Source organism: Liolophura sinensis, chromosome 7, assembly GCF_032854445.1.
Source record: "Liolophura sinensis isolate JHLJ2023 chromosome 7, CUHK_Ljap_v2, whole genome shotgun sequence".
Lineage (NCBI taxonomy): Eukaryota > Metazoa > Mollusca > Polyplacophora > Chitonida > Chitonidae > Liolophura > Liolophura sinensis.
This window is the reverse complement of record NC_088301.1, coordinates 8,243,795-8,387,973: the sequence shown is the minus strand read 5'-3', so window position 1 is coordinate 8,387,973 and position 144,179 is coordinate 8,243,795. Positions and strand designations below refer to the sequence as shown.

Here is a 144,179-nt window from a genome sequence, read left to right as displayed (position 1 = left end):
AATCCACATGATACCGATACCTTTCATGGTTATGAACAAAATTAACGTTCTTTGTAAAGTACAGATACAGGTGTGTCGCGAATCAATCCACTAAATGGTTCAGGATTTACTACACACAGAAAAAGCGAAAAGGTCATGAAGTTTATTTTTTGATGATTTTGGACTTAAAAGATGTGATGGTAATGTGACAAAACCAAATACCTATTGTGAAGTCAGATAAGAGTTGGAAAATCTATGCTTTGACAGGCGTAATGTAACACAGAGAAACGGACACATGATCTGCATGATTAACAACATGTTAATCTAGGTGTCAAAACAGACATTCATCCACCAGCCGTGAACAAAAAATGGACGTTCCAGGTCAAAAATCGCGCAAGCCCACTTACCAATGCAACGTTCAACACAACAAAGCACAAAAACAAGGCAGATTATTTAAATTGTGTGTATGGAAATATACGGAATAATAGCTTCCTTATACATTAGGCTTTCTCAAAATGAATCATGTAGAACTATCCCCTCCTTACTCGTAACATCTCGCGTATATTAAAATAATATGATGTTGGACACATCGCATCTTCACTGTTTGTAATAAATCGCCCAGTGTGAGGAGATTTGATTATACGTGTAGCTTTATAGATGAAAGGATCCAACATTTATGGAAACAACTACACCGAAATTGGGATATACTTATAACGCTATGGCAATCGACTACAGTATTTTTGGAAAATGTGGGTGAATTCATAAAAATGCTCTTACCTTGTACATTACACGGGTCCATCGGTACATATAGACATTGTTGTACAACCTCCTGTCAGATACGAAAGAGTATCAGGTAGAGCAGCCAGTGATACCTTGAGGTTAACGCCGGGAAACGACCAGAAAGCTCCAATTCGTGGAGGACTATAAAGGATTTCCAGCCAGGACCAACGCGGACAAATTATGCGGTACAGGAACCGTCGAGCTGTGCGTATACAGCCTCAATACGTAGCTTTTCCTCTGTGTAGCTGACCAAAGTGCTGGCTAATGCTCAAACCACAAATTCCGCTTGACCATGCCTACGGCAAAAGCTAATCATGTGTCCAGCCTTCAATTTACCGTTCCGTCTTCCGATGCTGATTTTAAGCGACTGGGTAACGTCCAGCGAGCCTCCAACACCGCCAAAGCTTCTATCTGGCCTGTCAGGTACAGTCAGTGCGAGTCATTTACAGCGCGGTCAGCCACTGAGTAGCGATTAACTGCCTTTCGCCGATCATATATATCGGGTGACTCTGGTTCTATATGTGTACACTTTTTACATAAATCCATTTAAAGCTGTACAATTCACGACTGGATTCATGCCGCCGCCTGTACACACTGTATTCCTGATTTCCCTTGATGGTGGTTTGTATTGCAGTGTTTCAACAAGAGCGTTTTATACCATCAATCAGTCAAACGGTTTACAAACCAGGCGTCTGATTTCGTATGCATGACCTGTATTATGTTGTTGAAACTGTTACGGAGTTTACCCGTGAGATTTGCCATGAGTTCCATCATTTATATTAAGTGAAGCTGTCCACATTGGTTTTCAGACTAAGAGACGTTTACATGATGCAGACGCCTCTAGAGATAATTTTCATTGGTGGCTATTCCACATACTACACCTATACTCCATTAGTATAGCTACATCAGCATGGACAAACGATAAGTAACTAGGCCATATCAAATATTTACAACATGTCCGCCAATTCTAGTACGTGTAAATGGTAAAACATGAAATATGGGCAACACATCAGTTTCGCTAAATTAATACGGACAATCAGTAGAAACAGTGCATAGACAAGGGAAATAGAAAAATCCCTAGCATGCCTAAGTGCTTCAGCGAAAATCCACTTAAACTTTAAGATCAAACACAGGTCGGGTCATACCACAAACTTTAAAATATATTTCACTTATACGCTGGCGGTCAGCATTATTGTTGGGGATACCCGCAGCTATCCGCAGGTCCTTGGCAGACATGCCTACACACGACCGGAGAGGGGCCAGCAAGAGCTGGAGTTGAACTCACAGCGATCACATCGATTTGGTTTCTGGGCTATTATGCCGTGTTTGCACGTTAAAAGTCATCGCCATTCATCATTTTTTGGCATTTAGGTATACATTGGATACATTGGTTAAGTAATGAGAAGATGCATTGCAAAGTGCGCTGAGTAAGCGCAAAACTCACCCAACGACTACACAAAATAATGTCAATATATCTGAATGACGACTCCACAAAATGATTTACAATACATCTCAATAAGGACTGCACAAAGTAATGTCAATATATCTGCATGACAACTACACAAAATAATCTCAATATATCCGCACGACGACTACACAAAATAATTTCAAATTATCTAAACAACTACTACACAAAATAATGTCAATATATCTTCATGACGACCACACAGAATAATGTCAATATATCTTCATGACGACCACACAGAATAATGTCAATATATCTTCATGACGACCACACAAAATAATGTCAATATATCTTCATGACGACCACACAGAATAATGTCAATATATCTTCATGACGACCACACAAAATAATGTCAATATATCTTCATGACGACCACACAAAATAATGTCAATATATCTTCATGACGACCACACAGAATAATGTCAATAAACAGCTAAAAATATCTGGCTTTATTGTACTTGTTTAAGGTCTAAAAGGAAAAACCCCTAAGGGTTAAACTATGCTTGCGCTAAGTCTATAGGGGAAGGGGCTACTTTACACTTATGGGTACATGTGTCTTCTAGGAAATCGGTAAAATGAACCAATGGGAGGTTTCTAGGAAGACTATGATGTGCATAATTTAAATACTCGGTAACTACCTGGCTAATGGTAGCTTCAAGCGGTGTTCAGCGGTGGTTGCTCATAAACCTCTAAACACAGCAGGCTTTCCTACATACCAGGAACCTAGATGACTGATCCCCGTTATAGCAATGGTTTAAAAAGACTCAGTATGGTTGTTAACGACAAGGTAACTACTTGGTTACAAGGGGCGTGGCAGTCTAAAATTGAACAGCCTTACAGCTATATCCGTCCACAAAAATAGCGCTTGGATAAAATTCTAGTCTTCAATGCTATCTATCTACTTACTTATTTGCCCGAGGTTTAGACGCCTCCTTCGTGGAACATTATGTCGGTCATTTCAGGACGGTGTCTTCTTGTTAGCAAGTCTTTCCCATTGTTAACATATTTACAAGTATAAATATACATAGTCTCGCTGGGAACGCATAGGTTGTATATCAATAAATACTGTATGTACCTACATAGACCTGATGAATAAAATATAATTTTGAAACTAAGACTAAAAGGAGGCCTGATTATGAGACTGATAGTCTTCTTTACGACAAGTTAAATTTCTATTTTTCCATATACAGATTGACACCAAACAAATGTAACGTGTGGTTCCGTGTGTAGTACGATTTTTACATAAATCCATTCAGTGCTGTTTAATTCACGACTGGATTCATGCCGCCGTCTATACTCACGCTATTTTTGATTTCCCTTGATGGAGGCGCCTACTGCATTGTTTCAACCAGAACGTTGTATATCATCAGTCAAACGGTTTACAAACGGTTTCCAGCGTCGGATTTCGTATGCATGACCTGTATTATTTTGTTGTGACGTGTTCATACTGTTACGGCATTTACCCGTGAGATTTGCCATGAGTTCCATTACTTATATTAAATGAAACTGTCCAGACGGCTTCCAGGCTGAGAGAAGTTTTACTTATGTCTCTGCCACTATCTGCTTAACGATAAACGTTTGACGGTTCAAGCGTGTCCAGAGATAAGCTTCAGCGGTGATGAATCGACATAGGCCTCATGGCATAGCTAAATCAGAAGGTCAAACAATAAGCAAATGGGCTACATTAAATATTTACCACCAGCCTGTAATGTAACTAGAGTAAATACATGGTAAGCCTACAATATGAAAGATTGATCAACTCTCTATGTTTTCGTTAAACAATGAGTAAACGGTGAGACATATGAATTAGACACTAAGAGAACGATTTTTATGACTGATAGAGTGACATTAAGATACAGAATTCCCAGTTTCCCTTCCTTATTAGGATTCTCGTCTCTTTCGAAAATGTTGGGACCAAAATATACTTTGTCCCCAGTTTCTTTCTGTCGAACAAATGAGGCTCTTCCGTATTCACTATTCTTATTTCTTGGAGCTCAAAAATGGTTGAGAACTCAGTATGGCAATCCAGAGTTGAGGAGCGTCCAGGTCTTATAAGAGGCCCATGGATCGTCGCTTAACGGGCTTCCCTCTCGTACCCCTATACCATGTCTTTTCTTTTAAACGGCACTAATAAGTATCATTGTACAAAAGCTATTTTTTACTTAACCATGTATAGATAGTATATCAAAAATTCGTGTACACCAAATTACCGCATGGATAAAATAGAGTGTTCAAAATGATAACTCGATTGGTACTACATACATGAATTATGTATATGCTGACAGTGTTCTTCATCGCTGGCTTCGATTGATTTCAAAGCCAGTTTCAGATAACGATATTTCCATGAAGTCACAATTCATTAATTTTTCTACATTCTCTCATGCGAATGTCGCTCTTTCCCAATAGCCAGTTAAAAAATTAACGGGGTTGATGTAGACGTTCATATATGAATATCCAGGAAACTGTTCGTGAGAATTTGGTTTAACATTTATCACCAATGTTTTTAGCATACGATACTCTAACATACAGACATTGCATGCTGAATTCTGGAAAATCAGGAATTGTACAGTTAAGTCGAGAGAAATGGTACTCAACGATTGGAAGCGAGTGCGAGCTGACAATGCCTGATATCTCATCTCCAGCATGTACTTTATGTTTTATGTTATGTGAACGACTGCCGTCAGCTTCTAAATTTAGCTTGCTACTGTTTACATATGCTGAGTTCAGGGCCCGCTGTCTGCCTCTGCCTTAGAATGTTCCAGAATACGCTCAGTTCGGGGCCTGTTTGTTTACAACAAGTGTTCAGGAGTTTTCTTATTCTATTCTTATTTTCTTATTTCCACCAGTCTGTATAAGACCTATGAAAGCAGGTCAAAGGAGGAGAAAGGACAATTATTGAGAGATTTGGATGCTTTCGCTGTGTGTTACTTTAGTAGGCCTTTTGAGCTGAACTTTTGGTGTCTTTATGGCTTCTGGCTTTGTTATATCCTATCTCCACCGAGCACTTGTTCAATCTGAACTTGTACATTTAATTTGTGCTCTTGTGTACACGGTGCTTATTAGTACACGGACCCTGTCTGTGGAATTTTGTGTATATTTCGTCATACACTCAGTTATACTGTGGATTTTCCCTCTTATTTGTGCATTTATGCCTGTATGGTTTTCAGCATTGTGGAATACATGCGTCCGCTTGGACTTGACACCGTTGTACACGTAAGTACTTTAGTATTTGCATAGATACTGCTATCCTTTCTTGTTAAACTTAAGTACTTTAGTATTTGTAAAAGCCTTGCTATCTGTTCTTGTTAAACCTAATAAATTGTTGTAAAATAAAAATCTGCTGGTTTTGGTTACTTTTTTGCGGCTAAACTGTCGTGTATTTCGAACTAGCCATCTTTTTATAATACGGACAGTTTGGGTCGTAACATTTATTATACCACCACCCAACCACCCACCCACCCCCGCCTCCACCCCCACCACCCCCAAAAAAGACAAAAAAAGAAAAAACAGTATACTTGATCTGTTGGTATTTTAAACTGCTGAAGTTGTACATAGATAGTGGAGCTAGCCACTGCCCGGTTGTCTGCAGTTAACTGCAGTAGGACAAACGCACGTGATTGCTGATGTTAGCACGAGATCGTTGGCTATTAATGTCTCATGAACCTAGGATATTACCTTGTGAGCGTCACGTTTCTTTTCTTGAGCGTGAGAGTGTTGAATATTATGTGACCGTGTACTGACCAATGGAAATCAAGAATCAATCTGTTAGGCTTAACTTGACCTTGGCCGACAACATGGCCAAAATATGTCACAGTGGCACTACAAAATTCACTTAGATACAAGATTGACTGTATATTTAGAGACTAAGTCTCTCAAACAACTGGCGTATTCTGGAAATGTGCTGTTCCCATGTGTCGGTGAAGATAATGACGTTGTCTATGTAGACACGACACTCGTCCAAACCGGAAGTGACATCATTCATCAGGCGTTGATACTTAGCTGGGCTATTCCTCATTCCAAATGGCATTACCTTGTATTGAAAGAGTCCATCGGGCGTAGCAAAGGCTGAAACTTCACGAGCCCTAGAAGTAAGAGGAACCTGCCAAAACCCCTTTAACGGATCGAACTTTGATACATGTTTCGCCTGATCAACAGCGTCAATACAGTCATCAATGCGAGGTATTGGATAACTGTCTGATATCTACGTTTCATATTCTTCTGAGTACATTCAAGACTGGCTTTAGCCAATTCACATGCTCTGACAAACTTAGCACGAAAATCAGATACATAATCCAAAAGATTTACATTACTTGTGTCATCATCGAGAAACTGTTTCTTGTAAATTAACAATGGTCCTCTAACAGTACGTCCAAATACTAAATCAAATGGACTGAAACCCAATGATTCTTGTACTGACTCTCGAACAGCAAACATAAGAAATGGAATACCTTCATCCCAGTCTTTCTCTGTATCATAACAATAAGTCTTAATTATGTTCCTTTAATGTTTGGTGAAATCTTTCAATTGCACCTTGACTTTCTGGGTGGTAGGCAGAAGACTTGTATTGTTTAATGCCTAACTGGTACATAACTTGCTGAAAAATACCAGACATAAAAGTTTGAACCTTGATCAGACTGTATGGATTTGGGTAAACCAAACAGAGTAAAGCACTTTATTAAAGCTTTGACAACAGACTTGGTGTTTATATTCCTTAAAGGAACAGCCTAACGAAATCTGGCTGCTGTACACATAATAGTTAACACATACTGATTCCCAGACCTCGTCTTAGGTAGAGCCTACACAATCAATTAGTATTCTGCTGAATGGCTCTTGAAAAACTGGTACAGGCTCTAATGGTGCCTTGGGAAGGTCTGATTAGGCTTACCCACTACCTGGCATGTATGACATGATTTACAAAACTGGGTTACATCTCCCTTTAATCCTGGCCAAAAAGAAGTGGTTCAGTATCCTGTAGTAGGTCATGTTAACACCCAAGTGACCAGCTAATGGCATTTCATGTGCCATACGTAAAATTTCAGTTCGATATGCCTTAGGTACAACAATCTGATGTTTAACAGCCCAGTCATCATCAACAGATACATCAGGTGGTCTCCATTTTCGCATAAGTATATCAGACTTGACATAATAACACACAGGTTCAGATGAAATAACACAATCATCGAGAGCTCTGTCAAACAAACATGATTTTTCCGGGTCTTTATGCTGTTCAGTTACAAGCTGATGTTTAGAAACATTTGATATGTCACTAGGTGTACAATGGTCTGATTCATCATTATCAATACAATCGCCTTGAGTAAACATTTGTGTAAGAAATGTATCTTGTAAGTCCGTTACTGTGTTTTTGCCTTTATCAGAAAGTTTGCTTGACATAGACCTCGTTACAGCACAAGAGGGATACAAATCTGGAATTTCTTTCTCAACAGGATCAACAGTTTGATTTAAACAAGGTTTATCAGTTACAATAGGATTAACCATTACTTTGTCACCAGCAAAATCATTACCACGTAGTAGATGAATTCCTTTAAAAGGCAAAGTAGGCCTCATGCCGACAGTAACAGGATCTGATGACAAGTAAGCTTTGTGAAGAGGCACAGATTCAAATTCAGCAGAGCTTACACCTCTAATTAATACATTTGATCCAGAATATGACTCATCAAATAAGAGGGAAAATCCACAGTATAAACTGAGTGTATGACGAAATATACACAAAATTCCACAGACAGGGGTCCGTGTACTAATAAGCACCGTGTACACAAGAGCACAAATTAAATATACGAGTTCAGACTGAACAGGTGCTCGGTGGAGATAGGATATAACAAAAGCCAGAGGCCATAAAGACACCAAAGGTTCAGGCTCAAAAGGCCTACTGAAGTAACACACAGCGAAAGCATCCAAAACTCTCAATAATTCTCCTTTCTCCTCCTTGACCTGCTTTCATAGGTTTTATATAGACTGGTGGAAATTTTTAGAATAAGAAAACTCCTGAACACTTGTTGTAAACAAACAGGCCCCCGAGCTGAGCGTATTCTGGAACATTCTAAGGCAGAGGCAGACAGCGGGCCCTGAACTCAGCATATGTAAACAGTAGCAAGCTAAATTTAGAAGCGGACGGCAGTCGTTCACATAACACACCCACCCTTCAAGAAAAAAAGTTTTCCTAACTTTTTTTTCTACTTACAATATATGTTAAACAATATATGTTAAACAATAATATATACAAAATTGTAAAACCACATGCAATTAAACATTTTATACACAACTAATACACGAGACAAGCAATCTGCAATAACATTATCTTTTCCCTTAACATGTTTGATTTCAAGATTGTATTCTTGCAACGATAAACTCCACCGTAACAATCTCTGATTCTTTCCCTTAACTTTCTGTAGAAACACAAGTGGATTGTGATCAGTATTTACAATCACAGGTTGTCTCGAAGCTGTTACATAAACTTGAAAATGTTGCAGAGCTAAAATAACAGATAAACATTCTTTTTCAACAGTTGAATAACTTCTCTGAAACTTGTTAAGTTTACGGGAAAAGAAACAAACTGGATGATCAACACCAAGATTGTCTTCCTGAAGCAAAACAGCACCTACAGCAACATCACTTGCATCAACTGCTAACTTTTCAACTGCTAAGTTTTCTCAAAATTAGGTGCTGACAACACTGGGGAACTTTTAAGTATGGCTTTTATCTGATCAAAAGCAGTCTGGCACTCATCTGACCAAATAAACTTACTGGACTTTTTCAACAGATGAGTCATTGGCTCACTAAAAGTGGAAAAGTTTGGACAGAATTTCCTGTAATATTCAGCCATACCCAAAAAGCGCTTAAGCTGCCTCTTGTTATAAAATAGCGTGGAAATAGCACTGACTTTAGAGTCAATATATATGATAATCATCGTTAGACCATACTAGCTTAACAATAAGTCATTTCCATCGTTGCTTCAAAGAACAACCCGCATAAAAGACCTATACCTCGGGCACGGTAAGCTACACCACTCGCTGTGATGAGATTTCGGGATTGGTGTTTTGAAGTATGTTGTGTTGTGTAGACAAACAGTGAAACGCAATTCAAGGAAGAAAACAGAGAACAAAAACTTCCGAGGGGATTTTATTCGGGTACACCTGATATATCTGGTGAGACAGATACCCGGATTCTGTGGTATATCTCATGTTTACACATTGCTTTCCTTTGTTAGGATTCACAAAGATTTACTAAATTATCTGAGCTTGAAGAGGTGAGCGGAGTGGTACAAACCGTAGAACAGGATACAACTATCATGATCATTGTTTACTGTAGCGGGCTGGTATGTGTCAACTATGTGGTTAAGCATCCAGCACGTGCGTAAAAGGATTGGTGGCTTTATACGTATGAATGGTGACCTATTTACACATTTTCAAGATTAGCAAATAACCAGTAGGCTTCTAAGATCCGGTCATATGTAGTGTCGTCTATATCTCACTTTTGACAAGGTGCTTATAACTAAGGTTTATTAAAGTTCAAACAGCACCCCTCCAAACAGCACTCCTCCAAACAGCACCCCTCCAAGTTATCACCAGGGAATCAAAAACACCAGACATTGATGTTTCGCATAACATAATTATGCGATAATTCTGCCTATTCCAACCTGATTAGTCATTTAATGCTCAGTCAACTCCATGCAGTAGAAGCTCTTTGGTCGGGGGCCCCCGAGCAACCTGTACCTACCTAAAGTATAAACGACCTGTTTCGGGTGATTTGATATGCGCAATGCGATTTTAGTTCCATAGCTATGGGCAAAACGAATCAGAACAAACTGTATATATGAATATAATACATGAATTTATAAGGATAACGTATATAATACAAGAGTGCCTACAAGAGATTCAACCAACAACATGCAAATTTTCAGGACAGGCTGAGGACAATGTTGTGGAGTTTGTGTACAACTAATTGCACATGAATATGCTTGTTGAATTCAAGGGACGTAACTCATGTAGGCCTGCGTGAATATTCAGTTTCAGATATAGTTGGTACATTTATACTTGTGAAAGACACAATAAGATACCTCACGGAAACGTTGATCTCGCCTCAGGCGATCGTCAAGATTTGTCAAGCGAACTTTAACGGTTTTCTTTCTTATCACATTTGGAAATATTCAGATATGATCTTTTGTAAGGACCTTTCAATATACCGTTTAGATTAGATGTCAACTACCGACGTTGGGATCTGTTTTCCAAGAAAGGGGCCGGCCCCGATAGCACAGTTGGTGGAGCGCCCACTTCGGGAGCGGTAGATCCAGGGTCAATCCTGGGCCCAATCACACCTAAAACTTTAAAAGGGGAAGTTGTAACTTCCTCGCTTGGCGTTCAGGGGGATAGTACGACTGGATGACCCGTATCGGTATAATGCCTTGGGCGGGGAGTCTTACTTGCCTTCGGTAAGAAGCAGCAGTAGATAAGAGAGCGGTGGAAATCCGTCGTGCAACATGGAGGCACAATACATGCACTCTAAAGATTCTTTCGTCGTTATACAACTGAAAAATTGTTAAGTACGACGTTAATCCCCAAGCACTCACTCACTCACTCCATGAAGGGTAGCCTAGATGACTTAGTTCATGCAGAAATGGCACGCACTGTCGCATCCATTCAACGTCTCCTTCCGGGGCTACATCCTATGACATGTGCTTTAACATGTGTAAGTCTGACCCCTGCTATATTATTTTAACACGGTTATTTTACTGATCACAACTGAAACTACGGTATCTCACCAGCTTCTTTTCATATTTCCTCCTTATCCCATCAATGATCACAAGGCCCATTATTATAGTGGTTGATAGAAAAAGTATAGTATTATACAATTATTGCATGTTTCAGAGTCGAACATCGTGATTTATCGGCTTGAGACAGGAGGCATTATACCGGATAACCCATCACTCCAGACTTTATTTACGTTTCCATACGTGAATGGGTCGGGGTAGGGAAGTAGGGACTGTCAACACAGCGACTCTCAAAATAGACGGCCGATGTGACGTAATACAACACAAAGGGAAGATTACCTAAGACGCGACCAAAAATAAATGTGATGTTTAACGTTTAGCGCGCTACATTGCATTTGTTTCCTTAATGACGTCACAGTGCGCAACATCATGAGATGCTGATCCCCACATGACATTACATTATCCTATGGGGGAACGTTATAATCATCATTACCATCAACGTCATCAATAGCATACTTGTCACCATTGTCATCTTAGCATCTTTGTCATCATTAGCTTCATCATACGACACGAAACAGCCCGAGACTGCCTTACTTAGCCTTGGCGGATAAGAATCCATCCATTTACACTGCGGCATAACGGAGTTGGAGGATGTTGGAGCTATACTGCTTAGGGATCTTCTATCAGTCATGCCGACTTCAGGATCAGTCAGGCCGACTTCAGGATCAGTCGGGCCGACATCAGGATCAGTCGGGCCGACATCAGGATCATTCATGCCGACTTCAGGATGAGTCGGGCCGACATCAGGATCAGTCATGCCGACTTCAGGAACAGTCGGACTGACATCAGGATCAGTCGGGTCGACATAAGGATCATTCATGCCGACTTCAGGATCAGTCAGGCCGACATAATGATCAGTCGGGCCGACATCAGGATCAGTCATGCCGACTTCAGGAACAGTCGGACTGACATCAGGATCAGTCGGGTCGACATAAGGATCAGTCGGATTGACATCAAGATCAGTCATGCCGACTTCAGGATCAGTCATTCCGACTTCAGGATCAGGCCGATACCTATAGCTGCCCAGGTTTATCCCAGGCTAATACTATGTATTTTTTAGATTTATTTTTTATTTGATTGGTGTGTTGCGTCGTACTGAAGAATGTGTTATTATACGCCAGCATTAGGAAGAGAGAGAACCGGTAAGTTTCGGAAGGAAACTCAAGTGTCATTATTTGTAGCATTTTAAATATATAGTTTGCTAAAACAGGTTAACCAGGAAAACCTGAACGTGACTTGCTAAATTTTCTTTTGAAATGACAACAAAGCTTAAAAAAGCTCTCATGCTCTACCCTACCGTCTCATTTACCCGTCCTTGACCTCTCTAGCTCTTCTCAGACTTCTGATTTCGGTAATCTGAAGGCCTGATCTTATCTGAGAGACTAATCGGCCTTCTGGTCACAGTACAGGGCCAAAAGCAGGCAGCGCTGCACACAAAAGCATATACTGCCAGAACACTAATTACAGCTATATCAAGTAAGCGACCAACACTTTGTAAAAGGTAAACAGATCAGGTAAATTGTATGTGGTTTTACTGTACCGGTAATTCCTTTTTCCAATCGCGAACAAACAAAAGCTGTTTTACGCTTCACAACTCCATCCCTCCCCACCTCCCATCCCAACTACTTCCCCTATCTCACTGGACTAACATTTAGAACTATGTACTTGGCGTGTGGTTAAATTGAATTTTTTTACATTATTGCTATAGTATTGCTTTCAGCAGTAATTACGTATTGGCACTACAGACGTAATGTAGATAGGAAACATGTCAAGCAGAAAAATGAATCTTTTGTCATTCAACACCAATTTATGGTCCATTCCTTTGGTGTCTAAACCCATCTTGAATGATTATATTGGGAGAATAATTTTTCAAGACACTGCTGCTACAAGAATCTATCTCAGTTAAAAATACTCATAATATAAAGGGAATAATTGGGGAGTCCCCTTCAAAATCTGACTTGGTTCCACTAGCTAAGCCATCACGCATGTGAAATCTAACCCTGGTTAAAGGAAGTAGGTTACCTTTCACGATCGAGTTCAACAAGTTCATTAGCGGTGTTTTGTCGTATGTCAAGTCTTTTGTATGGTGTGCTAACAGAGATTCTTACAACTATACTTCCCCTTCTCACGCAGCCTTCCTCTCCGGCCGTACGTGGGAAGGCCTGCAAGCAGCATGCTGATGGTCGTGCGTTTACACCAGGCTCTGCAAGGTTTCCTCTCACCACAATGCTGGCCGCCGTTGTATTGTCGTTTTTTTGAAAGAAATTTTTTTTTCTTAACCCCCAATTTTTGAAGTCAAAAGACTTTAATAGTGGTCCCCGACATAATTCGTAGTTATGCGCTTTATGGGTGAAGAAAAACCGGAAGACACGGAGAATAATCTTCTGACTTAAAGCCGCAGACTAGTTAGTGCGATCTGATTTCTAGTCTATGGCCTCATTCATCTGCGTTGTTCATGAATGCCTCAATATCAACCTGTTATAGGCCTACTGGACAAAATGCCTGACTGTGAGGAACTAGCAACAAGGGAATGACATGGTCAGTAATGAACAGATCCATCCGTTGTTGTATGACATGTTGTCATTCTTAATAAGTGCTAATGTGTCAAAGAGAAAGATGTCACGACCAGGACATTCAAGATGGTCGAAAAACTGGATCACGTAGTTGACTTAAATTAATCGTGAGTGCCTTGTCGCTGACCTGTGTAAATATGAACCTTATTGGTAACTGAATGGTGGTATGGGTATTTCTTTTATTTATTTGACTGATGTTTTAGGCCGTACTCATGAATATTTCATTTATACGACGGCGGCCAGTATTATAGTAGGAGGAAACCCACTAACATCCGTAGGTTGCTGCCAAATCTTCCTACGTACATGTGACGGATAAGGTGCTTATAAGATCACATGGACAGACATGGACATTTGAAAGGCATTTCCAAGTCTCTTTATCACTTTCGTGGCGGGGGACATAAAGAGAATGTCGTGAGCATATACAAATGGTATGAATGATACTATGGATTAACGCTATATAAGTCGGTAATATTTCAGCGATATCGTGTGTGGCCACATGCACAAATGAAGCAGAAACGACAGCAACAATAGTATGTAGAGTACACGTATATAAAACCCCCAGGACCAAAGAAATACAAAAGCATTCAACACCACAGTACTGTTTACAGTTGCTTAAGGATGATAAACATATCTGTGTAGTGTCAACACTCCGACATGGTTCATTAAACACGGTGTAATTGTAGTATTCTCTTTTGTGTTTCATTGCTATGTGAACAATGCGTACAGGTCGGACAAAAATGTATATAAACATATTTTGTCTTTGACAAAATGTAAAATGATACACTTTTATTTGTTTCAGGCAACATGGCGTTTCCTTAATAAGAAAGTGGTGTATAGAATCTATCAGAAACCTGTTCGAATCAATGGACAATTTACAGCTCACGTGTCAGACCTAAAACAAATCATGCGACGAAAATTTAGCAAGATTAGTGTACTGTCCGTTTGTGACTTAATCTTTGCCTAATTTGCATCCGTAATTGTTTCGTACTCGACACTACATTTCCTTTGGTTCTTGGCAGTGTACCCGGTCAGTATTTAGTCGATCAAATCACCGGCTGTGGAGGAAATGAAGGGCCTTTGAGCAATGGTGCGTGCATATTACAACGTCTGGAAAGTTCGACAATAAGGTCAGTGGTTTAGCTCGTACTCCCCTGTTCCCTTCTCCAGTAATACTGACTACCACCATATTTAAGAGAAACACCTTTGGATGTGACGTCACACAACAGATCAATCAGTCAATATGTACGTGTTGCTATAGATTTACTCGTTAAAGTTGACATATATCATAAAATTCAAAATAAATTTGTATGAAATGATTTCAGTCATTGGATAAAAAATTCGCTCTACCCTACCTACATTCATTGCAACTCGGAACTAGACTGCGGTCACTGATTTCCGAGGGTGTACGAGGGACGTCAGCATGTACTCCTGACTCATTTTTATGAGGCTTGCCATATGTCATTGAAAAATCTTCCTTTTCAACTAAATAACAAATCAGCAGATTTTAGATAATTAGAGAACAATTATAAAGTCTATGTTCCTAATCCTTAACTCTCAAATACATGTATTGGTTTTGTTATTGCATTTTTTTTCTTTAATATTCTTTTTTATTATTTTAAGCTGTACTCAATAATGTTTTGACAGCTGCGATCAGGTTAAACAGTGGCCTTCATACTTATAGCTCTCATCTTATACCCTTGCGCATGCACATGGACATACAGGCCGAAAAAACGACATTCGTATACTAGGTCTAAAACACACACACACACACACACACACACACACACACACACACACACACACACACAAAACCAATTAATTTCTGCAATTCAATAACCGCAGTCTACATCGCCAATATCTTTTCCTTTATATTTATAGACATCACACTCGGTTTAAACATCCCCCAACCCATCTGATTACGTGACCTGCAAAACTTTCCAGTCATGCAGGATGCAGGATATTTACCCTTTGGAGAAGCTGAACACAGGTTTCACACTATTCTACAGTCAGTTAGACTAGTTACAGTCAACAGGGTACAACGGGTACATATACACGGTGGCTATACGCCTTATTTACCTGGCCCAGATTTCTCTAGGTCCTGTATTATACTAAGCCTTTAGGCTGTCACACAACAGGGAAAGATTTATAACGGTAAGGTAAGTCGAACTTGATTAATGCATTATATTAAATGGTGCCGTTTAAATTTTATCATTAAGCAGTACATCAGTTTAATGAATTTTAGAAGACACTCGAAGGGAGAGTTCGGTCCCTTTCTTGACCACAGATTTAAAATTACTCAAATCACGCATTAATCACTGATTGTGTAGACGTAATTAATATTCAACGCAGTTTCTTGTTGTTTGATTGATACTGACTTAGATCGTTAGTTGTCAAAGTCACTGCACTCAGAAAAAAGCTGAATTTCAATACCCCTTACAAACCATAGTCAGATATCAGCAGTAGAAACTAACATTATAGTTTCCCAAGTATATATTTATACATGTATGTAAAGACCCCCTTCTCGAAGTTTCTATGTCTCCTTACTGCTTTTGAGCTACCTGTGTTTGTTCTCAAAGCAAGAGCTAAACACATCTGTCCGTAAATGTCAAAGGGAACTCGCCGAGTTCAACACATATATATATAAACACGTCAGTATCTGACTGCGGAACATTTTCACGTCTGTCCTAATTTTAAGGCGAAACAAATGTACACTGAATAAAACAATTACGCTGAGACACGATTTCATACTGCGCAGAGATCGGATCGTTGTGTAAAGCTATGTATATAAGCCAGGTGGGGTTCTGAGGTCGGATAAAACACCTGTTCAACAAACCACTCAAACACAAGAGGACACAAAGACTCCACACACCGAATAACTCCTCGTCCTCTTATGACTGTTAAGTACGACGTAAAACCCGAAGCTAACAAACACGTACACTCGTACACACATGCATACACGCACACATACATGCATACACGCACACATACATGCATATACGTACAACCATACTCATTGGACTATTAAGACGGCCAAGATGGGAGACAGAGTAAAAGATCTCTCTTGCCGATTCTTCATACAGGGACTGAAATATGTAGGTTTCTAGCCCGACAAATTTGTGCAGTTATTTTAGACGGCATCTACATAAAGTTGAGAGTTCCAGATGTCTACTGACACGTCTCTGATTTTGAGTGAACAATCGAATGTTCAGTTTTATCCGGGGATTCCGGTGTTTAGAAAGCCTGAGTTCTTTTTAGTCAGTTACCTCTCCGCGAACTTGAAATGTCAGACACGATACATTATATATTGTGTTGTAATTGTATGGTCTACCATGTAACTACAGTTCTGCAGTAGAGATCGTTAGGAATTACGAATACTTTATAAAACACTATCGATAGAAAGAAAGACCGTATTTGATTTACTACACTTATATAATTCTCTTTCAGTCTATTGTATTGAGGTGTTGTATGACCCACTTCTGGCAGCCATATCGGTGTACTGCGACTATACCAGCCCATGTTAAAAGGACTCCAATACGGTTGAATGGTTACTGTTCTACCTGAGTGATGATGTCGCATGCAACCCCTCCATTGTTTACATGTGCAATCCACGAGCGAACGTTGCATTGTGGGAATCTTAGCGCTGTCTCACTTGCATGTTTTGTCGTCGAGCAGACACTTTATACGAGTCTCTAAACTTATGAGAACAGAGGCTTCGTTCGCCGGCCTGAACTTTCATACTTACTCACTTGACTTGCGCAATGCATATTAATTTGTGGCAGGGTTTGACAAAATTAGTTCTGAACGGGAATAACCTCGATTTAGCAAACACGGCTTACGTGGTTTGTTCCGCCTTGTGCTATGCCCGCAGTTTGTTTCCACATAACTGATGAATGACTTATAGGCCAACGGACTTAAGTATGATTCATTGCAGTTATGTCCAAAACAAAAGAAAATAATGATGAGTGAAGTAGTCCCACTAATATGTTGTACATTCCTGTGGCCGTTTACAAATTTGAAACGTAGCTTAAAACCGTTTAATTTATTATAATTGACTGACATTTGAGGACGTATACTCAAAAGTTTTTCATTTAACGATAACGGTAGGGGTCCGAGTGATAGGTCTTTGTGAGTGGGTTTTCTACAATGATTGAGCTCTCTAATGCTCCAAGAAAATTATTTTGGCCCATCCGAAATACACAACTTGAGCTTTGTTTGGAAATTGTGGCAACAGGGTTGTTAAAGAAAAGAACTACAACACAAACATTGTCCCCTAAATTCTGTTCTTATGGTCAAGAGATACCTTTTTTAAAATTTGGCTTCGTGCTTAGTTATATATGAAGGTCCCGTTTTCGGTGCTAAGACAGCGTGTACTGCATACACGCGAAATATTTTTGTTCCCTTTTATTTTAACGATAAATATTTTAAATGAAAGTATTTATTTATTTTTTCACTGGTAACAATGACTCCATTATTACCGGGTACGTTTCCAAGCATGGACGAACAGACAAAGCATCAAATTAATAATTACCGCGCATATTGTTGACTTTCACGACACAGTTGATATGCATGCAGGCGCCAGAATATAGACCAACTAGGTCTAGTATGTAGCGGCTTATTAAGTGTATACGTGGCATAAAAAACTTCACGCTCAGAGGAGAATTCTTATATACCGCACTCCGTCTCGACACATGGCTAATAATACGTTCTGGTCTCCAAGTAAAGTATGTGTTGTTTTATGTTACAGTGGTTTTTTTGTGTGTAAAAAAAATTTGAATGTGACCTTAAGTAAATGATTCTTTTCTCGCGAGGTATAAGAACGTTTTGATCTAAACATCACCTGAATATGGAGATGCCCGGGCATCGCTTCAGTCTATACAGTCTATAATAATATTTTCCTACATTTTTTTTCTACAATTAAGAAACATATGATATATGAATGTATAAGTGTTATTAACAAGTTGGGTATTGTTATAGATTATACACCCAACTGAAAATGCTCTAGTGTTCATATGGGTTTGATGCAGTTTTGGATCATTTCTATCCTTTTTAGGCATGAAGGAAGTTGTGCTCCAGAACACAGTTTGCACAAAATTTCTAACCATGTAGAAAAGATCTGTACGACTTTCTTCATAGTTTAAACCATAAGTTTGTCTTCTGTTTTACGAAAACTGTTGCAGTCATATGGTTTTGACTGTAAGGTCACGGGTTCGAGCCCGGGTGACTTCGATGTTCTGCTTTATTTAAAATGGATAGTTATTTATTTATTAATTTGATTAGTATTTTACACCCTATTCAAGACTATTTCTCTTATACGACAGCGACCAGCATTATGGTGGAAGGAAACCGGGCACAGCCAGTGGGAAACCCACGACAGTCCGCAGGTTAAATGGATAGTTAAGAATAATCAAGATAAATTGGTTTAAGTTTTTATATATTACAAAAATACATATATTTACAATGCATACACATAAGCACCCGCTTGTCAATTAGTGGTCAGCGAATAACTAACAGCGAAGGTAGACATGTCGTTCGCGTTCAGTCTGACCCACTCTGGCTGTGAGTCATGAATGGCGCACGAGAAAAAGCAGCTTTCCAGCGACACATCAAGTTCACGTTAGATCTAATCTTCGTCTTCAATCCAATTTCACATTTCGAAATATGATTCTTTCTATGATCGGCTATTGAGAATATTTATAGCTTAGCTTGTGTCGGTAGAATGACATCATTACCTCTTTCCCTATGTCAGTATTAAACCCTGAAGAATCATTCATTTGATTTGATTTGATTTGATTTATTCACCAGAAAGAAAGTAGAAAAGGAAGAACATCTCAATACCTCTCTGTACCTAAACCTCTTGTATCCGCATGGTTATATATAAATATATATACACACACATACACACATACATATACATACATATACATACACACCCGCAATTCATTCCTATGTCAGTGAGAAGAAAAGCACAAAATGACACTGACAGAGCTATTGCTATTGAAAACGCCATTAGCGCGAAATAGTTTTTACACCTGTATGACCTTGTCTCACAGCGCAATCACATCGGCTTATCTTATACAAAAAGCACTTCTGTTACAAGTACGTGTGAGAAATGCTCTCGACTTTATCGGTGAAAAGGAAATTGAATTTTTATATGAAAGAAAGATATTGAGGCTACATTAGTTCGTAATGTAGACCGTGTCATGCTGGTAGTTCGTAATGTAGACCGTGTCATGCTGGTAGTTCGTAATGTAGACCGTGTCATGCTGGTAGCTCGTAATGTAGACCGTGACATGCTTTATATTTACGCTGTGTCCCATGATGTGTAAAGCTAAACATAACTTTCTTGGTGTAACGACTGGGGCTGTTAGACAGCGTTTAAGGCTGAAACGTTAAGCTTTTATTTGTATATCAAGATTTGTACATGATGGACACGCTTCGCAGCACAATAACCCCCAATACAAACAGCCAGGTCCACTGTACTGCGACCAGGGGGTTGGGGGTGAGAAGAGACAACGCGTCCTAGATTGATGATGAGATCCCCAATATAGTGTTTGGTATTTCCAATTTGCCACAAAAACACCTTTTCTTGCATACTTTTACAGATCAAAACCAATGAACTTTAAGAAAATAATTTTAAAAAAGGTGATTTAATTTCAACTGTAGCCTCCCTTTTTTAGAAATGCTCAGTGGTATAACCCAAAGTCTAAATTTATAATAGTTTGAAGACATCGGGAGACAAACAGCTGAATAACAGTGACGCACAATCGTCTCAGGTTTGTTGCTTTTCTCTTTACTGTTCTATTCTTTTCATTAACATTGGAGAGTATCGAATTCATTTCGCTTTTCTGAAGTTTTATGTGTTCCTGATTTACCTGGCTGTAAAAGATTTTGTGCATATTTCCGTCATCACGGTGAACTGTTAACTACTTTTCTTCAAATGATTCTGTCCTAATTTCTTATCTTATATGGTGTTGTGTTCATCACAAATTATAAGTATTGTAATGAAATGTGCAGTAGCTAAATAAGATGCAATTAATGTTCTGTAGACTGTACACTTCGCCCTGGTCTGCGCTGGCATAGCACGGGGTCAGCGAACGGTTAGGCTGCGCTGGTGGCATGGGATGAATGTTAAGTAGATCACTGCCATTTTGATTAGTCAGAAAGCTGCTATTTTCCATTGATGCTTTCTTGGAAACCACAGTGTTAATGGGCCTGGGACGTCATTCAGCATCTTTGACGTTGTGAATTTCCACCTCCGCCCCTTGCGTGCCACTGCTTTACTGAGGTGTCTCTAACGGTCAATTTTTTCTAAACATAACCTCCTGGAGGTTTGTTTGCCTCTCACCTTATATTTATATTATCACGGTCCAACTCAAGATCTACTTTCATTTCAAGCACCATTGCTATTTCAAATAAAATGTTATTCTAATGAATAACTATTTCAGTCAAACTTGACAAGCTGTGTTTTTGATTGAACCTAATCATTTCCCTGTCTGAAATACTGACGCGTGTAGCTTAAACAAGGAAATAATGTTTTGTTATGAAAACTTTTAAGTTCAGTGTAAAACGAGTATAGCTCTAGACAGTACAGGAAATTATGCTTAACCATGAGGGTTCCTACCGGCAGTTATTGGGTTTCATCGTAGTTACTACTCTCCTAGAACAGATGATCTTGTCTTGCAGGCGTGCGTTAGCCGAGACTTCTATATTGTCAAAAGAAGACAGACACACACGTAAAGATAATATCATAGTTCCTGTCTGTCAGATTGAGCAACTTTAACTGTTTTTTCTTCAGGTTCCCGCAAATTCAGTCTTTCTTCAGCCACTGTGGAGATCAGGTCACCGCCAAGATGGGAGGTTGTAGCAAACGTGCGGTTGCCAAAGGTGTGAAGAGCAATCTGTTGCTAATCCTTATGATCATCGCTATGGCCGTCGGAATCGGCATGGGCTGGGGACTGCGATTCGTCGAGCCAAAACTGACCAAGCGGGACATATTCTACTTGCGCTTTCCAGGTGATATTTTGCTGCAGATGTTAAAGATGCTGATCTTACCCTTGATCGTGTCCAGTTTAGTGTCAGCCATGGCTTCGCTGGACCTTCAGGAATCTGGAAGGATCGGGCTAAGAGCTATCGTTTACTACATCACCACTACGCTGTTCGCAGTCATTATGGGTATTATTCTGGTCCTTTCCATAAAGCCTGGTGACCATGGAGACAAAGACAGTATCACACGAAGTGGCAAATCCAAGGTTGTCAACACGGCCGACGCTTTACTCGACTTGATCAGGTCAGTTTGACTTTTGCGTCAAGGTCATGTATATAAGATTTTTAAGATAAAAGGCTGCCTCCAAATTAACAGAGCGTCCGTGAAAATACCACTGAAAAGTATATCCAAAACTACTTTTGTTCATGTGTAGATTATTTAAAGTTTAATTCTAAGGCAGGCTTTTGGGCAGAGTTAGATGTCAATAACGTAACTCTTTTTTTTTCTTAAATATCCTACTTGATTCCTCAGAAGTAGCATGTAAAAGCACAAGAACAGTTTCGCAACCTCTGACATCCAACATTATCAATATGTTTCACAAAGCCCATGACACAATTCACAGGCTTAATAGAATTTTATTCAAAAACACAATAGTGTTAATTTTGGATATAACTTCCAATATTATTTCCACTGAATCTAACTTATTTCGGGTGGTCTTTCACTGGGAAATTTCGAGGATAACATTGCAGAGCTGCTATTAGTATTAGTATTTGAAAAAACGGGTTCATGAATGGTGTCTTGGTTATGGTGTTCCAGTTAGGCATCATCATATACTTATATCAGTATATATAAGCAGCAATTATATGTCCTTGAGCAGCTTTGTGGCTGCCATATTTAAAATAGAATCGCTTGGCCGAAATTATCATTTATAAAAGCGACAAAAAAAACCCATGCAGAGAAACCAGCAAACTGATTGTTGGAGTTCTTTCGTTCAGGAAAATTTCACTTAGATTCAGCATCGAATTGTGGTGGTTTTTTGAATGGTGGAAATTTAAGACCTAATTCGTTGTGGCATGTCTACAGGATCGAACGGCTAAATGAAAAAAGGATAATTTTGTTCTAGCAAATCACTAGGCACTTGACTAGTTGAGTAACCGATCGGATCTAAACAATTAAGCCCGGCTCTACGACACTAATGTTTTTCAAGTGTGTGAGAATGTGTAACCTTGGGACTAAAACCAACAAAGTAATTCTTCAGTGACTTCAAGCGTAAAACATAAAAACGAATAAATATATAATAAAGACAGGAATAAGCACTGTAAACCCACATGTGAAGAATACTGTAATAACGGAAACTTTGTATCCCACATAAGATACTGACAACTAAAAATAATACCATAACGGATGGGTTCTACACGTAAATAATGTCCCCACGTGGTATACTTCTGACGGTACATTAGACATACTAGGCCATGTATTGTTCCACGGCCGTTTCAGTGATCGCAGGTAGGTTAGATGTTCAAGGTAAAATTGACCTGTTTAGACTTTGGATATATCAAGAGGTTGGCGGTAAGCTAAAGAGTTGTGTGTTGAGTATTCACGTGCAAACATTGCCGTGGCATAATCGCCGTGGATGCTGGACAGCTAAGATATCTACAGCCGGATCCAGAAGCTGACGTAACTATACGCAGTTGTTATGCAGGATGATATGGAGCATGATTCATGTCATACAGTGTGCACCACTCACCGGCTGGCACAAAGCAGACACCTAACAGGCAATGCACTTTCTTTTGTCACGCATGAGAAAAGGAAAAAACTTCGATGTGAGTTTTTCTGCAGCCCAATCTATAAATCTTAACGCCATGCTGTCCTATCGCTCTCTATTTGAGCGTGTAAATAAAAAGTTGATTTTTAACAGTGCAAATATTGCCGAATGACGTAGACAAATTTATATCAATCTGTCGACCGTCTTGGTTACAAAAAAAATATATAAAAATTTGCAAAATAACTGATTAAAAGAAAATTATAAATATTTAAACAAAAGATAAACAAATCAGCAATAGTGAATTTTTATTGTTACAATATCAAAAAGCTGTGCATTTGTAGAGGTGTATATTGCAAACATGTCTTTCATCCATAATAATTCATCATTTTGCGAAGAAAAGTAATTAACATGCACGTCAAACACAAAAAGAAGATATATCTCAGGCTTGTTAGGATCAGACCAAACTATGGTTCCAAGGGCTCCTGAATGTCAGAGGATTGTACCGAGTGTAACATGTGAGATACATGTACTCCTAGGGTTCCTGAATGTCAGGGGGTTGTACTGAGTGTAAGATGTAAGATACATGTACTCCTAGGGTTCCTGAATGTCAGGGGGTTGTACTGAGTGTAAGATGTAAGATACATGTTCGTGAATGTCAGGGGGTTGTACTGAGTGTAAGATGTAAGATACATGTACTCCTAGGGTTCCTGAATGTCAGGGGGTTGTACTGAGTGTAAGATGTAAGATACATGTACTCCTAGGGTTCCTGAATGTCAGGGGGTTGTACTGAGTGTAAGATGTAAGATACATGTTCGTGAATGTCAGGGGGTTGTACTGAGTGTAAGATGTAAGATACATGTACTCCTAGGGTTCCTGAATGTCAGGGGGTTGTACTGAGTGTAAGATGTAAGATACATGTACTCCTAGGGTTCCTGAATGCCAGGGGGTTGTACTGAGTGTAAGATGTAAGATACATGTACTCCTAGGGTTCCTGAATGCCAGCGGGTTGTACTGAGTGTAAGATGTAAGATACATGTTCGTGAATGTCAGGAGGTTGTACTGAGTGTAAGATGTAAGATACATGTTCGTGAATGTCAGGAGGTTGTACTGAGTGTAAGATGTAAGATACATGTACTCCTAGGGTTCCTGAATGTCAGGGGGTTGTACTGAGTGTAAGATGTAAGATACATGTACTCCTAGGGTTCCTGAATGTCAGGGGGTTGTACTGAGTGTAAGATGTAAGATACATGTACTCCTAGGGTTCCTGAATGTCAGGGGGTTGTACTGAGTGTAAGATGTAAGATACATGTACTCCTAGGGTTCCTGAATGCCAGCGGGTTGTACTGAGTGTAAGATGTAAGATACATGTTCGTGAATGTCAGGAGGTTGTACTGAGTGTAAGATGTAAGATACATGTACTCCTAGGGTTCCTGAATGTCAGGGGGTTGTACTGAGTGTAAGATGTAAGATACATGTACTCCTAGGGTTCCTGAATGTCAGGGGGTTGTACTGAGTGTAAGATGTAAGATACATGTACTCCTAGGGTTCCTGAATGTCAGGGGGTTGTACTGAGTGTAAGATGTAAGATACATGTACTCCTAGGGTTCCTGAATGCCAGGGGGTTGTACTGAGTGTAAGATGTAAGATACATGTTCGTGAATGTCAGGAGGTTGTACTGAGTGTAAGATGTAAGATACATGTACTCCTAGGGTTCCTGAATGTCAGGGGGTTGTACTGAGTGTAAGATGTAAGATACATGTACTCCTAGGGTTCCTGAATGTCAGGGGGTTGTACTGAGTGTAAGATGTAAGATACATGTACTCCTAGGGTTCCTGAATGTCAGGGGGTTGTACTGAGTGTAAGATGTAAGATACATGTACTCAGCCCTACCTGAAGAGTATCTTTCAAAATCTTATATGAAGGCACAAATGCAGTATGTATTAACACTGTTAGCAGATCTGTGGGAAGTACCTGCTGACCAGATCTCTGTCACCTTGAAACATTACCTTGTATGAACTGTTTTCACCTCCATGAAGCGCAAGAAGTGTCTGTAGCTACAAATTAAACTTCAAATGTCTGGTTGTCCGCGGTCTCTAATTTTAGGTGATGTGCTGCAGTCATTGAAAATATAAATTTGAGGCCCATTTTTGATGTTTTGTCACACATCATAATTACAAATCGTCCAAGGTTACTTCCTCTCTTACAGTTAAACTTGACCAGTGTGACACACTTTGTGATCTGTAGCGCTAACAGCAATTGAGTCATGTATCTAACAGAAAAGCATTATGCACCAGAAACACCACCTGTCGCAGGAGAAGGGTGTACGAAGCGAAGGAGCAATACCATGAAATTATAAAACGATGGAACGAGGCCATGCCACGATACTCGCATTATGTTGTCTCCGCTTCGTTTCCACGTTCTATGGCTTCACGCTATCGTGAAATGACTTCGTTCTATCGTCGGGCGATGATAGTGCGATGACAAATATGATGGCCTTAACCGGCTTCCATAGTATTCCTTTACTCAACAATCAAATGAATGAAACTACACGTACAACGCTCCTCACTGAAACCCGCACTCAATGTCTTTCGTGAGACAAAACTGACCCAGCAGAACCTGTATTCAAACTCACGATCCCTATCCGTAAGGGGGCTATGGTATGAAGAAAAAGACTTACAGTGAGAGGTGGCATTGAGCCATTTACTGTCTGTCAAAATGAAATCAAAATCCTACATATTATGTATAATATATTCACCAGGCTTTATTTAGCTCCGCTGAAGGATTTGGCGTCGTTTTACATTTAATGTAACTTTCATAGAACGTGAATAAGGGGCGATTCAGTGTAATACAAATATGCATATTTTTGTTATTTAATACGTACTATACGAACTATAAGTATAGTTCAGGTAAACCGTAAAATGTGCTTCTCAAGGCTGCAGACCCATACATAGTCCACCAACAGAAAAACATGCTCCGAATAAGGGGGCGACAAATCTTAATATTTTTTCATTGAGTGGTGGTACATGTATAACTTGTTTTTCACCACAGACTGGCGTGAAAAGGGAGATAATTTAAACACCCTATATACGTACCACTTACATGTTTATTTCCGGTTTCTATTCAGGATACGGATATTTAAAAAGCCAGTCTACAGAATGGAGGAGAGCTATTTACAGTCAAGTTTTGATCTCATCATTTAAAACTGTGCACCGTCACACCAAAATACAATGTACATTAAACGTTGCTTGCGTATATCCATGCCAATTTCCAGTTAACTTTTTGTTTTGAGAGATAGCTTTCATCCTTAATTTTTGGACATATTACGTTGACGTCTCCATGTATGGTCGGCCGATTAAAAGGCAACCGGACTCATATTAAAAATGCAAAAACATTGAAGTTTTTCTGTTCTTACCGACACCAGTAGATCAGTACTTGATCTGTATCTTAAACAATCGTGTTACACGATTAGGTATCAATTTTCAGGACTTTCAAATGGAGGCCTCATATCACAAAATGTACAAATTCTGAAATGCCCAAATAACAAAGGTATAGTCTATAAAACAATATATGCAGCGTTTCTTGTTGTTCACGTTGTTGTCTCCACGTGTGATAAGCTTTAAAGTGGCGTAAAGAAATCGCATCAAGCCAGAATGCAGAGAAAGCCAAAATCGTCCATCAGTATTGATCACATGATGCACCACACGATAATGCCGAGTCTGAGAAAGAAAAACTTATGCTTGTTAGACCGCTCTCAATTTCCAGTCCTGGGTCAGGGATTTCTTTTGGAGTTGTCTGTCTTTTTGGAAGAGAAACTCTACCCAATGACAGTGTTGAGGATGTTGTCATTTTGTTCATGTTAATCCTGATGATGCTCATCTTGTCCGAGATTAAGGCCTGCAGTTTTTGAATGCGCATGTGTCCCAGTGTGTGACCGTACATCGGCTATTTTTTCTTGTTCCAGAAGTTTCAGGCCTCTAATTTTCCTCACTGAGCTGTCAGCCTAATGGATTAACACATTGGGTGTGTTTGTATATGTAATTTTCCTTACCTGCTGAGTGATCTTAGACATTATTTTTACCTGGATTGTTTTCACTACAGCAAAGCCTTTTGAACAAGAGGAGCACTTTCTTTTAGTTAAATAAACAAAATGGCTCCTTTTCTTTTTCTTTACAGAGTTAGTTTTCCAGACAACTTAATCGAAGCATGTTTCCAAAAGGTGAGTGGCATCTTTTATTGGAAGTGTTCTTTATGGCCAAAACAATAGGTACAACTTCTTAATAACTTGCTGAACGCAGATCGGAGCATTTTCATAATTCAAAGAAATTGCTTTTGCTTTCCAGTACAGATTCAGATGATTGATATGGATACTTCCAAATGGTACAAGAAACACTAAATGAGACCCTCAGGAAATCCTGTTGTATAAATATAACACTGCACACAACAAAAACAGGGTCCACTGCAAGCCACCACCACTTCCTCGCCACCCCCCACATATGCACCCCCCCACCCCCCCCGCCCAACTTCCCTCCAAATTCATATTCACATTTTTTAGTTTTCTATGCTAAAAGAAATGTTAGAATTTCTGCTAACAATTTTGATGTTTATTCCATTTTAGAAAATCACGGATCAAATTCCGATAGAGAAGCCAGAGCCGACGACTATGGACCCCGAAAACCTCACAGCCATCACCATGTACACTTACAATATTACGAATGAGACAGAAGAAGGTTAGCCTTTATATTTTATTCAGTTGCCTTCTATTTTGATAGTTACCCCGGACAGGCTTTTGGATGAATAGTAAGGAAAGTTTCCACATCGCCGTCAAACTGTACAGCCAGAGGTTATATATATATATATATATATATATATATATTATATATATATATATATATATATATACACACACAACACATTATATATATATATATATGTGTATATATGTCTATCGACTATATTGATGGTTATTGTAACAGACTGGATACAGTCAACAAATGTAGTATATCGTACGCCAGAATCAATAAAATGGACCATAGGTTATTTTTATTTTTCATCAGGATATTTCACTTATTAAAAGGCGTTTACTATTATGAGGCGTGGTCGCACAGCACAATTTCCTAGGGTTCTCTCACCAATGCGATCTGTGAGTTCAAGTCAAGTTCTCCCCGGTCGAGCTTGGGTTTCTCGCGATCTTTTCCCGTTTTTCTTCCACCGTAATGCTGGCTGTTGTGGAATAAGTGAATACCCTTGAGTACAGCACTAAACAGCAATCAAATAAATAAAGAAAGAAATAAACATGTTGGAGGAAACCGCTGCGCATGGAGTGCATAACGGCAAGTTACTGACGAACTTTATCTGTATGTGATGTGCAGATGGGCCCAGGTTATGTTGATGATTATCAGCGAACTGCATGTAAGACCAAGTAAACGCAGCATTGGCACTAAGGCCACTAAAACTATGGAGGTGGGGAGATCTCGAGGATTCCATGTCTGGAGCTGGATTTGAACCAACACCTCGTGTCTCTTAGTGATTAAAAAACAGGCATCTTTTTCTATTAACCACATCGGTACGCTGTCGGTCAGCTTTATGAGTGGACGTGGTAAACCACCGTTTTATGGCATGTAACTGACGAACTTTCGCGCGTGTCACGCACATATATATACGCCTTTGATGAAAGGCACTTCAGCATGGGCAAACGGCCACGAAGCTGTCACAGTTACTTTCTTGTCTTCATGCCAGTCCCCACGAACATAAAAAATAACGGGGGAATACAAATACCTTGTCCATTCCGGAAGAAAACAGAAACCTGTGTACCAAGCTGTTCCATACCCTGCGCTTTGTGGAAAATGCAATTCACTCGGCATGTGGGCCTATAAAAATTTTGATGCAATATCACCTTAGCATCTGCATTAAGAAAACTATTCATGACGATGCACCTAAATGTCATCTCAGTTTCAGAGGAGCCACAACAATATGAACCAAAAGTTGTCACGAAACCTGGAATGAACGTCTTGGGTTTGGTTGTCTTCTCCTTATTTTTTGGCTGTATCATTTCACGTATGAAGGAGAAAGGCCGAATTCTTGCTGAGTTCTTCGAAGCCCTGAATGACGCCACAATGCAACTTATCACCCTTGTCATCTGGTACGTGTTTGCCTCAGATACCGCTGTATAACAAGTTTAAAAATGCAGTAAAAAAACGGTGTGGAGACAGCGATGTGAACAGATTGTTAGTTTACTTCTTTTAGAAGCAACGTTACCCCCTAGGGGTAAGCATTTACACTATCTTTGAAACCTTCATATCTCATATGTATGGTATCTATGTTGAAATGTTTAAATAAATCCTTATGTATTAGATGATATACACACGCAGATAAATTTGCCTAAAGTTAAAGACATAGCCGCTGTTTCCCCTCAGTAAATCTTTGGGTAAGGAATGACGGGAGGGTAAATGGCTTCATCAGCTTAAGAGTTGTACTCCACACAGCCTATTCCACCTCTGGCTGAATCGAATATGAATTTAGATAAACATGTCCATCAGGTCTCTCCATGTAGCACTGCTTTCCTCCAATCATAACCGTGTGCGTTCTAGCGTTGTCTTTTAATTGTTTCTCATTTATTCTTCTCAGGTATTCTCCGATAGGAGTTCTGTTTCTGATAGCAGCCAAGATGGTGGAGATGGATGACCCGGAAGTGGTTTTCACGCAGCTTGGCTTGTACTGCGTGACCGTAATCGTGGGTTTGATAATCCATGGATACATCGTTCTTCCAATTATTTACTTCATCGCCACAAGGAAGAACCCTTACCGGTTTATATACGGCATGGTGCAGGCGATCGTCACAGCACTCGCTACAGCTTCCAGGTAAACTAAACAAGCAATTTTATGCTCTTAGCAATTAGAGGATGCTATACACATTGAATGAATGATTGTGACTTAACGCCAAATTCGCAATATTTTAGCCATGTCGTGGCGAGTTAAACACATCGAAGTTTGAATACCACCAATATTGTTCTCGTGGGACACTACTTGGCATGGAATGGTTTATGTCTTGGAATTTACCAAAGAAAAACCATATTCTGTATTCATCTAATTTGAATTAGCGCCAATAATGCGGTCCCTCTGGGCTTATATTCCAGCGTAAACCCACCGGGTAAAAACCAATCTAATAAATTTCCGGTGATATAAATTGTTAAGAAAATCAAGCTATATAGACTTTTAGATCATCACAAACATATACACGGTTTTTTTTTTCGCCTACTGCTAAAAGAAAAGAAAGATTTGTTGGCTCTCTATCTTGACTCACTTAAGCGCTGTATAAGTATCTTTAAATACAGTGCGTTTATTTACACCTGGCTGGGGCCAGATATAAACCTAGAGCTTGCCAGTGTGGAGATATAAAATCTTATTTCCCGCATTTGTTTGCAGTTCGGCGACTCTGCCCGTCACCATGAATTGTTTGGAACACAACAACAACGTCGACCTTCGAGTGGCCAAGTTCATCGCACCCATCGGAGCCACCATAAACATGGACGGCACGGCTCTGTACGAGGCTGTCGCTTCTATCTTCATCGCCCAGATTAACGGTATTGCGTTGTCTATTGGACAAGTCATTACTGTCAGGTTAGTATCGGCTCATGGCCCCTAGAGTCAACTCAGGTGTCACAAACAACCATTTTTCTGATTATGTCATGTGAAAAAATTTGTATTCGGGCCAGGGCAAGAAAGCTCAGATTCCCGGGCGCTTTTCTTACTCCTTACAGTGCATGTGCCACTCTCTATGCTTGCTTTACATCACTGGTGTCAATATACCCCGTTCACACGGTTTAAATCGAAGCCAGTTGTAAAAATGCGTGTGTTCACACGACCATATGGGCAAGCTGGTTTTGACCGTTCAGGGATTTGCCCGTTCACACGTTTGGTAATTACGACGTCACTCTGACTTCCACGTACCAGGAGCACTTAATCCAGGTACCGTTCACAGATAAACCGGCTCAAGACCTGAAACTGACTTAAAGCCACGTCGCTAGCTAGGGCAAATAAACCGGATTAAATGACCCCACTTTGCTTTCACACGCGCGACGTCAAACTGGTTCAAATACACTTTCGTAAGTTAAACCAGTTTAACTTTGCTCGTGTGAACGGGCTAGACAAACTTGACCTTCGGAATCGGTTAGATGCTCATACATATAATCTTGTTTTGGCTTATCCTCACCACTTGTGCCGTCGCACAGAAGTATTTAATCAGCATTCATCAGTAAACTTATTTTTGGTTTTGGTTAGAATCTTGTTGTACATACTCTAGATAAAGAGAATGTTTGTGCATGAAGTGTTATTAGAAACAAAGATTGAGACAGATTGTTTGTGTTTTTGACTCCATTGCCTACCTCATCACCGTGACCGCAGTAGTTTCCACACTAAAGAAGTAATGACCTTGACCATCACGGGTGACATCTTCAAATGCTCCTGGTGTACAGTTTCACGAGACCTGAGCTCATACCCTCTGACAAAGAATACGTGTTTCATGTGTCAAATGAGGCTGTGGTCCAGTAACGCCGTCATCCTGACACCGTCTGACCTGGTTTGCCATCGATACTGACACTAAAGCGAATGTCAGTGGACCGAAACGCTACTCTTATTTCTTAAGAGCAGAATAAAATGTACATACTATTTGAAAAAGTAGAAGGTATTCCAGTTCCCGTTGATGCTTCTCGAAATACGATTTTACAAGCGTTTACAGGCTGTTTACGATGTTGTCATGATAACCAGCGAGACACACCAATATCGTCCAGGTGTTTTATATTCCTAGCACTTGAATCTTGTTGAGGTCATCCCGAAATTTGCATTCAACCTTGTCCGACATTTGAATGAATAATTCAGAACTAAAATTCATAGGTATACCGTTTCCCTCACCCGATGATGACAAACTCCACTGATGATGTTCTTAAAGATATTAAATAGGAATATCTCTGGTTTATTTCTATTGGCCCCCGGGCTCTTGAGTACGGCGTAAAACACCAATCATATAAATAAATAGATATAGCCATAAGATATTCACTGAGGTGTACTGGTGCCTACTATATTAGTGTACATTGATATCGCTGAGCGCCGTGATTCACGGCAAATGGCACTTAAGTCTTAGGACAAAAACTTAATTTCAGGCTTTTGTTTTCATACCGTACATTTCTCAACCACCACTTTCATACCAAAAAAAATCTCATACCAAAACATTTATATGGAAAAAAACTTAGCTTTATGCCTTGAGCATGACATAGGGGCCTGCATGCATTTTACATAATGTAATTTTCTTGCAGTTTCCCCGGAGATGTTCAACAAATCGGAAATAAGGGTCATGCGACTTTAAGCACCTATGAAATGCACGTTCCTGTTTATTTACGGGAAGCGGGAAATATTTCGTTATTCAGAACTGACAACGCTACTCACATGCTTCTTCTCTCGTTCTGATGAGGCTTTAAATCAGATGGTTTGTCATGTACTTTTAGCGAAGGGCGGTTGTTTTCTTCACGTTGGGCCGACTTCTTATACTCCTACATGCACAGCCGCTATCATGAAAAGTGAAATGGGCAGCGTAAGCCAACGATTAACTAAGCAAGTAGATATACACACCTATATAGGTACGACATTAAATACCCTTTTCTCACACTATAATGCTGGCCGCCGTCGTATAAGTGAAATATTCTTGAGTTCGGCGTAAAACACAAATCAAATAAACAAATAAATCACATTCTCAATCCAATTCCCAACCTCTTTGCCGTCGTAAAACGCCTACATCCATGCAGTGTTACCAGTGCAAATAAAAATGACTGAACTACGACATAAACTAGCTCCATGCCCTCTGGCTGCCCCTACGTTGAGTGGGTTGCTCCGGTATACGGAGATCCACCGATTATTGGTGGAATAGCTTGCACTAACTTTTTTCTTTTTATCCGGACAGTGTAACTGCTACAGCCGCAGCCATTGGAGCCGCCGGTGTACCTCAGGCCGGCCTTGTTACCATGGTGATCGTTTTAACAGCAGTTGGCCTGCCAACGGAAGACGTGACAGTTATTCTGGCAGTTGATTGGTTCTTGTAAGTGTATTAATTCGGGCCATTTTTCGCCTGAAGGCGGTTTCGCCCGAAATTTTGAACTAACTATTGGATCTATGCATTTAAAAATTTGTTCCGAATTCCCCTGATCGCATGTCGATCCGTCATATCCGCTACTCGTAACGAATTAATCCATTCACTCAAAAAATTAATCTGTTAAGTTTAACCGATATTCGGTTAACTCAGTGATGCTAGAATGTATTCTGTTATTATAACATCACATTCAACACAATATCCCATTAGTCTAATAGAATCTTTGTGTGAAATTAATAAAATATGAGCGTTAACATAACAAACTGCTGCAATAACAGAATACATTCCAGCTTCATTCAGACAACAAACTTTATGTTAAAATTAACAGATTAATTTTTTTGAGTGTTGGTTATAACGAATTAATCTGTTGTCAGGAATGAATTTATTGCGCTAGATGTATCCTTTATTTAGGATTTAACATCAGAATTGTTTTAGTGTGGAATGACACCAGCCTGAATTTCGGATTTATTTTAGAGTCATTTTACCGTATAATAAGCACAATGCTGTAATGGTATAAACGGCATTCCTTGTACACAAATTGCCTAAAAACTGCTAAATTTTTAAAATTACATGACAGTGAGCTGCAGTGATATACACGCTGAGGCGTAAGGCCCAAAAACAAAGCGAAGTAACAGTTATCAAAAATACTTAGGTGTGCCCTACATCCACTCCTGTGGAAAATCGGAGTAAATCACTTTATTCCTAAAACATCTCCTCTTGAACAGTTCTAAGGTGTATCGCTCAAAAATAATAAAATCAATGTATTAACCCTACATTACGTGCGATTAATATCCAGTGGGAACACATTATTTTCAGGGATCGGTGCCGTACCAGCGTTAACGTTCTTGGAGACGCCCTTGGGGCGGGGATTGTCTACGGGCTATCCAGGAAGGAACTTGCCAAGATGGATGCAAATAAAACCAAAGAAAACGGTCACACAGAGAAGAAACATGCTATTACAAGTGTAAACATCGCAAACGGTGACGTCACCGTGAATGGAATACATAATGCCTCATACCTTGGAGACGAAAGCACAAATCTTTGAGTTACTGGTTAAACTCTGGCAGAATATTATGTTTTCTGGCATAACAGGCCATGTAAGTGCTGCAGACCATTTTGTTTTATGTGAGCAACTTCGTCTGTTATTCAAACAAATGTATTTTTTGTAATGGTTAATTGTGTTATTCAAAAAAGTAATTCAAAGCAGTACCATAGCACAAATTTGTTCTAGAATCTATTTCACTAGAAAGCATAATATTCTGTTGAATTTAACAGATTAATCTTCAGATATGATCCACTATGGCAAAGTAGCACAGGAATGTCACTAAGGGGATAATATCCGACATGTACATGAAGAGCTAATGTAGAAATTAAGAATATCATAAAGAGTTTTGCTATTTTACTTAGTAAGTGTGGTGAAAAATGAAAAACATATGTCTTCAATTTGGCAATAAATGGTGCTTATTCCCTGCATTATACTTTAAAGAAATATATGACAATTTTCTAACGTTTATTTTCACATCAACCTTCTAACAGGGCCAATATTGTTTCAATGGAATAAATGCACGAATGTATAAAAAGCAAGTGATATACTACGACAATTATAATAATAAGGTATTATAAACCGATACGTCCACGACGTATCGGTTTAATGTGTAGCGTAAAAGGAACATACAAAAAATATTGTAACCATACCCAAAAACGTCTCTTTAACAGCTCCAGAGTTAATTCGCGGTAGTTTTTGTTTATGTTTTGGTGGGAAAGGGGGCGGGCGGGTTTTATAGATTAGATATGCATATGCTGTATACATTTTTGTCTTTCTCATTAAAATATCTATTTTTGATATAAATATGCAGAATGATTTTTTCTATTGAGTAATAAAAATATATAAATATATGTCAGTTATTAGTATTGCGTGCTCCTAATGGTTCCAATTCCAGAGATAAGCTTCACAAACAAAGTACTGTGTTAGAAATGGGAGAAGACTTAACTGACTCACGCCCACACTGATTTTCCAGTAACACAATTTAATGTACCGCACAGTCTCTGATGCATGTGAGTTCACACATGATGACAATTCATATGTGAATACTTGAGGAGAACTGAGTTGCGTTCTGACAAAATGAAATTCCAAGAATTACAATAATTTTCTGACATATTACACATACATGTACTTTCGTGTCTACCTCACGTTGTTGGTTTCCTGCATTAACCAACACTAATAACTAATTAAAATAACTAATTTCGTGTAATTAGCCATGAACTGTTAAATTGTACATGCATATGTATTCATCTTTCATTCTTCATTCATCCTTGCTGCCCATGCCCGACGTGTAGGTGGTCGCCATATCGTAAATGAAAAGTCGACGGAGAGGGGGACTTTAATAAATATGGATGGCTATTTACCTTTGGGATGATCGGCAGCCTAGGATTTTAACAAGCAAGGCAATACATGATTCCATACTTCAGTTTCAATTAAACAATTTTTGTTCATGAAACTAGTTTAAATACGGCTCCGGGCCAATGAGGTCGCAGGCTCAATCCCTTTGTTATTTTGGCAGGGGCTTTGTAAGACCGTTGTTTCATTGGTTACCCTGGCGATGAGCGAGTCACATAGAGGTATCGCTTAAGGTGTTGTGTTGATTGTTGTTTCCAACACGTTATTGGTGTGAGAATGTATTAAGCCAACAATATACAGGTATTTTGGTTTGTAGGCCACAGATTAATTTTAAAAAGTCAATATGCTGGTTAAAGAGAGAAATCTAAGAAAATAAAAATATAAAAATTATAATAAAGCGTTAGTTTCATTGGATGATCCCTGCGTCGGGATATATCCAATCAAAATACAGAATGTGGTTCAAATTCCGTATAACAAGTTCACCGTCGTATTATGGTATACATTAGACTATAAAAGATAACATTATAAAACTGTTCTTCTGGACAATGTATATTATTTACTGACGTTGCGGCGACAACCTATCGCCTTCAACAGAGTAAGGTGTTAAACAAAATGAATTCCTGTTTATACAAAAACAAGGCGAACAAACCAGAATGTACAAGTTTCGTGGTGAACACAGTTCACGTTCACGGTTGAAGTATACAATGGGTCTATACAAATTTAAAATAATGAGACAACTGGACCTGGTATTGTTATGTATGACTATTTAACGTCTTCATGTACTGTTAGTCTGTGGACCTTTGTGTTATATGTTATAAGCATGACAGGCCCTGTTATATATGTACAGCGCGGACCTGGCCGAAAGCACCTTGTTCAAGGCTCTGTTTATTTAACTGGCTGTACATTGGCTGTTAATTCTGTGTCTAAAAATAGTTGAATCCACCTGGAGCGTATATAAGCCGTGTTTTCTGTGCAGAGGGGAGGTATTTTGCTGCATCCACTGGGAGCCAGGAGAGTGTGCGACGCTCTCGTATCGAGTCCATTATATTTATATGAGCTGGTGATGCCAGTTTCATTTGGGAGGACAGATTTTTATGCCGGCACCGTTTGTGTACCACAGTAGTACTGATGTCTGGTTTATGTGAATTTCTGCGGAAGTCACGTTTATTGGTGTTCGGATCTTTATTATGATTATACAGTGTTGACTGTGTAATTTGTTTAACACGCTGACCTCACCTGACCGACAAGGTCGTCAAGGAATCTAAACTGAAGTTTTCAGTTTTGTAAAGGACGTTCGTTCTGCCACAAGGTGACATTACTCCACGTCTCTGAACGGCTCGTTTGTGAGTTTCTGCGGGAAACTGTTCTAAAGTGGATTATACCTCCATGCCTGTATTTACCCTGTGTTGTGCTCTGCGGGTGTGACGTCATTCAAAGGCTTGACTGTTCCAGTTCTGTGTAACCTGTGTACTGTGTTCGTGTTCGCTAACCTGGCGAAGTACCTGTCTAGGACAATTTGTGAATTGTGTGTTTATCCCATGGTCTTTACGTTGGATTTCCTGGAATACATTCCTTGGGATGCAAAGGTGAACTGGAAACTTGTAAAGGCCGGTAATACTGATGTGTATGTTGTTGTTGTTGTTGAACTGTCTGTAAAACTGTACGTCTCATTTTATATATAAAGCATTGTTTACATTGTAATATTGAGTCACTGAGTCTGTTTTCTGTTGCTGTTTTCAATATCGTAACAGTATATAGTGACAAAATTTGAATATGATATATTTACGTTATCAGGTCACAGTTTTAATGGGGATAACAAATATTTTATCTGTGGAGCCCCATTGGTTTGAAAGAGGGGTTAAGGAAGTCATTTTCGTAAAGGTTAAAAATCCCACTCTCAACCGCAAAGGAGGGCTCAGGTTTAACTTATCACACACCTGGGACACAGTATTGAAAAAATGTTAATTAGCTCGTGTAAATGTACCTCAACATGGTAAAATTTGTTCACTCGTGTAAAACTGTATTATATTCAAATTCTGTCACTATATACCAGGTCCAGTTGTCTCATTTTTCAAAAATTTGTATAGACCATTGTATACTTCAACCGTGAACGCGAACTGTTTTCACCACGAAACATGTACATACTGGTTTGTTCACCTTTTTTTGTATAAACAGGAATTCTTTTTGTTTAACACCTTACTCTGCTTAAGGCGATAGGTCAGTAACGTCAGTAAATAATATACATTGTCCAGCAGAACAGTTTTATGGTGTTATCTTTTATAGTATACTAACCTGAATGTCTGAAAATCTACATTCCTATACATTAGAATACTTGATTCACCTGATTTGAGGTTTTCGCCATACCTAAGAATATTTCACTTATTAGAAGGCGAGCATATTTTCACTTATAAGAAGGCGAGCAGTCTTCTGGTGGAAAACCGGTCAGATCTCAGGGGGAAACCATGATCATGCACAGGTTACTGCAGACATTCTCACGTATGAAAAGAAGCCAGCATGAGGTGGACTTAAACTCACAGCGAACGCATCTGTGAGAGTTCCACAATAATTGTGTTGCGCCCACACTTTAACGACCAGGCCACGGAGGCCTTGTCTTTTATAATAGTGCAAGCGTTTTTGAGTCAAGACTCATCACCGAAGCTTAAGGAGCCCTACTGAGAGTTGTCACGCCTGATGTCTTCGATAGGCATGATATTGTTACTTAACCCAGGACCCTGGATATGTGTCGCTACTGGTACCGCCATAACGAAACATGGTCTGAAAATGACCGAGATAATGTTGATATATAATACACATAATGAACATGTAGCTTCCTATCGCATTTCACGACTGAACTGATGAAAGCCGGAGGACCTGAAAACTACATTGTCAGTATTCAAACCACCGGAAATTCATTTTAATATTAAACATATTTCCTCTACATGAATAAATAGCCCACCAGGGAGGACAATTAACACAAATTTAATACAGTTTGCAAATATTTTTTCGATTTTTTACATGTATTTTCCAAATGACAGCTGTAGTATTGAGGCTGAAGCCAGTGTTACTAAATATACCGAGCATTATTTTCCATGAAGAATATTTTGAATTCACTTTTTTCATTCACCATTTCGAACCTGGAAAGTCGTATACCATTATGTGGAAATAAACTGTACAAAACCTCTGATCAAACCACTGATCAATTAATAATTTATCCAACGAAAGTGTTGAGAATGACAAGTTTAAAGGAAATGTGTCCCGATTTAACTACTGATCGTAGTTACAGAGATTTAATAGTAACCCGTTGAAACAGTATGACCGGTACGGTTTCTGGTCCTCGGATCACGAAGCGATCTTAGACTTAAGTCAAAATCTCGATCAATAAACTTGACATAATCCTTTCCATTATTTTACCTGAAAATTGTTTGGTTGTTACTTATTTTGACCTTGTTATGTAAGAAATAACAATTTTAAAGTGATTTTTAATTTTGACTTAAATCTGGAAGCATCACAGGTAAATATCATTAATTTCCCTGAGGGGTTATTATAACTTTATTAATTTATACCTACTATGGGATGACAACTATAATTGTTGGTATTCCGAATAACCTGAGTCAATGTACAGATCTTGTAGGTGATCCAGTTTTCAATTCAGGTATTTTATAAGCGTTGTATGCCCTAAGAGACAACGAAAGTCTGGGTTGTGTTGAAGTCAGCGAGGTTGAGAGGAGATGAAGAAGAATCAAATCTAAATCTACGCCTTTATTAGTGTTATCTTGGGGTACTTCTACAACCGTATGCAGACAGCAAACAATTACGTGGAGAAATCCAGTATGCTTGTTGTTACTCTTGAAGCTTTTTAACGCTGAGCTAAACGGCAAAGCTCTGACAGCTCGTAAAGGTTAGTCTTGTATGACGTAATTCGACAGAGACTACGGAGTGTTGGAGGAAAATATGTACAAAACCAGCCTTATTATCTAGTGATTTTAAATGTCATATTGCTTAAATTACTGTATCATTTCTGAGCATTTCATTAATCTTACATTAACAATACATAGGAGCAGACTTATCCAAAGCATGAGTTAACCTTATGAGTATACCGGGTGGTATCAGTTCTCTGTTATCAACCTGAGCCTCTAACATTGTGCGCAGTACAAATGTCTGAGTAGTATCGGCCACCCCTAACATCTTGTGTTGGTAACCAATACCTGATAAGTATGATGCAACAGTTGATGCGGCTTTACCCAGTCCTTCCTGTTCACTTACATGCGTTACTCAGTACTCAACAGAAACCGGCCAATCACAGAAACCGGCCAATCACTACCTGAACTGAATTTTATTCTGAATTCTTTAAGCGAGGAGAGAGCATTGGCATAGACCAATCTCGTGTTTAGCAGTATTTAGCAGGTTAGCCATGATCATAAAGTGGCCAGCCATCTGAACCAGTATTTAGCAGGTTAGGTATACATGTATCTTAGGGCGCTGTATTTATCATACTATTTAACAACACCAAGGGAGACTGGGAGGAAGCCAAGTGTGTAATATCACTTGTGGACATACCAACAAAACACGGCTTATCCAATACATCACCGCCATTACATGGCAGAATCTCGGAAGGTGTAGAAAGAGGTCCAGGTGTCTGCTGTTCCCTGAGGTTGGTGATGTCTGGTGCGGCTGCTTTCCGTTTAACCCCTGCGCTCATTTCAAACAAATGACAAAATGACAAACTTACAAGTTCAACTATGGCGTCGAAGTGCCTGATCACGTAACTCGTAAACCTGCAAACAAAAAGAGTTTGTAATAAATATTAAACTACTCAACAGAAAGTGAATGCAAATATCAAAACTGATCGAAATTAATTCGTAAATAATTCCCAAATTTTCTACTCGATGACGCCTAACGAATAGCGATAGTCTTCAACAATATCACCACGTTTTAGTTCGGTATCACTACGCCAAACTGTACCTCCAGAAACAGTGCTCACGTCACCGTGGAAGTTACGTCGAAATGTCACTAAATGTATGATTCACATCGAAAACACAAACAAATCAAATGTCAAACTGGAACATGACAGAATTACCATGAATAAAAAATACGATTACTGCAGCTCTCAACAAGGGTGAAATTTCATCTTGAAAGAATTTGCTGGATCGACGGTGACATTTTATTGCTCGTACGTTTGTTAACGTTGCACATCCCAAATATAGTTAAGGGATTTCCCCAGTAGAGGGCGCAAACAAGGTCTGAGAGTTCAAAGTAGTCCCAGAACGAGTGTTGACACCATGCCAAATGTAAATGTATAAATTTGTCATGTTGCTTGGTCGCATTATTTTGACATCTTTGAGAGAAGGTAGAATTCTACCTATTGTATTCCAACCCAGGCAGTTACAAGTCCTAGTAACACAACATCATTCATCATTCATCACCTGTGTCACAAACAACATGAATGTCACAATGTTCGGGGAATCTATAGACATCAAAAAAGACATCAGTATATAAGCCGTGCATGGGGGATGGTGTCCAGTACTTTCAAAAGATTGGGCCCCTAGACCTTCGCCTCATTGGTTGGAATAGTGCCCCTCTCTCCATTTTTCAATTGCCCCCTACGCTCCTGAGTGACTCTTAAAGCTCACCTGAGATATATGCATCTTTTGATTATCTTATAAATTTTATGGTACACGATTTGGATACTGATTCCAGTCATTCGCGTAGAACATTCTTTGTGCCTTTTTTACATCACTGAAAACAGTTAACTGCTTCTCTTCGCATGAATCGGTCTTAATTTCGTACTTTATATACTTTCTCTTTTATATGCGAATGTCTGTTTTCACGGCTAGATTTTTCTTGTGTTTTTGCTATGGTTTGTGCATGAACTTGTGCAAGAGTTCTGGTATACATGTAAGCTTGTAGGCTACATGAATTTATGTATAGCTGTCTCTTAACTTGTGCAAGAGTTCTGGTATACATGTAAGCTTGTAGGCTACATGAATTTATGTATAGCTGTCTCTTAACTTGTGCAAGAGTTCTGGTATACATGTAAGCTTGTAGGCTACGTGAATTTATGTATAGCTGTCTCTTAACTTGTGCAAGAGTTCTGGTATACATGTAAGCTTGTAGGCTACATGAATTTATGTATAGCTGTCTCTTAACTTGTGCAAGAGTTCTGGTATACATGTAAGCTTGTAGGCTACGTGAATTTATGTATAGCTGTCTCTTAACTTGTGCAAGAGTTCTGGTATACATGCAAGCTTGTAGGCTACGTGAATTTATGTATAGCTGTCTCTTAACGTGTGCAAGAGTTCTGGTATACATGTAAGCTTGTAGGCTACGTGAATTTATGTATAGCTGTCTCTTAACTTGTGCAAGAGTTCTGGTATACATGTAAGCTTGTAGGCTACGTGAATTTATGTATAGCTGTCTCTTAACTTGTGCATGATTTTGTGACGTGTTTGTACATGAATTGAGCAACAGTTTGTGCATCGGATGGGCATATGTGCACAAGCTTGAGTATGAGTGTGAGCTCGGATTTGTGCATGAGTTTGTAGTCTACATGAGTTGGTGCGGGTGCCTGGGTTTATATCGTTAAAGGTCTTGTATTTTCCAAGCGTGCTGTTCGCTCGATGATTTTGAAACCCCTTACTTCTTAAGTACGGCAAAAGTAGGTTAGACGACCAGTCGAGCATAAACCTGGTATGATTTATCTCGCACATCTATACTGAACAAAAAAAACAAACCTCCACATGAGTTACTTTATGTTCCAAACATACCCACACAGAACACAGCATGTTGCTTGTGGACAAATGCACTACCACATTTGACATTAAGGTGAGCTTGATGCACCCTAAACAGTCACCAGTAACATGATGAGGTTACTTTTTGATTTCGCAGGGTGGGTATGGCTGGTGTTCAGACACATGAAATTGTGGTCACGTGACTCCGCACAAGTGTAGGGTAACGTTTTGTGAATGCCTCTTGCGTGTTTAATTTCGGGTGTAGTTATTCTGGTAACCCTGGCGGATTCTGCGTGGCTTGAAAGTTACCCAGAACGGCTGGGTATAAGCGTCACCTGACCTCAAGAGGAGGGAACCCATCATAATTCGTAATGCGGTTTATCTATATGACGTCATGCTGTTGACGCTATATAGAACGTTCCGAGTCACAAAATTGACGTTATATGTCTCAGTTCGGGCCTCTAAAGAGAGAGAGAGATCTTGGCGACAGGCGTCATGAATAAAGGCATTCCTTTTATTGAACGTCACATGACGTCACATGACGTCACAACCATTTCTTTACTATTATGACGTCGCTAAAATTCTTTGTGAAGGGTAATGAGCGTCGATGATGTTTCCTCGCTCAACGTCGTCCTTGCTCTGATTGTAATCGCGTTGAGTATACACATTCCACATAGACGCCGTGTAACATCCCGGATTCTTTGCCTCTGTGTGTACCGACAGCAGAAATTGCTCTACGTTTCTCGTAGATGACAACACAATCTGTCGTCATATGCAAAGAATTATACCATTTTATACAAAGAACAAACCGTCGAGGGAGTTTTCTTGAGGTTTTCATGATGTAACGTCCATTTCTTGAGGATAATGTTCTCTCATAACAGACAATTGGTGAGTTTTTATTGTAATACATGTTAAAAATTACCCATACAAAGCAGGAATTTAAATAGTTTCGCACCAAAACACATATGTTGATTATTACATAAATAGTCCTTAGCACAGTATGTGCAAGCTATAGGCACACTTGCGTTGCGTTGTTGTTGTAACATGTCAAGTTTAATTCAAACGATGATAAGTTCAACTGAGGTTTTTGTGGTATGTAATGCAATTAAAATATGTAAATGTAAATGTGTATATACAGAAACAAAATCAGTGTCTTACGGAGATGTTTGTCAATCGGTTCGCTTTGAATTTTAAATAAGCTTGAATTAAATCGGACACAAAAGGCGTGCTATGTATTAGAACTCTACGTCAGTGAGTAAAGTGTCCAACTCCCCAACAACCAGATTTGCCTAGACATCCCTGCTTTTTCTGTTCGTATGGCCTTTTAAGTGTTGCTGACAATAATCGGTCGACGACACTCATGGAAGTGTTTGCTCAGTTTTATACGTCCATTAAACATCACTTGTCTTCCAACAAGTCTGTACATCACACGTCCTAACCGTTCATCAGTAATTTATCAAAGGTCGGTGATTTACCTTATGGACCCCTTTATCTTTAGCCCATATAATTGGCCATCATCGTCTTACTGAAACATTCTGAAGCATGGGGTGAAACAACAATTTGTCAAACAAGCAATCAAATATATCTTCCCTGATCACGCGTCGCCGACACAGGCAAACTTGATTCAGTATTAATAAATCTCAGGTAGTTTAATGGGACGTACCGAGCTGCATCTAGTAATAGGTACGTGTAATGCACTTTTCACAGTGTTTAATTTCTTTACTCGTAGGTCATTTTCATGGATTGTTCCAGAATTCCAGGAAAGGAGAAAACTGTTGTCAAAATACTCAAGTAACTGTCACCGGACTAGCCCAACCTGCATTCTGTGGAATGCGATAGAGGGCTTTTTATTAATATTTTATTTTGAATGTCCGCAAAAGTTTCACCCATGGGGAAGGAGGAAACAAAGCCAAAGAAGCGGTGCCTGGCTAGCTGCGGAGAGGTGATGAAAAAAAATGTTTTCCTTGTTATAATTGTGCTGGCTATGTTGATGGGCATCAGCCTGGGGATCGGACTACGTCACGTGAGTCACAAGTTCAGCAAAAGAGACATCTTATATCTCCGGTTCCCCGGCGATTTATTCCTCCAAATGCTCCGGATGTTGTTGTTGCCCTTGATTTTCTCCAGTTTAATATGCGGCACGTCGTCGTTGGATACGCGCTCCTCGGGTAAAATGGGGATGCGGGCCATCGTGTACTACATGACTACGACCGTGATCGCTGCTGTCATCGGGGTGGGCTTGGCGGTTGTCATACGACCTGGGGACCTGGGGAATTTCACCCCGTCCTTCCAGACCGAGTCTGTCCCGTCAAACACGGCCGATACCCTTCTGGATCTGGTCAGGTAGGATTCCTAATAATAACACACGTTCCGGTAAAATATTTGCATGTACACCGAGTACATTAATGTTCTGTGTACATAGTTTTCAACATTTGTACCATAACTGTTGCATATATTACAAAAATGATTACACTACATCGCACCAGTTGTCCGTTATATTATTTGAGTCATGTATGACCGCCGTTTTTCTCCTGAGTTCTGAAATATACAGGAACCAAGCTATTCCTTATAAAAGGACAAATTAAATAACTCGAATAACATTTGACATGTCAAATGTCATTACACAGTCTGTGCGATTAAAAGACCGGGGCCCACTTGTACGAAGCCTCCATATCGCTTTGAGCACGTAACTACCATGGCAACCAATAATATAGGCATTACGTCACCATAGCCACCACGCCCTCGTAACGTTAAGTGGGCTTCGAATAAGAGGGTCTAGACTTTACTTTTCGGATTGTAAATTGTAGTGAGAGTTGCGGCCCCTGATATTTGTAAACAAATCATTGATTCGGATGCGCAAACAATTTCCATATTATATGTTTCAGAAACCTTAATTTTATATTCGTTTTGAATTCTTTTTATAATTTTTTAATATTTTTTTAAATGCTAGCTTAATTTAGTTATAAACGCTATTGTAGTTACAGTTTTTAGTTATAAAGACTACGTGGTTATAGTTTTGTTTACATTCAAATAGAGCTGTTTTCTCTATATATTTCAGAAACCTTTTTCCAGACAATTTGGTTGAAGCGTGTTTTATGAAGGTGAGTTAAAGTTGAGTTAGGTTTTCTATGTTTAATTTGATCAGAAATATACCAAAAAACTGATCGTACTTGTAGTTTCTCGTATTCCAGGGCTACACACAAAGTAAGTCGCTTTAAAGCTATACATTGCATACGATCTCTCATATACTGCAACATTTTAACAAATACGTTTCTCAGATCTTGACACTTGTTGCACAAAATAGAATGAATTGTATCACATTGTAAAACATTTTTCACTATCGTATTAACTAGGAACACGCGTTCTTTCATTTTATGATATGTTTGTAAATGGCTACGATGGTGGAAATGATCCTATTGCAGAATGAACAGATTTTGTCTATCGTTCGTTTACTCTGCATACCTGTGTGCGAAACTTGTCTTTGAAGTCAACATAATAACGATCTCAAACTGCATTCCGGAACAAATGTTGCCATACCTTTGTCATAAAAGGACCCAAAAAGTCAAACTTGACGTCAAAATTGTCTTGGTGAAGCCATGTATCAAATTTCACTTCAAAATATCAAGTTTTCAAAAATGTCGTATAATCCAGGTCAAAGTGGTCGTTCATTTGGCTAAAAAAATGGACAAAAAAGGAACACAACATGGAGAGTAAAAGCAGAGTAGCGAAGACAGTGTGAAATTTGGCAAATAGTGGCACTCAATCTTTGAAACTCAGTCTCGTGTCAATTTACTTGTGTGCAAATATTTAGATAGTGCATAACATCATGGCTTAGGCATGCAGAAGTAGGTAAAAAAATATGCAAACTTGATGTTAAATGCAATTTATTAGACGTCACTTATCTACAATGCTTCAGCTGCTGTAGGTGTTGTCGTCACATTTAATAAACAATGAAACGAAAAGTACGGGAAATTGTCAGTGTTCAAAACAAGATCAAAACGCCCATAATTTTGTTGTAAATGTATAAAATGGCACTCGGATCTCGAAGATGACGTAACTGGCCACGCTAAAGCCGTGCATGCATCAAGTCTCAATTCAGTCTGATGAACCGTTATGAAAGCATTCCGGAAAACTTTATTTTGACATATAGACGACAGATAAAAGTGCAGTACTCTAAGCTACATGTTTAGCTGACTAATCAGTAAATAGATAGGGGCATAAATAAAATTAATTTGTCCTTCATTCATTTCAGATTGATACAGAGCAAGTTCCGAATTACAACAATGATACAAATACCACAGGTAAGTCTGTTTTAAATTCCTATAGGTGTTGAGCTGTCCTATATGCCGTTTGAAAGTGTTGATAATTCGCGCTAAATGCACATAAAAGGGTGCATATCACACTGTATAAGCCTGTTTCTGTTTGGCATCGGACCAAGTCTAATTGCATTCAATATGCCTACAGGTGGCTATAGCCCAAGATATTTACATTTTTTGTAGGATCATAAAGGTGCCATCGGTATTTACTCGTCTTTTCATAGACACGTGGTCCTTGCTGACCTGGACTAACGGATTTTGTCCGAGGTCATTTCCTTAGCTCTGTCCCAATCAGGGTCTCACTGTTTCGGCATAACTTTAGATTTATTTATTTGATTGGTGATTTATGCCGTACTCAAGAATGTTTCACTTATGCGACGGTGGCAAGCATTATGGAGGGAGAAAACCAGGCAGAGCCCAGGGGAAACCCACGAACATTCGCAAGTTGATGCCAGACCTTCGCAAGTACGAAGAATTTCCAAACGTGCATGGACAGGACGGTGGTTTGTCCAAAGTCCTACCCGGTTCTCTGAAATATGAACAGAAATGTATTAAATCGTAATAAGGTTGGAATACCACACAATGTTACGAGATAAATCCTGACTACAAATCCCATGCGGTGTTAGGTTATACAGTTGTGCTGACCTTGCATGTCCATGTGTTACAGTGTATGAGCCTGAGGTAGGAACTGCCCCGGGAATGAATGTTCTGGGGCTAATTCTCTTCGCGGTCGTCCTGGGGGTCATAATCTCATCCCTGGGAGAGGACGGACAAGCCTTACACCAGTTCTTTGTGGCCCTCAACAAAGCCACGATGAAGATGATCGCATTAGCAATCTGGTAAATAATCAAAAAATGGACGGCTTGGACATTGGTCTTATTTGGGTTTTACGCCGTGCATGCATGCTCAAGACAGTTTCACTTAAATTCGAGTATTTGTTACATATGAGGTGGGTGGTGAAAGAAACCGTTCCTTAGCAAGGTACTCCAAATACCTCATGACAAACAACTGAAAGCGAACGGAATCTTGGTTCGAATTTGCGACCTCCTTCGTTAAGGGCTACAGTCGCATTGCTGGTAACACGTTACACGTCATCTGGTCTAAGATAAGCTAGTTCTTCCACATTCTCAAAGATGCAGGCAAGGCAAGCGAAAGAAATCAGTGAAAATATTTGTGGATATGTGTTGTCCACACGATAATGAAATTAACACCGTGGCCGTATCTTTTTAGTGAAGTAGTATTTACTTCAGACTTAGCATGGTGTTGATGTCAGATAAAAATACTGACCTCATGGACAATACATCGCATAAAAAGGGCAGATCACTTTGTAAAAAATATTGACAATCACAGAATTCAGATTGACCAAAGAAATATCAACACGCCCAAATGAATATTCTTGAGGTATAATACTGACTGCCACTCCCTCCACAGGTATGCTCCTGTCGGGATCCTCTTCCTCATCGCTGCGAAGATCGTGGAGATGGAGGACGCGGAGCGTGTCCTTACACAGCTGGCTATGTTCGCCGTCACCGTCCTAGTGGGTTTCATTTTACACGGCTTTGTCATCGTCCCTATCATCTACCTACTCTTTGTCAAGAAAAACCCTCTGAGATTTATATACGGAATGGTAGAGGCCTTTGTCACGATGCTGGCCGTGGCTTCAAGGTAAATGACTTGTATTCCAATACTATTGTCTCCTTTCTAAATCTTTATATCTAAGCTGACCGAGAAAATCAAAACAGCTGACTAATTTTGGTTTTAGAATGTCTTTACGCCAACCTACTAACGTCTGATTTGGGCCTCTTTGTCAAATTAGAAAGTTTCACGAATACTTGCAAAGATTTCTCTTCGCAAGTATACAATATCTGTGGCCACTTTCACAAGACATCATAAGTCCTTTTCTCAGTCGGAACTCTTTAAAGAGATTGATGAGAAAAGTTTCGAATAAAGTTATTTACGATGTTTGAAGTGATGTTATTTGAATAGCAAAATAATTGTAGGAAATTCATTGGGACTGGTCCCTGATTACCAATGCATTTTCCTCGCTACTACGATGTTGTATTTTGCCCTACAGTGCGGCCACTTTGCCTGTGACAATGCGTTGTCTGGTTGAGAATAACGGCGTGGATCCCCGCGTGGTCATGTTCATCGCTCCGGTAGGGGCAACCATCAACATGGACGGCTCTGCACTCTACCAGGCCATAGCCGCACTGTTCATAGCTCAGATTAACAATATACCGCTTAACGTTGGACAGATTATGACCATTGCGTAAGTATATTAGTGTATAGGCTATGTAAGTTATTGATAACCCGTCAGGAACACCACTACGATTTATTTTAGCTATTTTACTATTTACTTATACGATGGCGTTCAGTTTAATGGATGGAGGAATATTTATTTATTTATTTGATTGGTGTTTTACGCCGTACTCAAGAATATTTTACTTATGCGACGGCGGCCAGCATTATGGTGGGAGGAAACCGGGCAAAGCCCGGGAGAAATCCACGATTTTCCGCAGTTTGCTTGCAGACCTTTCCACTTACAGCCGGAGAGGAAGCCAACATGAGCTGGACTTGAACTCACAGCAACCGCATTGGTGAGCGGCTCCTGGGTCATTACGCTGCGCTAGCGCGCTAACCGACTGAACCACGGAGGCCCCAGGGATGGAAACATAGGATTAGAGAATAGGGGTAACTTTGAAAAAGGTCAGTGTTTTCATTGTGGTAGGTCTACATTTCAACATACGTTTATGCCATCGTCAGGAGGACCAATCGGACAAAAATCGATGTATATAGATTAACAACAACAGTTGAACGGAGTTCACGGCAGCTAAACCATCAGTGAAGCAATGAAAAGAAAAGAAATCCAAGTAAACAGAAAGGTGAAAAGGAGGGCGAGGTGTACCTAAAACAAAGCCAGTTCCTTTCTTGATTTTGTTTCGTAATTCAGACTGATTTATAAATTTATTTTTGTACAATTTGTGCCGTGTATTTCCTGACGATGGCGTAAACGTATGTCGAAATATAGGTCTACCACAACGAAAGCCTTGACTTTCTTATAGTTACTTCTATTATCTCTTACCTGAAACTATTCAGTGGATCCAACAAATTGTGGAATGGGAGTGTCGGGTAAACCACTCACCTTTGGAACGGGAATAATGTTTTGTAAATACCCGTTTTTTTTAAATCTCCATATACCCTTCTCAACACGGAGATAACGATCCTGGCCCTACAATATTTGTCAAATAGAAAGCCAGTTCCGCTGAGCTAAGAAAAATCATGCTAGCTATGTCAACTGAAGACAGCGGTCGTTGTGGCGTGACGTCACAATGAAACGCCATGGAATGCGGCCGCAAAGAAAAATGACGTCACCTTTTTAATTTAGCTGCACAGGATATAAATTTAGCGTCTCAGAGAAAAATGACGTCAGTCTGTGCCGTAATTCAGCTACACAGGGTTTAAATTTCATATATCCCTTGTGCATGAGCAAGGGCTGCAGCTCTGAGAAGTTTATGTCAACATTTTAACCCGCTTGATCAACCAATGGCAATCGAGAATCACGGATGGTATAGAGACAATACTGAACATACCATACGTTAAACAAATGAAAACACTTTGCGGTTTAAAACTTTGATTTTACAACAACGGATTCTTTAAATTATACAGATCCAAATTACAACGAATTTATTCGTTCCTGCTGCTTTTCTGCTAACACAGTCTGAGGATAGTTAGCGTGGTACGCGTTAGTGAAAAACGAACAGGCTCCTCAGTGAACAAGTAATTCACTTAGTTAGGCATGATCTAGATCTTTTCAACGAGGCTGAAACATTTATGCACTAAATTTAGCTTTACTATATATTTTAACAACGTTCTTTCAGTGTGTTGAATATGACAGTGCACATAGCCAAACAACAGCGAAACAAACTGTATATATACCAGACTGTAGTTTGAATACGCAGATACGGTTACAGTAAACGCACTTCAGCGAAACTTGTTTTTGCTGTTCATTTCGGTAAAAACAAAAAAAATGCTAATGGATCGGAAATTTCGAAGAAATAACGCATCTGTGTTGTCGATGGTCCGTCGCTTGTATTCCATATAATGCAACCTCGCATTATGTGCCAATTAGAGTGTTAACCATCAGAAAGACAAATGAACTTTTCAATTGCAGTTAATTAGGAAAAACCAATTCTCCTAATATTCTTTCTCTTTAGAAGCCGGTAGAAAAAAATCCGAAAGTATAGGCCACAGTATATAGCACAGTTTGGCTTTAGTTCACTTGTGAAAATAGAAAACAAAAATGCATCTCAGTAAGTTTTGATTTTATTCACAACTTTCTTACCTGGGTCGGATCATGTCAAAGAGTTTAAAAATGGTACTTGTTGTTGCCTCCCTTGGCGCTCAGCATTGCGAGCCTAGAACAAGGAAACAGGACTGGTTGGCCCAGTATTAGTGTAATGTGACTGGGTGAGATGTAATGTCTGGTGTCTTCGGCATGGTTTTCCAGTTGCAGCTGCACTTTGGTGGTATGGAGTCTAGCTGCCACAAGAAGACACACTGTATGTATATACACACACACCTAATGACCCGTCGTTGTCATATGATTGAAGAATTGTTAAACACGGCGTAAAAAAACAAAGCATGCGTAAATTGCAGCCTTCCTACTTTTCCCTTTTCTGAGTTGCCCAAGTACACTTCACTTTCCATACACCAGAAATTACATTTGATGGAACGATCAACCTGTAGCCTGAAACGTTGATATAGCTTTTTATAGCTAAATATATCCGCTATTCCGTCATGGACGATAAATCGTTATCAACAGAATTCAAATATATTGTTTAATTTGCTGATGCGATTGCAACATCTGAGCATCCTGAGCTATTCCAAACTACAGACGAAACAAGATTGGCGTTGGTTTTAATTCAGGCTCACACTGGTTGTGTTTTTGTTGCATTTGACTTAATACCACTTAGCGTGAATCTAAATTTAACAGTCCACTATGCATATGATATGACATACTCCTTCCCAGCTGAAAACAGTTTTCATAAATATTTGCTAAGGTATTGCTTTTTCTATGTCCCCTTCACTGCAGAATAACGTCAGTGGCGTCGTCTATCGGGGCGGCCGCCGTGCCTAGTGGTTCTCTGGTCGTCATCACCATGGTTCTGACGTCTGTAGGCCTGCCTACTGACATCACCCTCATCGCTACCGTGGACTGGCTACTGTGAGTATCATTCTCCACATCTATGTATGATATTGTTGTAAGGTCAAGATACACATTGAAGCGTTCTGGGTATCTACACGTGATCAAGCTTCTCTGCATGTATAGTTGAGTTAAGCTGAGTAATGTTTTTTTTCAAAGAGATCTCTATTTTCACAACCCGTTGGAAATATCATATGCTGCATGTATTCATGAATGTTGAGGGAATTGATCGTTTGCTCCCAGTGCTTTTAAGACATTGGTGTCTTGCAGTTGTTACATAGTGAATTCCAGTTATGCTACAAGAGTATTTAAGACCCCCCCCCCCCCCCCCTGTTAGAGAAACAATTTGACCTATCGACCGACACACAGACGCACAGACACCATACAGTGTATAACTGAAATAGGTTTTACGCCAGGAACAGTTACAATTACATGTTCCAGTGGATGATCTGACATTTTTCTTCCTTTTTGACTAAAATAGTCAAAATTTTGCACTATCCATATACTTTTTTATTTTGTTTTCAGAGACAGAGGTCGTGGTATTGTAAATATACTCGGAGATTCTATCGGCGCGGCCATCGTTGATCACCTGTCTCAGAAAGAGCTCGCCCAATCCGAGGACGACGAGTCCTTGTTAGAATCGGTCGAGCCCGATGTCTCAATGAAACATTGTCACACTACAGTCTCTACAGTAAATGAACAGGCCAATGGACAGAGCAGTAAACAAGTTCAAAAACATGGAAGTGAAACGGTTTAGCACCACGTTTGTCATTTCATGATGGACAACGGTTGATGACATCATTTAAATAATTTCTTTACGTACCGTGGTTTGCCAACAGACGGTGACAGGGAGAAGTAATGATGGGAGGACGGGGTTGGTTGGTGTTTGTCGAGATGGGTTGTTGGGGGTGGGAGGTTGGGGGGGGGGGGGTGAGATCCTTTCGTTTACAATGTTTTAGGAAAGATGTATTATCACATTGTATTTATTTATTTATATCATTGGTGTATAATGTCGCGCTCATGGATTTTACTTGTATGACGACTGTCAGGACTATAGGTGCAGGGAAACGAAGTGCCCGTATTAAACCACCGCCCACGTGACAAACCTCCAATCACATTGTAAGGCAAAGACATATTACAAAGTTTGTGATGGCAAAATTTTCGCTCTAGATTAAATATTTCGCCGTGGATACTGTACTTGCTGTGACAACTTACTGTTTTATTTGTTGTTTCATGATAATGATAATCATGACAAGTAGCTTAATTCTGTTTTTTTTTTTTTGCATGACTATTCTTTTCCTGTTGTTTTCAACCGTTTACCGATTATGCACACATAATGTGATCTCATTATAAATTATTTTCGAATGTAATTTATAAAACTGTTGCATAAAGTTACTTTTATCAGATATAGTCTTCACACCTGTTTTCTGTTGCTGCTTTTCATTCTAATGCGTCTGTTGTGGTGAAAATAAAACCATTATCAGTAACAAGAGGTTGTAAAATACAATAAGATCGATTATCATTTCCTGCAATCTTTCACAAAGGCGAAACAAATTTTTACAGAAACCGTGCGTTTGCTTGATTTTTATGTAGTGTAATAAAAATAGGCACGCAGAGAATAAGATGTGCTGTCTTGGCCTGTAAATACAAGTACTAACATATGAGCCGCAAACTTCCCAGGCAGAACGCATTTCCTTCTCCCTTGAAAAGAGGAACGGAAGGCCCGGCTCCGACGTTTACACTAGCGGAAACTGTGGCCTAAACTAAGCCTGCTCCTTTAGGGAGGCCTTTTTCTGATCCGCGAGTTTTGGTGTCCTAACTTTGAACAGTTCGGTTTAGTCCACTGTTTTCCGAGGTGTGAGGCGACAATTGCCGGCTCAGATGTATAGTAATTCCTGATGTAACAGGTGCATGTTTGAAAAGTTGTACCGATTCTGTTTATAACGAGATTGTGGAATCAAACCAGTGTCGTTATTCCTCCTTTAATTAACTAAATGCCTGGCCTATATTGTAAGTACCTCCACGTGATCTTATCAAAAAGCAGAATCTGATTAGTTGTATACGTCAGTTGAATTTATATGGTTAAACTACTTGTATCACAGACGCACTCTGTATACATTTGTCGAAGATTTTGATCACTAAATCCAGCAGACCCACATCCATTACCGTTACAGGCGAAATACAGGTTGGCCGGGTGTCAGTTATATTTATTTATTTATATGATTGGTGTTTTACGCCGTACTCAAAAATATTTCACTTATACGACAGTTACTTATTCACAATTTGGCAAATAGCTCCAGGTCTATAGGCCTATGTACATTCCAATGAGTAAATGCGTCATTCTATAAATTTGGTTATTTCATTCAAGAATACATGTCGGCCTAAACGTCAAAGCAGTCCCTCACACGGCTTTCATATACATATTTGTTTATTCATGCTTTATTTATGCTGTTTTGTGGGTAGAATATTATACAAGTACGCACTGGGCAGGGTTAATGTCACATGCTGTTGAACATGCGCTCTCGGTCGTGAATGAATAACCCCGTAACAACAACATCAGCTGGTGACAGCTGTTGGTTGAACACAATGGACTATGGTGCACCGTGGGTTGGCCTACTTAGTCCAGGTACCTAACACAGCTTTATATAGTTATATAGCTGTGTGCTAGCGTACTACCGACAATATAACAGAACGATTCACAGTGAACTTTATCTGATTGAGAATTTTATCGCGGACTGAGACAAAGGAGCCAATATGGTTTAGCAGTTAATTTTATCAGTCTCTGAAAAGATTTAGAAAAGTCGTGCACGACCTACTTTCTGGAAGTGGCAGAATTTTCCAAGGCAATACGAAATTTAAGAGCAGAGCTGCCATATTGAGATGCGAGTTTTTACCATATCGGATCTCCATACATACGTGAACGACAGCAAGGATGCGGTGATATTCTTTCAGACTTGAACAGCCAGTCTCGTGTTGTATCCTTACATGGATTGGTTCAGAGTCTCAGGAGTTGGTAGTGGGTTATGCATGCTAACATCTTCTTTGGAGTGAAGCAGGTAATGAATAAATTCATCAAACATTTGTTTAATATGTAAAACCAGTGTATAGATCTCTATATCGGCTTTCCCTTTGGTGAATTAGACGCCCTTCACATCATTAGCACGCACAAACATGGCGGGAAAACATCTGAAGAGAAATCGAGGCTCCGGTGAACCTTCTGAGAAGGTGGCATTGTTTCCAAGAAGATATTCCGATGACATGGCCAAGAAGTGTTGTGTGAGATGCAAACAGGCCATAAGGAGACATATTTTTCTGATCCTAATCTTTACGGCTATGGCTGTCGGCATTGGTCTCGGAACAGGTCTCCGCCACGTGGAGCCACCGTTCACTTCTCGTCAAATCTCGTACTTGCGGTTTCCTGGAGATTTGTTCCTGCAGATGTTGGAGATGCTACTGATACCTCTAATCGTCTCCAGTTTGATTACCGCCACTACATCCCTTAATCCCAGCTCCTCCTGTAAGATGGGAGTTGTCTCCCTTGTTTATTACCTCTCTACCACCACCCTGGCGGTAATTAGTGGAATTATTCTGGCTCTCAGTATACAACCAGGAGCTACGCAATATGATGACGGTGGTGACGTAGGTATTGACGTCACAACCAGTAACCACTCGTCTGGTTCCGAGACGAAAACCATCGACACTCTTTTGGATTTAGTTCGGTAAGTCTTTTAAAAATTACTTATTTATACTATGTGGATATATTTGCCTGGTGCAAAATAGCTTTTTATACAGAAGGTGATTAAAAGTAAACTGACAAATTAGAAATCCGCATTATATTAATATATTAACCGACAAATTCATTGGCATTTTTTTTTCAACTTTCAAGGCAATTATTTCAAGCAGATTGAAAGGAAAATGCAGGTATTCATATGTGATTTTATTGTACGCAAACCTCACGAAAAGTTACGTTGATAAATTTTTATATTTCCAGAAATCTGTTTCCAAACAATATTATCGAAGCATCTTTTCGAAGGGTATGTATAGACTTGAACAAAAACGTGGTCCTAAATATATTACTTAATATATACTTTACAATTTGGTCAGCTTAAGCAAGCTGTTTTGTCTGGAGCTAGCTATCACAACCATACATCTGTGTTATTTCATGCACGTTTACGATACAGTGAGTATATGTACTAAGATGTAACGGATTGCCTAAAAGGTCAAAAATAATTTGATCGTTGAAAATGTTAATCGCTTGCGCAACCTTAGTTAAAAATAAATAATGAAATAAAAGAATTTTCACAAAATTTTCACCTATTGGCCAATATACGCGACCTCATGGCAGAACAATCCATACAACTCACCTTAGAAATCAATTGAACAGAGCATGAAAAGTAAGTTCCCGCCAAAACTGTGTTTGACATTTACCAAAATATTTGCCCAGTCGTTGTGAAATGCATACAGTATTTCAGTAATCAAATAACACATTGTAGCAAGGAATACCCTGTAGATACAGATTGCCCCAATGAGTATGCGTAAATGCATTATCAGTCGGATTTTGAAAATCTTACAAACAGATTCAAGATGGCAATGAATTTCTCTTTATGGATGACAGTGTTCGTCCACATCGTGGCAGAGTGATAAATGTCCTCTTTGAACACAAAAGTGTTGAGCGCATGCAATGGCCCGCCAATTCCCGGAAATAAATCCCACTGAACAGTTGTGGGACCATTTGAAACAAGCAGTGTATCGCCGTGTCACGATGGTGTTCTATCTTGATGACGTTAGACAGCAGCTTCAGGAGGAGTGGTTAGTCATCCCTCAAAATCGGATCACAGGCCTCATTCCCACGATGCGAACGTGATGGTTCTGCTAGATTTTAACATTATCTGGTGGTACAGGTAGTCAAACTTATCTTCAATCTGTTTGTGAAATTTTTAAAATATGGCCGATAATGCGTTTGAGCATGCTCATTGGAGTACATCTGTATCTACAGGGTAATCCTTGCTACAGTGTGTTGACTGGATTGGTGAAATACTGTGTGTAAAATTTCACAACGATTGCATATTTTGAATATTTTGGTAAATGTCAAACATTGTTTTGGAGGGAACTATTGATGCACTGTTTATTTGAATGCATAAGGTCTGATAATATAAATAAAATCACTCTTAGAAATAGTTTTCAGCTGTCTATTTAGCGATGCTGGCATCAATTTTGAACAGTCTATTCCTTTAAGATAAAAATTGCATATGCTGGATGTTTTAGTTTGTAAGTCACACAACTTGCTATAACTAACAGAATGCTAAACAGGAGCCAAGCACTGTATCGTATAACTTTCTACGTAGATGGGTAGATGCGGTGAACAACTTTACATGGGAGGACAGCTTTGTTGTTGTTATGGGTAAGAATGGTGTATAGGCCTACTTCTTGGTTGTGGGTACGTACAGTACTGTTTCAAAAATGCATACTTTACAATCTTCAGCTAACCACAAAGGAAGTGTCACGGAGGGTTCAAATCAGTAATACGACACAGGGTAGGTATCACCTCTTACACATGTATTATTAGCATCATCCAGTCATGTAAATCCTCCCTGCTATATATAATACATGACCACGTTTGATTCACCAGGAACACGTGTTAGCAACACCATGTCTTGCTTGAATATTTTCTGACTCGTGTATATCTAGACCATCGACGACTACCCCGTTCACAAGGGCAAAATTAAGAATGGACTGAGTCAGTTTGACGTCGACGTGTGACGACACAGTTTTACAACTGGCTTCGATTTAAGCCAGTTCAGATTTGATCCGTTTTAAATTTTGGCTGTGTAAACGGGGTAAACATGTTAGAAATGAATGTAGAAATTAAACTGATGTTTTTGTTTTGTTTTGTTTTTCACACGTATCACACGTGTATGATAAGTGACCAGCTGGGAGGAACATCCTGTCTAATATGTTTAAGTATACCCTCGGCAAGGTGTTCCAGCGTGACACCGCTCTAAAAGGCTGTGTATATATCGGAAACCAGGAGCAACCAACAAAACAAATAAACAATCAGTTATTTGTTTGCTTGTTGAAATTTCGCACACGTACATTTGTTACAAAAATAATGAACAGTCTTATTTAGTTCAGATCTCCTTTCAGAGACAGTGACTGTCTATGAACCTATCGTGGTGAAGGCGGAAGGCACCAATGTGCTGGGAATTATCACATTCAGCCTCGCTCTGGGAATTGTCATCGCTAAGCTTGGTGATGAAGGGAGACCTCTGGCGGCGTTTTTCGAAGCCTTGAATATGGCGGTTATGAAGTTGATAACACTTGTCATCTGGTGGGTGATATTTTGTTTTTATACTTAGTAATATTCTGTCGAGTTCAGCATATGCTGGCTTCCTCTCCGGCCGTGGGAAGGTCTTTCAGCAGCCTGCGGATGGTCGTAGGTTCCCCCTCACCCCCCACCATAATGCTGGCCGCCCTCGTATAAGTGAAATATTCTTGAGTACGGCGTAAAACACCAATCAACTAAATAAATAAATTATAAAATTCTAATACAGCTATAGATCAATTTTTATGACGCTGAAATGTTTCTGCTTATGTTGTCTTTTCGTATTCACGGCATGTAGCGAGTGCTAGGTTAACTGGAATTCTTTTGCATGAATCTTACGGGTTGTAACACAGAACTTTGCCGTTGTTTCTAAAAAAAAAAACGGTTTTTATACTAGGCGCACCCGTGTCTTGGATTTTTCACTTACAACCACTCACATCCTCAGATACCCAGATGAATTTAATGTGATTCACAACATCATCCTCTTCTCAAATACCCAGAGAAAAGTTTGTGATCGCACAAACAATACATTACGCTCATACGTTTCACAGGTACGCTCCGATAGGCATTGTCTTTCTCATCGCCTCGAAAATCGTCGAAATCGACGATCCACTGTTGGTACTTCATCAGCTCAGCTGGTTCGTTTTAACCGTCATGCTGGGATTCGCCATCCACGGGATCCTCGTTTTACCCCTCGTCTTCGGGCTCTTCGCCAGGAGAAACCCGTTTTCTTATCTTTGTAACATGCTGGAAGCGATCATCACAGCCTTTTCGACGGCTTCTAGGTAAGCGATAAAATCTATTGTATAAACAAACTTATTCCATTTTCGCCATTAGCTATATGAAGAAATCGATTCTCGTATTTGCGTATACACGTGACATGCTTGAATCCATCATCTCAATGCACATGTAATTTAGGAACATGTAACCAGTACAACTCGGCATTGTGTCATCAAAGCAAGTAAGAGTGGAAATATTTGTGGCTTAAACCGAAATAAATGAGTTTATTTGTTGATATTAGTTTTGGGAAATATTTGGACTTTTCTAGACAATCGAGTATATTGTTGTAACGTATTTTAATATTCTTACGTAGTTACGTCCCAAAACTCGCCATGTGGTCTCCTAATGGTGACTAATGCACCAGTTGCCTGTGTTTGCGGGATGTGATTCGACTGTCAGCCTCGTTGGCATTGTTGATGTTAAGCCTGCACTGTTCAGTGTGCCTTCAATACCAAACCAAGCATACCCACTTAGAGTAAACACATGGTTAACTCTTTTTCCGTTCCAGCGCCGCCACTCTGCCGGTAACCATGCGCTGCCTGATGAAAATAACAATGTTGACAACAGGGTTGTCCATTTCGTCACCCCAGTAGGGACGACGATTAACATGGACGGCTCAGCGATCTATCAGGCGATAGCCGCCATTTTCCTGGCACAGTATAACGGAATGACGCTGAACGCGGGCCAGGTGGTCACAGTCGGGTGAGTAATCATATACCTTATCATGTCCTTATCTAGCTGTGGTTAATTTTCACCACCCTACCATAAACCCACACATACAGCGTGAATGTCAATGAACTAAAAGAATCAGTGAATAGGCCACATTATTTAGTACTTGTACCGTATGATTATATCCAGAGGATTAAGGGCAGTAAATCATTCAAAACAGTATATGAAATTATATTCGGCTATAACACATTCTTTTTCTGCTATTAACTATGCATACGTAAAATTTCCTGTAAATAAATTTTATCTTTACTTTTAGATTGACAGATAAACATATATAATCATACGCCTATATAAATATGTGCATCATTTATACCAACAAAAATTCGTAAATGTAGATTTTAAACATAAATACCAGGAAATGGCTGACTAAAGTTTAATACACTATTGAACAACTGGACCACGAAGGCTTCAAATCTCCCAGCAGTAACTAATGACCGAGCTGAATGTCAAATGTAATTTCTAGCAAAACTGCTAAAGTTTCTTTCTTTTTTGGCAGAATAACGTCTGTAGCGGCTTCGGTAGGCGCTGCAGCTGTGCCGAGCGGCTCTCTCATCGTCATGGTGATGGTACTGACGTCAGTGGGCATTCCCACTGACATTACACTCATCGCCGCCATCGATTGGTTTCTGTAAGTAGAAACCTAAGATGTTGTTGTTGATATTTTTCACTTTAGTAAAGATTTGAATTGCTCAAGTCACCTCAGTTATCTACCATTCGGTCTAAATAGTGTTAAAAAGTGTAAATCATTTTGATCTCAGGTGTCAGCTCCTATCTTTTTGGCAGGCTTTTTCTTTAAGTCAGTCTAGTTCTGTCTGTAAGGGAGTAGAGCTAACTCTTTAAAGGGAACTTTTGCTACAACCATGTGTCTTTGACTGTTATACATATGTTAAAATCAGTTGTAAATCAGATATGCCCCTCCTGAATAATCCTGAAACAGAAAAGTTAAAATCAGTGTTTATTCGTTATGAACAGAGATCGTTTCCGGGCGGTTGTTAATGTGGAAGGTGACGCCTTCGCCGCTGGTGTGGTTGGAACGTTGGCAAGGGACGGGTTACACAAGGAACGCGTCATCGTGGAACACAGCCGGTTCGGCGGACAGAGAGAGACTGCACTGAATCTCAAAGATGACTATTACGAGCTTCCGTAGTATTATACATGCACCTCCGGCAGAGATTCGGCGACTCACTGCAGCACGGGTAACAGATGTTTGAATTCATATATTTTCAAGATGGATTAGGTTTTGTGAAGTTTATTGAACGGTTCATTTGTTGTGGCAGGCTACCACAAGTATACGTGGGATTTGAGATAGCTGCATACGCAAAGCGTGTCTACCATTGTGTGTTATCATACACATGCATGAGCCTCGAATAGCATACCTTGTTATACTCCTTATCTGTCAACCATATTTTTAAATAAAAGTAGACCAGGCGATTTTTCTGCTCAGGTTTCATGGTGTACACATCACTGACAGCATACATGCATACACGTGTATGAATATTGCTTCACATCATGAACAGGCCTGTTATGTCAATATACAATATGTTCAGCCCTATTATCAATATACCATTTGTGTAGGCCTATTATCAATATACAATATGTGCAGGCCTATTATCAATATACCATTTGTGTAGGCCTATTATCAATATACAATATGTGCAGGCCTATTATCAATATACCATTTGTGTAGGTCTATTATCAATATACAATATATGCAGGCCTATTATCAATATACCATTTGTGTAGGTCTATTATCAATATACAATATATGCAGGCCTATTATCAATATACCATTTGTGTAGGTCTATTATCAATATACAATATGTGCAGCCCTATTATCAATATACAATATGTGCAGGCCTATTATCAATATACCATTTATGTAGGTCTATTATCAATATACCATTTGTGTAGGTCTATTATCAATGTACAATTTGTGTAGGCCTAGTATCAGTATACCATTTGTGTAGGCCTATTATCAATATACAATTTGTGTAGGCCTATTATCAGTATACCATTTGTCTAGGCCTATTATCAATATAGCATTTGCGTAGGCCTATTATCAATATACCATTTGTATAGGCCTATTATCAATATAGCATTTGTGTATGCCTATTATCAATATACCATTTGTATAGGGGCCTATCATCCCGATCGATACTGTGTGCACATGGATTATGATATAGATGCAGTGTGTGGATTATTAAGATCAGCTGTTTGTGTATTATTACGAGCGATGCACGCATGTGGATTATCATGATATACGTTCATGTGTATGTATACTATATTTGTTGTTAAAATACACCTTGTAATGGCAGAGATAAATCGTGCAAATTGTTATAATATATACACGCGATATACAGCTGTGGAACAGTATACGTAAAAAGGAAGTTTGCATAAAAGAAAGGTTCTCAAAAATTACCTGTGAAAATAATCTGTTTCATTTTCTTAAGAATTTTTCATGTCCATAGTGTTTTATAAACATATAAAATGTTGGATTCTATGGCTGCCTGTTACGACCATAATTTCTCACGTAGGCCCAAGTGACGTCAGACGAGTTTATTGCCTAAAACATAAATAAATATACATACTTGAAATGAAGAAGTCGGGCATTTCGAGATTGTATAGCAAGAAACGATATGCCATATATGACGTCACTTGGACTTACACGAAGTTTTTGCTCGCAACAGGTCACCGTAGAATCTAATATCCTTTAGATCATAACTCGTTTATAAAAAATTTTAAAAAATGCATTCTTTTCGGCAGGTTTTGATGGCCCTTTTTATGTTAACTTTATTTCTACGTATATATTATTTTTAAAGATACAGTTTGTCGATGTATCACTATATACATATGGTACACCCTGTGGATAGTCACCATATATATGAAAGTGCGTGTAGCACAGATATGCCATCTGGTGAAAGGGACTGAAGTGCTAGAATAAGGTAATGACCTTGATATTCCTTGATCACGTCCACAATAACATTTTCTGTTATCATGCATATGTCTCACAAATTCAGAATCTCGGTAATTGTATAGGTCTGTGCTATGATCATGTAGGCCTATACATATTTAGTATATATACAGATTTTACTATGACAAAATAGCATTATTATGTTATGGGCTTATCATTATTATCATTTCTAAGTAATTGTCTTTTGTAAGTAATTGTTTTTGTATTGAGCCAGCAGTAATGGTGAAAAGTGTCATCAATATTCAGACAGAATGTATTTCTATCACTGAAGACAGACACTAGTACTTCCGTTTGTTTCTTGGCGGCTTGCGGATAACTCGCAAATTTAATGTCAACACAAAATACCGGTACACCATAAATATTCAGCCAATTATATGGATATACGAATATGGGGTAAATTTTTATTCGGTGATTTTAGGCAAGAAAAAATACGAAAATGTCCATCTGAAAATAAACCACTGCAGAAGAGCGGTAATGATATTTATTTGTTAGGCTTTTATTTCTTGTTCGACCCCCGACAGCCTTACAAAGCAGTCGCTACATTTAAATAGTTTCATCATGGTGACGTAGGCTGATCTCTTCTAATCAGTGTGTCGCGATAGACTCTACGCCAGGAATGGTATATTACTATAACAACGAGTCTGGCATAAGTTTGGAAAAGCTGTGCACATGAGAAGAGAAACCTGTGATAACAGGAAAACCTCGCAGTAGGTCACCTGAACGTTTTTACAAGTACTATAGTCAAGCTGAAAATACCACTCGTACACTTAAATTTGAAATAAATAATTAGAATAGGCCTATGTTAGGTGTCATTGGACGGAAAGAAAAAATTATGTAGGCCTACTGGTCAGATATAGAGCATAGAATGACACGTCGCTCCTTCAGATCTGTAGTTTGCAACGCAAGGGTTCTCGAAAACAGAGTATCAGACCATGTATAGCAATGGGCACACCACTGTTACGACATATTTCATAATTACTTGCATGAGTTTAATATTATAAATAAAATGTATTGTTTGCATTGCACAAATAATACATAAATTCTTAAAAAAGGTTTAGCAATGCTTCTTTTTTTAAATATAAAGGATGTATGGGTGGAGTTTCAAATTTGAGGAACGGTTGTCGGAACGTTGCTCTCAATGTTATTTTTTTATGACTAACACAAAAATACCAAGCATGTCTACATGTTATAAAGCGGTCCCATGATTCGAGCAGAATGGGGCATTATATCCACTCCAGTCACCCCAACCATACAGTGACAGAATAGATTAGCCAAGCTTTAACCAATATCTCAATCAATATCTGTTAAAACACAGAAATTCCCGAATTATTCAACACACCGCCTAATGTCGTCTCATGTAGCTTTTGACCTGCTCGTGACCAGCGAAATAACGGGTTCGATTCCAGCTCCCGGTCGTTCAGCTGAAGCTTTTCGTCAGGATCATTTAATTTTCAGGGACTTCATGTTGATGAGCGGTGTTATCTTCTAGGTTATCAAAGCAATCCTCAAAGGAATGAACATAATGCAACACCGCGGAACTTTTAAATTAGCTTTCTGAAAAGTAACTTCAGGAGGAAATCTGCCGCTATGTTGCCATCGAAACCCTGTAACAAAAGTGGCTGTAAAATTAAGCAAAAAGGACATATACTTTAAAAAAGAAAACTATATTTTAGCGGCTTACAGAGCTTTGAAATTAAACATCATAATGCCCATCATAGTTTCATGCAAGTTATATTTAACGTTGCATATCAGAGGTATAGTTTGTGTGAATCATGTTGGAAACGGAATCACAATGACTTAAATATACAAAATTACAAGCTAGGGCTGGGTTTTAAAATGTGAAGAAAGCCCTGTGTTATGTACAGCAAATGATTGTTTCTTTCCGTTTAGAAGTAGTACATATACCAAAAATATAGTAACAGTGACCATTAGTGTGCTGGTAGTGTACTAGTAGTGTAATCAACACAGTGATCCTTACAAAGAGTCCAATATACTAGAGAGTAATATTTTTAAAGAAATATCATTTATAAAGGGAATAATACATTATAAAGAGTAATCATTGTAAAGAATACAATATCTGTAATCCTTACAGGATGTTACTGAGAGTAATCTTTATCAACAGCGCATGCAATTTGACATGACGTAATCATTACTAAGATTTAAGTCAAAGAAAGCTAAAATAGGAAATAAGGTTCATCATACAGACAGTAAAAATACTTTCATTTGTTTTTCGAGATTTTTAAGAGTATTTAAAGGCATTCAAATATTTGAATACTATGTTGAGCTTTATGAGCCATACTGACGGTATCTAGGAACTCTCAGGTCGACGTCACATCACCTTTTTTTTCCTGATGTTCAGCAGAGGCAAGGAATTTTTGGGGAACATTATTTCAGTAATCGTTTACTCATGGGTAAAAAGAGTTATTACAACACCCAGTGTTCTGATTACAGTTGGAAAAACTTCCTGTGACGTTAGAGTTCCTGAACTCTAATAGAATGGTTGATAAAGCCCACCTTAGAAATTAAATGTTTGAACGTTTTTAACTCCTTTCACAAAAATCTAAAAAAAAAAATGAAACAATATTTATGCATAGTTTTAAGTGGTCTATTTAGTGATGCCTACTTCGATTTTTAGAGGTCTTTTTCATTTAAAGTACACCACGTCATCAAGAGAAGAGTAAGCCAGAGAGTGATCGGAACAATGAGTAAACACTTTAATAGCATCGTAAGCTAAAGTGGATGACATTATAAGAGTATTATCATAAAAAAGAATAAATTATGCCACAGAGTATAATTATCAGCACAACTTCCAGAGGTGCACGTGGCCACTAGATAAACGTAAAGACAACTTAAACTTCATAAACAATTCATGTACAAATTAAATGCGATATGTATAACATGCAACAATGATTTAAATGCGAAGGATCTGAAGAATAAATTATGCAAGTACGTGCGTTGTATGAGTTGTATATAGACACATTGATCTGACTTCAAAGGTGACATAGAAAATATGGTGCAATAAAAAGGCAAAACTGTAGGCGTTGGATAGACATAAACTTTAAAAACTAAAACATCTCAAATCATGAAAAATGAAATTAACAGAAAATGAGATTAATGGAACACAACTTTTATAACATTGGCCTCTGGAGTTTAAGGTGGAGTAGCCTCCCTTGGTCATTTATAGCACTTGCAGCAGAAACCCGACACGACAGGTCCAGACGTTTGCGTAATCAGTTCGATGCCAAACCTTTGATATACACATAAAGTGTGAAATGAGATAGATTTGAATGTTTGGTATCAATTCATCGTGCAGGCAACCATTACTAGTCTTGTTCTAAATAAGAGTTACACTCTGATCATTCTCCTCTTTCCCTTAGCACTACATAGGGCTATATTTATTCGTAAAAGATGTAGAAATAATTACACAGCCTTAGGAAACAGTTCTGAAACAGATGTCAAATTCGATCTTTATAATCTACGTACTATAGATGTAGGTTTAAACGACAGAACATATGTGTAAACCTTCTGATGGACGGAGGGAAATGAATAGTGAAGTAAAGATAAGGCATCGTTTTGCACGAAGCCGTGTTAACTTTAGGGTCGCGTATAACTCTCATAGCCACATAATGCCTTAATTTGGGTGCCTCTCGCGAGATGGCTTCATGCATGCACCTTAAAAAAAGTTGGTAGCCCTAATAAATGGAAATGGGGACGAATGGTTACATTCAGACAACTACAATAATTTGTGAGCTACAGACGATTCCTTCCATCAAAGAGATCTGTGGCTATATAACGTTGAATGTTCACATGATCGCACTTTGCATATCTGCACAAAGGACGTTATTTATCGTTCCAAATGATGACAGGTTTCATTCTCGAACGAAGCATTATTGCACGACAACTGAAAACTTCCAGCAACCACATGACATAAATTCCATCTAGGGTATCGATAAATTCCCTTAAAAGTGATTTCTTCGGTCGAAAATTCCCTCTTTTTTGGAACATATACATCGAACGGGTATAAGAAGGCTCCATCTTCGCTCCATTTTTCTCTCATGTATCGTAACGCTGGATTGTTACCATCTATTCCGTTAATCTCGTGCGGTCGATAATTTTTTTCTGTTACAATAAGGAACATCGTGCATCTTAATGGCTCTTGCTGCTGTAATTATCACGTAAAAGTCGTAAATTCATTTTTTGTTGTTGATTCAGTTTTGGGTACTCCTCCTTGTACTGTTATGTCTAGTTGTCCCTCTTATCATAATTTCGATCGCTGAACTGTCCTCAGTACTTGAAGTAAATCATAACGAGTAACATGACGCAAACCATCGTAAATTTGTGTAGTACGTGAAGGATAAAGTAGCTGAAGGTACTAATGCCGTAGACAACGTGGGGTCCTTCCAAGGCGGCCACAGCCAGAGCCATCCACACGCTGAAGCGGACCGCCTCCTCCCAACGGTTAACCGAGATGAACCGGCTGTAAAAGAAAAGCCAGGGGATAAACCGGTAAAATGATATCTACAGACAGTAATTTAACGTGTGAAGAAATCAGATCTATAGATGCATGAATATCACTATTGTAGTGTGTGTTAAAGGTACAGGTAAGAAGTAAATAGCACTTTCCTGTTTTAAACACATGCATTTGTGTGTAGTTTACACTCATTACTTCGACATCCCTCTACGATCGTACGTGCGAAAGTCTCAGCAACTTGCGAAAGGCCGTGGGTTTCCCCATGGGATCTGCCCGGTTTCCTCTTTCCGTATTGCTTGCCACTATTGTATCGTATGCAATGAGCACGACGTAAAACATCAATCTAATAAATAAATAAATTCTTGAGTACAGCGTAAACCATAAATCAAATAAATAATAAATAATATTTCGACATCGTGTTGTTGTAATAGCCAGGTTCCATTGCCATTATGCCTGTATATTTACAGTGCTGCCTCAGTGAAATACCAGCACTAAGACACCACACATACAGCCGCACCAAACCCTGATCAATTGCTAAAATTGATCAGGGTATAGTTCCTGGCCAAGAATGCCTGCAGGAAGTAACAATATATACCCAGTATTAAAGCAAACATCTTTTCAAGCAAATGTCCAACGCCAAACTTTCAGGGAAGCATTTATGCTCTTCTGCATGGATACACTCCCAAACTGCCCTGCATCAACCGGAACTATCTCAGAACTCCATCCAGAAGTTTTATAACGTTGTCTGTCGTACACTGGGAAGAAGCTAAGTATATCAGCCTCTGTCAGTATTTCATTACTGAATGATTTCAATACTGAATGTTAATATGCAAGTCATGGCCAACACGAAAAAATTCCCGTATCATGAACACTAAACATCAACCATACTGCTCTGTCAAACATATGTCTTTGATTTAGGGTGGAGCTCATGACAAGACGACATGGTATGTTTAGACATGACCTACATTGTTTTAGTATTTCCCATGTGCTTAGTAATAGGTGCTTCCCGGTTATCTCCCTTTGCTGTCTTGTATTATCTGCTATGTTCATGAATGAATGATTATAGATTAAAAACTCTTCAGAAAAAACATTTATGCTCTTGAAGTCTACCGGTTAAATGTTTGATATTAAATACCACTCGCACGTGCACGGAGCAAACCAAAATCAATCATCCTTTACAATACCATGATGACAGAAACAAGAAAGATTGAAAAGTCTTCTATCACCCATGTTGGTTAGCGCGCTAGCACAGCGTAGTGACCCAGAAGCCTCTCACCAATGCGGTCGCTGTGAGTTCAAGACCAGCTCATGCTAGCTTCCTCTCCGGCCGTACGTGGGAAGGTCTGCCAGCAACCTGCGGATGGTCGTGGGTTTCCCCCGGGCTGTGCCCGGTCTCCACCCACCATAATGCTGGCCACCGTCGTATAAGTGAAATATTCTTGAGTACGGCGTAAAACACCAATCAAATAAATCAAATCACCCATGCCTGCTAGAACAGGTATAGTGAACACTCGCACTGGTCGTGTACTTAGTTGTGAATTCTATACTCTTTCGCTATTTACTATAGTATTTGATGAGTTAAACGCCTGGTTCCTAGATAAGGGCACGACGCACTAGATTTGGTAATGATTAGTTTCCAGGGATTCTCTATTTGTGTGTGACATAGCAACTCTCAGCTTGGTCCAAGGTACGTTACCGGTATATATGTATATAAACCACTGTACCCAAGTATATCTGGCCTTGTATTAAGATGGTCACGCGTCCCTCCCACGCAAACATCTGACACGCGTAACTCTGCTGTAAGCATAGCGGTTGACATATAGCTTAGCAGCGCAATGCATATACACAACACACTTCGCCAGACTAAATACACGAGTAGTATACGCATATCTACGAATAGTTGGCATAATCAAGGACATAGCGTGTTAAATCAGGGTTTTATCTTTAACTGATCTTGAACCATCATTATCGGGTAACAGGTTTCAACATGGAAGACTCCGTTTACGGCTTCCACAAGAACTAGTCGCGTAATTGTTGGCACTATGATCATCCATAGATTCCATAAGAACTAGTTGGCTTGATGCTGATTCACTCCATGGCTTCTGTAAGAATCAATCAGATAACTATGGCTTCCACAAGAACTAGTCGAATAAATGTTGACACCATCCATGGCTTCCACAAGAACTAGTCGAATAAATGTTGACATCATCCATGGCTGAAAATAGCTTAGATAGATTAAAAGATGATAAAGATACCCAGGGTCCATGTACGAACTGTCACGATTCTTCGTAAATCAGTTTTCTTGCTAAACTGCATTCAGCAATGACATTTCCAAGGTTAAAGTATCACATACAAGGATATGATTTATGAAAGTTTCCGCGCGAAAAAAATGTAACACGAGTACAAGGCTTGTGAAACTGGGGCATGCGCGTAAACGATAATACATAAGAACGACACTACATCTCAGTGTTACATTATAACAAGTTAAATCTAAGCTAACCTAAAATGTCAGTGAGGGGGCCCTGTTAACAAAATCGCACAGATTAAGCCTAAGATACTTTCACGCATGAGGGGTGTCACATAACCGCATAAATACATACATAGGATCAAAACAACGGGTATCTGGAGCAGTGTCGGTTTCAGAAGATATTTGAGATGGTCTTATTGACACGTAAGGTCACAATAAGGGCAACATTTTTGGTGGTAGATTTTTTCGGGACTGTATAAACAGGGATATTGGTCGCTTGTCAACATCCAAAACACTGTACTAATTTATACATCCTACCTGACACTACTGTGCCTAAGGATTTTTCTTGACGGTGGTCGGTATTAAATTATGGGTGTGCGAAACTGCAGTGCTAGTTACATCTCCAAATAAAAGCAAAGTTGTATGCTCCAAAAACTAATCTGTTCATTTTAACAGAGAGTCGGTTGTCTGAGTGATGCTAGAATGTATTCTTGTATAACATAATACTCTGTCAAATTCAACATAATATCATGTTAGCCTAATGGAATCTTTATGTCGAATTAATAGAATATGTGTGCTATATTTAACAAAATAATCTGTTTCAGTAGCAGAATACATTTTAGCATAACTCAAAAAACAGAATTTCTGTTATAATTAACAGATTAATTTTTGAGTACGTTGTATACGACTAACATGGGTGTCCTACATAGCATAAGACCGATTTGGGCCTATGTTTGGGATATCTACATGCGCAGTTTGCGCTATATATAGGCTTTACGAGAGTGTATTCTTTGTCGATAGGCCTTTTTCACAATAAATATATTGTTATCTTTGAGGCTTTTCCAATAAACAGGGGTAAATATACAGACTTAAGCAGTCCCACTTACATAGGTGTCTATGACCGACTGCTCATTGACACTTACCCCCGGAGGTTCTGCAGGACGATAACCAGGCCGACGTCACAGACGATGGCGGTGATGAGGTAGCGATCTCCCAGGTCCCGACCCCAGTGCTGGAAGCCGGAGTACCACAGGCCGCTGATCAGCTCCCCTAACATGATAGCCACCACCATTTTAAGGTTAAAGCTGATCTGAACATTCAGCGCCATGTTGCCTGTATGCTTTTGTCGGACTCAAGCTACAGCGTCAAAAAAATGTCGATACAATGGTTTGCAAGCAGCACGGATAACTATATCGAACCCTGTGTAGTAGTCGTTCAGACGTTCGCTAGCGGTCGTAGAGGACGTATGGCTTTGACTTGTAACATATCATGTGGGGGATGCTATTCCGGGCAGCCCCCAGTGCGTATGTAGGTCGACTGCACGGGTTAATTTAACCCACTCTCTGACGCATCACTACGATTCAGGCTTTTCGCTGTTCTTATGTTTGTGTAGGCAGGGTGTGAAGCCTACGAAGCACGGTTTTATGACCAGTTTTGAATGGGTAAACACTTCTCACATGCAATGGTTGATAATATATTTCACCTTCACAACCCTTTGCGGGTGCAATCATGCAGTGACGTGGACCGCGCGAGACTCAGCATGACAGGAATCTCATATATACGTACACGTTTGCTAATTATAATAATAGTCTCAACTTTGGCGATAGAGAATGACAACACTATATAAACAAAAGCATATATTTGCATGCTGGTAACGTTTTAACTGGACAGGTCCACGTGGGCATCGACTTTGCCGTTGTGGAACTCCCTTTGATTGTTTGTTATATGCACCACTGACGATTCGATAAAACTTTGTATACATGGCCTAAAATGAAGGGCGACTGAATTTCCTAGTGCAGACCAGGAACCAATGGCCACATCACGCTCCAGTGCCAACCGGAATGTCAGCCTAACCAAAGACACCAGACATGGCGTGACACCAGACCCGCCGACATTTTCCAGTAAAATTTCACGTTTAATAGGTACACCTTAATTTAAACCAAGCTCCAATTGGGTTCAGCAAGTCCTTTGGCTTGATTCAGCCACTGTACCTTTGCGCAGAACCCTATATGGAATTTTAATTCATCGCTTGTATTAAAACTGATTTAAGGTTGGTCGTCTTAATCAGGTGTACGCACAAGGATCTAGAAACAACTGAAACAAACATCAGAATTCATTAACAGTATCCCTTATATATAGCCTACATATAAAACAATGTGTTTATAGGCTATTTCTTTTAGCGAGACGCCTATTTTCAGCTCTCTGTAAAACCAGTCATACTCACTACAAAAACTGCCTTTAGTCAGTGACACGTAGCAACACAAGTTCTATATGTAGACATGTTGGAAGTCCATATTCTTGCAAGAAAAATAAAGTTATAACACATTTTCTAATTCACAGTGTTGAAGTTCATAAGCCTGGTCTCGACGGCAAGAACCCAGTGTCTCGAGTGACGTCAGAATTATTTAAAAAATCAGTGGCATGCTGGATATTCGGCGGAGTTCAACATGTTTTGACGGAGGGTGACACCAGTTCCCTGAACTACTATCGACTTAACTGTAAACCCTGTTACTTACACTGTCATATTTGGTATTGTTCACACGTTTTAGAATAATGTAACACTAATAAATGAATTTTATTTTATCTCTTGTAGCATATGATCTCGCGGCAATATAGATTTAGAGATGGACTTCAGAGAATTTAAGCAATGTAGGCTATTTACAGAGACATTAGTATAGGCTATGTTACTGCGTGGGGTTTCTTCTAACCGCTTGTTGGTGCAGCCGTTGTAAAACAAAATACCATCGACCCCCATTATCCAGCATGCAACTTGCTTTTGAATAATTATGACGTCACCCGACGCAATTAGTTCTTGTCGAAACTCAAATAGAAATAGAAAAAAGTTTGTATCATTTTGTAGAACTTGTGTTGTTACGTGTCACTAACTAAAGGCAATTTTGGCTCCGAGTATCTGGCTTTGAATATGGGAAACTCGCTGAAAGAAAGCGAGTTTTGCCCACAGGGCAAAACAGACAGATTTGTTCTGCCATGGGTGTATAATTAAATAAATGTTGATCTCCATGGTTTACCGTGAATCTCGATTCGCTCTCAGTCCTGTCAATGGCATGTTTCAAAAGTTCTCCACCGTCATCGTTGAGGACTAGTGTATGGTTTAAACCTATATTCTGGTGTTTGTACAAAACCCAGGATAATGTATTCATCAATTCCTCCGATAATGTGCGAGCTGCGTGGAACTAAACTAGTGTCTGTATCCACACTAAGGGTTCTTGAACCATCGACACCAGTACACTTTCTTTTACCCAGAAAAATTTGGTTCATTACCGCCTGGAAGTTCTGGCATCAACCTACGGATGGTCTTGGGTTTTACCCGGACTATACCCGGTTTCCTCCCACCATAATGACGGCCTCCGTCGTATAACTGAAATATTGTTGAGTACGGCGTAAAACACCAATCAATCAATCAATCAATCAATCAATCAATCAAATCAATCAAATCAACCATTACCGCAACCATCTATAACGTATAGACTATACATGCCAATATACATGGAAGATCATGGGTAGATAATGAAAGATTTATAGTCCAAATGAACAAATAAATAAATTAATTAATAAATGCCGAAAATTATCTCGGTTACATTTGCCCCGGTGCACATATACACATACAAGCTACGTGTAGTCCTTTATGTTGTTGGTCAAGACTATTTCATGTACACTACGGAGACCAGCATTATGGTATTATGGCAGAGCCCGGGGAAACCCTCCTCCCTTTCACCGACCCACCGACTATCTGCAGTTGCTGGCAGACGTTCCCACGTACTGCCGGAGAGGAAACCAGCATGATCTCCCACCCACCGCGTTGGTGAGAGGCCCATGGGTCATTGTGCAGTGCTTGCACGCTAAGTACTCGACCCAATACATGATAGTATATAGGCCAACACGTGCTTGAGATCACAAAGCACGTCGTAAATTTATCTTCGCATGTGTTACATGTATATACATTGTTTTTTTCGCAAGTGGCTTAAAGGATTAAAATGAAACATTGTGTGTTCCTTTACTAAAACATGTGGTCAATTCTACAGAATCCCCGGGTAGAAGATCAACCTGTGCAAAGTTACACACACACTTAAATGTGCACCATATTGGAGGAGGACAAGTGGTCTTATTTCTTGCCAAAGTCCCTCAAGCAGTCAGAGCGGGGAATCCAGAAATTCCCAGTTCAAGGCCGGGTTTGAACCCGCACTTGGTGTGTTTCAGCAATTGAAAACCCAGTATTTTCGTTGGTACAGGTAACACCAGTCTTGATACCATTCAGACAGACCTGCAGCCAGGTTGCTATGGACTTGGTGCCCGGACAATACCCGTTAACTGGATAGAAACATCCTGTTTTTAAAAAGTATTTACGCAGAGGTTTGCGTTATCAACGATATATGAATATGTGAATGTACCAGGATTGTACTGAACCCACATACAATGTTCCTGTAACTGAAATGTAAAAAAAAAAATCACTGCTTGGTAGATATTTGTTGATTTATTTTCAATATTTTGCCCTCAACAATGACATCACCAAAACTAGTTAAAACACAATAGGTCAATAAATACCACTATGTTTAAGAATGGAATTTCAAGGCACCTGCATTTAAAATCTAAGAGGAAATATTGCTTTAAAGGTAAATATTGTGCAAAATGAAGTAAAGATGAATTGTCAAGATGTAATACCTTCCAACGACTTTTTCATGTAATGTAAGAACACAATGACAAAGGTTTCAAAGTTTAGAGATCTAAATCTGACTGCCCAAATTTAATAAAATGAATTCAAATTCAAATTGTGTCCCATTTCCACCCACCAAGCAAGATCTGATTTGTTTTTGCATCATTGCAACCTTATTATATTTATTTTTTTGACTGGTGTCTTACGGCATACAACAGAAAAAATTTTCTTACACCACCAGCATCATGTTGGTATGAAACCAGGCAGAGTCCGAGGGCAACACACGACCATCTGCAGATTGTTTACAGACCTTCCTAAGTATGACCGGAGAGGAAGCCAGCATGAGCTGGACTTGAACTCACAGTGACCGCGTCGATGAGAGGCTCCACTGCTCCTCCCTGGCACACTAAGGTGATGTAAGTAACATTTTACTTAAACACACGAAGGTAATTAAATGTTGACACTTTGTATTACCCATTTTCCAAACTGTACTACATGTACATTTAAAAATGACACATGATGATGCACAATTCTGAGGGTCAATAAAAAAGGAAGTTTTAATTCCTTCTGTGACAATTTGCACTTAACAGTTTTTTGTACTGCAGAAAAAGTGTACACATACCTGTATTTCACCAAAAGTTGTTATGTAAAAATGCACTTTCAAAAGTTCATGAAGGCCATAAAATGATACTTTTGATGCCAACACTTAACTTTTTCTGATAAGACATTAATCAAAGATCACAGAACATTTTTAAGTGGATCTATACTGTGGATGAATCAGCAAAACCTGTCACTGCAAATTGCCTAACTGTAAAGTACAGTTATTTTATCAAAACCATGAAAATCATTCTGGGCGGTTAGCAGATTTTTATCTTTCTGGGAACTCAAGGGATAGATAATTTCTACACTGATATATAGAACGCAGCCAAAAAGAAACTTGCCTCAGTGGGACTCGGCTCATGAAACCTTAAGTCAAGAGTTTCAGCCTCACAGAAGCCAATATTTCCACTGTTCTTGATTTATCAGTGTAAGAAATCAAGGGATGGTTTCATGAAGCATACTTAGCTAAGTATGCCCTTAACTACCATGACAACGTATGTTGTAGAGATAGAAAGTGCACTTAGTTAAGAGCTAAGTATGCTTCCAGGTATTCCACGACAATTGCGAGAATCCGTCGAACTGTCCCTCCGTATGATTAAGAAAGGCTACAATGCCATGGGCTCCTCAAATTCTATCCTAATTCAATCATTACACATCATTACTAAGCAATATTGTTAATACAAAGCTTGAAGTGTTGCTACCTTGAAACGGGCTTGGCTAAAAGTACAATGTTTTCAGGTGTGTATGATTGGTCAATGTAAGCCTTGAGTACTGCTGTCATCTTGTTGTCTTGGAGATACAAGACACGCCCTTTGTCAATCAACTGTTTGCATTTCCTCCCAAGATTCTCTCTCTCCTCCAAGGTCAAACCAATGTCAAGTCTGCAACATTAGAATACAACTACAGCACTGTATACATTTATGTACTTCTCAACAAAGCACTGGGTTATGGTGATCTCCGACCCTCTCAAAAGGGAAGCTAATTTTCAGTATCAACACAAGTGTTCATGATTGATAATAGAATTATTCAAACAGGTATAGGGCACTGTTATGTTTTGAGATGTAACATGTATTTTCCAGTTTAAACCATCACATCCAATTACATCCTTTGGAATTTTTTATTTGATCTGTGTTAAACACTGTATTTTCACTACTGGGCGGTGAAAGTTGGGTGCCTGGAGGAAACACAAGACTCCACACAAACATGCATACCATACTGGTGCAGATCCACTCATCTCCAGTGAAATTCATTATTCATCAACATACATTCTCGGAGCGGACACTATGTAAGAAGGCTAAGTATACACAGGCAAATACCCAAGCTAAAAAAGAAACTGGTGCAAGATGCTTGGTATTAAGATACATGTATGAACATACTTCTCAAAACCATTTGATGACTGAAATTCTCTCTGATGGTGTTCAGTTTGGTTTGTGTTCTCGTGTTGGTCTCCTGCTCCTATGGAAACCATATCCTGTACTCCATCCGAACTACTGCTATCTTTGGTTGATTCTCTGGGAACTGGTGTGAGGAAACATCAAACATTTACAGCGCAGGCTGAGGACAAAATTACCTATATGCACACTGACCCAATTTGAATCTGCACATATAGTAAATGAAACAGTAGCCTTAATACCTACCCAACCCCTACTCCCCACACTACCACTGTGACCAGGGGCTGGCTGTTCAAAAGTTAATCCAGGTTAAATCTTAATACCAGTTTTGGCCCAATACAAAAATAATGAGACTTTAAACTAGACTAAAGTTAGTACCTGGCCTAAATGCAAATACACTTTGAACAACTGGGTCCAGTACATAACAGCACCATGCAGTGGTAATACAAAGGCTTTTATGCCTTTAATTCAATATAACCTCACCTACCATACTTGCATTAAAAATAACTTCAAAATGGTGAAAATTTATTTAAGAATTCATTTTATCATAGTATAATGCTGAAGTTAGGAATTTTTCAACTCATGATTTTTCAATTTAATTATGTATGGATGAAAAAAACCAGGCTAAGGCATTATTTATCTACTTCTTATATATTTATTCACTTTTTTGTAAGACTGAACTTGTGGATTGTCATTTTTTCGATGATGGCAAGTTTTACGGGTAAATGGAAGCGAGTGCACCTGGAATAAGCCGTGCAACTTTGGCAGGTTACTGACAAAGTTTCCCACAGGTGACTTAATACAGACTTGCACAACATAATGGCGAATGTAAGACTGTGTACGTGGCTCCATAGGTGTCATCTATCATGCATAGTCAAACGTCCCACGAACAATGAGACCTAGGCAATCTGTAAATTGCCTGTTCAACCCTATACAGACAGAAGTCTTTTAAAATAAAAAAGAATTTCCCCCCCCCCCCCCCCACAAAAAAAACATTTCTATACCACATTTTATCCTTTCTTTCTGTTCAACACTGGGAATGGTGCCTATACATTTAGCTTTGTAAGAAAGTGGTGTTGTAATTACTAGTCAATCTGATCACTGGTCATTTTGGGGATGACAAGAGTAAAACCCGCATTACATTTGTTGGAATGTACCGTGTTTCTTCCAGCCTTCCCATGAACACGTAGCCCAGCTAGTCATATTGGACAGAAGCTGGAACTCTGCAACACTCATACCACACTGTTCACGGATAAACGGCTTGCCCACGTAGCTCGGCCATGAACAACGGTGGTGACAGCACAGAGCTATAGCTAGTCCCTCCAGGGGCACTCTGAAAAACAGATGCAAGAAAAAACAAATTAAAGAATACATGTGTACCTGGTACATGGAAAGATTTATTTATTTATTTGATTGGTATTTTATGCCGTACTTAAGAATATTTCACTTATACGATGGTGGCCAGCATTATAGTGGGTGGAAACCAGGCAGAGCCCAGGGGAAACCCACGACCATCTGCAGGTTGCTGTCAGACCTTCGCCGAATGGCCAGAGAGGAAGCCAGCAGGAGCTGGACTTGAACTCACAGCGACCGCAGTGGTGAGAGACTCCTGGGTCATTACGCTGCGCTAGTGCGCTAACCAACTGAGCCACGGAGGCCCCCCCTACATGGAAAGAAAGACTAAAATGAAGGTTATGGTTCTAGGATAAAAAAACAAAGTTATGTCCAAAAAAAAATGAAGAATTCTTTTTTGCAATTTTAACACAAGTAAAAACCCAGCATTTCAAGCATCAATAAAGGTTTTGGTCAATCGCTTGTTAATGTGAATGGTGTCTTGTGACAGTGGTCTCGCTCAGAAGTATATTCAACAATTGATTTCTTTGATACAACCGAGGTTTGACACAGTCTTCAATCATATTTTACTTTATGTGTATCTGGCCCTCAAAATTTCAAAAAATCTGCTTAACCAGAAAAAAGTTTACATGAAATTTACCTTGCAGAACCTTTAGTTCAATTAAACAAATGATTTTTGATTAGCCCATGGGTTATGCAAATGGGTCTTGCAAGAATCGGTTATGAAATCCAGGCACGTTTAGATTAGTGGACAATTTTTATCTTAGACTGGACACTCCCAGTACAGAAAGCACCGGTCGTATTCCACTGGGTGGTTGACAGAAGTTACCTTATGTCTAAGGTAAATGTTGTAATAATTCAAATTTAAGTACGTGAAGACTGCCGGACCTATGTTCCGCTCGACGTTTGCATTGTCGGTGTGTCATCAACATAGCCAACACTGCTCCCTTCCAGACCTTTTGTTATGTCGCTCATTTGATTTCCACAAGATTTTTAGAACATATATTACATTTCAAGCAGTTAATGTACCCTCTTTTTTTTTTTAAGTCGATTTAAAAGCCATTTCTGACCACCACTTTCAAAAGGGTTTTCACGTTCACTGTTGGACGTGGTATTTAAGTCCCTTGAACACAGTTGAAGAAACCGAACAGGAAAAGGAGCGAACCTCATTCCCTTGCACCCTCAACATGAAGTTTATGTGCGGCTCCATGTACATAAACTTCACTGTAATGGCCGGGGGCATATGGAAGTGGCTGACTTGCATTTCTTACCTCCCTTTTAACAGCTCTCCTCAATTTTATCTTCAGGAGGGAAGAAACCGAGCATGGCATGTTTTGGTAGACATGTAACCTATGGCACCTGCTTCGCAGTCATTTTTCTCACCAAATAAAATTTAATCAGCCCACACAGTTGATGCAGACAGGATAATTTTTTTTTACTTCTTTTACAAACCATATAACACCATTGTCAAACCAGCAGGAGAACCTTCCGAGAAAAAGGGCAGAATCTCCTTTGTTTTTTCTTCTTTTTATTTTTTCTATGCCCATTCGCACGAAGGAAATCATTCACTCATATTTGAATTCACGTACGGCCTGCACAAACTGAAGGATTATTCGTGCCAATTTTTGAGGGCTGATATGTATGATAGTGGACAGTAGTAGGGCTCCAGGAATGCCACCACCCTTACAAACTATCTACCATAACGCCACAGTGATAACAGCAGGAGAAAGCATGATTCAAACAAACACTCTTGTCAGTCAAGGGTTGACTGGAGGTGGCCTGAGCAGTTATATTACACACAACAGTCCGACACATGTCTGCAGTGAATTACAGCTTTTCTGAAATCAGACAGCTGGGGCTAAAGCAGTTAAAGGGGAATAACTCTTACATCCACATTACACACAATCCCTCAAATCAGATCAACTCTTCAGCTTATGGCAGTAATCTCCCTTCAACCGCCAAATCAAAAAGCATGTACGTATATTTTTGGGGCTTTCACCATTTGAGACCGCAGACATCCTGGTAGATTCTTCTGTTGCTTAACATATTATAATTTCCAGTTATTGTTAGGCATACTTCTCGGTATATGAATCATTGTTGTTCATGGCCATATACCTTCCCAAGTTTATCTTTCACCATGTCATCTGCTAGCCACTGCCACAGCTGAGAAAAGTGTGCGGACGTGGGCGGTCTCAAATACCTTCAATATTCCATACCGATTGTCCTACAAATGCTAAAACTCACCTACTGTTACAGCTGTTGTGTTCTGCTGGCCCTACTGTCAGTGTCTGGGTGAGACACCTTAGTGCCAAGTCTGAAAACATAAAATTCCATTACTTCACATCTACACAAACATAACATGTACATGCACATCACCTTATTTCAAGGTGTTCGTTCGTACTACTTAAGTGGACTTGTTTCCTACTAAGATGACTGTAGGTATAAAATTAAATCATTTGACAAGTTGGTTTACTGGATGTATACAGTACAGCTAGTCATTCCCGATCAACTATCCTACGCTCACCTAGGCTGCACAATCTGCAGAATGGTGAGCGCCTCAGTAGTCAGATTCTGCTGGATCCTCCAAATATCATGACAGTGCAATCTGATCAGGATAAGTGCATCATGTGGTATTACCTGACATCGGAATTTAATCACAGAGTGATTTTACCACTTCAACACTGCAACATTGCATATGTAAACTGTAACTTACGTTGGAGAGATGCTGGAGGAGAAAGCACATGGTCCATATCTTGACTTGGAAATTGGTGGCACCCAGTGCTGATGAAGTAGCTTTTATTTCGTTGGAAATGCGAAGTTCGGTATTAGACAACCTATCTATGTATAAGTTACTTGAATATTAATAAAGACACACTTCCACTTTGACCTATGAAAATTTGTACTGGGTTTCCAAGGTATTTTTCTTCCCTAACGTGGATTATGTTACTTTGCCCTCATATCAGAAAACCTTGTGTCTTTCAACACGGCTAGGATCGACAGGTTTAAATAGGATCTGTCATGGAAAGAGTAATTAAATGCGATGCAGTATAAACCAAGAGTCCTAAGGAATGTGTCACTAAAGAGATATCCAGATTCAACCTCTGCCTATCTAGTTGGAACAAACTCATAATCGGAAGCCTGTGACAATGTAACAAAGCCTGTAACAATACTTAGGTTCGCTGTGGTTTTCTTTCCATGCATATTAGGCATAGTGGTGACATCACAGCTTCATCGTCACCGATACTAGAATTCTACAAGAGAATCCCATTTCATGAAGACATAATGTATATTAGTTTGCAATGAATATGGCAGCTGGTAATGAACATGGCAGCCGGTAATGAACATGGCAGCCGGTAATAAAATGGCAGCTGGTAATAAACATGGCAGCTGATAATAACCATGGCAGCTGGTAATAAACATGGCACCTGGTAATGAACATGGCACCTGGTAAAATGTGATGAGAATTTTGGGATTATATTTCCATCATCAGTACAGCATCAGGATAGGATTAGGATGGCAGTAGTGAATGGACTAAGATCCGGGTCTGCATGTATGATGACACGACTGTCTGCGTGTGATCTGGCTGATGTGGCTGTAGGACATTTGGCCAGGATCTCGCTGTACTGACCATAGAATAATGTGAGATGTTTTGTTAGTGTAATGTACAATGTATGCTCAATATCACCAGCTCACTATTGATGAAACCAGTAAACATATAAGTAATAGGTAAAGTCTGAAATACCAGCACTTTACAGTGTGCTTACCTGTAGCATCCCCACATAGGTGTTTACCCATCCCCAGTACAGGACGCTTACTGACAGAAATGGATGGTACCTTTCCTATAACAAATAAAAAGCAATCATGGAGGTAAAGGCATGCTGAAATTCATTGATTGCTGATCAAACCATGTATAAACTGACTAATTACCTTGCACACAAGGTTAAACTATATATGGTATAGGGTTAAGCTGGAAAACTTTGTAAGAGTAAAAAACATGTGAGGTGGAAATATTCACCACATGGAACATGGAACACAGCAGGCAGCCAGGTAAACCTGACGTTTTACACAAATTAATGCCAGCCAGTTACACGATACATGAAAACATACTTTAAAACCAAGAGAATGGTTTTAAGGAAAATGATCGAACCAAAATATGGCAAAAAAGTTCAGAACAATTTTTTTCATTTTTGAGGTATATTTTGTATTTCTTACTTACCCCTCTATTTTATGGGTATTTTCCGTTAATATTTGGAAATGTCGTCATCAATGAACATACTGGGACTATGAGATCAGTTTAGTGAACAGAGCAACGTGATTTTGACAGCTATCACCATCACCAAAGCTGGAAGCTTTGTTGTACTTTTATTTATTACAATACATCATATATTCTGTATTAAGCAATTTAAACCAAGCATTTCACGTATCCCTAAAACTGATATCTAAGAAATTACGCATAACAAATTAATGGCGGCCAGTTTAACTGGAAGTGTTAACTAAATTAAAGGCAGCCAGTTTAACTGGAAGGGTCACCCAAATTAAAGGCAGCCAGTTTAACCGGAAGTGTTACCCAAATTAAAGACAGCCAGTTTAACTGGAAGTGTTACCCAAATTAAAGACAGCCAGTTTAACCAGAAGTGTTACCCAAATTAAAGACAGCCACTTTAACCGGAAGTGTTACCCAAATTAAAGGCAGCCAGATTAACTGGAAGTGTTACCCAAAATAAAGGCAGCCACTTTAACCAGAAGTTTGACCCAAAATAAAGGTAGCCAGTTTAACCGGAGGTTTGGCCCAAATTAAAGGCGGCCAGTTTAACCGGAAACGTTACCCAAATTAAAGGCAGCCAGTTTAACCGAAAGTGTTACCCAAATTAAAGACAGCCACTTTAACCTGAAGTGATACCAAAATTAAAGACAGCCAGTTTAACCGGAAGTGTTACCCAAATTAAAGGCAGCCAGTTTAACTGGAAGTGTTACCAAAAATAAAGGCAGCCACTTTAACCGGAAGTTTGACGCAAAATAAAGGCAGCCACTTTAACAGGAAGTTTGGCCCAAATTAAAGGCAGCCAGTTTAACTGGAAGTGTTACCCAAATTAAAGGCAGCCACTTTAACCGGAAGTGTTACCCAAATTAAAGACAGCCAGTTTAACCGGAAATGTTACCCAAATTAAAGGCAACCAGTTTAACTGGAAGTGTTCCCCAAAATAAAGGCAGCCAGTTTAACCGCAAGTTTGACCCAAAATAAAGGCAGCCAGTTTAACCGGAAGTTTGGCCCAAATTAAAGGCAGCCAGTTTAACCTGAAGTGTTACCCAAATTAAAGACAGCCAGTTTAACCGGAAGTGTTACCCAAATTAAAGACAGCCAGTTTAACCGGAAGTGTTACCCAAATTATAGGCAGCCAGATTAACTGGAAGTGGTACCCAAAATAAAGGCAGCCAGTTTAACCGGAAGTTTGGCCCAAATTAAAGGCAGCCAGTTTAACCTGAAGTCATTCCCAAATTAATGGCAGCCAGCTTAACCTGAAGTCTTAATACCCAAATGAATTGCAGCCAATTAAACCTGAAATTTTACCCCAAATCATGTTAACCTGGAGTTTGCCCCAAATATAATATCGGGCAAGTCAATCTGGAGCCTCACCTAAATTTAATGTAAGCCATGTCAGCCCTGAATAATACATGAACAAATAGCTTAATCTGGCTTCTTACCCAAATTAATGTCTGGCACTTTAAAGTCTCAAATTGGTCTCAGTCAACTTTGGCTCATGTCTTACCTAAATTAATGGCAGCCAGTTTACCTGAAGTCTTCCCCAAATTAATGGCAGCTAGTTTAACCAAAAGTCAATCTGGAGCCTCATCTAAAAGTAATATCAGCCATGTTAGCCTGGAATAACACCTGACTAATTATAATACTTAGCCTGAAGCCTTACACCAATTATTATCAGTCAACTTAGTCTGATGTCTTACCCAAGTTAATGTCAGCCAGGTTGACTTGAAGTCTCTCAAATGTTGGTCCTTGATGCTCTCCTTTGTGAAAACTATCAAACTGTCGCAAAAAATACAGAAATACTGTCACTATGGACGGGTTAAATATATACAAATACTTGAAAATTACAGCATTATAATTATAGAATATACAAAATTATAGAATTTTAATTTTTATTTCATTCATATATGCTGGTGTTATTTGAATACCATTTCAGCTCTTAGAAGAGATACAAGCAATAAAGCACTGAATGAAATAGATTTACAATCCCTGAATTATTTAACCTTGAATATACCATTTAATGATATATTTATTTAACTGGTGCTTCATGACATAATATATGGTACTTATACCTTTTCCTGTATGCTGGCTATTTGTACCATGCCGAATTAACCACTGGAAAACATTACCGGTATTACCACAGAAAGTCATTAAAAATAAAACAAGACATGAACACCAGTCAAGACAACACAGGCCCAAATTTCTTTAGACGGGGGATATTCCCCATTAAAAATACACATACACTAATGTGAAAATGAAAACCTTTATAATGTGATGTCCATGTTGTCAGTGTGTAGGACAATGTCTGTTTTATAACTTTCTGCTCATTAAACAAACACGACAATGAAAAAGCACTAAAATATGTAAATTAGCACAACCATTAGCTTTCTGTCAAAAATCAAGATACGGTGCACATGTTGAGAGTTCGTCCTTCTAAATGTGTCAATTACACAGGGTGTGTGATGGACAGACTTGCCTAGTAAGCATGTACATTGGTATCACCATCCTTTAGGATCATGGAGGACATAATTATATATTCTCACACTCAAGAGCTTTTCACTTATACCATGGCAGTCAATTTTAGGTGAGAAAACTGGAGTACCAAGGATAAACCTCCAACCTTAGTCTGGCAGGTTACTGACAAATTGTCCCATGCATGTCAGGTACAGGTATGCATACCCTATTGCTGGAAGACTTGTGATCTTCCACAAACTCAAGATTGCACAAATGGCCACATAAACATTGTTGCCCACCTACTCTTACCAAGGTCCCCAAAAAGGTGAGAGCGCAAGTATCTACAAATCCTCTGTCCAATGCTGGTTTTGAACTCGTACCTTGTGCTTTATATGGAGGCCAATTAAGCTGCAAACAATACTTACTTTGTATCTACATGTTCCCTTATCAACCAGTACAAAAGAGCTGTCATTACAGGTGTCCATGGCTAGTTGTACCCAGTGTGCAAATTCACCTGTCAATAATGTAACATACAGTAGGTGTATTGATCTCAGAAAGGTGTTTTGAAGTATATATGTATGTATAGGATTTAATGTTGTACTTCACTTAATTTTTCAGTCATATGACAACGAAAAGTCATTAGGTATGTGCACATATATTGTGTCTTCATGTGGCATACCGCCACTGAAATATCATGCTGAAGACACCAGACATGACATCCCACCCAGTCACAATATACTGACACCTGGACAACCAGTCCTGTTTCCTTGCTCTAACCTCTCAGTGTTGAGCGCCACACGAGGCATCAACAAGTACCACTTTTAAAATCTTTAAAAAATGCAAATTTCAATCACTGTGAAGACGTGAAGTATTTGTCTCAAAAAAGGCACATTTGGGGCGAATGATACAGCAAGATTTACCATTCCTCATTACAATGGAGCTGTCCTGTCATCTTTTGTTTTTTTTTTTACTTCAATGAATGCACATTCTGTTATAGATTTTAAGCTCTCTTTACACTGGGTCTGAAAATCTATTCACAGTCTGAACAGAGAACGGTAATGTTTTTAGCGAGTTGCAATCACGCTATCTAATATCGGGCACAAAATGGGTTACATGAGCAAGCATGACGTATACATGTATGGTATGAAACCTTGATCTGAAATGTAAACACCTCCAGATAAATTCAACTTGTGAGCAACACGTATGATTATGAAATTCCTAAATTCAGCATTACATTTACTTGACTTAATACCACATGGTTTACTCTATTAACCATCATAACACATCTAAGTATGCAAGCTCACTAAAGCAAAAATCAAGTTACATGTATCAATGTCAACTTGAAATCTCACACGCAACTTTGGCACAAACACAATGAACAGCACGCTTACCCCTGCCGGCTCCCAGTTCCACATAACACAGACCATCTGTAAGGAATCCCATCTGCTGTAGATGACCAATCAGAGAAGCCTGAAGAAAAAAGGCCACTATCATACACACTGTAGTTTGAACAACTGAAGGTACCAGTGCATTGTGTGGTTTTGTTAACAGCATTGTTTGGCTATGTTTATTACATGGCTTTACAACAAGGTAGTAATACCTGGCCAACAATCTGACTTAACTGAGCTGCACTGAAGTACTAAGTTATAAGACTGAGATCTCACCGGCCAGGAGGCCAACCACAGGATCAATGCTTCAAGTAGCTGTGGCCTAACTTATCAGCAAGCTAGGGCCCAGATTTATATACAGGTTCAATGCCATGTATACATGTAAAAGACACACACAACAGTGAGAATATAGTAAACACGACTTGTTTCATCCTAAAAATAAGTGATGTAGACTGGATTTTCTGTACAAATTTCAGAGAAAAGCTTAATTATTCCATTCTCATGGTGCTATTTTTTTTGGTTATGTTTCATTCATATGTGTAATTTCTACACTATTTTGCGCTAATAATTTCTAGGCTGTAAATTCAAATGGTTTGAAATGTACCCAAAGTTAAAAAATGTTTTTTTGAAAACAACAAATACACTCTAACCTGTTGTCTCCTCTGTCTCATCACTTTAAAACCATAGCTTGGGGCAGATAACTCCTCCTTTAGAGATTCATGGGTTAGATCTTCCAGGGTTATATCACCAATATATTCTGAAACCAAATGATCCAGAGGTAACATCAAGTCACGGTCAAATTCCATGAAATACATGTATGACAAAATGCATAAAATATTTTTTTGAAAACTGTATCTAATTTAACGCGATTAGTTCACCTTAATTTGGACTTTTTCAATTAAAATTTTATTTCAGGTCCAATGTTATTTTCAAACCTTATTTAATAACCATGTTCTGTTTTGTGTAACATTTACAGAAATCCCAAATGTTTTCCAAACAGACTGACTGGCAACAGAAAACAAATCCAAACAAATAACCATATATTTTTACAAATTTTGGAGAGTATATTTTAGGTTTACAGAAAAATATTCAATGCATGGCCTATCTCATGTACCAAATTATATCTGCACATGTACCAAAACTCTGATTCAATCCTAATTTTATCTTCACTCTGTGTTAAAGTGAGAAACTTACATTTAAATCTCATTCAATCTTTTAATCTGGAACTCTATACAAAACTACACTTTGGTTTGAACTTTATGCCGGGAATTCAGCATTAACCTTTACCAAGGTCAGAACCTTCAAAAAATTCAAATTGAATATGGCCTAAAATTCATACAGAACATCCTGCATCTTTATACTTGTACCTTTATGTAACTGATTCACCCTCTTAATGAATTCTAGAACCTCCTCCCTTGTGGCTTGCTTGACTGTAAACTTTCAGAAACAAACAAAACAAAAACAAGAGACTGAATATACACAGTTCACAGTGCATGTTCACCTTACAAAAACACCGCTGTGTTACTTAAAACATTTTACATGTATCAATTAACATACAGAAAGAATTCAAATGAAAAAATGAAGCCATTTTCGATGCTAATCATCATAAGCCAGATTTGAACTCTTTACCTTGATGAGGAAAATCAAAATGACTAGTCAGCAGTGAAAAACATCACTCACTTTCTGCTCAGGGACATCATCACCATCAGCATCACCAGCATTGATTCCTTCCTCATAGTATATCTGAAAACAGAAACAGCTACAGATTGAACAAATAACAACACTAGTCCAGTGGATTACAAAACTTCCTACAAAAGTCGTCATCATCATCAGTTGATAATAAAAGAAGGAATCGCTGAATACCTGTCCTTCAATATTTTCCACAGCCTTTCATCTGATTTAATTGCCAGGTGTATTGCCCAGAATCCAAGATAGCTGTAGTGTTGAGTATTAATTTGGAAAATTGCATTATTATTGCCTATGCAGCTTAGGAAATTAGGATGTCGTCACAAACGGGCACTGCACTTGTATAAACGGGCACTGCACTTGTATAAACGGGCACTGCACTTGTATAAACGGGCACTGCACTTGTATAAATGGGCACTGCACTTGTATAAACGGGCACTGCACTTGTATAAACAGAAATGGTTTTTCAGACAAACACTGGTTTTCATGCTGAAGGATGAGATCATTTGTAAGAGCTGACAATTTCTGATATCCCATTCTCAGCATGGATAATATCTTTCATTACACTGGAAAAAAAACCATTGTACTTGCTCAGTTAATACTTTAAATGATGCATTTGTACATCGATCATGTGACCATGTATTGATCAATGGAAAGCCATGCACAATCACTCTAAAAGATATAATATATGAGTATGTATACAAGTGTATGGCTAAAAGGCAAAACCAATGAGGTCTGCAGAAAGACCTACATGTATTTTTTCAGGCTATAGACATAACTCACTCCTATAATACAGCATACAAAACAAAAAAAAAGGTTAAAACAGGATAGTGATGCTTTTCATTTTCTCAACTTTGTCTGCTTAGAACAAAAAGGTATACTATTCAAACATTATCTGGGATACTATATCAATGCATTGAACTACATGTATACATACATTGGGTCTAGTTTTGACCTTTTTTCATTGATTAGCAATACAAGACTAAAATGGTGTCCAGGAAACCCCCCAGTAGACTGCTGAATGATACTAGAATGCTTGTGGAAAGTTTAAACACCACTGGCTGGTTACCTTCACTGTTACCAATTTATTTAATAAAAAGCATATTTCAGCAACAGCAATATTACAGGGATTTTGAAGTTTTCTTAATGAACATAGGAGAAAAGAATCAAGGTTCTCACATTTATATTCTTTGCCATTTTTACACATTTCTTGAGATGCTTATGCAAGCTGTCTTCGTAACAGGTGCTGAAAAGACAAAAAGGAAGACAGCCACTTTGAAAAAAAAAAAACAGCTGTGACACAAATGACAACACTGACATGTACCATGTTTATCCAAATTTTTTAAAAAATTATTCAGAAAAAACTGATGATATACTTACTCTTTTACACAAGTACTTCACTCATTTGTGGCCTTTAACTTTAGTTTAAATCACTTAAATTTATTTAAATCATATACTGTAAAATACATTACATTTTACCCCCAAGTGGGTAATATAGAACAAACAATCATATATTAAGTGTTGAAAATTCTGAATGCATGTGTTTCACAAAACTACATTTCTGCAAAATTAAAAGTTTGAGGTCATCTTCTTTCATTATGAACTCTTAAAAATCAGTGAATGACTAAATATTTGACCCCTGATTTTTCTCCAATGTTGGTATTTTACTGCACTGTCTCACTAAAGTATATAGCCAAAGACACCAGGCATGTAGGCAGTCAAGAGACATAACTTTGGATGAACCATGGAAGTATCCTGTTTAATGAATATAGGTATATCAACACTCTTACCACTAAATCACCTCTTTATCATGGTTACTCAATCATCACAGGTATATCAGGTATGGAGTGATTATATCAACACTCTTACCACTAAATCATCTCTGTATCACGGTTACTCAATCATCACAGGTATATCAGGTATGGAGTGGGTATATCAACACTCTTACCACTAAATCATCTCTGTATCACGGTTACTCAATCATCACAGGTATATCGGGTATGGAGTGGGTATATCAACACTCTTACCACTAAATCATCTCTGTATCATGGTTACTCAATCATCACAGGTATATCAGGTATGGAGTAGGTATATCAACACTCTTACCACTAAATCATCTCTGTATCATGGTTACTCAATCATCACAGGTATATCAGGTATGGAGTGGGTATATCAACACTCTTACCACTAAATCACCTCTGTATCATGGTTACTCAATCATCACAGGTATATCAGGTATGGAGTGGGTATATCAACACTCTTACCACTAAATCATCTCTGTATCATGGTTACACAACCATCACAGGTATATCAGGTATGGAGTGGGTATATCAACACTCTTACCACTAAATCATCTCTGTATCATGGTTACTCAATCATCACAGGTATATCAGGTATGGAGTAGGTATATCAACACTCTTACCACTAAATCACCTCTGTATCATGGTTACTCAATCATCACAGGTATATCAGGTATAGAGTGGGTATATCAACACTCTTACCACTAAATCATCTCTGTATCATGGTTACACAACCATCACAGGTATATCAGGTATGGAGTGGGTATATCAACACTCTTACCACTAAATCATCTCTGTATCATGGTTACACAACCATCACAGGTATATCGGGTATGGAGTGGGTATATCAACACTCTTACCACTAAATCATCTCTGTATCACGGTTACTCAATCATCACAGGTATATCAGGTATGGAGTGGGTATATCAACACTCTTACCACTAAATCACCTCTGTATCATGGTTACTCAATCATCACAGGTATATCAGGTATGGAGTGGGTATATCAACACTCTTACCACTAAATCATCTCTGTATCATGGTTACTCAATCATCACAGGTATATCAGGTATGGAGTAGGTATATCAACACTCTTACAACTAAATCATCTCTGTATCATGGTTACTCAATCATCACAGGTATATCGGGTATGGAGTGGGTATATCAACACTCTTACAACTAAATCATCTCTGTATCATGGTTACTCAATCATCACAGGTATATCGGGTATGGAGTGGGTATATCAACACTCTTACAACTAAATCATCTCTGTATCATGGTTACTCAATCATCACACTTTCCTTCCAATCTTTCAGTTCATGATTAATATGAATATTTACTTGTACTTACTGTTTTGGGTTCAGAGGGCACTGCACTCTCTTTCTTCCCAGATCAACCTGTAGCACACAAATAAAAACATGATCATGATAAAATTACAAGTCTTGGAACACTAAATATCATGACTGGTTATCACAGACTGGCAAGCACTCTCTAAATGCAATGGAAAAATTAAATCCTTACCATCTGAAAGATTTCAAAATGGAGCACTCTTTTACTGCAATAAAACTGTTACAATCAACTGGGACATGGTCATCTTACTACATATACATGCACATGGCTATCACATTGTTTTAAAGATGACTATCCCCTTGTTTCTGGATGTAGGAAGATCTAAATTTCAAAATGTAACAAACAAGGAAAATTTCTGAAAAGTTCACTGAATAGAATATTTTACTCCACAACTGTGTTAAGCAAAAGCTAAGATTAAGATATCTTAATCCACTGCTCTTTCATGGGTTACAGTATAAGCAACAATTTACTTTGTTTTTGCATGCAATTCTACATGTACAAATCAGATAGCTTAAAACAAAAGAAAGCTAAAATATGGAGTAAGGTTCATCATACACACAACTGAAAACTATGCATAAACCACTTTCATTTATTTTTTTAGATTTTTTTTTAAGGGTGTTGAGAGGCATTCAAATATTTGAAAATTATGGTGGGCTTTATGAACCATACTGACGGCACTGGTATCTAGGAACTCTGATGTCACATCACTTTTTTTCCTGATGTTCACCAAAAGGAAGAAATGATTGGGAACATTATTTCAGTAATCTTTCATTCATGGGTAAAAAGAGTTATTGCAACATTCAGTGTCATGTTCAGTGTCATGAGTTGAAAAAATTTCCTGTGACATCAGAGTTTCTAACCTCTGATAGTATGGTTCATAAAACCCACCTCAGAATTCAAATATGACAGAATTCAAAAATCTGAAAAATTCAACAAATGTATATTCATGAAAAATTTTGAGTCGTCTATTTAGTGATGCCTACTTCGATTGTTACAGGCCTTTTCTCTTAAGCCATTCAGATAAAAACTTTTACCCCAGCAAAAACAGCATGTTCTGCGCAGTATCTCTTGCCAGAATGAGGAGGAAATCGACAAAATCTTTTCTTCCTTAGCACATAAAAGGCACACTGTCCATCTTTTGGTTGCAGAGGTGTGTCACAGACATCAGTAGGTTCAGCATGAGGTGAGATCTTATCAACTGGAGAGCCTGACATTGTAGTCATCATGGAATCTGTCATGGTGATTACAAACTGGTCACTGGCCTTCCCACTGGCAAAAAAAACCCCCAAAACAACAACAACAATTGATAAATTGAACAATCAGATGATAATATTCACAAGAGTTTCATCATAAGTTACAAATGTTATATTAACACCTGCACATTCATTCTAGCTAAAAGAATTAACAGATCTTTTGGACAAACTACAAGTGGCTACCCAGTATGTAAGTACCTCATACAAACTGGTTTGAATTCAATGAAAACATTCAGTTCCACCAATATTAGGTTTTCCTCTCTCACTGCCAATATACTCACTATTACTAACAGTGGATGGTTTATGGCTTACACAACATTTTATCAGCTTCAAGTTCATGTGAAGGATATGCTATATTTGTAGCTACGCGTCAACATGAAAATATATTTTTTCTTCTTCTTCTTCAGAAAAGCGCTCCACCAGCAACGCCAATGCCCGGGTGAATTTCTAAAATTGCTGTATTAAATGCAAAAATACAGGAGAGTGTAAGCTATCAAAACCGAAGTCCACCAGACAATTTATGAATGAAAAGTAAGAGCAGCTGGAACAAAAATACATGCACAAGGCGAAGTTGATGTGAAATTTCATAATGACGTGTGCAAGTAGGGGAAAACATGCCGGCGTTAAATTGAAGGATTACCTTACATGATGAATCTTTCGTTTCACATGTAATCAGGCCATTGCAAAATAGCCTTTGTACATCATTTAACAACGGGTGACCGTGATACGAGTAGGCTTGTCAAACAGAAAGTCTGGTGTTAAACTTAAAATGAAATGCCAAATTTAGCCCAAGACAGCAAGAGAAATCGTGGTGACAAGAACACCAAGACGATCAGCCTTATCTGACCTAAAGCCTGGTAGACATTAATTTGAGATGCAATTCTTTCAGCAGAATTAAGGGGTGAACAGGCCAAGAATAAGTACAGACACTCAAGCGCCCTAGTAAAATATGAAATTTGACAGCCACATGTCTTGTACCAGCTCAGAGCACAAAATCCCGCAAGGGGAAACAACTCTGTGATAAGCCCTCTCCACGGAAGCGAGGCTTTCCTTGCCCTTGTCGGAATTTGGAGGGAATCGTCAACCAAGAAAGACACATCGAAAAGAATATGAACGCATTGTTTCAAAGCTATATTGCTGTTATCTGCCCCATGAAATAAATCAATGTTGTTCTTTGCGCAACCATGCGCAAAACGTAATTGTCTTCGGAGTCAGAGCGGTTTGGCTAAACAACAACTCTGGCACCTGGAGAGTTCCCTGTCGCCCTCGTGACGTCACCGTTAATGGCTACCTAGAATGAGTTAGCTGATTGCCTTGTGTTCAAATTCTGTGTACTTATACCGTGTTACTCACTCGCATTCGATACATTGTCGGCAAAATGTTAATTACACTGAAGACATTACAACAGCAAACCTTCAAAGTCGAGATCGACAATGAATCCAGCGTAAGTATGCCTGCTTTGTTGAATTGATATTGCAGAAAACAACAACAACATGTTTCTTGTCGTGCCTTGTCTTCAGTTCATGGCCGTGTCATATACATGGATCCTTATACATGTGCTGTAAAACCCAAGTAACAAGAACCAAGTCTCGTCATTTTGCTAATCGACTGTTTCATAATTTAGTGAAATTGTTTTAAAAATTGATAAACTGCCTATGACAAATTGGCAAGCGACCAGTTGGGCCTGTTGATGTTGTTGTTGGTAATGACATGTGCAGTGGTGTAACTTTTAATCTTTTTCAGGTGGTTGCCATCTGGGCAACCAGCATCTTAAATCTGTTTGCCCTGAAATATTTTCAGTTGCCCTGAAATTTTAAAGTGAAAATACATAGCAGGAAGTAAGTTTCCAGCAACAGATAGTTAACATATATGCCTGGTAGGGTCCACCATGGCCAAGCCAGTTAGCGAGCCACTGCAAATCAGTGGACCAGGCGCCTTTCAGATCGTGATCAGTTCAGGTCCAGTTCATTCTGGCTTCCTTTCCTGTGGCATGTAGGAAATGCTGCGAGCAATCTGTGGAAGGTCTTGAGGTTTCCTCACAATAATGCTATCTGCTGTTGTATGAGTGAAATATTCTTGTGTACGGCGTAAAACACTCGTCAAATAAATGACTGTATTTCACCTAAAGTTTATTATTCTTCAAGTGACACATTTTGTGTGATTATCATTGATTCAACCACCCTAGAGGGCCAACAAGAGTTTCTTGTGAAGCATGATAATTTCTTGTCAGAAAAAAAAAGAAAAAAATTTTGGCATCATTTTAAAGCCTTTTTCGTTGTGTACTTCTGAAAGTACATTTTAACACACTAAACTTTAGGTGAAACACAGTAGTAAACATGTCTTTTACAAAGATAGTTTATATCAAGGATTCAATCATATTTAAGACAGAGACCAAACAAAGATGTATCCTCTGTAAACTGTGAATTTATGCAAGAGTAAATCAAAAATATCTCCTTTTTTTCATGGGCCTCCAGAGAGGGCTTGAGGTATGAACTGCAACCATGAATGAAAGGATCATTTTTTAAGTTCTGTTCATTAGGGTCGGAACAAAGCTTGACGTGGGTGTATTGAAGGCAAATGAAGGACATGATGTATTTAAGTGTGTCGGGTTCACATCCGTATTCCACTTTAGTCGCCCATGGAAAGGTTACCTTCCAAGACTGCCGTTGTCACTTGTATTGGTTGTATTCCTTATTTGTAGTAGTTGATTTTGAAGCCCACGGGTTTCTATTGGCCTTTCCGAGCAGGTCTTTATAATTTGTCTTGACAACAATGATGTGACGACTTTAAAAGCGTTGCAGTCAACCGAGGGACGGAAGTAAATTCTCTGTAAAAGGGGACATTCCCCCGGGTTGTATTCTTGAAGGTGTGTATAACAAAAAGTTCCAGATTGTGAAGAGTACAAATAGTTTTGTTCTCTAGGTTATTGTGACAGCCATTTTATATGAGGGTTTGTTTTAGTTTGCTTAGGCAGACGATTTGCTTCAATAAACTTATTTACTTAGTTGCCTGTTTGGTTGTTGCTTAATGCCATGCCAAAGAAGTTGTGTTTCAGTGAATAACATTACTGACTTCTGATGCTTTAGACTGAACTGATCAGCAAAAGAAATGGACTTGCCCAGCCGGGCAGGCACGTCAGCACTGCATGTGGTTAGAAGTTACAAAGATTTGTAAAGAACACCACGGTTATAGTAAAGAGTAGGAGTCCAGGCCTATTGTTGCCATACAAATGGACGGGGGTTTTAAATGAATTGAGACACAGAGAACCTAAAGTTGAAAGTTTCTCCAGGACCACTAGACTTCACTTGGTATCTAGTTAACTGACCCAAGACAACTGGTCCAACGGTTTTATCATCTGGTTTTATAGAAATATATTTTTCAGGATTCCTTGTATCTAGTGTAACTACAGTACAGGTTGGTTGACTTCTTACGATTCATACAATTTTCTATACTACCGGTACTTGTATTTCCTGCGAGATCTCACAAGACAGTTGAATGTTTGATCACACATCTTCTAATGTGATCTGCACGTCCTTATCAATACTGCTGTGCATTTACTAAGAATATAAGATTTATCAATCAAGTTTTCAGAACGATCTGCTGAATGAGTGTAGGTTACACATGCGCAATTCAGGGAATTGGTCCAAGATTTGTCTCCAAACTGAAGAGTGAAGGTTCACTGATTGGGTAATACTGCCGTACGGACAGCTTAGGTTGTTGATGCACTGTAAATTTCTGGACTGCTTGTTTCCCCTTAGTTAAAATATTTGAGAATTTTGTCTGTTTTGGATAGAACAGATAGCTGTTTTGCCAGTGTTACTTCTTACCCCCCTGGAGGTTACCAATGCAGCAGAATGCCATGACTTCATTGTCAGCAACTACAGCTCCAAAAAATGGTACTCATGCTAGGTTATTTTTTTAAGTGCAAGCATGAAAAGAAAAATGGCTAGCTGGACGAGGTGAAAATGTTGACCAGCTTTTAGATCTGCCAATAGCTGTTAAAGTCTGATAAAAGATATCTGTGACTTGAAATGGATCTTTTTAGACATCACTGCAAGTACGACAACAGGAATTTAGAGATATATGCATAGTTAATATGGGTTTGATGCAATACTTAGATATATTGTGCCTTAGTATGTTTCTGTGCGGCCTGCCTTACACTTATCAACATACAAAACTTCTGCAATAAACAAATTTTATAATTTGCTTTGAATTTGGTCCTTTGAGTTTGTGTTGGGTGGAGCCATTCACAGAACCTTTCTCAGCCTACCTGGTTTGAGCTTCCAAAATTAAAAATGTTTTCTGGCTGAATTCACCAGTTATAAAGCTACTACAAAAAAGTTTAGAAGATCGATTTCCGGTTGATCAGTGGTCACTTGTGTGACTGTCGTGTGGAAACAGAGCTCGCTGAACACAACATGATTCAAACTACAGAAAATTGTGTGAATCAGCAGAATAACTACATGTTAACCCCCAAGAGATCTTATCTTATTTTGTAAAATTGTGCACTGTTGGTGTCAAACCAGATAACTTTGAACTACTAGACCAGGTGACTCACTACTATTCAACCAGTTGGCCATTAGTCAGTTGACCAGTATTCCTTCACTTATCCCACTCTAGTCGCAAATGCTGCAAATGCTACTGAACTAACATACAAAGCATCATCAAAAATACTACAACTGTTAATCATATCACAAAACAGAAACACTTTCAAAGCAAACTCTCTAATCATATTTCATTAGGGAGCAGGGTTTCTCGATTTTTCTGCTTCACACAGAGGGCAGTAGACTTCTCTGAGCATTTCACACACCACTGACCACGCATTGATTCCCACATATTGGTTACTAGTGTTCAATCTGTCTGTGATGTCATGACCATTTGATGTAAAGTACATGTAATATGACAAGAAGGGGTGGTAGGGCATCGGATGTGTTGGATCCATCCATTTGCAGGGATGCTCAGCTTGAAATGAAAGGTGCAGGAACATATTTCCAGCTTTATACTGGGTAGAATTTATGATGATGGTACAGATGTGTCATTAGTTCTGTAACCGAAGCAGTTGCCAGTTTGCAAGTCATTCTGGCTTACATAAGAAAAGTGTTAGCTTGATCGAAACAAAAGTTTATCTCAAGTTCAAAATGCAAAAAAATGTCTCAGGATTGGTATTTAGGCAAATTTAAGGTCGACGTTAAATTGAATATTTATCTGGTATCAACCTAAACAGCCCAGTCACCTTTAAACTTCTGCACAGCTCTTCATACCTCTAAACTTGCACTAAGATGTGCGGGTTGCATGTTTGGTATTTAAAACTGATGCCTCAGTCTATCTAATTAACCAAGTAGCTGAGATTGGTACAGGTATCCTTCTTTTTTTCCCCTGCAAAGCCAGTGATATTCAGTGAGTGAACCATGACTTGCTCTAGCACCTATTCAGCACTACACAAAATGGAAGTGGTCTTGTCTTTTACTCAAATCACAAGAATTTGTCTATTGGCCTTATATGCTAGCTTAGTTGTTGATAAATGTACATGTGTAGAATTTGAATAATTAGCATATTGGATAAGTAAAAATTTGAATGAATATATTTTCTGTGAATTTTATATGTTATCAGCAGAAAATCAGATCAAGAGTGTGAAAATTAAAGATTCCCTTGACTTTAATACTGACGTTCTCCAAATATGGATACAGCCACAGTCACATGTTCCTGGATCTCATCCTCATAACTAAACACAGTGATTATCATAGAATAAACTAACCACTTCTACTCTCCCAGTGAAGTCGTGCAAGAACTGTTGTAGACAGGCCAAAGTTACACAAAAAGTCACCAGTGGAACATGCCAAAAGAGAAAATGATAGCTGATGTGTAGAATCCTTCACCTTTTCGAATCCATAAGAAAAATAAAGAACACACTCTCCTTCCATTAGAAGAACTAGCAGTCTCGATACTTCCTTGTTTGTCACTGTGGATACTTGGATAAGCCTAGCACTGAGCAATCCATTGTCAGGCTATGGTGACTTGTGATACATCCTGCCCTCTATCATTGAGTCCTGCTCACTTTTACTCGTCTTTCACCTTTAATGTAGGAGATTACATATGCTCTCCTTGGTGCAAACTACATGTGGGCAGTCCCTCAAGGGATGATGTAATTTTACTGATGATTAAACAGTTCACTGTACAGTCATCTTCTCACTCTCCATTTATCAAGATAATTTTGATGGTAATTGGTCAAAGCAGTGTGCCGCTGTGTGCTGAAGCAATAAGCTCCCTCTGTCATCAAAGGGAGAGAACCAGTCAGAGGTTTGCCATAACAGGTGGCTGGTTTTCTTCCCCTGATGTGAGGTGGCGCTAACCTTTTCAGCTGTAAGGGGTGGGACAGCATAAATTCTGGTACAATGACGTCATCACTGATCTCAGGCAACATGGTACTGTCCCTGTTTGCTCATGTGTTATATTTTTCATTTGTTACATAACCTCGTGACGACATGATATTGTACATTGTGTCGAGATGATATTGTACAAGTACATTGTGACAACATGATATTGTACATTGTAACATCATTGTAGGTGCAGGCATACAGAGCCAAACGATCTTAGAGCTACATGTCATCTCTGAATATTTATTTTTGTGCCAGATTAAAGCCTTGAAGGAGAAAATAGAAGCTGAGAAAGGATCTTCAGATTTTCCAGCAGGTGGTCAGAAACTAATATATGCTGGTAAGTGTAGCTATTTTCTCCTCTGCCATTTCTGTCTATATGTCATATAGACTAGAGGATTCATTTGCACCTGACATGATTTTGTAGAATGCTGTTGACCAGTCTGTTGAGGTAAGATAGCACTCCTGGTAAATGATCTACAATCAGATAATATTCCGGTGACAGAGTTGAACATTTTGATAAAAGAAAAAAAGTTTTACTCACTGGAAAAATGTAAATTTCAGTGCAAAAGTAATATTTTATGAGAATTTGCCTCTAGAAATGCACGTTTGGTTGGGGGGGGGGGGGGTGGTTGTTAAGTGATTTACCCCATGTTTAAAGGTATTTAAGTTGTTAAAGCACAAATTATGTACAACAGCAAACCACAAAGTCATGTGAAAGTTAGAATAGGACATTATTTATCGAACAGTAGAATTAATAATTCCTAAATTTTATTGTACATGTATATCACTCAGTAAACATAATTTGAATTCAAAAATTCTGCAAACACCAATATTTTTCTACCTGTTTATAGCTTGTTCCTTGTGCCTTACCTTCCGTACCTTTGTATTGTTTGTATCAGCCATGAATACTTTGCATGTTTTCAAGATCTCTTTTTCTTGAATTGTTTATCATACTTTCACATGTGTTGCCTTTATTTTTCAGGGAAAATATTGGAAGATGAGAAATCCGTGGGAGAGTATAATATTCAGGAGAAAAATTTTGTCGTAGTTATGGTTACAAAGGTAATGTGGACAAAACTAGTCTAACCTAAATCCACTACAAACTTGATCAGTGAAGTATAAACTTGGTGGGGGGGGGGGATGGGGGATAAAAGTTGAAGACAAATTTGATAACATTTTAGATAATAAAACGCATAAAGGGTCTCAAGGAGGGTGAAGTCTGCCCATATAAGTACTGTAAATCTTCAACCTTTCTAACCTCTAAAGCGCTTTTTTCAATGGAATTTATGCATAAAATTATTATGTAAATGATGTTAAAAATCATTTGTTTGTGTCACTAAAGATGCAAGCTTTAAAAATCTGTTTCAAAATATTTCTCTACACCCTATATTTCCATCAGAATGATTCCAAATTTTGATCGGAAAGGTGGTTGAAATGGTTAAAGTACATGTTAAAGCCTGTACCATTCCCATGGTTGAATATGTTGAGGATTTAGGGTGTATTTGTTTATTTTGTTGTCGTTGTGTGTGTGTTTAGTTACTCAGTTACTTAGTTACTTAGTTACTCATGGTAGGAGTTCATACACATTCACACATGCTTTGTCCAGCTTAAGAACAGATATACAGGTACAAACTTTATATTATTCAGTTTGTGCAAATTCTTCCATGTTTTTTATTTTTTCAGGAAATAAAGAGTCGTACTTATTTAGCTTAGTAAAGGTGTTTTGACAAAATTGTTAAGTTAAAGTCGGGAAACCAGGGATCAAACTCTTTATCATACCAAATACTTGAAAAATGGTACTTGTTGCTGCCTCGTCTGGTGCTCAGCACTGAGAGGTTAGAGGGAGAAAACTTGATTGGTTGAGCCGGTGTCAGTATAAAATGTGAGTTGGTGGGGTGTTATGCCTGGTGTCTTAGACATGATTATTCAGTGACAACATCACTTTGGCAACATGGACTTGCCCTGCCACAAGAAGACACAGTGTATGTACACACACCTAATGACTCCTCGTCGTCATATGACTGATAAATTGTTAAGTGCGATGTTAACCCCAAGCATACATATATAGATACAAAAATTGTTGTGTGGTGTGTGATACATGCCCAAATTAATAAGTCAGAGGTGAATACACTCCTAATTACGATGAGATTAAAAATATAAAAACGTGTTTATACTGATTACTTTGATGCTGAAAATGTGTGATTGACTATTGCTTACTCCTCAGTGTCCTTATTTTGATTGATAAAAGATATGATTTAGATTTAGAAGTTCGTACACTAAGATATGTTTATTTGAGGTTATTAAGGATTTACATTTGTGTTTTGTGATTTTTAAGCCAAAGTCTCAGCCTGCAATGCCGGTGGAAGGAAAAGCGATGGACACCACAACAACATCTGGAGCTACAGCCAGTGCTGCTGCTCCATCAGGGGATGCTGAAGCAAAAGAACAGAAAACAGAGGAGAAAATGGAAGAATCAAAGGAAAAAAGGTAATATATACAGACCTCTAACTACATACAAGGGGCAAGGTGGTTATTTTCACTGCCTATTTTTAGGTATTTTTTTTTTATTTTTAATTCTTGGATACGGTGTAAAACACCAAGCAGATATATTCATGAGGCCATGGTGACTGGACGATATAACATGCATACTGTATACATGTATTCTGCATGTTTTCATGCCGTCATGTTTACTGGACAAGGTAACATGTATAGTGTATCTAAAGGGGTTTTTAAGGCATAAAATGACATATTTTTTCCTTTCGTTTTCAGTTCCGAGCCTGTGGCTGCCACAGCAGCTGCCCCCGAGGCTGCGGAGTCGACAGCAGCACGCACAGCTCCCACACTGTCTCCTGAGGAGGTGGAATCGGGCTTGAGCTTGACGTCTGCTGAGAGCACCCTAGTGACCGGTACCGCCTACGAGAACATGATCATGGAGATCATGAGTATGGGGTTTGAGCGGGATCAGGTTGTGCGAGCTCTGAGAGCCAGCTTTAACAACCCGGACAGGGCTGTGGAGTATCTGCTAAGTGTAAGTATGACATTGGATTTTCCTAGGGTTGTCTGAAGCCCGTTTAATTCTCATATACTTACAATGTCCACAAGATGTGCACGAATGACATTGTTTTAGGTGGATGCTTAGTGTCATTTTATGGCTGATGACACAGTTATGATAATGGTGACACTGTCTACCCTTGCTATGCCTTGCGGGATTTGAATTTGGGTTCAAAAGGCCTGGTTACGTATTAAAGTGTCTGTTATACAGGGAGCAAGGCTTCATTGTGCTATATGTGGAATGTTTGGTTTTGTAAATCCTTGGAAAACATTTTCTTACATGGATGGGAACCCTGTCTACTTTAAGCATCACGTTAGTATTTAATTGTGGATCTGTTATAGGGTTTTCCTGAAGAAGAGACAGCTCCTCCAGCTCAGGTTCCTCAACAACCAGCGCCCGCAGCAGGTCAACAACAACAACAACAGCCACCACCTCCCCAGCCAGCACCTGTTAGTCAACCTACTCCACCCACATCCACCCCACCAGCTGCAGCCACTGGAACGGCTGGCTCTGGAACGGGCACTGGTACAGGTACTGCCACGACTGGTACTGCGGGCTCGACAGGTAACAGCTACTCTTCTCTTCCGTAACAAGATCACAAAGCAGTTAAATTTAAAAATTGTTATTTTTATTGTGAAGGTCTTAAGAAAACCCTTAATATTAAAACAGAATTAGACATCCCAAACTTACAACATTTAACAGGGGTCTCTTCCCAAAATGCTGGATATTTTTCTTTCTGCACGGAGAACTTTCATAGTCTTTCCTATCTGGCATTTTCTCAATAAGCAATCCCTAGCCAAAGGAGCACACTTTTGTTAGGCCAAAATCGGCAACTGTTATGTTCATATCGACCCTTTTTAGGCTGAAAACCAACAAAAGTTTGAATAGTCAGCCATGTTTGCCTTTTTGATACTTTGCCAAGTATTCTCCATGGCTGTTCTATATACAGAAAAAAATTGTCCACTGTGCATGAGACATTAAAAATCCACATGGTGGAGAATAAATCTCTTCGCACCACACTCATGCATGCTCAAGACTGCAAACATACCTGCCTGTTCATGCTGGGTTAAGTTAAGATGAAGTCTGACTTATCTCTAAGACGGCGTCATCATTCTCCAACCAGATACCTATCCAGCAAATAATGCCATGGAGAGTGTGCGTGGTATGTTAAAAAGTTGCCACACACTCCATCCCTAAAAGTGACTACAGTTGCATACGTGTAGGTGAAAGATTCTTGAGTAAAAAGCAGTGTTATAGTAATACAAATGTTGGTGGTCAGGCAAGCCTTTTTCCATCGTTTCAAGGAAATATCATCAGTCAGGATGTTAACATGAGAGAAATTATTTACAAAATAATTCTAAACCCTGAAAGTATGCAAAACCCCCTCACAAGTGTTATGTTTTAAATTGCGGACCTATGACTCTGTTTGACATCTTTTCTCTTGCAGGTGAAGATTCTTTAGCCTTTCTTAGAAACACACCACAGTTCCAACAGATGAGAGAACTTGTTCAGACAGATCCCAGTGTACTTCCAGCTATCTTACAACAAATAGGTCAGACAAGGCCAGAATTACTACAGGTAACTTTCCCAGTTAGCTCCCTTTGAAGTACAGCCATCTTTATTATGCACAATGTACATGTAGTGGGGTTGACTATTTTCAGCTTGTTTGCTGTCCCTTTCTCCATCCCTTTGGCTTTATTTCAGATTAATTATCACTGAAATTAAGTTTTCCTTTTTTACCTTCATCCATTTTCAAGCTTAAAAAATGTCCATGGTTTCAGTTCTTTTGTCCTTTTTCATCTTTTCTCAAAGAGCTGAGTGATATTGTGCAGCATTGTATTCAAGCTAGTATTTGCTCACATTCAGGATTCGTGCAATAGTGGGTACATTTTCCATCTTTTTTTGCTCTTTTTTTTTTACATGAAATATGGCAAACTTGGCAGAAGTCTTTGTTTATCCCATGCACTCCAGATTCCTCCACCCATAAAATTGACCACTGTCCTAAAGTGAAACATTCATAAATAATCACTAATAAATATTTCTGGATTTAACATGTTGGGTATAGAGCAAAAATCTCACTAAGTGAACAATAAACAGACCTTGTGAATGATTAAATGGTTTTGTTCGATGATATGCCAAAAAGAGGGAGATCATGTTAAGAGGTGGATGCAGTTTACTTTTCTGACATCATCCATATATGTAACAGTGGCTTTGTCTAATGAAAACAGTCTAATGAAAACAGCCATTACTTGTTAAAATATAGTCACCAGATATTTAAACATTTTCCACAGGGAGGTGAATTTATCGTGTGAGTAATTGAGTTACCATTTTTTTTGGTGAATCGGTAGTAAATACTGTCTGCATTTAATGGAGGATTGGAAGGAAAAATTTTCTGAATTTAATGTTATTTACCATTGGGGGAGAATTGGCAGTAAAGGCTGTGTTCTGAATTTAATGTTGGTTACCATTGATTAAGAATTCTTGTGTGCATTAAAAACTGTCTGAATTTGATCTCAGTTAGCATTTAAACATTAAAAATTGATAATTTTAAAAAAAGCATTGAACATAATGGAATTGTTCTTGTGTTTATTACAGTTAATTGACAGAAATCAGCAGAGGTTTGTAGAGATGCTTAATGAGCCTGTGGCTGGGGGTCAGTCTGGAGGCGGGGGATCGGGGCAGGCTGAGGGACAGGCACAGGGGGCGGGGGCACCTTCACCTATGCCTGGCGTCATACATGTTACTCCTGCAGAAAAAGATGCAATAGAAAGGGTAAGATTGATAGAGATTAAATTTCTTACACTGAAAAATCTGGATACAACAAAAGATTTTGCTGCTGAACTGTTTTGCATTTCAAGTAAGTGCAGATAAATGGTAATGATTCATTCTCACTACACCAGAGATCTGATCTCTTCATCTCTTCAGGGTTGATTCTGTCATTTTTGGTGGGTAATTCAAGTTCAGTTCAAATACATTTAGCGTGTTTGAATCCTTTTAAATGCTAGAGATAAGGAGCTGCTGTGACCAATCAGATTATCCCTCTCAAGTTTGCCCCACAGACTTGAGGTCACATGATCATACAACATACTATCTCCAGGTAATAAATCTGGTTCAGATATGTTTCTCGCACAATATGGCGTCAGTGTTGCGGAAGTGACATAAGTGACATAAAGCTGTAATTATGCATTCATTCTAGGACAGCATGTGACTGGAGATTGCGATATTTCAATGGATGACCCACAGTGTAGTTAAGACTATTAAATCTCATTGCAACTGGGTCAAACTACCTGCAGTGTTTAGTTCAATCAAGGACCTCACTGAAGCAAAGGGAAAGAGAAGCAGTGGCATTGTTAAGGTGTGGTGATAGGACAACAGTTGATAAATGGAAAAACTGCAGGCTTTGATCGAGCATATGGAAATGTTAAATCACCACAAAGGGCTTTTCTGGCTCACTTGGCTTCACCCTTGTTCTGCCTGCAGGTCATCTGTCCATGATTTAGGCCACATGCAGTTGATTTTCTGATTCTCTTCTCCAACACTTTCACAAACCTATGTGGCAATGCAGCAAACACAACACAAAGTTATTTACAACACATCAGATTATTGTATTGTATCTGTGCTGTTGAAGTCAGTTGTAATTCAATATGTACTAGATACAGCACACACGGCAAATAATATAGAATAACAAAATAAATGTAATCTTACATACAGAATAATAACACAAACAATAGTTGTAAATATTTTTCCTTTCAGTGGATTATCTGTGTGGATGCATTTATGTTTGTCTACAAAGTATTTGTGTAAAAAAGCTTTGTAGTACAGAAAACTTGGGTCAGTTCATACCAAAGACTATAAACATTAAAAGTGGTACTTGTTGTTGGCTGCCTAAGAGGTTAGGGCTGGCTCAGAGGTTAGAGCAAGAATACAGGACTGATTGGCCCATACTCAGTCAAAACAATTACCGTGCATTACAGTTAGCAGAATTTTAAAAACCACTCTGGCCGTCCACGGGTAATGATGCTTGCGCAAGATTGATGGATTCGTTTGACACACGCATCAATCTGCGTTAGAAACCACTCAAACCATTCCAAACTATCATTACATAAAACCACAGGCCATAAGAAATCGTCTGCAGGAGAATGGTCCTGCGATACATGCGTCATTGACTCCACAGTATTGTTCAGCAAGGTTGCAATGAAGCAGACAGCACATCAAATGCCCTGCACACCGGTGGTGAAATGGACGATTTCGAATCACGATTCCACCTTTGCCGTTCAGATGGACGTCAGAACGCATGTATCGACATTGGGATTAAGCGTTCACTTTGATGCATGTGTTGTTGAAAGAAACCGTTTTGGGCCCTGGTTTTTTTATTGTACATTTGTGGTATGATATGTTTACGTCACTTTTACCGTACCATTGTTATATATGTGCAGGGGCCTCAGGGGCCAAGTGGGTTAGCACGCCAGTGAGGCGCAATGACCTAGGAGCCTCTTACTAATGTGGTCGCTGTGAGTTTCAAGTCCAGCTCATGCTGGCTTCCTCTCCAGCCGCACATGGATGGTCTGTCAGCAACCTACAGATGTTCATGGGTTTCCTTCTGCCCGGTTTCCTCCCCACCATAATGCTGCCCACAATCATATTAATGAAATATTCTTGAGTACGGTGTAAAACGCCAATCAAATAAAATAAATAAATGTATATGTGCAATTATCGTACTTGTTCAACATCTTTGTGAAACTTGGCCCAGATTTGTCGTCTGGTTGTTGCCCCTTTCCTGCAGAGTCACAGCCCGCGGGATCACACTTCAGCAGGAAAATGCCTCGTCACCGTTACAACTCTAATGGCATATTGCAAATTCACCCAATTTAGCACTTGTTAAGCACATTTGGAATGAATGGAATGACATTTGAGACGACAGTAATGCCAGTCCCTAAAACGCTGACACAATTGCTATCGACCTAACCAGGATCTGTGCACCAATTACTTAGTTGAGAGGGTATATTTTGAATGGAGAGCAACCTGTGGAAGTCGTTCGGTTTCCTCCCACCATAATGCCTTGCTGCCGTCATATAAGTGAAATATTCTTGAGTACGGCATAAAACACCAACCAAATAAATAAATAAATAAATATTTTGAATGGGTGGGGTTTTCAGGTCTGGTGTTTTTGGCATGATACGTCAGTAGCGATTCGCCCTTCCACAAGGAGAAACAGTGTATCTACACACTGTCAACTAGGCGTCATATAACTGAAAAAAGTATCTCTTAACACAGGCGTACATACATACATACATACCTACATACATGTATTTACCAACTTAGATGTAGTTCTTTTTGCCAGTAATTCTGTTTTCATTATAGTCTTTGACAACCTTTTTTTTCTTTGTCTGTAACCATGCTACATATGTTCATCTTTGTTTCCTGTTCCAGTTAAAGGCCCCTGGGATTCCCAGAAAGTGACGTTATTCAAGCATATTTCGCCTGTGATAAGGACGAAGAATTAGCAGCCAATTTACTGATTTCCAGGGTTTTGAAGAAGATCCCTCACAGCAAAGTTGATTTGACAAGCCATCGTGGAAGAGACATTTAAACTACCAGTGAAAAAGAAATATCTGTATTACCTTGAATGGAGACGCTTGTTTTTGCTAAGACAGGAAGTACTATTTGCCAAAAAAGAAAAAAAGTGCTTTGGTAAATAAATCGGTGTGGATGCCAGTTCAATATTGTTCTCAAAACAGAAAAGCAGGCCCATGTACTATGTATGTGCATTTTTCTTTGTGAGGGGAAAAAAGCAACAGAAACATGTAGTCAGTTTAGATGTATAATTTTAATACAGATCTAAGTACTTTTATATACAAGGCAGTGTACATGTAGTGACAAAGATCTGGTCTTGCTTGTTACCGTAGTGGTCATCTTCGGCGAGTGTGTGGCTGCTTTAGTGCCGTTTGAAAAAGATCAGTCTGACATGCTGCTGAAATGGAAACCGGAGCTTACAGCCACTGTCCATACTCCCCCCACAAGCAAGGTACACTATACACAAACTAAGGAACCCTCAGCCTTCTGGTATGTTATGTATTATTAGGCAACGTGATTGAAGTTGAACAACATTATTGTGTACAAAATTTCTTCTCACAGGTACGTCTTAGTGTTTACGGAAAAGCGGATACAAATTAAAAAACCGTCTCTTAAGAATTCCGTTTTGTAGAGAATTTGCCCGTTCAAGGGTTATATAATAGATGTGAGTTGCCTCCCTTGGGTTGTGTTACCTCCTCCGCATTACTCAGTCTACCCCGCGCTCTCCCCTCCAGTTTCTAGCCGAATGCACTTTCTTTTCCAAGTTCACATATGTACAAATACCAGTAATCTATAGAGCGAAACTTATCAAAACAATTGGTAAAGTGTATTGTCTTTGTTCCAACACTGAAAACATCGTCTCTGATGTTACTCTTTCACTCCAGCTATTCATGTTCTTCATTGGACTCTGTTGGACATACGTGTATGGGTGCACCTCTTAGCAGCGAATGTACAGTTAATAGTAGTTTTTACTGGAATTCTCAACAGTTGCTTTCGTTGGTTTATACACTGTATGTACATGCCTTATCAACAGAGTTCGACGGGGAAGGTCCTTGATGAAATTCACTTCTTGATTTACACCTGTATTAGTTGTAAAAGACGAGAGGCCAGTTGCAAGGGTTGTATATCAGAGAAGAATGCACTGTTATATGGGTGTTCAGCTTTCCTTTCCAGAGATTTCTTATTGACTTTTCCGATTAGCTATGTGGGGTTTTCTGTACTATAAATTATATGCATAAGATCACCTCAACGGCAGTGCATCCGAGCATCTCTCGCTCTTTGTTCTTTCCATGCCATTTTATGTGAAATACAATTAAGTATTGAAATTACTTAAGAAGCTCTGTTCGTTTTGCTCCTTTTATACGCCTCTTGTTAATGCCTTGTATTATGGTATGTGGTTGCCTTCGAGACCATTTGAAGCACGACGTTAAACCGCAAGCACTCAACTCACTCACTCGAGACCATTTGCTTATAGCGTATTATATCGTATCACCATGACCCAGGAGCCTCTCTCCAAGGAGGTCGCTGTGAGTTTAAGTCATGCTCATACCAGCTTCCTCTCCAGTCGCATTTGGGATGGTTTGTCAGCATCTTGCATATGGTCATGGGTTTACCTCGGACTCTACCTGGTCTCCTGCCAACAAATGACGGCCATGGTATAAGTAAAATATTCTTGAGTAGGCCGAAAGGCGTAAGGACTAATTAAATAAGCAGATAGATATTATGGCATGGCGTTGTCTGTCCATTTATAAACTTTTCGGCGTTAGCACTAATACTAAATGTATGCCCAATTGGTTCACTTTAATCTTTCAAACTTGAAGCCCTGCTGTACCTGCTAGTGACCCAAAAGCATACGTTAATGCGCTTCACATAATGTTTCCTTTAATAATTGAGCGTAAATCATTTTACAAATTTATTGTTAAATCCTCATGAAAGCAGTCTTGTAAGATTTGTTTCAGTTCAAATCGTGTATCTGCGGATTTGTCCGCATCGTAGTTAAGAATCGCTAAGAATCTTTTGTGTCACTCAACGAAGCTGTAGTTATAAGAGCCATCACTAATCATAAAGACCCTTCCACGAACCCTCTTTGTATTTGAAACTACAGTTTTCAGTGCTTGCTGTTCTGATCGTTGAGGGTAGTTTGTAACAGATTCTTGAGCACACTGTCCCAAGTGGATGATTCCAAGTGCTCGGTTTTCGTCCCTTAACTGTTTCAAAACCTCATATTATCGCTATATATGGCACAGTCGCTCCCGAATGTCTTGTAGGGAGGCTGTTATGTTTATTAGTCGACTGTGTTTTCCATTTATCTGATCGTTTTGTGTCGTGCAGATTGTCAATTAAGATTAGATGTCTATTCTAAAATATTTCTACCACCACCCCCTCTACATATCCCAACCTATACGCTATTCGACAACCTCTCTCCTTCTGAACTACTCCAGTAAGTAGTTTGACTTCAGTTCAAATCCGTGCAGCGCGAGCTGTTGTGGCAAATCGGATTAGCCGTCTTAAGTGTGCACCTCGGACCCGAGTTCAGACGATTACAACACGTGGACTTCAAGAAGGAACATGTAACTGAAGATATGTCCCGAGAGATTTCAGTGAAAGACCTATTTAAGACAAACCTGCAACCGCGCCTTACTACTTGCGATGTTCAATTCAGCCAACGGTCCTACTGCCGCGCAGCGATAGACTCGTCTCTTGATATTGTCACGGTGGCACCTGAGGGTAATTAATGGAAAATATGAAACGGATCCTTTTCGCTTAGCTGTGTCATGCATGACATTTCTGTCATCTAACGCATGGCTGAAAACTAAATGCCAGGACCTAATTACAATAGACAAGTCGAAATCCATAAATGTAAGTTTTATTATGCTACAATTTAACGATACAAAACATAACGTCACCAGCTGGATACAGACCTAGGGTGAACAAGAACGAAAGTCGCATTTTGTGAGTAAAACAAAACACTTAAAAAAACTGGTGTTTTAAGGAAAACCTGTCGGTGAAAACATAAATCTGGTGTACGGTCTGAAGCAACTAAAGTAAGACTCCTTTGCCCAACACGCTGGAATGTTGGTCATAATTCTCAATGCCCTCACTAATATATACGTGTTCTGGGAGGAGATGCTACAGTTAGTGAAAGAAACTGATATCAAATCTGGAATTATAGGTATGCAGTGATTTCTTCTGGGTAACGATATTCTCAGACCTACATCTGAAGCGTAGTGATAATTACAGTAAAACATAGCGTTGGAGGCGTGGAATAGATCCAAGGGAGGTACGATAAAAGAATGCAAATTTCAAAATCCCAGAACAATTCTGCATTAAATTTACGAATTAGAAGCATAAAATTTGGTGGAAGCGCCAATAAAAGTTACATGGCCGTAAAAGATGATGGATGATGTGGTATATGTATTGAAAGTATAAGGGTAAATGTTACATTTGTTATTTATTTATTCATTCATAGATCAGAATATTGTTTAACGCCTTACTTAAGAATGATTTAGAAAGCTGCATTTGTGGTACGGTTTTTCCCCCCACTACAGTGTTTAATGCAGACAAAAATGGTTCAGCGGGACTGGAGTAGGCTATCTTGATTTTATGACTTCAACATTTCCAAAACGGACGTAGATTAGTTTCAGTAAATGTTAAGAGCTTTGTAAATAAATGACACTCTTGTCCTGTATCAGGAAAAGACAGGTAAACCAAAACTTCTCTGGTCGTTTATATGCGTGGAAAGCAGCCAGCGAATGGTCGCGGGTTTCCACCAGGCTGCCCGGTTTCCCCCCACCATAATGCTGGTTGGAGCCGTGAGTATTACGTAAAAAAAGTCCAATGAAATAAATAAAACTGAACCAAGAAAATTACGTAAGGTGCATGGCAGTCATAGCTATTATAGTGAGTTTCACTTCTTGTGGTTTCAAAAGCTTCTTGTACTGGTGGCGATTCTTCACCTCACAATACCAGGTCCTTCAGACAACATTGTTCCATTCCAGGGTTTTTTCCACAGACTAAATGTGTTGTAAATCTGATCTTAAATTCACATATGCCTTAGTAGATAAATCAGGTTATAAAACAATATTCCTTGCATGTTATTAACGGGTTTATTCAATGTGTTTTTACAGCCATTATAAGTGCTGACAGAGAAGTTCATTCATCGTCATGTTGCAGTCAGGGTCTTGTCAAAGTCGTTTTCAGTTGTCAGTTGTAGAAAGCTGGCGTCTTCCGAGGTCTCCTTATCAGAAGAGTTACCGGTGCTGAAACGGATGTGAAAAAGAGAGTAGCAATAAGACAGAATACGATGTTATTTGTGGAATACTAAAAAGCACTATACAGAATATTTATATTTATAAATTTATGTATGCGATACGAATTCCGATGCAAATGTAGTTGTTAAAGGTCACATTTTGAAAGATATTCAACATTAAGTTACAGTTAAAGCACGTATTACACTTATTGAAATTTTTTTATCAAATACATTTTACGCTGGATAACGTATGTTTACTTTCAGTTATGAGTTTGATAGATTTTATATGTGACGTTCTATGTGCCAAACATGATAAATAACCTGTGCCCTTTATCGATTTAAACATACAACACAAACGATTCAGGTTTGTCTCCCTTGTTCTTTCTTCAAAAATGTGGCCAGTGTTATGTACAAAAGTAGTATGCATGGAGTATGGTTCCCCCAATTTGCTTGTGTGTTGATTCCGGACAAAGATGGTGAACGAAAAGACGGATGAACGTGAGGAGCATATTACATATACATGCATGAAGAACAACAGTTATAGAGGTTGTGTTTCTTTCTACCTTGTTAATAAACACATAATGAATTGGCACATTTGTGATCAACTCTATCTAGCACTAATCCTCCACCATGGCACATTTCTGACCAATCATAGCTAGCCCTAATCCTCCACCATGGCACGTTTGTGATCAACTGTAGCTAGTCCTAATCCTCCATCATGGCACATTTTTGGACGAATCGCAGCTAGCCCTAATCCTCCACCATGGCACATTTTTTGACCAATCGTAGCTAGCCCTAATCCTCCACCAAGGCACATTTTTGACCAATCGTAGCTAGCCTTAATCCTCCACCATGGCACATTTTTGACCAATCGTTTTCGTAGCGTGAGGATTGAATTGACACTTTGATGACAGCATAGACGACACGACCGAGATACCGGTTTGTGAATTTAACGATTCAAAGCAGCTAATGTGTAATATAAGCTGGGAACATGGATAAGTGATCTCAGAGCGAACTGAAACTGTACTGTTCTTGATATTTTACTTAACATATAGCCTTGTTTTCCTATATGTCAAATTATTATACAGTCTTCACCAAAATGGCTGGAGCATGTCGTGCAGGCTTAAATTCCGGACATGATAACATGTCCAATGAATACTTACTGACAGTATTTTGTGTGTTATAAGAATGTGACTATGCACTTTCCACATGCAAATAAGCATATTTTAATGTCCCCTCTGTTTCTATGGACGAATGCAGAGTTATAATAAATAAGAGAATAAAACTACTGAGTTTTGAAAGGTCAGATCCATAGCGTTCTGAGGTTAGGTCAGAAACTTGCACATGAAAAGCCTATCTCTGCTTCATACCTTCTTTAGAACATGCTGGGTGTAAGAAGTATCTGGGGACACTGGGAAATAGTAATCTTGGGTCAAGAAGGCTATGGGCTAGTGACAGTCGTCCGGAGAACCAGGTTCAGGCGTAATACCGTCACGAGAATTTTGGTATTGCATCGCTGACCGGTGATGTCTTTGCAGGTAAAAGCACAAGTCGTCCTCGAATTACAACAGCAAGAGTAGACCTCCGCTTTACATTTTGGCGCGGCAAAACCGAAGAATGACTTCAGCTTGGTTTCGAGATCAATGGGTTCAAATGGCAAACGTCGACGTTAGCGTTAGAACGACAACACGCAGACTGACACAGAAGGATTAACGTTATAGAGCTAAACGACTCGTCAAGAAACCAGCCTTGTCCAGGGTGACCGTCAGCAGAGGTTCTCATAGACCCAACAGTGTCGACACCTTACCGTGAATCACTGGCGCCATGTCATCTTTGCAGACGAATCAAATTCCTCCTTCACAAGAGCTAGAGTTTTCAAGATGACTGTATCCAAGAAAGAATAGCAATGGGAGAGTGTTCTCAGCGCGTCTGGGGCGCTATGTATGCCGAGGGTAAATCCAATCTTATTGTGTTACGCCAAAACGTCACTGGTGTACACTATCGGGACATTCTGCGCCAAAACATGATTCCCTGGGCTGGAGCATCTTTCGATGGCAACTTTGCCTTGCAGGATGACAATGCGCTGGTTCATCGTGCCAATGTGGTTAAAGATTTCGTCGAAAATGAAAACATAACCATAGACGCCAACTACCTAAATCTCCAAATCTGAATGCCACAGAGAATTTATGGGAAGAATTCGACCGTGGTGTTCGATCATTAGATACTCGGTCACAAAACCTAAATCAACTAGAAAACTCATTGTTGGAAGTATGGGCCAATATTCCACAGGAAAGACTTGCTAACCATGCATATCTCGACGTTTGGAAGTCGTTATTCAAGTAAGAGGAGGGCACACGAAGTACTGACGTTCATCATTACACTGCCCTTGGCGTCATTCTCAATAAATCGAATTGAATACTGGAAGATAGTTTCACATTCTGTAACATTACCATTTGTCCGTGTGCTAAGCATTTTCTAAGCATACGTAACAGGCTTTCTCAAAATGGCGGTTTGATTAAGGCAAATAACTGACCGTAGTGAAACTGTTCTGAAGTGCAATAAGAGAAAGAATGGACGCTCTCAGATTTCTACAAGTAGGTCTAATTCTATATGCACCAACCATTTTTGCAAAGACTGTATAAGGGCTCCCGCATGAAATGCATAAGCTTACCTTTTTGAACGCAGAAGAAATGAAGTTTGCTTGGTTTCGAGCACTAGTTCCAATGAATGCTACGAACTGTGCAGCACTGGGGTTCAGAGACGAGGTGAGGGCCATATTAGACACCAACTGTGTTGTGCCACATTCAACTATACAGGGACAGCAATCTGGTACGTTGTTAAATATTCTGATGAAAGCAAAACATTTGACCCATCATGAAAGGTTATACATGAACAGGTAGAATAAAACTCTAACAGAGGTAAATTCACAAGAGACCGTATTTCACCATTTGCCTTTACACTTACTCTTTTTATATTGTTTTCCTGGATACACTTTGACTTTGTGGGGAAGTAGGCAGCCAGAAAACTGTTCACATTTTTTTAATGTTATTGTATATTAAATGTGATGACAACACAGCATTTACATGTACAGTTAGAATAAAATAAATTTTCACTGGTAATATGTGTAATTTCACTGGAAATATGTGTGATAATTTACCAGCTGTCTATCGCATTGTCGTCGATGCTCTCTCTCTTCTCTGCAGTCTTTTATATGAAATAGTCTAAAAGGTGTCAAATGTGTGGTTATGAATTTCTCTCAAGCCCCAATACGTCTCTTGCACCCATCAAAACAATGAGTATGGTGGTAACTAAATGGACAGAACATAAAGCATTACTCACTCACAAAAAGTTCCCAAGTCAGTTTCATCAACCGAACAGGTACATGTCAATAGCTGAGTGTTTGTAGGCTGTTGATTGCAGGCTGGAATTGTTTGGTCACAAGAAAACTGACAAGGCTGGGCAGATGCCGAAGGAAGGGCAATCAAAAGAGACAACCAAACAGGGGCAAGCACTGTGAACCTGTAAAATGAATTACAATTATTTAAAGGTTAGAACATTCCGATATGTTAGTGAACAAAAATTACTTCAATATGTATATATTATACCCTTTCATGTTCCTTCTAAAAAGTTATTTGGTTTATACACGAAAATTTTGTGAGAAAGGTTCTCATTTTATACTCAATAATGTGTCATCTGCCCCATAATTAGAAGTGTTACTAATGGGAAAACCTTGCTGTTCTCCGCCTTTATCGATGATATCGTGACCAAATCAATTTTCAAAGAAAAAAATTCACGTAATCAAAATTGCTGTTGTGTAAAAGCAAGCGGTGTATAATGTAGTTGTTAATGGACCTGTCATAACAATCTGCTGGACTAATTAAAATCTGAAAGAACTATCAAAAAGTTCTCATGTGCGTCCTTGAAAACATGGGATTAGTCCTATTTTAATCATTTCAAACTAATTTTTTCTTAGATGAAAGAATTTCACACTTCAAATTCCCCACAAATGATTAGAGAGGGTGACTTCGGTTTGACTAAGCTGCATCAAATCTGTCGAAACAGACAATCGTATACCAGCTGCAACGCCAATTCCCAAAACGACATTTAAAAAAAAAACACCCCAAAACTCAAAAAAGTCTATAAAGTAGGAAAGTAGTAATGAGGCCTACGGGTCGCATTCAAGTGCCGCTGTTGAGAAGACGCCGTTGAGCCTTGATTGTTCGTTGAGCGCGGACTGAACGTGGCGTGGGTTTAAATGGTCTGCTGATAGAGTTGTGGTGTTGAGCTTGTTCGTGTAGAAAGGGCTAATTTTCGGGTTCGGCTTTCTTTGACGTCCGCGCCTGGTCGTCCAATGGGATGTTAGCAGGACGGACCAATGGCCGACGAGTGAGTCTAACGTCAGTTTGTACAGCTGGTTTGAGCGGCTCCGTCATCTGGCTTTATAAACCATAACGTATGCATGCGGCCCATATGGCAGGGCATTCACCCGTTGGGCGGACCTCGTACGTCACCAGCTGACACACCACAAGACCTTCTCCCTTCTCCGTAGAACACATACCACATACCACCATAGTGAGTGCCAAATGAGCGACAGGCGCGAGCCATCACACTTTAAACATTTCCCATTGGCTAAGTCACAACTCTCATATTTCTAAACCGTCCCGGGGACCACCCGTCACGCAGATCCCGAGGTTGACATTTGCCTCTCCGTGCTTCTCCTTGAACCACAAAAACACAAAATCCTCCACCATAGATGTTGTCCAGCGAAGTAGCCCCCCGGCGCGTAAGAAAAAACTCTCCATGGGCAAAGTTCGCCGGTCCCTGTTCACGTCTTTTTCAACGCCTGGCTGGGTATCATCCTACAACACACGCCAAGTCCTTACATTCATCTCATCGTGCTTCATACCGTACTCGCTACAGACCATGGTCAGGGGATGTAAAGATACACCCCAGTTGGCAGCTGACATTTAGAAGGCGATAGAAGACATTTCGCTGCCTCGACCTTTCTAATACAGGTCGATGCAGCGAGGTAACAAGGTAGTGAAGCGAGGTAACGAGGTACTGGAGTGGCGCTGGGACAGGATTTTGGCTGGGGTATATATAGTGGTCGTTTTTCCGTTCATCTTTGTCCATCCTGTTAATTTTGACTACGCCATATTTCAGCACTGGTTAATGGTAGGAATCTGAAATTTGATTTATTCTTTATTTAAATGTATTTATTTATTTATTTATTTGTACGATCGGGCTGGAAGCCGGTCAGACCTGGTCTTGAAGCCGCGTTGGAGAAAGGCTCTTGGGTCACCACAGCGCACTAGTGGAAACCTCCTCGGCCGTTGAAATTTGAGTGACGTAGTTGTGTTAAGTGAAGTAATACTTAGTAAGGCCCCAGGGTACAAAAATCCATCTCAAGAACCCAACTTACACACGTTGTATGCCTCAGCTACCTCGTTGCCTCATTACCTCGCTACAGGGACTATAGTTAAACAGGGACCGCTTTGGAGAGAGGCTCTTGGGTTTCGCCTTGTATTAGAAAGGTCGAGGTAGCTCGATCGGCTTCCATACTGACAAGAACGCAGTTAGCTACTTACATGATCTGTCAGAATAAAATTCTGACTGATGTAAATTGACAAGAGGCCATACTTCACCGGTTACGTGTGACCATTTGCCAGCACACACTGTTGTCGCTGCTCTGGTTTTACTCTCTATGCTGTACATCTTTAATTATACTCATAATTTTTTTTTATTTTTTAAAACATATATATATTTCATAAATAGAAAAAGACTTGAGCTGTTGGGTGGAAGATAGGGCGACACCACTATTTCTTCACGCTCCCTGTACACTTGCCGTCTCTACCCCGCTCTGCCCGGGCTAAACATCCCACATCTCCTCCGCTCCGAGGGTCGGAATCCCCAACGGAATACTTCTTAACTTGTTAGGATCGGAGGGTTTGTGTCTAGGATGCCTTCACCCAAGTGTCGAGTCGTCCGTTGCTGGGGTAGTTGGTGAGATGTTTTCTGGAAGAGTAGGCGAGCTTACCTCCGGCAAGTTCAGTACCATCACCACAGCCGTTGGGCCCTCAGCCTCTCTTGGAGGTGTAGGTGGGCCGACCACCATCTCATCGCCAAAGCCGCTACTCCACCGGTCTTCATCATCCACATCCTACGGTCTCGTGAATATTTACAACGCGGTACCGAGGACCCTAATGGGGTCTCATAATCAACGTGCTGTTTGCCTACAAACTATCCGACCAGCCGGTTGGTGGGGGTAACCTTGCCACCCTACCTGCAAGACTACAAGGGACTGTACACGTTAGTCGGTGAGAGTAATGGACCTCATAAGGACCGTTTATGTTTATTTTGGTGTTTTGCCGTGCATCTGGACAAGGCCAAAGACCGCGACGTTCGAGATTACCACCGAGTATATCTCGAGGTAGTAGAGGTGGGCCCTAGACATTCCCCTTGTGTTTTTCTCAGCGTTGTAGACACGATCTAGTGTAAATTCGGTCATGTTATTCAAGTTTATCAATTCTTCCCCATCGTAACCCACAGTGAACGCTTTTACCATGCTGCTGATCCCTTACGATTATCATATCAGCTACGTCAAGGAACTGGCCCTCTACACTCAATCCTACACATGCAAGTTGTGACATAAAATTTTTCGGAAGGCGTGGGCGATTATCGACTTGGAACGCGATTTACGGACTACGAATGGTATATGAATGTCGGACTTGACGCTTATAATTATGATTCCATGGTCAGACGTGCACCGATGCCGTTCGCCGCAAGTACCCGGGTGGTGTATTCCACAACCAATCCACTATATTCGAGGAGTTAGCGGATATGGGCATTTGCCTTCGGGAAGACGAAGACAAGATATTCCCTTACCCAGCGTGTTTCGATTTCGAAGAATACCTGGCCCCGTCTGGATGAGACGACGTCCGGCTGAAGGGAATTGATGTCTCACCACATCACCACGAGTGCCAGCTTGAACTTCAACAGCGTTCAGATCCCAAGCACACCAAACCGTCTTAAACTTGGCGGATAGGGAATAAATTTGTCGACTGAACTGACTAGCTTAAACTCGGGGGAGTATGACCTGTACTTGATCAAGGAACAACTTCACTCCACCTTAATAAATCCAGTGATAGGGAGTGTGTCGTCAAACGCAAAAATAATCACATGCCTTTTGCCACCCCACAAGAGACGTGGACGAAGCACAACATGTTCACAGTGATGTTCAAGATTTCCTGCAGTGGAAGAACCCGGACGTGACATCCTTCATGGAGGCGGTAGAGAAGATGGTAACGTTCTACCGAACCATGCACGTCGACGTGTTCAAAGGCTGTATCAGTATTGCCGGGCTCACTCTCCGCTACTTGTTTCACGATCTGTGTTCCGTGTTCACTCTCATCGGCGAGGAGGGCAAAGATATGCACGACTGCCCGAAGAAAAACCTCGTCGGCAGGCCGATTATCACTTTCCATCGCTGTAACTAACGGGGCGTGACGCGCAGGATATGCGGTGTCAGCGGATCGTAGGATTCCATGCCATGGTTTTGACCTTGCCTAGCCTTCGCTATGCCTGCAGTCTCCACATCCGATGGTGGCGTCACGGGGAAACACACAGCGGGTTTTAAATGTGATTTTCCATTTCGCTATTGTTGATCTCAGTTTTTGAGTGAGATTTCCATCCTAATGTTGGTGTCAGCGTTTTGAGTTGAATTGTTACCTTATTGCTAGTCTCAATGTTTTGAGTTGGACTGTTACCTTATTGTTAGTCTCAATGTTTTGAGATGGATTGTTACCTTATTGCTAGTCTCAATGTTTTTAGTTGGATTGTTACCTTATTGCTAGTCTCAATGTTTTGAGCTGGATTGTTACCGTATTGCTAGTCTCTATGTTTTTAGTTGGATTGTTACCTTATTGCTAGTCTCTGTGTTTTCAGTTGGATTGTTACCTTATTGCTAGTCTTAATGTTTTCAGTTGGATTGTTATCCTATTGCTAGTCTCAATGTTTTGAGCTGGATTGTTACCTTATTGCTAATCTCAATGTTTTGAGTTGGATTGTTACCTTATTGCTTGTCTCAATGTTTTGGGTTGGATTGTTATCCTATTGCTAGTCTCAACGTTTTGAGTTTGATTGTTACCTTATTGCTAGTCTCAATGTTTTGGGTTGGATTGTTATCCTATTGCTAGTCTCAGTGTTTTGAGTTGGATTGTTATCCAATTGTTGATCCCAGCGTTTTGAGGGATAGAGTTCTTCTGTTGGTGATCTCAGCGTTGTTGGTGTCAGCGTACTCAGTGGGATTGTCATTCTGTTCTTGATGTCAGCGTATTGAGTGGGATCGTTATCTTATAGTTGATCTCAGCGTATTGAGTGGGATTGTCATCCTATTGGTGATCTCAACATATTCAATAGAACAGTTATCCTGTTCTTAGTGTCAGCGTATTGAGTGGGATTGTTCTTCTGTTGTTGGTGCCAGCATATTGAGTGGGATGCCATTCTGTTCTTGATGTCAGCGTATTGAGTGGGATTGTTCTTCTGTCCTTGGTGTCAGCGTGTTGAATGGGATTGTCATTCTGTTCTTGGTGTAAGCGTTTTGAGAGGATTGTTATCTTATAGTTCATCTCAGCGTATTGAGCGGGATTGTCATTCTTTTCTTGGTGTCAGCATATTGAGTGGGATTGTCATTCTCTTCTTGGTGTCAGCGTATTGAGTCGGACAGTTATCCTGTTGTTAATCTCAGCGTATTGAGTGGGTTTGCCATTCTGTTCTTGGTGTCAGCGTATTGAGTCGGACAGTTATCCTGTTGTTGATCTCAGCGTTTTGAGTGGGATTGTTATCCTATAGTTGATCTCAGCGTATTGAGTGGGGTTGCCATTCTGTTCTTGGTGTCAGGGTATTGAGTCGGACAGTTACCCTGTTGTTGATCTAAGCGTTTTGAGTGAGATAATCACCCTGGTGTGGTCTCATCATTTTGTGTGGGGCTGCGATCTTGTTGATATCTTGTCTGTGTCTTGGGTTTGTAAGCATTTTGGTTTAGCAACTAAACGTATTCAAACTAAAGGATGTATTGATATGTATTTATTATTTATTTGATTTGACTTGTGTGATAAAGAATATTTCACTTATACGACGGCGGCCAGCGTTATGGTGGGAGGAAACCGGATATAGCCCGGGGGAACCCCCCGACCATCAGCAGGTTGCTAACAGACCTTCGCACTTACGGCCGGATAGGAAGCCACCATGAATTGGACTCACAGCGACCGCATTGGTTAGATTGATTCCATAACGAACGTAATTGAAGTGAAGCTGCGGCATACATATACTTGCAAAGAACGCCACAGTAAGACTGGTCACAAATGACCCCTTGTAACTATACGGAACAAAAAAGAAACATCACATACGTAGAAATCCGTTATATTGAAAATGGGTAGTTAATATGGGTGAATACCATCACGGCCAGGTCTGACCTGACGCATCTGATCATTGCAATTCTGGTTAGCCAAGCGGGGTTCATGCAACACGCTCTTTTGTGAAAGCGAGATCCCATTCGTGTGAGAGGTCACGTGAACGCAATTTCATGTTGCTCAGAGGTAAACATTTCTCCTATTTAAGTGTTATGCCCATAACACCCACAAACCAGATTTATCCACCAGCAACACACTTTGTTACAAACAAACTTTGTTACTCCCCGTGTCTGTCAGGCTTACTCGTTTATCCCTTTATTTATTTATTTATTCGTTTATATACTCAGTTATTTATTATTTATTTATTCATTCCTTAGTGTAATGGATTATTTGATTCTGAGTTTAAACCGAACGCAAAAATGCTGCAGGTCTAGTACGGCAGTAAGTTTTTTGGGGGGAGAAAACCGGACACAGCCTGGGAGAATCCGCAACCCCTATCTCCAGGTATATTTATTTATTCATTCAAGAATATTTCGATTATACAACGGCGGCCAGCATTACAGTGAGAGAAAACCAGGGACGCCCACGGCCATCCGCAGGTAGCGGTCAGACACTCCCAGGTACAACCAGGGGAAAAGCCAGCAGCCACGTATAATTCTGTTGTCCATGTAGTTTTATGCATGTATGTATGAGAAAAAATAATATTACATCGAGAAATCTTCTGATTTGTATTCATTATTCATTACGTTATCACCAAATTTAACATCTATACTTTACACAGTATTTTGACCGGCATTCAAAAAGTGGCATTTACCAGGTAAATTTATAAATTTTAATCTATGGTTTACGTGGTAATCTTGAGCGCGCGTGTGTTACGCCTACATATGTTTCAGACATCATGAAATGAGCACTACGTGGCACATTTTAAGTTATATACATGTGTGAAAGGTGGTACAAACGATAACAGCTTTATTAAGCTTAAATATTTTAATTAGTTTTGTGTGTTATGCAAATCTTTCTTTTTTACGGCCATTTAACGGATCATGTAATGCCGATGATCTGATTGTGCGGAAATAAATGGAGTGACGTTAGTTTAGTCTTAAACATGTCGAGATTGGATTGATTATAGAAGTTCTCGCTTAAAAATCACTGTTGTTTTCTATATAAGTGCAATGTATCCATATTCATTATAGATTGGACGGTAACCTTACAGCTATGAAAAGGTATGTTTTATCCTTTCTTACGCCTCAGATGTATTCCAACATAGAAGTCCATGTCTTCGAATTCTAGTTTCGTATTTTACAATCCAAGCAAGTATCATTTCAATTTAGTTTTTCATTTTGCAATATGGGTAACACAAGTACTATATTTTTTCATTTTACATTCTGGTATCAAATGCTAATGAGTGTGTCTAGGATGCAATAGTCTTTTATTTGAGATAAAATCAAGCCATTGTTTTTATTCCCTTAGCTACTGTGCCCTAAAGACATATATGCATTAGTTTTACATATTGGTGTAAGCAGGACAATGCGACAAAAATACAAGCTAAACATTTAAATATGTGAAAGCATTCAGCAATCGTAAAACAGAGAGAAAACAGTATAGTATCGATGCCGGGATTAACTCATGCTGAGGGTAAAACTAGGATTTGAATAAAATATTTCGTAATTTTAATTTTTCTATATTTTGTTCTGTTATGTATCAAATTTAGATGATTTATTTACCAATATCGCCGTGTAAGACTGAAAACTAGATTACGCTTAGCGTGCTTCTTCGATTGAGCGCCCCGTTTCCCTATGTTGGGCACAGATACGCGACGAGCATATCACGATTTTTCACGATCAGGCCTAGTTACTCGCGATTTTAAGCGCAGCGTTTTTCTCTGATTAGGCGCTGTTACACGATTCGGTACTGTGTTTCGCCATGATTATGCAGTGTTACACTATTGGGTGCAGCGTTTTACCATGATTAGGCGCTGTTACACGATAATGCGAAATACACGATGTGGCGCTCTACGGGACACGAATTAGTGACGTCATGCCTTAAATCCCTGGAAACGAACGGCACCCGATATGACTGTGTATGTAGCCTAACTGAGCCCATGTGGCGTTAAGCCATGATCACTGATTCCATAATACGTCCAATCGTTTCAGCAGCCTAGTGTTTCTGTGTGTAGCCATTGCGTCAGTGAGCGCCAGTGACGAGTGGGGAAACAAGAAGCCCAAGTGTTGTGATAAGGTATGTGGCTGTGAGATGGGTCAGAACCCGCCTGAGTGTCTGCAAGGGATGGATCCACACGAGTGTGTTTTCTTTGGAGACATCTGCCGGTAAGTCAAGCTACACGAGTAATTTTGATTTTATTTATTTGATTGTAATTGTTGAACGCCATATTCAAATGTTTTCACTGTAATATACGATTGCGCTCTGTTTTGAGTGGCGGAAAGCGGAGCACCGGCGATTCAAACCACGGGCCTTTGAAAAGTTACGGACAAACTTTCCCACGCCTAACGTTAAACAAATGTGCGTACCTCGTACACTGGTGAAAGACAATTGGGATCTTGAAAGGGATTTTCTGCGCAAACGGGCACGCCAGCCTCGTCGATCCCTTACTGTCGCCGAGGCTCCACAGACACTCCGGGTGAAATCGGGTAGTCTGGATACATGCTTTTAATTTGAGCACGAATAATATCGACTTGATTATGAATGCCCATCTTCCGGTCTGGTTCAGTATCGTGATCATATTGTTATTTTCACAGGCCCTGTCAGGCCATGGGGTATTCTTTGAACGTTGAGCTCTGCAAATGACATTTTATAACTGTTTTATAAATTCTCTGGAACTAGTGTTCCTAGTGGGCTACGCATATATGAGCAAAACGTTGGGTTAAATTATGTCCGTGGATATTGTGTCTGTATTCGGGATTACACCACCTGGGGTAAGATGATACCGGATGGGGTAAGATTAAACCACATGGGGTAAAATCAATGTACATTGTGGTCGCGGTGAGTGTTGTTTTTATTTATTATAATTTTGGCTATTTTTTGTCCCACGAAGACATAATTTCAATACAGACAGTAAATTTCAAAAGTAGCTGCCTCAAAATACAATATCACATAAGTGCGTAATTTGAGTTATTCTTGATAGCCCAGAGTAAAAGAAAATGTGTTTTTCAAGAAGGGGAACTGACTATAGTTGTAAATGACAGCTACTCACACACTCGTAAGGCTATTTCTTTTTCAGTTCTGTTTTAAAAGCTCCAAACACACACTGAAGCAATTTATTGGTCATAAAATCGAAAAGCGGCAGCCTGCTCCAGTCACAATGAAATATCTTCATTTTTTTGTCATTAGACACTGTGGAATGGGGAAAATCACGTCAGCACAAATGAAACATCCTCAGAAATTCTTCAGCGAGCAGTCAGCTCGAATCAATTAAATATTTACATATATATATATAACCAATGTTCAGCCGTATACTTTCGCAGCTCATGCTGGCTTCCTGTCTGGCGGTAAGTGGGACGGTCTTTCAGCAACCTGCGGATGGTCGTGGGTTTCCCCCGCGCTCTGCCTGGTTTCCCATCAAGTAAATCAATAAATAAATAAAATTATACTTCCGCTGCGCATAACAAGTTAATGTTAATGATAGCTAAATGACCACATATGCTCTCAACCAGGATTCCCGTGTGATTTCGCTACAGTTGCCACACGTTACGTAATGCCATAGCTTAACAGTTATCAATTGTAATTCATGGTAACACTTATTTGATGCAAGACAGCCTATGTCTGTACTCACACAAAAATTAGGTTGCCAAAGAAAAAATCTCACAAAGATTGTGAAATTTGCACTTTCTTATCGTACATGTACCTCCCTGGGGCTGATTCTCCACGCTGCCCTACCAGGTCCTTTGATTTCATTATTTAACTGTGTCCTCCTCAAGGATTGGCGGCGGATTTATGTTCTCGGAGAGCTGCCCTTGCCGAGGGAAAAAGAACAGGTTTTGTGTTGGCGAAGGTGTGGCAAAAAAAGCGAAGGACATGACCTTAGAAGAGAAGACGCAGTCCTACCAAAACCTGCTCAAAGCTGGTCGAGGCTTACTGATGTCAATGGATGATGAGTGCAGCCCTGAAAGTCGTTGATGTAAGATTTCATTTTCATTTCATTCTTTTAACCGTCATGAACCTTTAACAAATGTGAGGTCTTTCACAAATATGCACATATTCAACATAAGGCACAAGGGTGTTTTGGCGGCATTTAAAAAAATATAAGAGTTTATTTTATGCAGTTTTAGTCAATTATAATATTTATATCATTCGGTGCAAAAATATGGAACTGATGTCAGAAGAAAATAATACGGCTCAGGTTCATAGGCTGATATGACTTTTTTAAAATAAAAAATAGAAATACTTTCACATTTAAATATATAGAAGAATTCATAATGTAGAGATTAAGGGCAAGGCTATTCTTTACGTTGACCTTATTGGTTTTCTCCATATGAGATATCACTGATTAAAGAAACATGCTAATTTAATGCATCTTTTGATCGCATTGTTTGGAACTTTTAAAAAGCATTTTATAAAACCTATAATTAAAGACGTACAGTGCGGAGAATAAGTGTGATAGCTGGCAAATGGTCACATTTATTCGGTGAAATACGTCTTCTTGACAATTTACCCCAGTCAGGGTATTCATTCCAGTAAGCGCATTGAAACATCCTTGCTACATTTAAAAGGGAAAGAAAACAAACCCTCTGATTAGTGTCATATTTGATTGAAAACCGTGATCCAGACATTTTCATTTATGCAACGGTGGTCAGGTTTATCGACTGAGGAAACCTTGTAGAACCGTTAAAAATCCTGCAGGTGCGTGACAAAGCCTCTGACTTAAAGTCTCATTCAATCCAGCTAGAGCTGGACTGGAGTCTGCCATGTCATTGAACAAAGGTTCCAATCTAAGTTAAAATTCTAAGAGTGAGCCGTTGGTCAAAATGTATTTTAATCTTTCTTTTGTCATTTCAGCCTCCATTACATCCATCGAGTTGCTGGCGTAACAGAGAAGTTTGCTCATTCATCGTTTAATATTGTCTGCTAATTCATCTGCTCAAACGGGTTTATATCTATGTGATTTCAATCATTAAAGTTTATTCGACTTTGTCCACTTTCGGAAATTACCTTACATGATGATGTGTACAAAAAGTGCATGCACTCCTGCATAATGGGTCAAGAAAATAGACTGATATGTGAGGCTGGAAGCCACAACGTGTGTTGTTGCAACAACGACAACAATCACAAAAACAATGCCGGCCTATAGAACTTCTCTCCACCGATAATAAAAACATTTATTTGACTGGGCCCGGGATCACGAAGCAATCTTAGACTTAAGTCAAAACTTCAACTATTAAATTTATTATGTTCCTTTCCGCTATATTAGCTCAAATTTGTTTTACAATAACTTGCCCAGAACTTCTGTTGCCAAGCAATGTTTTGACCTTGTTACATAAGAAATAACAATTTTAAAGGGGTTTGAAATTTGAGTTAAGTCCAAGATCTCTTTGACCCCGGGGCCTGGTGTTTTACGTCGTACTCAAGAATATTTGATGAATACGATGGCGAACAGCATTATTTATTTATTTATTTGATTGTGTTTTACGCCGTATTCAAGAATATTTCACTTATACGACGGCGGCCAGCATTACGGTGGGTGGAAACCGGGCAGTGACTGGGGGAAACCCACGACCATCCGCAGGTTGCTGGAAGAAACTTCCCACTGAGCCACGGAGGCCCCCCGGCCAGCATTATGGCGGGAGGAAACCGAGAAGAGCTGGGGAAAATACTCACGAGCGCGTGGAATCTACCCACGCTCGATGGGAGAGGAGGCCATCATGGGGTGCATGGACTCACAGATACCGCACTGGTGAGAGACATTTGAGTCACTATGCTGCGCTAGCACACTAACGACTCGGCCAAGAAGGCCCCCAATGTAGATAGAGATAATGCTAGTACGCTGACGACTGTGGTGAATATTACCATTCGTTCACAACAATTGAAAATATGAAATTTGAAGGGCTAAGAGCTGTAAAGTAAAGACAAAAACAAATTTAACAGGCTGATTATCCTGCAACTTATTGCACACTCTGTCGACACGCTGGGACGGCTGGTTTGTGATCTTTCATGTTCCCCATTACACATCGTACGATGGGTAATGGATGAAGACCTTTCGCTGCCATGCAACCTCGCCTTATATTACAATGGCTGACGCAGCGAGGTAGTCCCAAAAAGTTGGTTTTCTTTCGGATGTTTTCATCATAATATCTAAAACCATTTCTGTCTCCTGTTTCAAACATTCTCTCTCCACACTACTGCCAATGTGGCGTCAAGCCATATTCATTTATCCATTCAATCATTTAAAAAAAAATCGAATAAATTTAACAAGAAATTCTGTTGCCTGAGTGATGCTAGAATATATTCTGCTGTCGAAGGAGATTACTGTGACACTGAGGCAGATTATTTTGTTAAATATAACGCAAAGATTCTATTACAACTCATAGAGACTGTATATGACTAACAGAATATTATGTTGAATATGACACAGTATCATGTTACAACGACAGAATGCATTCTTGTATCACTCAAACAACAAAATTACTCTTACATTAAATCTACATATTATTTTCTGGGTGTAGACCCCCGTCCTTACCCCCTTTGGTATTTATGCGTTGTCGGCCCTTATTTCTGGCTAATAAAGGACTATATTTTGATGAAATATAAAACAACATGTTGCAGTTTTTTGAAGGGCAAATCTTGTTTATTTTGTAGTCAGCTGATGAAGTCACTCGTTTCTTTCCGTTCACCAGTAATAATAATAGATCGACTTATACAACTAATCGATGATCTCGAGTTTGTGAAATAACGATGCGACTCAGCTGAGGTTGTACTCCAGTCGTTCAGTAAATGCCGACTCCTTCCAAAGTCGTATGTCCATCAGCGTCTTGGACCAACTGCAAACGACCAGCTGAACTGAGTTGAGTTTTATTGCAGTCCACATACGCAAAATAAGCGCCTTCTTACAAAACTTGAACTTATACCATTAAAACTAGTTGGTTTCATATCATATTGATTAGTGTTTAAAACCGTATCCAAGAATATTTCACGTAGAATCATGACAATATATATTGTCATAGGTAAAGAAATCAAGACAATGTGTGAAATAAACTACCAGTTACCGGAAATTAATGAGCGAATGTAATGTGCAGGCAATATTGATGCAAGCCAGTTTACATCTGTCGGACGTCAAGAATACGTATTACATTAAATCCAGATTTTTTTTTTTTTGTTGTTGTTTCTTTGTTTCTTAAACACGAACTTCTGGTCAATATAACGATTTTGCTGCATTTAAGAGAAACCATTGCAACTCATCCCGCGCATTTTTATATACATGATATGAAAATCAATGAAGGGCTCTGCTCCCCGCGAACAACGCATTTCAATTAAAGATAACTTACCTGTAGTTGATCTAAACGTTTTGCACTCCACTCGCACTGATCGTACGAGATTCAAACAATTCCGTGACGCTTAATTGACCCGTCAAACATATGTGCCAATGTAACTACCTCGCTGGATACACCTGTCATTATAAAATCATTAACCATTATCCGCGGTGAAGAAAATTTGTATTTTTATCTCTTCAGGGCGGAATAGCTAATACTGGTCTACATGTACATGTCTCTGTTTAGATTAATATTAAAAATCACTCTTTCCTGGCTATAAAACAGCAATATTAAAATTAACATGTCTACGACTGCCGTGTATAGATGATCGTGATGATCATTTCCAGTTACTTCTTGTTTTAAATCTGATGATCAGTAACAGTTCCAAAAAGAGTATAGGCGTTCCGGTTTAGTACAATACACATACATCTGCAGGAGTCACTTCACCTGTACATCTGCTAGGTCAGTGTTTACTGGCGATAGTGAAGAAACAACATGGTTCTTCTGTCTTTTTTCCCTCTATGCTCTATAGATAATATCTAAGCATGCCTTATATTATATCGGGTGCAGCGGCTTTGTGCGACTATATAAGTATGGACATCTACTCGTCATTCATAGTACAGTGCGCTCAAGCATTTTCTTGTGAATTCCTTCCACTTGCACTAAATGTCATAGTATTGATGATAATGGGTATATTTATGTGTGATTTTAAAGCAACGGGATTTCCTTCTGTTTATAGACTTTTGTTTGCTTTCACCATAGAAACCCTATATCAGTACATACCCTGAGAATCAGAAAATGACTTTCCAGTGACTTCCATTTACCCGTTCAGCAAATCATCAAGTCAGCGGCAATCAGTTTTTTAAATCTTTTTATTGTAGTCTACCGTCACATTCAAGATTTTTTTTCACTTATGGAATGTTGCAATAGTATTTGCAATAGACAAAACATTACACAGTCAATGTTGACATTAAGAATGAATAAATGACATTCCGCGAAATGTGTAAGGTCTGGTATTTAGAAAATCCATCCAACTCAACATTTGATATTAGTCATGACTTTCACAAAGCAGTAGTTGCTTTAATAAGGGCGCTGCATTTAAACGGCGGTAAACACGATAGGTTGGTGTCGTGTTGCATGCAGAATATGTTGGAAATTATACACAGCTGGGATCAGCTTTCATTTTGACTATTGTTGGGATGGTATGTTGTCTCGCTAATTTAGCTCTCTTTTCAAAGCTGCACTATATCAAGTGACAGTATAATCACATGAGCAAGGCACTGGAAAAAAAGACGCCTCATGTTCAATACAGGCAGTTGACAAATGTCGTGTTATATGACCATCCTATATGTGATAATTCCTCCACTAATATGCAATCAGTTAAGCAATATATAATAGGCTTTAAATCCTACAATCAGCAGCATGCGTGTGCTCGTCACTCTTCTTTGTTGGTTTATTCTCGCTTTATTGGTGGATTTACCAATTCTGGAGTTGTGAGGTTCGAGTAGACCATTTTTGTTGTTGAGGCCCCTTCTGTGATGTTCCTTGTGAAAAGCAGATTTTTCCGAAAAAACCATGTTATCTCCTCACTAACGTAATACGAACAGCAAGGTGGACTTTGCAACTCCCACCTGTGTATACTTACTTGGGACTCATGGCATACCCACGGACTTACCACACGTTGATTACCATTACTTACTTTGTTCTATGACTTACCAAAACTCTGGAATATATTCCTGGGTTTACGAGAGATTAAAATATAATGACCGTGATAAACGAAGTCATCGAGTTGGGCAAGTTCTAACATCGTCATTAATTATTTAAAACTTTCGGAAAATTTGACCTTTAGCTCAGTAAGCTAATCGCCGGAATTGCAACGATATTTACACTTGCCAGTCGAGATTTCAGAACCATCTGTTGCGTGGCTGTTGTTAGGCTGTTAATTTCATTTAACAATCGCCGTGGTCGGTGTATCTAAAAGCCATATTCGCGTTATGATAAAAAAACACACGAACGAAAAGATGACGCTTTTAAACCTAGACAGAACTAAGGAAAAATCACAATGTAAAAGAAAGAAGCCTAATTGAAACGAGGTAAACGACAGAGTTGTGAGGAATGTGGGGAAAATTGCTGTTGTTGACACCTGGAGAGGAAAAACAGGAAAAACCAAACAGGAAAAAAAGCCTTGTCGACACTACGTGAACAGCAAATGCGGTTACTGAAGCATGAACATGGAAATAAGGAAATCCAAAAAGAAAAGGAAAATGCCTGGTCGATACTGGGTGAATGGCAAATGCAGTTGCTGAGCCCTGAACAGGAAAAAAAGGAAAAACCCAAAAGAAAAGAAAAAAGCCTAGTGTTGATACTACGTAAAAGGCAAACGCAGCTGTGAGGTAAATTTTAATACCTGGACAGAAAAAAGGAAAATCGAAAAGAAAAAACCTAGTCGATACGAGGTGAACGGCAAAAGAAATTGTCAGGAAAGTGGGGATATTGCTGCTGCTGAAAGCTGGACAGGGAAAAAAGGAAGAAAGCCAAGTCGATACTAGGTGAAAGGCAAAAACCAGTTGCTGAAGTCTGATAAGTGAAAAAAGAAAACGAAAGACGAGAAAAAAAGCCAAGTCGATACTAGGTGAAAGGCAAATGCAGTTATCGAAGCCTGAACAAGGAAAAAAAAGGAAGACGAAAAAGGCAAGGAAAAAAGTCAAGTCGATAATAAGTGAAAGGCAAATGCAGATGCTGAAGTCTGAACAAGGAAAAAAAGGAAAACGAAAAAGACAAGGAAAAAAGTCAAGTGGATACTAGGTGAATGGCAAATGTAGTTGGTGAAGCCTGAACAAGGAAAAAAGGAAAACGAAAGAGACAAGGAAAAAGGCCAAGTCGATACTAGGTGAACGGGAAATGCAGTTGCTGAAGCCTGAAGAAGGAAAAAAAGTAAAATGAAAGAGACAAGGAAAATTGTCCAGTGGATACTAGATGAAGGGCAAATGCAGTTGCAAGGCTTGCTGAGAAAATTGCCGTTGCTTATACATGGACATGGAAAAGATGAAACCAAAAACCAAAGTCGAAAAGAAAAAAGAAAAAGCCGATTGGAGGTGAACGGCAAAGCTGCTAGGAATGAGGGGAAAATTGTTGCTGCTGAAACCTGGATAGGGTAAAAAGGAAAACCAAAAAGGAGAGGAAAAAGCTTAGTTGATACTATGTGAACGGCAAGTACAGTTATGAGGCTTGTGCAGAAGATCGCAATTGCTGAAATCTGAGCAGGGAAAAAAGGAAAAGCAAAAGGGAAAAGAAAAAGCCCACTCGATACTAGGTGAACGGCAAATGCTGTTGCAAGGCTTGTGCAGAAAATTGCCGTTGCTAATACATGGACAGAGAAAAAAAGCAAAACCAAAAAACAGAGGGAAACAAAGAGCGTCGATTGGAAGTGAATGGCAATAGCAACTGTCAAGTTCGTGTTTGCTTAACGGCTGGATAAATACACACACGGATGTTAACTGTTTCTTACTGACTGAGAAGAGTAAATCCTAGATGTTCACAAGGACAATGGTTCCAGACACATTAAACCACATGGGAAAGTTTCCTAACAGGATACTGAGCTACAGCGATGCAAAGATAGCATGACCTGTCTGAGTTTGATGTAGACAATCAAATGTACGAAACCTTTGACGGAGAAACAAATTTATTGGGAATCGTTTGGTCGATTAAATTTCAAAACACAAAACAATATCGTGTATGAAGGGGGTTAAAGACCATACACGATGCCACAGCGTATGCAGTCCGCTTTGATTCAGCCTAAAATAGTCAGGACTTTTGAACAGACAAAATGGCAAAATTGAACAGTTTAACCTGTAAAAGACACGTGTTAAACAGTTTCCCTTCCGATTAAGTATATGACAGTTCACATGGAATTGTACACTCAGTTAATCTTCTCACTGGTAGTGAAAGATTTCCCGTACATTTCTCGATTTTCGGATTGTGTCAGGATGGAGTTGACCATGCATGCAAAACGAACATTTAAAGCTTTGTCTACTTTCAAATGCCGAAATAAATTGAGCTAACAGAAATTATATATGACTTACTAATAGACATCAAAGAGGATGCTGTTCGCCAAAGCAGTACTCTGGAAACGGTGCGTAAAATGTCCCTGAAACTTTTGTGATCAGTTCCCTGTGTTGTCTGACACCAGAGACAAAGCATTTTGTTCCAGTTCATATCACCAAACATCTCGGTTTCGTACACAATTGTAGTGATGTTGTACCAAGCCGTCTTTTTTTTAGATGAACCAGACACCCGTATTTATTGTACTAGACGATGTCCTATCAACTCAGGGAGAATCAAAAGCATTCATTTACAACGACAACGGCACAAAAGGTGTCGGCTAGCGGGATTCTCATGTTCGTCTTGTTTGTCAGTTCAGTAATCGGATTTCTTACAGATCAGATTCTGTTCATTATACCATTCAGTTCTGTTAATTTTTCTGGATGAGCTCAAAATGAAATCTTCTAAAGCGGCTACACACAGGCAGTTTCGTACCGTTTGACAAAAAATCGATCAAAGTGCGTTGTCGTGCTGGGTGAACACTGAATGGTTATTATTTTCAAACACACTGTCTGTCGCCTACTCAAAGTTCAGTTCGCTTACAGCCTTCGGCCGAAGAGCGTCTAGATTTTGCTTACGGTAAGCATTTCTGTCTTTTTCACTTACCTTTGAACATCATTTCTGTTTTGTACAGTTATTTTATCATGTCTTACTAGTAATTTTCATAGTTTCCCTTTTCGAATCTTTCTTCAAGTTTGTGTTTCTTTACACAGATCTGCCTCTTTACCCAACATTGACCTAAATGAGGATAGGGAAGAGTTTAGGGGTTCGCTAATCGAGCTGTTAAATAGCTTTTTCCGACAGACGGCTAGTCCTCTATCATTGAATACAAGCTCGAATACAGATCTCGACTTTGTCAAGAGGGGCCTCCGTAGCCGAGGTGGTTAGGACGCCAGAGTGGCGTAATGATCCAGGAGCCTCTTACCAATGCGGTCGCCGTGAGTTCAAGCCCAGCTTTAGTCAGTAGCAATGTCAATTCCCTTGTCTCAAGATCGGTTACCTTCGTCCATTAAACTTGACAGCCGTTATATATTTAGATATATTTGATTGTTGTGTAGCGCATTTTAAAGAATTTTTACATTTATATACGATGGGGTTCACTTTTATGGGTGGAGGAAACTGAAGTGTTCAGATCAAACCATCGACCTTGGGCAAACTGCTGACGAGCTTTCCTGCGTTTGACGCACAGATATGCATACTATTTTGGTGGAATACATGTGGTTTTTCACGAACGTTAGATGAGAATATGCTTAAAGTCACCAAGACCCCACAAGCATTGAGAGCGGGGCATTCAGTTAACTCCCAGTGCAAGAACTCACATCTCGTGTCCTAAAGCGAGTGAAGGGCAAGCGCTGTAGAGTACAACCCTCTCCCGCCATCGTATAAGTGAAATGAAATGATCCGAATATTGCATAAAATATAAATCCAAAACATAGACATAATTAGAGCTGGGGGTATATTACTATGGCGTAGCCATGGTAACTGTTGTCATCACCTTTTACAAATTACTGAATAAGCGAATTTTAACAAGCACAAACAAATTTACAGGGGTACATGCGTGAACAAAAACATCACTGTACTAATTAATAACAAATTTGAACATCACATACTGTCCCTTTTAATAAAAACAGTATTTTAACTTTTAAACCAAATTCCGATATTGATTTGATGCCCTTAGTGCAACTGTTTTCGATTTTACAACTCTGGTTTTTCGCCTTGTTTGTGTTTATAGTGAAATGGCCTATAATACATAGTACACTATTTATGTTAAGTTTAAAATCAAATTACCTAAGACATTTTTTTCATTAATCGAACAAGCACAACAGTTATATGTGTGCCTGTATTGAAAGTTTTTGAATTTTACCAAATTCTGCAAGCCATAATTGTTTGAAACAACAGTCGCTGAATGACCGGAATCCTGGCGGTAAATCGAATATACTCAGCCGCTATTATCAAGACCGAACACAGTAGACTCGCATGATGTATGAAGCATCATAAAAGTATTGCATTTGACTGGCTTAAAATTAAGCAAAAATATCCTTGAAACTGTCTTGCATCTTACAGTTTTAAACATGTGAAACTAGCCACATTATTCTGTTCCTTCTGAACCAGCCATGTTTATTTGATGCGTCCTACAATCGTGCGCCAAATTGACTGTCATGCGACCGTGCAATAAGTTGGTTGTCACAACTTTGGGTAATTTTCTCTCAAGTGCCAGTCCTTATATGTTGTGTTAGTGAGAGTTATACATTATTCCATTTCAGATATGGCCTGTCATGCTATATTTGCCGTACTGATCTCTTTCTGCGTCCTGCTCTTAGGTAAGTACCTTTACACAATAGCTATGGCGTCATATATTTTCCTGAGTGATGGGTTATTTTTGAAGACTTGATAGCAGCAGTTTTAAGATTACAGGTCGCCGACCAAAGACAGTCTTATTTGCACCCTCCAAATCAACGTAGGGTTTTGAACTCTTAAAAGTGTCCTTGCTATGGTCACTTATTTGTCATACCCCGAACTACTTCAACTTCACTTCGTACATAGCAAATTATACAAAATCAGTTTATATTTTAATGAACATCTAGAACATGAATATTTCCAACATTCATACTTACTCTCTGTAAATAATCGGTTCAAACAACGAAGACTTCAGGAAACGACAGAAAGACCGCTCGCATTGACTGCGTTGCCTGAATTTACTTTTGCAAAAAAAAAAAGAACGTCAGAAAATTCACCTTTCCCCGTTTCTCAGACTTTTTACAGGTTCAAATCTTGCTTTGTCTTTCATCCGATGTCTTTATATATCCTCTTCCACAAACCATGGTAGCCACATGGAAACGCTATACCAAGATATGCGGCAGCGTGAGCGCAGCCGCAAATAAGCCAACAATTGAAGTCTGAGAATCATTATAGAAAGCTGGCTTGACGCTGACCGCCTTCAGTACATAGGTTATTACTAAGGTGGGGTCATATATCACGACAAATGCCAGCTATAAGTACGGAACACGAGCTGTCATGTTTATCATGATTTGTTTATCATGTTTGTCATGATAATTGTACTGATCGCTTCGATGGCCTAATGGTTAGAGCGTAAGTCTGGCATTCGGAAGACCCGGGATCAAACCCTGATCTGGCCATACCAAAGGCAATAAAACTGGTACTTGATGTTGTCTGGATTGACGCTCAACACGGACAGGTTAGAACAAGGAAATAGGACTGGGTGGTGTGTCGGCATGATACTTCAGTGATCACACGATCTCATGCAGCACTTTGGCGGCATGGGCTCGCCATGCCACAAGAAGATAGAGTATATGTACACATACCTAATGACTCCTCGTCTTCATATGACTGGAAAATTGTTAAGTTAAACTCCAAGCATCCATTCGTTGAAATGATTAGAGCGAGAGAATTTAGCTAAAGTGCGGAGATAATATGCCATTTCAACAATATTTGAAAAGCAAGCCGTTCTCATGCAGGTGAATATAATTGGCAGTAATTTGTACATGTACCCTTTATGGGCTGTACCCTTATTAAAGCTACTGAAAGGTAGAACTATTATCAAATGTACATCGGACACAACTTGCTGATTCATGACCATTAATTCGCAGATACGAACACAATGTCAGCATTCGCTTAATTAGGAGAAAAACACTAATAGCGGTGAAATCCTGAACAAAATGAGCTCGGCGTTTTGTGAGTGTTATCTCCACTACATATGCACATATCGTATGCACATATTGTATGCACATATATTTTAATGTCGTCCTATCGTTACCTGTTTGATGCAAAAGAATTGTCATTGCAGTGTTGATTAAAACATAAAAAGTGACTAATAAAATAATCATTTTCCAAGCTAAATCTCTCCAAGATCTACAGAGTTTATGAAATGCCCCGGAAACAAGGTTGGTAATTAGCTGTACAGAGGGCATATGCATTATTGACATGATTTTGTATCATCGCTTTGTGAATTTTTAATGGATTGTTATGTGCTTAACAATGTGATTTGAATAAATGTCAAGTACAGATGAAAGATCAATAGAATATAGATGCACAAAGAAGATTTTCTGACCTTAAAAGAAATGGTGTAGATTATCTGATAGATTAACTGATATATCGATTGTTGTTAAACGCCATTTTCGAGACTTTTTGACCTATCATGCATGTTTATAGAATGGCTGCCAGCTTTATTGGTGGAGTGAAGCAAAGCGCCATAAGAAAACTACTGACCTATGACAAGTTACAGATGAACCTTTCCACTGATGGCATACAGATATTCACTCCCTGCTGGTGGAAGAAAAATCGTTTTTAACGAACTTTAGACTGCATTAACGGTGGATGTCGACCACTTAACAGTGAGAGCCTGGCAATCCACAAATTCCCTGTCCATACTTGGAACTGAACGCCGCACCTCGCATGCCAAGACGATTGGAAGGAAATTTTCTATAAGAAATACCTTAATATTATACTCAATAACTTTTCTATGTTATCCTAGATATAATAAATAATCGACGGGTTTTATTTACGTACATAATTCACTTAAACAACATGTATTGGGAGAAGAAAACGACTCTGTTTGAGCGCTTCTGTCAATGAAATCATAACTTTCCTAAATTCATAACCTAAATTCCTTAGAATTACAATTTACTCTGCCGGCTTTCTGCGCGAGAGCATATGTCAGGTGTGGCTGCATGGTTGCCACCGCCTGGCTCAAGGTACGCAGAAATACGTCAGGGAACAATACTAAGGTCAGATGGGAAAGTATACTGGTCATTCTCACTAAAAAAGTCACAAATCTGTCATCCAGTTGCCCCGAACTTTGGTTAGATGTGTTCAATCTTTCTGTGACGTCATAATGTCATAATGGTTTTCGTGCATACGTTAACTCTCGTATCGAATGATGTTGAGGCTGGCATTTTGTGAAAGTTCATAATTTGGCATTTATATGGTAAATTCAGTTTGAATGGCTTAAACCGAAAATTTACGATCCATCTTCTGTATAACAAAGTTCTTGAATAGTACAGAACTCAGAACCATCATATGCATCGCAAATGCTCGTGTGATCGTACTTTTTTTTTTGTTTTTTGTTTTTTTTTTATTAGATTGCGGTTCAACCGTTATGCCAAACAACGCTACTTCCGGTTTCACCGTAGACTCTGCTAATGCAACTTTCACACTAACAGATGAAGGGTCCGACTTCATGGATGAAACCGACTCGACTAGCAAAACCAAAATCAATCCTCAAGATGACAACAACCCCATTCCGTGGAAAAACCCGATAATGATCAGCTCGAAGGAGCTGTCCAAAGTACGGAAGGCGGCTTTTGCCAGCGGGAGAGACCCTAGAACAGGCCTTTTGCTATACTTTATGAGTAACGGAACAGTGTTTGGCTTCCAAACGTTCGATCTTCTTGCTTCTATATTGAAGGAGAAAGAGTTGGCATCATCCAGTAAAGAAACGAACGAGACTAGCATATGTTTAAACGGCTTCTGTGTCAGAAGTACCGGTGAGTCCAGGGATTATTTTGAAAAGACGGGAGGATTTGAGGTGCTGAACAAGGATCTTGCTGCATTCATCATCACTATGGTCATCTACACGGTTATGATTGGCCTTGGGATTACTGGTGAGTATATAGCATGTATAGTCAGACACAACGGTCTAACTGTTCCACCTTTCACAGGATGCAGTTTTACACATGTAATGAAGACTAATCGAAGAGACCTGTCCATTTACAAGCTTTTATAGCACTTGAACGCTTTAACTTGACATACAACATTTGTGAAGAAAAGCCCTTTTTCAGTTAAGGACAGTTGTATTATGTATAAACGTTGCCTAGCTACACTTTTTCATTTTTTTGTAACGCTTTTAATAATTTATTTATTTGGTTGATGTTTTACGCGGTATTCAAGAATCAACACATTAATAATTATAGACATACCGTAATAATTTATGGAAATTGTTAAAAAAAGGTGTTGATTTTTATTTCCTGTTTATCTCAGCCTTTGCAGTTGCATGGAGATGACGAACTGATTGCATTATTGCAAATAATGATGATAAATAAAGCTGTTGCGTTCGTTACAGCGATGCCGGTGACCAGGCATCAAGGCCCAACTGAATGTCAAATAAGAACACACTATGAAAGTTATGCACTGAACTAATTTGCCACTATCTGAAAAATTAAGCTTTGACAAACAACTGTTTATGAACAGATGCTAACACACATAACGACGAATGGCTTGATTTAACTGCCGAAGAACATAGGCAATAGAAAATTCAATACATTCAACCTGCATGTACAAATTGTAACAGTAACAGACAACATGGGAAAAAGCATGACAAAAATGAAAAATAATCAATTGGGTTTGAACCCCACGCTACCAGATATCATATACAATGCGTCTAGTGCTGACAACTAGCACAGCGTCTTGCCCTTGTTAGACCTTGGCGATCACCGCACCGAGTTGAGTATGTACATTTCAGGTTGCTCGATAATGGTGTGCAATCACCCCACTTTAGTGTCCCATCTGGTTTGCCTAGGCTCAGTTCAGTCTTGAGAGAGGGCGAGGACAGTGTGCTTATAACTGACAGGAAATGTTAGGAGACTGTAAAGATATGAAATTTTGGTCTAAATAGTAAGAAGGAATAAGGGGTGTTGTGTGTTGTTTTCTTTAAGATCCCCAGTCCACAGCCATGGCACTCGGTTTCGTAGTTGCTTTTCTGTGCAGCATCCTAAAGCACGTCTCTTTCTAACGGGCACGTACGGTCTGGACCTGAAAAGAAACTGTAACGGGCGATATTTCTTTAATGGTTGAAATTTGACCTAATAAGAGTTACATTTTTAGGGCTCGTCATAACTCAAGGTGCATGTGTGGATAGAAATTGTTAGTATATTTCACCGTGGCTTTGTACTTATATTGGTGATAGCACGGAGGTATGGAGTAATGCCGTTGGGATTGTTGCGAATTACCCATGATGCATTGCGAAATATTCTGACGTACTTGCAAACATTCAAAATTGTCGGTTCATAGCATTGGAGAGGAAGGAGAGTCGTTCATTTCTCGATTTGACTGACAGGCGACCGACCTATGTGGCAAGTTACCCGCAGTTAAATTTCTATTTCTGAAGTATGGTGATGTCATTTAAACATTTCTAGCGACAAAACTGTAGATCGTAGCTTAAATCCGTTAGCATCTATTAGAATCTACAGATCTTGGGCTACAATTTGGTGCAAGTCACATTTGTAGCTTTCGTAGTTCTCGAATTGCAGGCCATTGGAATTACGGAATTGGAAAAAGTTTTTTGACCATATCAGAAAAAGCTATTAAGATGAGGAAAATCCGAAAGCAGATTCGGAATCAGCGTTGCCAAATACACCAGAAAACATGAAATCATTATCAAACTTAGGCACTTTTCATGACGCCAGAAGTTCAACCAAGATTTTTTCAAACTTGTTCCAACTGGAATCATTCTACAAGTATATCAAATTTCAAAAGAATCCGTCCCTTGGTTCTGGAGAAGAAGATATTTAAAGGTTTTGACCAAAATCAGAGACCAAATTACGTGACCAAAATTAACCAAAAAGACCCAAAATTTACCTCGTAACCTTGTTCTTAAAATCACGAAATTTCAACACCATCCAACTAAAACTTTTGCTTTTACAGCCTTTAAAGCTCTCAAAAAGCTTTCGAGAAACGGAAGTAAAGTCATTAAAATCCGAACGATTTCGACACAAGGTGCTGGGCCACCTAATTATCTGTTTGGGATGTATTGTTGATATTTTATTTGTATTGATGTCAGATGATTCTTTAAAATTATAAGATGAACACATGATATATGTACAAAACGTTATGGGTTACTGAAACATCTTCAGTTTAGTCTGTTAGGAAAAATAGGAAAATAGGAAATTGGCCGCTGCTTTTCCATACTCTCAGAAATAATTTGTTAAATTTAACAGAAAGTCTGCTATCTGGGTGATTTTACAATGTATTCTGCTACAGATTGCAACAGATTGTTCTGTCAGTATTTAGCTAAACTATTCTATTCATTCAACGTAAGGACTGTATTTAAATGAGATATTATGTTGAATATGACATACTATTGTGTTATAATAACAGAATACATTCCAGTATCACTCAGACAACAGACTCTGTTTAAATTAACAGTTTATTTTTGAGTGTATCTTTCTGGATTGTGAGACTAACACATACGGTATACAAAGTTTACATATAAATTACAAATGCCTAAAATCTATCGGCCTACTCTGTTGAGTCACTTGGGAAAAAACTCCCTCTTGGGTCCATTTGGTTTCATCTTCGTCCAGCCGTACTGCATGGACGTACGCATACATCAATATTACATATCGCACCGCCCAGGACGCGATTTTTCTTTTTATAAATTTCCACGGCCCTTAGCTCCAAATTTTCACTTCTATATGACACAAGATTTTTTGTTATATTGTTAGTTTATTATCGCTGCATTTATCAAATTACAGTAAAAACCCAAATATAAAAAAAAATGATGGCACCACCTCCTTGAATGGTTATACACACATGTCCTCATTCTAACCAGAGTTTTGTTTCCATCTGAATAAATTATACATATAAATTATATATTATCAAGGAAACAAACTGAGAAGTATCACATCATCCTCGGTACATTTCGAACGACCCACATTTTTGTTTGTATATCAGTGTGTGTGAATGTGAGGCGTTGCCAGGTACATGTGGACAAGTGGATCGGTGTGATGGCCACGTTCTGCCTTATACGTCTGAAGAGCGTTATTATTTTGAGAGTTGAACGGTTTGCCATAAGGATATGTGGTGTTCCACAAATTTCCGTATTCACCTAGGCTGGTACCCTTCCCCTGACGTTAGGTGGCGTTAATCGCACAATACTCCACATTAAAGGAACACTGAATCGATTCTAGTTAACTGGAGTGGGAGATAGCCAAGTCCAGGCTATTCCTAGCCTAAGTTTTATTCAAGTGTGACGAAGGTTGTATGAGTTAATCCAGGAAACCCTATGTCCACTGTCAGCCAATCGGAGTTGATTCTGTATCTCCTTAAAATATGGTCCGCATACAATATCCTTTTATGTTAAAAGTATCTTTCAAATAATTAACTACAACATCGCCAGGAACGATTTCAAGTCAGCTGTCACATGTGCTCTCTGGTGGACATACCGCGCTCATCAAGGATTGGTTATGGCCTATTCCGCTCACCGGGCCGACATGGAGAGTTGCAGGTTAGCCGCCTTGCACGCTAAGCTTACCTAGAGAGCTGAGGTCCTATCTATTTCAACCGGAGACCCTATGAAATGTATAAAGGGCATACTAAAATCATATTTATACATGTTTATATGATGCATGTAGGTCTGATGATGCAAACTGTTAAAGGCGATGTTCTCCGTTTTTTTTTTACTTTTAGGTAATATCTTGACCCTGATCTGCGTTTTTGTGAAAACCAGAGCACAGAATTCCACGTCTGTTCTCATCAGTAGTTTGGCCGTATCGGACATACTCACACTGGGCTACTGCCTGCCTCTCCAGGTATAGTCGACGGCGTGAGCAACGTAACGCCATGCCACTTTACTATATTTATACGCCGAATCAACACAAATGACCAAAGGACTAAGAAAGTATGATAAACACACAGACGAATTCATGCAAAGAGAAGTAGTCAACCATTTCCACTGGTGATGAAAAGACCTGAAATGTGCTTTTGAAAAAATCTGGTCCATATTTTAATTTGTAGCTTTTTTCGGCCATGTGTGACTTTATAATTAACCTGCGCCAACTATCGGTACAGACTGGCTTGGGACGACCTCGTAATGGAATGTTTGGTAAAAATAACGAACAGCTCTACTTCGTGCTGCGACGCTTCAACATCATAGGTCCCTCTGTCGTAGTGAAAGAGATATTTTGATCTTTAATCCCCAAATTCTGACGTCCTCTTCCGTTTCTGTTGTAAGTGACACATTCATGTAACAAGTTCTACACACTGATATGTTGGACATTCAAACTTAATTGGGGGCCTCCGTGGCTCAGTCGGTTAAAGCGCTAGCGCAGCGTAATGACCCAGGAGTCTCTCACCAATGCGGTCGCTGTGAGTTCAAGTCCAGCTCATGCTGGCTTCCTCTCCGGCCGTACGTGAGAAGGTCTGTCAGCAACCTGCGGATGGTCGTGGGTTTCCTCCGGGCTCTGCCCGGTTTCCACCCACCATAATGCTGGCCGCCGTCGTATAAGTGAAATATTCTTGAGTACGGCGTAAAACACCAATCAAAAAAAAAAAAAAAAAAAAATCAAACTTAATTGCACAGATATTGCAGTTGGAATACTTCTTTTGCTGATACATTATTGAAAATAATATCCTTATTGAAAATTTGACAGGGTGTTGCTGTATTCTACAATATATTTTTAAACTGTTGCTATCTACATTCATGTAAAATATAATGATTATAGCTTTTATAGAATTATTTTGCAACTAGAGATGTTTAAATATGCCCTAAATTCAACTCTATCCACTGGTACAGCATAAAACTGGTACACAATTAGCTAAATTACAAGAATCAGAGGACAAAGGCCTTAGAGAGAGAGTAACTTTTACAAAATTCTTTCTGAAATAATCGCTTGAAACACAGCCGTCACAAAACGTACTTCACACATATAAACAAAAAGAGATGAGTAGTATAAAAGGGGCAGTTGATTTTCGATTCTGGACTTGGAGTTAAGGGGATTTGGGGTGTGTCGTTCAGTCCGTGCTCCCATTACGTTACGCGTGACGTCACGCGCGAGAGCAGTCCTTCAGCTCCTTTTTGCGCCAAAAGCGACCAATGGGTGAGCTCCATTCGCACTAAAACTGACTAATGGGTGACGGCAAGGTTTTGGCGCCTGAATTTCGTTGACGTCCGCGTTGACGGGATAAGATAGAAGGGGCGAGGCGCGCCAACGGATCAATGAGCGCAGTTTGACGTCACGTGCGAGAGTAGCACCTTCAGCTCCATTTCGCGCCAAAACTGACCCATGGGTGAACTCCATTTGCGCCAAAACTGACCAGTGGGTGACCGCTTGGTTTTGGCGCATGAATTTTGTTGACGTCAGCGTTGACGGGATAAAAAGTTGTGTGAAGAGAGTGAAGCTACTCCGGCTATCCTACCTGCCTAGACAACAGCAGACCACGCTCACTCAGAGAGGCGCTACCCTGCCATCATGGTTTACGGAGGAGTAGGAGGAGGAGGAGGAGGAGAGGCTTCGGCAAAGGGGGAGTTTACTTGCAGCACGTGCACCAGGCGCTTTTCAAGGCGGGACGCATGGGTGCGGCATGAGCAAACACAGCACCCCAAGGGGGAGAGGCCTACTTGCAGCACGAGTGCCAGGCACTTTTCTAGGCAGGACAACTGGCTGCGGCATGAACGGACGTACCACGCGGAGGCGGGAGGAGCGAGGTTCACGTGCCCGATATGCTCCCGGACGTTTCCCCGACAGACACATTTGGTCCAGCACCTGCAGGTGCATGGGAAAAGGAAAAGACGTACCCATGCGAATGGTGTAACAAGACGTTTTACCGGTTGTGGAATTGGCGAGGGCATCAAAGTGCTGAACACAAAAGGGTGAGTCACACACTTACACACCCACTAGTATCGTATAGCTATAGCATCGTATAGTATAGTATAATATCGTATAACTATAGTAGAGTATAACTATAATATTGTATAGCTATAAAATAGTAGTTAATAGTACGGTCGCACAGCACGGTGACACGGTGAGGGTGTCTGAGGCGTTTGATGACGCGACACTCCGCGTACAGTGTAAGCCAGCATGGTCAACCAGGCAGGATAAGTAACACACCGTGGTAAAAGCCAAATGGTTTCAGCACTGGGTCA

At 39.4% G+C, this 144,179-nt stretch overlaps 8 protein-coding genes across 11 annotated transcripts; 5 read left to right on the top strand and 3 right to left on the bottom strand.

Moving 5' to 3' along the window:
- The first annotated feature begins 15,600 nt into the window (after window positions 1–15,600).
- LOC135471920 (excitatory amino acid transporter 3-like) lies at window positions 15,601–37,569 on the top strand. 3 transcript variants are annotated; one of them, XM_064751358.1, is made up of 9 exons: window positions 15,601–15,738; window positions 21,378–21,869; window positions 27,505–27,547; window positions 27,947–28,058; window positions 29,281–29,470; window positions 29,956–30,189; window positions 30,754–30,948; window positions 33,281–33,415; window positions 34,283–37,569. In XM_064751358.1, the coding sequence occupies exons 2-9, from the start codon at window positions 21,433–21,435 to the stop codon at window positions 34,509–34,511; spliced, it is 1,575 nt and encodes a 524-aa protein (XP_064607428.1). In that variant the 5' UTR covers window positions 15,601–15,738; window positions 21,378–21,432; the 3' UTR covers window positions 34,512–37,569. The 3 variants fall into 3 exon arrangements, with proteins under 3 accessions (XP_064607428.1, XP_064607429.1, XP_064607430.1); XM_064751359.1 differs by having other exon boundaries at window positions 15,606–15,733; XM_064751360.1 differs by lacking the exon at window positions 15,601–15,738 and adding an exon at window positions 19,882–20,355.
- A 5,691-nt stretch (window positions 37,570–43,260) lies between these two features.
- LOC135471593 (excitatory amino acid transporter 1-like) lies at window positions 43,261–53,464 on the top strand. Its single transcript, XM_064750881.1, has 9 exons — window positions 43,261–43,480; window positions 44,322–44,935; window positions 45,651–45,693; window positions 46,845–46,893; window positions 47,576–47,747; window positions 48,340–48,573; window positions 48,983–49,177; window positions 52,001–52,132; window positions 52,637–53,464. The coding sequence occupies exons 2-9, from the start codon at window positions 44,460–44,462 to the stop codon at window positions 52,866–52,868; spliced, it is 1,533 nt and encodes a 510-aa protein (XP_064606951.1). The 5' UTR covers window positions 43,261–43,480; window positions 44,322–44,459; the 3' UTR covers window positions 52,869–53,464.
- A 1,765-nt stretch (window positions 53,465–55,229) lies between these two features.
- Window positions 55,230–61,501, top strand: LOC135470614 (excitatory amino acid transporter 1-like). The gene is made up of 9 exons (XM_064749650.1): window positions 55,230–55,830; window positions 56,103–56,145; window positions 57,594–57,645; window positions 58,256–58,439; window positions 58,985–59,218; window positions 59,722–59,733; window positions 59,781–59,915; window positions 60,439–60,570; window positions 60,915–61,501. Exons 1-9 carry the CDS (start codon window positions 55,283–55,285, stop codon window positions 61,087–61,089), a joined length of 1,515 nt encoding a protein of 504 aa, XP_064605720.1. The 5' UTR covers window positions 55,230–55,282; the 3' UTR covers window positions 61,090–61,501.
- Window positions 61,502–64,558: 3,057 nt separating this feature from the next.
- Window positions 64,559–71,007, bottom strand: LOC135470556 (uncharacterized). Its single transcript, XM_064749572.1, has 2 exons — window positions 70,775–71,007; window positions 64,559–67,390 (listed from the first exon to the last, which is right to left on the bottom strand). The coding sequence occupies exons 1-2, from the start codon at window positions 70,957–70,959 to the stop codon at window positions 67,198–67,200; spliced, it is 378 nt and encodes a 125-aa protein (XP_064605642.1). The 5' UTR covers window positions 70,960–71,007; the 3' UTR covers window positions 64,559–67,197.
- Window positions 71,008–75,668: 4,661 nt separating this feature from the next.
- On the bottom strand, window positions 75,669–93,281 carry LOC135469978 (tRNA:m(4)X modification enzyme TRM13 homolog). Of its 2 annotated transcripts, none has more exons than XM_064748655.1 (14): window positions 91,839–93,073; window positions 90,805–90,851; window positions 88,836–88,902; window positions 87,651–87,713; window positions 87,338–87,407; window positions 86,621–86,727; window positions 85,974–86,052; window positions 85,008–85,096; window positions 83,829–83,907; window positions 81,632–81,706; window positions 80,112–80,181; window positions 77,672–77,847; window positions 76,500–76,641; window positions 75,669–76,004 (listed from the first exon to the last, which is right to left on the bottom strand). In XM_064748655.1, exons 1-14 carry the CDS (start codon window positions 92,040–92,042, stop codon window positions 75,821–75,823), a joined length of 1,452 nt encoding a protein of 483 aa, XP_064604725.1. In that variant the 5' UTR covers window positions 92,043–93,073; the 3' UTR covers window positions 75,669–75,820. The 2 variants fall into 2 exon arrangements, 1 of the variants encoding a protein (XP_064604725.1); XR_010444368.1 differs by having other exon boundaries at window positions 75,865–76,004; window positions 77,656–77,847; window positions 91,839–93,281.
- A 55-nt stretch (window positions 93,282–93,336) lies between these two features.
- LOC135470583 (UV excision repair protein RAD23 homolog B-like) lies at window positions 93,337–108,357 on the top strand. Its single transcript, XM_064749609.1, has 10 exons — window positions 93,337–93,501; window positions 98,690–98,771; window positions 99,417–99,496; window positions 100,770–100,921; window positions 101,204–101,462; window positions 101,828–102,050; window positions 102,934–103,064; window positions 104,082–104,258; window positions 104,502–104,506; window positions 106,923–108,357. Exons 1-10 carry the CDS (start codon window positions 93,436–93,438, stop codon window positions 107,074–107,076), a joined length of 1,329 nt encoding a protein of 442 aa, XP_064605679.1. The 5' UTR covers window positions 93,337–93,435; the 3' UTR covers window positions 107,077–108,357.
- A 2,790-nt stretch (window positions 108,358–111,147) lies between these two features.
- LOC135470582 (uncharacterized) lies at window positions 111,148–114,998 on the bottom strand. The gene is made up of 4 exons (XM_064749608.1): window positions 114,915–114,998; window positions 114,649–114,828; window positions 113,981–114,155; window positions 111,148–111,319 (listed from the first exon to the last, which is right to left on the bottom strand). Exons 1-4 carry the CDS (start codon window positions 114,920–114,922, stop codon window positions 111,311–111,313), a joined length of 372 nt encoding a protein of 123 aa, XP_064605678.1. The 5' UTR covers window positions 114,923–114,998; the 3' UTR covers window positions 111,148–111,310.
- A 6,867-nt stretch (window positions 114,999–121,865) lies between these two features.
- Window positions 121,866–124,853, top strand: LOC135470613 (uncharacterized). Its single transcript, XM_064749649.1, has 3 exons — window positions 121,866–121,942; window positions 122,873–123,046; window positions 124,655–124,853. Exons 1-3 carry the CDS (start codon window positions 121,935–121,937, stop codon window positions 124,851–124,853), a joined length of 381 nt encoding a protein of 126 aa, XP_064605719.1. The 5' UTR covers window positions 121,866–121,934.
- Window positions 124,854–144,179: the final 19,326 nt, after the last annotated feature.

Excerpts from the sequence above, each read along its gene's own strand:
- LOC135469978 (XM_064748655.1), bottom strand. The coding sequence starts at position 92,042 with ATGACAGATTCCATGATGACTACAATGTCAGGCTCTCCAGTTGATAAG. Across the intron at positions 88,903-90,804 it reads TGCCCTCTGAACCCAAAACA|CACCTGTTACGAAGACAGCT; the intron begins GTAAGTACAAGT and ends TTGTCTTTTCAG. Across the intron at positions 77,848-80,111 it reads CACAACAGCTGTAACAGTAG|AGTGCCCCTGGAGGGACTAG; the intron begins GTGAGTTTTAGC and ends TCTGTTTTTCAG.
- LOC135470556 (XM_064749572.1), bottom strand. The coding sequence starts at position 70,959 with ATGGCGCTGAATGTTCAGATCAGCTTTAACCTTAAAATGGTGGTGGCT. Across the intron at positions 67,391-70,774 it reads GTCCTGCAGAACCTCCGGGG|CCGGTTCATCTCGGTTAACC; the intron begins GTAAGTGTCAAT and ends TTTCTTTTACAG.
- LOC135470582 (XM_064749608.1), bottom strand. Across the intron at positions 114,156-114,648 it reads GACTTGGGAACTTTTTGTGA|AATATTTAACAACGTACCAG; the intron begins GTGAGTAATGCT and ends TGCTTTCATCAG.
- LOC135471920 (XM_064751358.1), top strand. The coding sequence starts at position 21,433 with ATGGGAGGTTGTAGCAAACGTGCGGTTGCCAAAGGTGTGAAGAGCAAT. Across the intron at positions 29,471-29,955 it reads CTTATCACCCTTGTCATCTG|GTATTCTCCGATAGGAGTTC; the intron begins GTACGTGTTTGC and ends TATTCTTCTCAG. Across the intron at positions 30,949-33,280 it reads GGACAAGTCATTACTGTCAG|TGTAACTGCTACAGCCGCAG; the intron begins GTTAGTATCGGC and ends TTATCCGGACAG.
- LOC135470583 (XM_064749609.1), top strand. The coding sequence starts at position 93,436 with ATGTTAATTACACTGAAGACATTACAACAGCAAACCTTCAAAGTCGAG. Across the intron at positions 98,772-99,416 it reads TCAGAAACTAATATATGCTG|GGAAAATATTGGAAGATGAG; the intron begins GTAAGTGTAGCT and ends TTTATTTTTCAG. Across the intron at positions 99,497-100,769 it reads TCGTAGTTATGGTTACAAAG|CCAAAGTCTCAGCCTGCAAT; the intron begins GTAATGTGGACA and ends GTGATTTTTAAG.
- LOC135470614 (XM_064749650.1), top strand. The coding sequence starts at position 55,283 with ATGGCGGGAAAACATCTGAAGAGAAATCGAGGCTCCGGTGAACCTTCT. Across the intron at positions 55,831-56,102 it reads ACTCTTTTGGATTTAGTTCG|AAATCTGTTTCCAAACAATA; the intron begins GTAAGTCTTTTA and ends TTATATTTCCAG. Across the intron at positions 56,146-57,593 it reads TCGAAGCATCTTTTCGAAGG|CTAACCACAAAGGAAGTGTC; the intron begins GTATGTATAGAC and ends TACAATCTTCAG.
- LOC135471593 (XM_064750881.1), top strand. The coding sequence starts at position 44,460 with ATGTCCGCAAAAGTTTCACCCATGGGGAAGGAGGAAACAAAGCCAAAG. Across the intron at positions 44,936-45,650 it reads ACCCTTCTGGATCTGGTCAG|AAACCTTTTTCCAGACAATT; the intron begins GTAGGATTCCTA and ends TATATATTTCAG. Across the intron at positions 47,748-48,339 it reads ATGATCGCATTAGCAATCTG|GTATGCTCCTGTCGGGATCC; the intron begins GTAAATAATCAA and ends CTCCCTCCACAG.
- LOC135470613 (XM_064749649.1), top strand. Across the intron at positions 123,047-124,654 it reads TTCTTTGGAGACATCTGCCG|GATTGGCGGCGGATTTATGT; the intron begins GTAAGTCAAGCT and ends GTCCTCCTCAAG.